Genomic DNA, 129,801 nt, shown 5'->3' with positions numbered 1-129,801 from the left:
TCATTAAAACATGGCCCATATGACCTGCTCAATGGGTCAACTATTTTTTTGCATTATTTTAATTTATATGATGATGTAGAGGAGATGGGCCGAATGGCCCATAGGCTGTCATTCTATGTTATGTTTATGTTTTCCTCTGTAATGGGCCTTATTCTGGGCCCATACTCTTATATACTCTGTTTTTGTAATTTCTTGCCCACCCAAGGGCCTCTCTGTAATAATTCAAAGATTAACTTAATAAAATGTTTTAGAGTGTTAGAGGGAGGTTTAGTTCGAACCTCTCACTCTCTAACTCTCATTGGTGCCAACTCTCTCTCTCTCTCATCTTCTTAATCTTCTCTTGTTTGTTTTCTGGTTTTGCATCTAATCTCAAGCAGTTCTATACTTCAAGAGGGCTGTTTTCAACTTGGTATCAGAGCAGGCCAAAGCTTGGTGTGACCCTCATGTGGTTCTAGTCCAGCCGACTGCATGAGGATGTTCTAGGGCTGGAAGTTTAAAGTCATTCGCCTGGTTCTTGGAGGTCATTGGAGGGTGCCCAAGTCTCTACCCACTTGGAGAATAGTTCGGTGACCAGGAAGAATCAAAGAGAAAGGTGTTCGGCCTGATTTGACGCTCAAATCAGAGATTCACATACTGTAAGTTACCGCAGTTATTGCTGAGTTATTTTCTTTGCTTGGGAGGGTTGTTAAAGTACTCGAAACCCCTCTCCATTCTGCCCTACTGTTCGGCTGTTGCTGGACTAATTCAACTCAAAGATTTCTGGGTTATTTTGGGGAGCAGTTCGGTTGTTGTTGGACTGTCAAGTTGCTGAAACTGGTTTGGACTCAGTGGTATTAGTCTCTAATTCAGCCCAGCCTTTTCTTGGACCTATATGAAATACTATTGAAGTGGTTTCTACTAGTTATCAGTAGGGTATTAACTACTGCACACAGAGTGTTTGTTAAAAGGTCTCTTAAGGACTGTGGACTGTTATTTCTTCTCTTTGGGACAACGGTTGTTGGGGACCTAGAATACTTTGTGTTTGGAGGTCTGTTGGTTGCCCCTTGAAGGCTGAAATAGTATTTCTTCTTCTAGAAAGAGCTGCCACCGAGCTTGGCTGTCACGGTTGTCAAGACTGAACTAATTTTGTGAGCTGTGTGGTGTTGCCGATTCAGCTCAAACCAAGTTCATCAAGAATCCCTGCACTTTGAGAAACTTATTAAAACCCTAATTGGAACCTTTTCATGATGGACTTCTCAGACCTTGAAAGCAAGAGTGCTGCTGAATATGGACAGACTTTGGGAACCCCAACCGATTCTATGTTGGCTGTAATTACAGTTAAACTTGATGGGACCAACTACTTGGCATGGCCATAATCAGTGAAAATCCATATTTGTAGCAGAGGAAAATGGGGGTTTGTTTCTGGGAGCAAGAAAGATCCCCCAGAGAACGATTCATCTTATGAGAGATGGATGCAAGAGAACTACACAGTGATTGAGTGGCTTGTGAATTCAATGCAGCCACAGATTAGTCAACACTATCTTTGGATGAACTTGGCTAAGGAAATCTGGGGTAGTGTTGCAGAAACCTACTCCCAGAAATTGAATGTTGCCAAAGCCTATAAACTGATGAGTGATGTGAAGAATCTAAGACAGGGGGAGAAATCCCTTGTGGCATACTTCTCAACCCTGAAATCTTTATGGCAAGAGATTGATCTGATAGAGGCTGTAACATGGGATAACCCCAATGATGCTGAAACATACAGGAAATTAGTTGAAAAGAATAGGGTCTTTGAGTTTCTAACTGGGCTGAATCCTGAATATGATATCACAAAACAAAACATTTTGTCCAAGGAAAGTGTTTCATTGTCGCAAGCATATGCTTTGGTCAGCAGTGAAGAGAGTAGAAGACAAGTACAGGTTCAAGGAGTTGGCATCAATGATCATTTTGCAAATATGGGGGTTAAACCCAAAGGGGTTATAGGGACTCCCAGTGGCACGAGAAAGAAGGAGATGGTCTGTGAATATTGCAAGAAGCCGAAACACACCAAGGACAAGTGTTGGAAATTGCATCCCAGTCTTGTCCCTGTTCGGTTCCAGAAGAAAAATGATAGTAGAAAGACAGGGAGTGCAAATGCAGCCATGGGTACAGATACTGAAGTTGAGTCTGCCTGTGCATAGTTGGCAGCCATGAAAGCTGAGTATGAGAAGTTTGGAAAGATGATCAACCATCTTGAAGGTGTAACTTCATCATCCAACCCTTCTGGAAATTCAGGCACCACCGCATTTGCTCACTCAGGTATAAGAGCTTCTGCTAACCATGCATCCACCTCAGGTAATCCTAAGACCCCTTGGATCATAGATTCAAGTGCTTCTGATCACATGACCAACCTTTCCACTCTGTTTGTTTCGTATGATTTGCTTCTTGGTCGAGACAAAATCACCTTAGTTGATGGTTCTCTTGCCTCTATTTCTAGCAAGGGAACTGTCAAGGCTACAGACTCCTTACTCTTATCTTCCACTCTTCATGTACCTAAATTAAATACCAATTTATTATCTGTAAGTAGCTTGACCAAGTCATTGAATTGTTGTGTAACCTTTTTCCCTTCTCACTGTGTGTTTCAGGACCTGGAGTCTCGGAAGGTGATTGGGAGTGGCCATGAAGCGAATGGAATATACTTGCTCGACACTCCTGGCCAATGCTTTGATCATCCCAAGAATGCTGCCTTTGGTTCTACTTCTTCAGAGTCTGTCAGTCGAATTATGTTGAGTCATTTACCTTTTTCTGCTTTAAGTCATTTACTTCCCAAATTGTTTAAGGGAGTCAATGTGTCAAGTCTCAATTGTGAGTCATGTCAGTTGTCAAAGCATTGTAGAAACAATTACCCTGTGAGCAATAAAAGATCTTCTTTTCCGTTTCATATTGTGCACTCTGATGTGTGGGGGCCTTACCACTTATCTTTTATGAGGGGCTACAGATATTTCATCCTGTTTATTGATGACTTTTCTAGATTCACTTGGATATACCTAATGAAATTCCGCGAAGAAGTCTCAAGACTTGTGAGGCAATTTCATGAGCTTGTTTTAACTCAATTTGATACCAGAATTAAGGTTTTCAGATCTGACAATGCAAAAGAGTATTTTGAGAAGAGTTTATCCTTGTATCTCTCTGACATGGGGGTTATTCATCGAAGCTCCTGTACCTGTGCATGACTCGACCAGATATTGAGTATGCTGTCAGTTGTATTAGCCAGTTCATGCATGCTCCTAGAAATACTCATATGGCAGCAGCAGAACGAATTTTGTGCTATCTGAAAGGCTCTCTAGGAAAAGGAATTCTATTTACCAAGCATAGTCATCTGAAACTTGAAGCCTATACTGATGCTGATTGGGCTGGAAATATTGATGATAGAAGATCTACTTCAGGGTATTGTAGTCTGGTGGCTGGTAATGTTGTCTCTTGGAGGAGTAAGAAACAATCAGTTGTGGCCCGATCCTCCGTAGAAGCAGAGTATAGAGCCATGGCACATGGAGTCTCTGAATTGTTGTGGCTAAGGTCCTTAATGGAAGAACTTGGGATTGATCATGACAAACCCATGATGTTGTACTGTGATAATCAGGCTACCATCAACATTACTCACAACTCAGTACAACATGATAGAACCAAACATATTGAGGTTGATAGACACTTTATTCGAGAAAGAGTCTCTTCCGGTGAAGTGTGTCTTCCATTCATTACTTCTGAAGGACAATTGGCAGATTTCCTCACCAAGGGTATTTCCAAGGCAAGGCTTCAACATGACACTAGCAAGCTGGGCATGATTAACATCTATGCTCAGCTTGAGGGGGAGTGTAGAGGAAATGGGCCGAATGGCCCATAGGCTGTCATTCTATGTTATGTTTATGTTTTCCTCTGTAATGGGCCTTATTTTTGGTCCATACTCTTATATACTCTGTTTTTGTAATTTCTTGCCCACCCAAGGGCCTCTCTGTAATAATTCAAAGATTAACTTAAAAAATGTTTTAGAGTGTTAGAAGGAGGTTTAGTTCGAACCTCTCACTCTCTAACTCTCATTGGCGCCAACTCTCTTTCTCTCATTTTCTTAATCTTCTCTTGTTTGTTTTCTGGTTTTGCATCTAATCTCAAGCAGTTCTATACTTCAAGAGGGCTGTTTTCAACTGATGACATCATGGGTTGACCAGGGAACTATTTTTTGATGTGTTTGGTATTAAAGAATGCAAGAATTTTCAAAGATTAGAAGAAATAGGTACAGCTATTGACCATGTAGCCATTAGATTTACATGATGAGTCCTAACAAAGGAAGAATTCAAAGGGTGCACATGGAGACTGTAGTTAAAGTTGGCAAATCTATGCAGCACATACTAAGGTGTTGGGAACCATCCAGGTAAAGTAAGATCAAGAATTCATGGATGCTCCGGTGCTCTATCAGCAATTTAGGGTCCAGAGAGGGTAGGTAGAGCTCTGAGGTCAGCAAACAGGGGTTCTCAGGTCTAATAGGGGACATGGTTGAGCTAAAACATGTCCACAAACTTTGCCTGCAAAGGTACCCTAATTTAATGGGAGTTACTCATTTCTTTACAATTTAAATTGTCAATTACAAGTTATTTACAAAATGTCAGTGCTTTACCTATGTAATAAAAGACCATGCATCCCACAGTCACCAGTATGGCAAGGAAACTTCAATTTATTTGTTTTTTTCTAGTGACATTAACATATGTTAAAACATAGTATTGGCATTGAATTTTGTTTACTGGTGTATAGCTGTATTTTAATAGACTAAATTAATATGGCAATATAAATATTAATGTTATGTATAAACAGGTATTGAGTCTACAGCATCAAGGATGTTTAGTGCATTGAGGATACCTATTAACAGGTTTAAGGAAAATATCATTAAGGCACTCCCGCAGATTGATAACCTTAACGCTTCCATGGCCTCTAAAACCAATCCTACAACCAAAGTCCCAAGAAAAAACTGCTGAGGAAAGGAATATTATATATGAAAATTAGTGTCCAAGAGGGTCAGCTAACCGACCTTTAGAGCCTATCAACAGGTTCATGGAAGATATAATTGAAACAGTCTAACAGATTGATAACCTTAACACTTCCATGTCCTCTAAGATCTCTCCCGGAATTAAAGTCCCAAGACAAAGTTTGGAAAAGGACGACATTTCCAATAAACAAGAACTCTAAATTAGAACAATGAATACAATTTCAGGGATTGCTGACACAAAGGACTCTCTCCCCACCAAAGAACCTCACAAAAGTGTGTTTGCTTACCCTGCATCCCATTAATGTGCATGAAGCCAGTATTTGCTCTTAATATTCTTATTATTATCTTGTTAATTGCAAGAATCAATTGTTAGAACAAGATTTTTCAACTCCATTTCATTGAAAGTCCGATATCACTCATATAGATAGCGTCAATTTCAATAACTTCATGCTTTTGCAGTTACTACTCATTTTAGGGCCATTAAAGTAGAGCTGTCAGCCAGTTTACAGAGTGCATGAACATTTAAATAGCATTCATTCATACTGCTATGAAAATGTCAACAACTAACACAATTTTGAATTTAGGAGATAGTATGAAGTAAATAATGAAACAAAGCCGAGCAATTTTAGAACCTTCAGAACAAAAGAAAACATGTATATGGCTACAATTTGAGGAAAGGTAAGAAACAATAATTTCAATAATTTTACAGCTATACATTTTGGTCCAGAGTGTAAAACCTTTAGGAATATTCATTTGGCGATTGTTAACTTCACCATTAGTTGGCCTCTGGTTCCCTGATTCACAGCAGGTGGACCTCCCTGAAGCACAACAGAAACTTGTTTTTCGAAGAATATGGAACTTATGAGAGACCTTTCCATCAGGATCTTTTGCATGATTAGCTGGGCCAGGTGCAGAGAATATTGATGACTTCAGTGACACCCAGACATATATAAACACAAATATCAGAATAGTGCCAACTGCTAAGCTCCCTATAATCCACCCATATGGCAAATGAGCCTTATGGTTCACCTTATTTCCTGCAAAACAGGTGCAAATAAATCAATCTTAATAATAAAACTGAGGCACCATAGCATAAATTAAAACAGAATTGTAAATATGGCAAAACATCTTTTTAACTCCTGGAACCATTTTGGAATCAAAGTTGATTCTTAATTGGGAAGATCTATATGTATATATATATATGGCAATGTTATAATTATGTAGTATGATTTTTCACCATTTTGATGTTTCCTTCTGTCACTCCCCCAAAAGCTTAACTTACTCTTTGAGGGGAGGTAGGTAGTCGAGTGAACTAAGAACATGTAAAGGTTAAGCATGAGGTAATAGGTACCCTCTACATGTGCTTGTGCTTGCCACCATTTTATGCAATACAAAGAACCTTTTGACTAATTTGTGTGCCGTTGTTGTTGCCTTTGTTGCTTGTTGCTTTGTTTTGTAGGCTTTCTCAACACAGTCGAGCGCCGCACGGGGCCCCGTTGATTAGCCTTCTCATTCCTCTTACCAATATATATATATAAATCTTGGAAAGAGGAATGAGAAGGCTTCTTTTACATTACATTAGAGGAATGGAAAGACCTTGAATGTAAAAAAGAAGAAAACAAGACAGCCATGTCTCTTGTGCAAAGTGTGCTTGTAAAAAGGCTTCTGAAGAAACATTTGTTTAGTTTTTCTACTACATCTGTTTACAAGTTTTTGCTATGGATAATTCCTGATTGTCAGAACCCAATTGCAAGACCAGTTTGTCTGACTTCTCAAATAATCATACTATAAGGAATTGCTTTATATTGTTTAATAACTTGACAAAAATATTTACAGCCACCGTTTTCAAGAGAATGTCTGAAAACAATGAACTAAAATATAAAGCATCATACCTGCAAAAGTGTAAACAGATGGTGCAGGAGCTGGGGTGGGAGAAATCTCCTTCTCTAGTGGATAAGGATCACCAGGAACTACCAACAAAAATAATACATTTTAAGATAAGGCACATACATTGTAGATGAGAATTTATGCATACAGAATACTTGCATACTAAAGGGATACTGTTGGCATGACATCCAATTGTTCCAATTAGACAATGAAATAATTAGAAATTTCCTTGTAGTACTAAATATCCACAACATGTAGTACACTACTACTTAAACAATAAGCTGCATATACATGCTCCTTTATTTTAGATTTTTATCCTCCTTTCTCACTCCAAGGGTGAGATCTCCTTTGAGGTTATTTTACATTTTCCCCACCAATATACTATCATGCATTTTAAGGTGTTTTAACAACTATAGGCATATCAAGCCTTCAAGGCTTCAAGATTCTGTAGGGAAATAGAATTTCCTTTAGCATATTTGAATTTGTTAAGAGAATCCACATGGGGAGTGAAATATCCTCTTTAAAACAGAAAAAAGAAGACATAATGGTGCCAATGTTCAAGATCTAGCCTAAGGAGAAGTTGCAAAATATAATGGAGAATAACTGCTACCCTACTGTGGGCGAGCAGAGTATAAAAAGTACTTCTGTTGAGTCTCGCTGGCATGGCAATCTAGGTATCTTTTTAATTAAACACCTTCCCTGCCCCCTACTAAGTAAGAAGTAATTCAACAAAAATAAAGAATTAAAGATAAATGATAGAAATCCCATATACAGGATAAGGATATATAAATAAAGATATGAAGTCAACTGTAAAAAAATAAACTATACATTGAAAAATGATGAAATGTTATTTGGGTTGAATCAAATATAAAGTCTGGAAACCAAAATCCCCTAAATTCCACCATAATGGAAGACTAAAAATATGACCTAAGTGCTTTGTCTATTATGGCCTGGCCCATCCTGTGCTTGTACCATAAACACAACTTAGGTTCCTAGAAAATTCGTCAATGAGATGAAGCATTTAACTGTGCATCATAATAGCATTTGCACTACCTCTCCACTACTTTATAACACCTATTAGTCAGTCCGTTGTTGCTTCCATGTAAGAAAAATAGACTTGCATTTCTCCAATCAAAAAAGCATCACTGTATCACTGAGCATCAAAATCCTCTTTGGTTAACCGATAAATACTAAACCTTTACCACTCAACAGAAAACCCATCCCATCAACATGAAACTTCAAATTGTGTTTCCTATATGCATTTGCACAATTTCCATTACCGGATATCTCCAAAGAGGCATTCAAGGGTATCCCCTGATAAGTCATGCTGCATTATTGGTCGTCTCAAAAATTACTCATAACAGTTCGCACCATTATAGATGAAAGTTACTTCAGAAAGAAAGAAAAAGAAATCAAGTCAAATTGATAAGAACAAGGTATTCACCTAATCAATTATCAGATTATAATTCTTCATGTTGACTCCCTAGTAGTAAGGTTATCTAACCCCTATATGGACACTCTAAGAGCAACCATTCATTGTTAATATGGGGAATCCTTTACAAGAGAGTATAGTTGTATTTATATATGAAAAATCGAGTTCTGACGTGTAGGGCCTACCAGACATGGAAAAAGTGTTAATACACATATTCAATTGATTCAATATCAATGAACCTAGAATGGGGGTTGAAGGTTGGAATGAACGTATAAGAACTTTTAGAATTCCTTGGAGATTCTTGGTTGGCACTGAACTAAAAATATTTGGGAATGGGAACAAACAGATAATGATTAGGAAGGCCCATTGTTCCATTTTGAACCTATTGTATTTTTCAGTAATCAAAAATATTGTCAATGCATATGGATTTTCAATCCAAGTGGAAAACTGAACATAGAGCTACATATACCGGTTTGGAAATTAAATGATCCAGGCAATAAGAAAAATCTCAGGCCTAATATACCCTAAGAGTTAAAATGCCTATGCCTATTTCCTTCAACCATATCATATTAACTTTCCAACATACTAAGACAAAGCTTCCAAATCCCATTGCACTGGCAGTCATCGCTAGTGACCGATATTCTTCTTGATATCTCAGTTCTGTATCCTAAATATATGGGTATGTGCTTGAATTTCTTTGACAAATAAGACTCAACCTTTCTAATGTACTCCTCTTACATGCCCTTAATTCTTCTGAGTTCCTTTTTATCTTTCTTTCTTTTTTCTTTATTTTCTTCTTCATGCTGCTGCACCTATATGTCGATATACTCTTTATCTATCTCTAATGAAACCAACATTTATTAGAAGTGACATCTCATAATAAACCTTGTCAACTTAAACTAGGATGTAAGAAGCAACCAAAGCTTCTTTTCAATGACAACATTTTCTACAGTCCCCTTGAATCTGTTCAGACCTTTTCTGTCCATGTACTTCTTTGCCTAGTCCATCAACATCTAAAAAAATGATTCCTCCATCTTAAGTTGGTAAACACTTCCATTTTCTGGTTTCTTTCATTTCCAATTCTGATGACGATATGATATATGTTTTTATTGCTGATGAAGAAAAAGGAACAATAAATCCTTGTATTTTAACATGGTGACAATGCAGAAATTGTAAGAATGTGGATATCCTATTGTTCTGGACATTACATAATACCGGTCATTGCTGACATTTTGGACCGTCACCAGAGAAGAAAGACAAGGTAACAATCAAAATTGTGTTTCTAGAAAAAAACTCAGGAAACTTTCAGAGCCAGAATGTAGGAAATCCAGATACTTAATGCATTTCTTAACATAACCTCCTGATGAAAAGAAAAAAATAGCATGTTGGTTCCTGGAAATAAAATGGTATATGCACAACTCAAGAGAATCCCGTCCAAGCTCCATTGCTCTAGGAACGCTTACCAATCCCCAGATACCAAAGAGTCCCAAGTTTTTCCAAGCATGGCATGTATGGTTTCATAAAAGGAAGCTGCAATTTGGGTTTGTGCAAAAATTATGTGTGCTTTGTAGTTTGTACTATCCGGGAAAATTTTTGCCTGGTCAGCAGTTAAATTTAATCTATGTAGGCCATAAATTTCCAAACTTGATTTCACGCTGAAAGGCAAAACGGCATAATTACCCCTATTTACTAAATGGGTTCGGAATTTGCAAGTTTATTAGGTTGGGCAAAGTGTGCTGTAGACCAAGAGCAACATGGTGACGTTTTTTCAACAATTGCACCATAGTAAACTCTGCTGAAGATTGTGCAGTACAGGCGACGCTTGACAACGTTCATTTGGAAAGTCTCTAATGTTTCCTAGGAACAAAAGAAATAGTTGCTTGTTTGTTCCCAGAGCACCATACACCTTCCGATGGAATGTCGCCAAACGCCACCTAAGTCCAGAGGAATTGCAAATTTCAGACGAAAGAAGAACCAGATGTAGGGAAAAGCCTCACCTGAGTTCAGCGGAATATAATAAAGGGCCCCAACAGAAACATTATCAGGATTGGAAATTCCATTGACCATCTCAATATTGTCCATGCTCACACCAAACCTGCTAGCTAACGACTCGATCGTGTCCCCGTCTTGCATGACATAGCTCATCAAATAATTCCACAACCCGCTCGAGCAGCCACAGAGGAGGTGCAAGGAAACTACCGCACCAGCGCGAGCTCTGCGCGTGGAATTGGGTAAAAATGCAATCCCGCCGTACGCCTCCATAACCAGGTCATAGACCGATCCGTTATCCTCCCTCACCGTAAAAGTCGTGTTGGTCATGTACTTCTTAGCCGGAGCAGCACAAGAACAGTTCTTCTTAATGAATAGATAATCGCGATTGTTCCCCTCGACCGTCACATCTTCTGGAAGAACATCAAACATGCTCTGTATGATGGGTAGAGTTTGGTTCTGATTTGGCTTGAAGGCGAGAAATGAAGTGCAGAGGCGGGTGGTATCCGAGCAATTCAACGGCGTAGGATACGAAAAGGCACAGTGCAGGTTCAGAAGAAAGACTAGAATCGAGAAAGAGGTCTGTACGAGCTTCATTTGAGCTGATTCAATAAAAAACGGAATCTCAAACCAAAAATCGCACAAGTAAGCAGAACCGGAACAGAAGTTTGAAGATAAAAAATGGAAGAAATCGCGAGAAGTAAACACAGAGCAGTAATGAGACCGTACTCAAAGCTGGCAGCTTTAGTGAAGTCAAGGCTAGAACTAGACGATGTTGGAAGCGAAATAGCCTGAAAAATAGAGTTGTTCGCAAAAAGTAAGTAAAACTCGAGTACAGAAGGAAGGTTTCAGAGTTGAAGCCTGGAAGACAAGGAAGTTTTGGATAGTGGAGAAGTGAAGAAGGTTCCGCTAAATCTAGAGAAGTATTGAAAAAAAGAGACCACGACTAGTGAATGGAGAGAGAGAGAGAGAGAGAGGGTAAGAAGTACCAAGTACTAGGGGTGTTTGAAGGACAGAGAGGGTGGGACTGTAAACTCGGCATTTCCTTTCATTCATTCAGACCTTCAACACCCCCCAACGCCAACTGGAGAGGCAGTAGAGAGAGTAAAATTGAGAAAGCGACGAGTTGGAAAGGGGTAAAATGAGGAAGAAATAGAAACTCCGGGAGATTTTTCGGGTCAATCAACTAACTAAACGCCCCTCCTTTTAACCAATTACTACCAGAATGCCCAACAAATCCCACAATACCCTTTAAACTTTGTTTCTAGCCTTTGAAAATGACCAAAATAGCCTCAGTCTACCAGTCATCCATCATCTGATTTGTAATTTTGTATTTTGAAAGCTATAGTGAAACAAACGTGAAGGGGCATTTGCGTCATCTGGAAAACTATCTGACTGTATGAGTGAAAGGAGGAAATTTCTAGGTTTTGGGCATATGAATGAGCTGGAGCTGGCGATTTGGCGTAAAGAAAGGCACAAGTGCTTGCAAGGAGCTGGCAGGGAGAATGACAGTTGCCACGTGGCAATAAAAATCAATGTTGCCAGTTGAGGAGGATTACATTACATAATTCAGGAACGGTGACTAAAAATGTTTTATATGATGCTAATCGCAATTAATGAGAGTCAACACTTAGATAACATAACATTGATATCATACGCCGGGTATCATGGTAATTAAATGCGACTGGAATAGTGGAATCCGATCCACCGAAAGACTCGACACTGCTGAACACAGACACTGACGTGTCCATGCCTTAGAAATTCGAGCCTTTAAAACTCTTGTACTCTACTTAATAACGGGAAGTGTGGATGATTGACTAATCGAAGGCCAGGTTCTAATAATCAGACGGTCGTAACGGCTGCACGGGCTATGCATTGCAGAGAGAATAATATCTGCGGTCAATAAATCTTAGATATTGGATTGCTGCTTTATCAAAAGTATGGTGTTGAATCCACGAATTTCGGTACATGCCCTTGACCTGAGTACGCTACAAGTGAAATGTGAAGACTGAAGATGGTTGATAAGGCAGATAGTAGGGAGGGGCACCGTGGATCAGTTGATTATCAATCAAATGGTTAGTATTTAGTCCATGATGGTCTGGCCTTCTGGGTAGTCCGGCACGTGGACAGAGAACAATTGTAAAGGGCACCAACGCTGAACTGAAGCCCCAACCTACCTACTACCCACAAGAAAAAGCAAACAAGGAACAACCTGGATGTAATCGATATAAAATATATATGAAACTGCTCTAACTGGACTGAAAAAGCGAAAACCCTCGCAGGGGCCAGGGGGGATGTTTCGTGTGATGGTTGCATTGAGTCCGGATCTGCTCCTCACACCGACCTCACATTAGAAACATCTACCGTATTCGTTGCGTGAGACGCGCGCTGTGTGAGGAGTAAATCCCAATTCGTCGTTTCCATTTGTATTTTCAAGCGTTGCTAATGGTAGAACCAGAAAGGCTGGATCTGGCTGGTTGGGTCATGGGTGGTCTCATCCACGTAGGATAATCCCAGACCCAGAGGATATCCGATCCGATCTCGAATCAAAGCAGCAAGGACGTGAAAATAATGAGAAAAATGAGGGCAATCAATGTGGAAAGAAGAAGCCAGTCTGATTGCCTGAAACAAACAAACAAAAAAGAGTAAAAAACAACATTGTGGAGAGACTTCACCGGACTAGAGTAGTCAAAACGAAAAGATGAGAAGCAAGTTTTTTAGACATATATATATATATATATATATATATATATTGATAATTGAAATAAATATTAAAGAAAGGAAGGGGGAAGGGGGAAGGGGGAAGTGGGGGTAGCAGGGTTACACGAGGGTGGGGCCGCTGGACACGGGCATTGTCCCCGTGTTATGATCTACATGTGGAGTGCGCTGGAAGGCGTGTCTGAAGTCTGAACTGAAATGTGATGGCACTGGCAGAGCTCTCTTCTGTTAATTGTGTTAATAATGAACACCATCGCAATAGTAGAGACCCTTCACTACTGCTACTACTACTACAACCTATAATATATTATTAGATTAAGCAACCACGCAGCTTCCCGTTACCTTAAAAAGTATAGAATAAGAATGTAAGGCCTTTACTTAATTATATTATTGTTAGAGCCTAAAGGGGAGAGCAATCAATCATCCAGACTGGATTTGTCGTACCAGCACAAACCCGAAGGCACAATTTCCCTTTGTTTATTTTTGGTCCAGGCCCCACTCTCGGATCTTGTCGCCTCTCAATGAGAGAGAGACCTTGTAATTGTGAATGTGATGAATGGTGAATCCAATCCCCCTCGTCTCATTGGAATATGTAAATTAAAGATAACAGCTGAGGATGGTACTTTAATTAGGGTCTGTAAATTAATTAAGTGGACGTAGATGGTCAATTGATCAATGATCAGCAATTCCCTTCTGAGTTCTGTCCTTCATCTTGAATACAATGGTCGTATTGCACGCAGCAGCTAGTAGTGGGAATCACCGTAGACTTGGATAATGGCGACAACGCAGTTTGTGTATATGTGTGTGTATCCACTTCTCTCGCACTAACAGTAACAACAGCTTTGTTTGTTTGTTTGTATTTGTATTTGTATTTACTTTACGTCTGGTTGGTTTTCTTATAATGAAGCTAGCAGTTGGCAACCACTTAGATAATAGAGATGTATAATTGGCGACAACAGCAATCCCTCCGAAGCAATGTTGCTATCTTAAACGGAACGGGATCATCATTCCCTTGTTTTATTGTCTTTTCCTGATCAGTTCAATGCCTTAATTATTTTCCATTAATCTATGGTTGCCAACCATGAAGGATTATAAAAGGAATGTCAATAATTAACCTAATCCAATGATTCCAATCATACAACGAGCAGGAAGGCCCTACTTCTACTTGGGTGTGGGATATATTCAATTGAATTGACAGGACTCTGTTTAATTGGAGTTGGTCATAAATCATAATTGGTAATGTATGGATTTGAATCAAGTATCAGGTGGATTATTATTATTTATTCATTTAAACCGTGACAACTGATAAGGTTCCATGGGTTACAACTTGTTTAATTACTGTATCCAAATTGGAGTTGGAGTGGGATGTTTATCTCTTTTCTGTTGTGTAGCTAATTTCTAAATTTTCCTTTGCAACAGTAATTCCTGAGTGCTGACAACGTCCCACCCGTACGTTCTTCTGCCTACTTGTCACTTGTCAGGTCAGGTTAAGGTGTATTCAAGTCCGTCCAGTTGTCCAACTACATCCCGTCCGGTTTCACCTCCCTGAATTGAACTCCGTTCTGTTATTGGTACTAGTACTACTCCGTTCTGTTATTGCCGCCCTACATTCTGGGAACGGGATGAGTATATCCCTAGCTTGTTCAATTTCAGAGAGAGAGAGAGAGAATGAGAGAGAGGTTCATCGAATATGTGAAATTCAGAATTTAGTTGTCGTTTTGAGTCTAGGATAAAGAGTTCTGGCAATAGCACAGTAGTCTCTCAAATTTCTATAAAGATAAATTATTTAACACCTCCTTTCCCTCCAGGTTTTCTTTTAATTTACTCACCCCCTTACCTTCTAGAGTTGTAGTTTGGAGCTGGAATTACTGATTTGATTCCATTCCCTCCACCGACATGCCATTAGTTTTAGGCAAACAAAGTGCGCTTTGGTGACAACTTTTTAAAAATCTATTTTACCATTTCTTTCTGGCACCTCCTTCACTCATTGTATTACAAATATACCACCATTCAAACAAAACATTTTTCGAGATGGACTGAGCACAGGTTCAAGAAAAATTGGAATAAAAAAAAAACAGTATTTTACCACTTTAGATTATAGATTTCTGGAGGCAAAAGACTAATAATAAATTATTCAGAAAAGTACGGATTTGTCCAATGCAGATTTCTGATTTACACTGCAGGGCTATAAACATTCAAATGGACCGATACCCACACTCTATGCACCCACGCCCACTCGTGAATTGGCATCAATTACGAGCTGACACCTATCCTGACCGTACATTCAACCTACAAATTCTGACACTGGGGGTATCGGTCATTCTCCCTAAATCATTTTGGTCTTTGGGTCACATGTCAAATGGTCTGGCCATCCGGTTCAATCACTAGATCCATTCAAATAAAAAGGATAAATAGAAAATGATTTCAGATAAATCTTTCAAAAATATTTCTACATAAACAAGCTTAAAACAATAAATGTTATAGTTTAGGGAAATTGTCTAAAACTCACAATGAGTTTTCAGCATTTCTCTTAAACTCACCACAACTTTTCAAAATGTCTAAAACTCACCATGTCACTAACTTGACATTAAACAGACTAACGGGTGTTAATAAATTATCATTTTAACCTTCATAGAAAAATATAAAATATATACAAAATAAATTAACGGGTGTTAATATATTACCATTTTAATATTTAGACATGAAAAAGGAAAAGGTTCAAAAAATAATTTTCAAATATAAAATACATAAAACTTAGAAATTACAAAAAATATAGAAATTGCAAACAAAATAAAAAAATTATTTTCAAATTATAGAAACCATAGAAATTGAAAAACAAAATCAGAAAATACAAATTGTAGAACAAACACCAAAAATTATAGTAAAATATAGAAATTACAAATAAATAACAAAAATTACAGGAAAATTTATAGATTGTAGAAAATAGAAAATGTAAAAAAAAAACAGAAATTATAACAAAACACCAAAAATTCAAAAAGAAAAAAACAAGAAAATTGAAAATTGAAAAGACCATTCTCCTCTAACTCACCATTCAAGGGTAATTTGGTCATGAAAATTGTTATTTATACTGACATGGACACTTCTGTTAAGAAGCATTAACAGTGCACTAACGGAAGGTGAGTTTTGAAAAATAAAAACTTACTAACATGGTGAATTTTAGACATTTTGAAAAGTTGTGGTGAGTTTAAGAGAAATGTTGAAAACTCATGGTAAATTTTAGACAATTTCCCTATAATTTATAATATTTACTGGCATATTTATGCAACATACAGTGTTACTTTCAACAAACCAATTTCTAACCCCTCTACAGCTCTACCCAAAAAAAAGGGGGTTGACACAGAATGACAGTAAGGAGATATCCTTGGCTGTTTTGAATCTTGTGCTTAGGTCCAGCTATAAGCTTTTCTGGGGGAGCAAAAATTAGCTGAACGCTTTAATGGGGCCATATTTTTTATAATAGGGCCTATAAATTTAATACTGACGTAGAACTTTATTATTGGTTTTACAGTTCATTAAACAGTCAAAACGTTCAGCTAATCCGAATTCAAAGATAATGGTGTGATATGAGCTTTAGTAGTGGCGCTCTTGCAGTATTTAGATATATGTTGATAGCAAGAAACAATATTGTGTAGTGTACATCGAAGCCCTCCATTTAGAAGTTTTTTACCTTTTTTTTGTCTGATGTTATAACAAGATTTTTTTTTTTTTTAATCTCATTTTTTTTGGCAAACAAAGAAAAAACATACAGCTGCTATCATAAAGGAGCTTTATACATGACTGACTGACCGAAGTATAACTGATCATCACTTGGACTTTACATGCAAAAAAGGCAAGAAAATGAACTAACTGATTAAACTGTCTTTTTATTTATATTTATATGCACTAAAAATATAAAAGAAAAAGATGATATCAGTGATTTGGATATATTCCCAATGCCATTGTTAGTGAGAAAAATTGGATGCTGACTCAAGGATAGATTAGTCAACAAACATTCCATCATGTCTCGATTATTTGAATGAATCTATTTTTCCACGCAATCTGGAGATTATGTAGACTACCAACAAATCAGAACCATGTTGGAATTGAGACTCGGAACATGTTCTATGATCCTGTGGGATGAGTTACAACGTAGCAGTGGACTTGTGTTTGTGTCTGAGTGAAGAGAGGGGAAGGCTCAAAGCCAAATAATGAAGCTTCAGGGAAATGTTAAAAGTACAATTGACCTTAAAAGAAGGGAACCATCTTTTGGTACAACCGACTAGGAAATAGAAAACATATAATTCCTAAAATGCCTCTGGATTTTGATCCGATTTTTACCTTTCTTTTCTTATTTTTATCACTTATCTTATCAATCTTTCGCTTTTTTTGTAGGTTAAATTACAAAAATCTCCTTCACTTTGCAACCCCTAATTAGATGATGAAATGCATTAAATTACTAAAATGTCCATTTTTACTTTTCTTATTTTCTTTTCTTTATCCTTTTTCTCTTAAACCCTAATGGAGGAAAAATACCTCCATTTTATTCAAACCAAACAGCTAAAATAACAAGAATCATTTATATATATATATATATATATATATATATATATATATATATATTTAATTCGTGATTCATTTTACTAACATGGATGTCTCTTTTCATCTTAAAATATAAAACTTGTCCTCTCTTTTCTCCAATAAATCAAGAAAAACCAAACAAAACCATAAATTTACATGAAATAAACCTCTACCATTTCATTTGAATACTAAATCCAGCCAAAAATTTGCAAAGATCTACAAAAGCAACTAAGAGGACTTCAATGTTATATTTAGAAAACTAATCAAATCATAAATCATTCAAATAAATACAGAAATTCCCGGTTAGTACCCTAAACTTTGGGCCTAGTGCCACTTTGGTCCCTGAACTTTAAAGCGTGACAATCCAGTATTCGAACTTTCAAAACATGCCAATCTAGTTCCTACTATTAACCAACCGTTAAGTGGCATTTGAAAAGACACAAATGCCCTTCAAGTGCCATCTAATTTTCTCTATCAACCATCCAAATGTTGACGAAAAAAAATACCCATTGAGATGTGATAAAAATTAACATTCCTAAATCCTTGCCTCTTCTATTCAAGAAAGTTGGAATCACCAAAATACCCATTGAGATGTGACCCCAACTTTCTTGAATAGAAAAGGCAAGGATTTAGGATTGTTTTTTATCAACACTTGGATGGTTGGTAAAGAAAATTAGATGATGCTTGAAGGGCATTTGTGTCTTTTCAAATGCCACTAATGACTAGTGAATGGGCTGATTAATAGTAGGTACTAAATTGACACGTTTTGAAAGTTCAGGTATTAAATTGTTGCATTTTAAAATTTGGGGACCAAAGTGGCACTAGGCCCAAGGTACATGAAAACTTTTAAACAGTTGGATGTAAATATTTTTCAAAGTTAATTGATGGAACTCAAATGAATGGGGTCTTTGTCGCAAATGAAAATTCAAGAGGGTATTTGTTACTAAACCTATAGTACATGGATCTTTTTAATATACCCTTGTTAAAGATTTTTGGACTATAATCCCCCTCAAAAATCTAATTTGCAGCCCCCTCCTAGTCTACTAGTAGGCCCCCCTATAAACCACATCCTGTCATTGAATTTGGCATCAATCCACGGGCAGGATTCAGTCCATCCCTAATCTACTAGTAGCTCCACCTAGGGGTGGACTGAACGATAAAAACCCCAAATTTTTCTGGCCTAGACTAACCTCATGATCATAAACTCAAACCCAATCGAGTTCACATCTCTGCCCCACAACACCTCACAGCACATCCCTGCCATGTATTGGGAACATCTCCTGATGATAGTACCAGTCTTGATGATGTCATCATTGGGAGATGTTCCCAATACATGGCAGAGATGTGCTGTGGGGTGGAGATGTGATCTCAACCCAATCTGTATAGAAAGCTTAGCTTGGATCAGGTTGGACCCAAATTCAACCCCTATTTTTAATACAAGGTTGCAGAAGACTGTTAGAACAGAATAGGTACAAGTTTGTCCCGAAGCTCATCTCCTTCTTAAAAAGACTTTACAGCCTATCAGAGCCAGAAAATGTGGGAGATCACATCTCCGCCCCACTACGCCCCAGAGCACATACCCGCCGTGTATTGGACTGCAACGAGATGTGAACTCAAAATGTGGATGTGGACTCAAGATGTGTATTGTGCTGTGGGGCCGTTGTGGGGCGGCTACTTGTAGAGCGGAGATGTGAACTCAAGATGTGGACGTTCGACTGTAACGAGATCGACTTTCATGACGATAAATCTGTGTCCACACCGTGTTCTAACAGCCTTTTTGCAACCTTGCATTGGGAATATCTCCCTTTTAAGTAAATGCTGATCGAAGCTTCGGATTCTGATTCTGATCACATGACGTGACTGTCTCCTGACGTCTTCTCCTTCCCCCTTCTAGTTCTGTGTGAGTCGTGAGTTGTGTGACATAGATCGGTAGCATCTTATTTCGAGCTTCTGGCTCATTGTTTTTCGATCAGGTTTCCGACTACTTCTCTGCTGCTTTAAGTGATTTTCAGCCGAATCCTCTGTTTGGTGCTGTCACCGGAAAACTAGTTCATGATTTTGCAGGTGAACATCTCCTCCGCTTCGCTGTTTTCCTTTCCCTGCATTTCCACGTAGTTCTACTAGTAACCAAGTTTTGCCCTTGTATTTTCTATACACCAAGAATCAGAAGGCATTAATTTTCTCTTTCTACGAAACATTTCTGATCATTTAAGAGTTTCCTTAAATGTGGAATCGAAGTACTTGAAGTTAATTAATCGCAGCATTACGTGAAATAATAAAATTAGACCTTAATACTCTTTAATTGTCTACTTGCTTAGTTTTAGGACGATTATTGTACAATTCTGTTTCTGTACAATCAACACTGGGAACAAAATCGAGAGATGGTGATAGTTGTTGACATTGGTTTTGGGCGTCTTATTGGGAACTTCACGAGCCCCTAAACCTGGTAATCGTTGTTGATCTTTTGAGTAGACATCAGACATACACACACACACAGAGACTCCATGTCGTCCTCATGTTTTTAATCATTATTGATCTGCTCCATGCAGGTAAAGCAAAGGTTGTAAAGCCGATTCTTAACAACAAGGTATACACTATACAAGATTTTGCTCCATGTGACATTCTCTTAATTGGGAACATCTTCTATAATGATGTGCTTCTTTAAATTTTGCTCCATGTGACATTCTCTTAATTGGGAACATCTTCTATCATGATGTGCTTCTTTAAATGAGTTTCGGGAAATGCTCCATTTAGTTTGCTTTAAGTCCCTCAAAGTTCTATTTGAGAGATCTATTGTTTCTTTGAATATGTTAATATATGGATAAATAAGAATTAAAATCCATGACCTAGAAAAAGGACTTTGGATCATTACTAGATGCAAAATTTTGTAATATTGGTCAATAGCTTTGTAAAATCAATACACCAAGATTAGAATCTAGGAAAGAGAGATTGTGTAAAATCAACTGTAATAAAAGAAAACTTAAAAGAAACTCAATAAACATCAGGTCAAACTCTCCTGTGGAACTCCTTAAACATCAGGTCAAACTCTCCCTGTGGAACTCCTTAAACATCAGGTCAAACTCTCCTTCCAACATATTCCAGCAAACCTTAATAAAAGAAAACTTAAAGCCATCTGGACCTGGGGTCTTATCCCCATTATATGTTTTAATGCCTCCTTAGTTTCCTCCATCTCAAACTCCCTTTCTATCCAATTTGCTGAAAATTCAATTAGCTTCTCAAGCACCAGCTCCTCAAGGGACATCCAATTCCTTGCTCTCGAGGTATATAAGTTCTTGTAGTATCCTACCACTCTCTTCTGAATTTCATTCCATGTCTCCACCACTTCTTCATCCACCTGAATTTTTGAAATCAGGTTCCTCATTCTTCTAGCATTCGCATAGGCCTGAAAGAAGGTCGTGTTTTTGTTGCCTTCTTTCTGCCATGACACTTGACTTTTGTCTCCAATGCTCCTCTTCTCTAAGAATTAGCCTCTTAAAATGTGGATGATCAAGCTACATGTTTTCAAACTTAAAATGTTTTGGGCCAGAAATCACCTAAAATTGCCTAAGCACAATCGGCTTATGGTCTTACATAAAGAATGACAAAGTTTCTTGCACCATGCCACCAACATGTTCTTCCCAGTCTCCTGAATAAAGAAACCTATCCAATCTTCTTAAAATAGGTGGGCATTTCCCATTTGACTAGGTAAATCTACAGCCACTCAAAGGAGGATCAATTAGACCATTCCTCATGAATTCGCCAAACCTTCTCATCCCTAGACTTTCTCTCTCATCCTTCCCCCCCCTTCACCTCCCCCAACCTTCTTACCAAGTTGAAGTCTCCCCCCAAAACACCAAGGACCCCCCAATCCTGCTTTACCCCATCCACTTCCTCCCAAAATTCTGCCCTTGCCCCTTCTTCATTTGGCCCATACACATTTGTAAGTCCCCACTTCCACTCCCCTTCCACCATCTGAAAGCAAATCAAAATTGAAAACACCTCCTTCATCTCTCTCTCTCTCATGCTAAACTTGCATTCCAATCTATTTAATGCTTAAGTGTTCACATCAACGTTTCCTATTGTTACTTGTTCTTCTACTGTTCTACACAAGAAAGATCAAACCATCCTACTTATATAAGTTCCATGAAGAAAAACTGATGTTGGATCTAAATTCTAGCACTTGGGTCTTCAATTTCCAGAAATTATGCTGTCATTATATCATATTCAAATGTCAGGAGGAAAAAATTCAAGTTGGATGTAAATTCTTATAATTAAGTCTTCATCTTCCTGCATGAATGGAAATCATGCTGTATGGGTAATAAGTGAGTGGCCTTCTGCTAGCAAAGAAGGTTCACCTTTGAGATGGATACCATGGGAGAATTTCTAGAGGAGCATCTTTTGGCATCAATCTCTTAGTGGACAGTTTCTCTACCTTCTTAATTTGTCTGGTGACAGGCAAGTGGAACATTGCCTTTCTGGGACTGCTTAGGTAAGTGAGCTTCTATTGCTTAGAAATGATGTAGGGGATGAACTATAGCCAAGTCTTAAAGTTGTCTCATCATCTTTACTGTTGATGGATTTCAAATGGGAAAATAAAAGTTGATCCTTGGTTTAATCCTTCTTGTTGTTGTTGATAAAGAGTAATGTATTAATCTCCAAAAGGGATAATGCTGCACAATAAATCTATCAATCGTGGTACCTGAACTCTGCATGTCCAGTTGCTCTGTTGCTTGTTTAATAGCTTCTGGGAAAAAAAGGTCAGAATTGGTAAGAGATGAGCTCTGTACCTTATTTCTCTGAGCTGCCTAGTTGAAGAAGCTGTCTATATCCAAAGAAGGTTTGGATGATAGAGATAATAATTAGTTTTCATTTCATTATGGAGAATGAACATGATGGAAAATCACTTCTTCTCAAATATTATATAGCTGAGAAAATACAAAAAAAGGCCATTCCCCAATGTTGGTTCCAGCTATCTGGGGTCTTGGGAGAGGTAGAGTAGATATGAAACTAACATTTTGGCTTTTTCAGTAAAAGTGGCTGGTCTCAGATTTTTACCCATGTTCTCACACTTGTCTGCTCAAGACTTTACCATTACACCAAACAATGGCAGATAATAGAAAATACAATATAGGATAAATGAGCTGTTAGAAATTTGTGCTGGCAATGACACAGGGGCATGGTAATTGGGGAAAATGAAAATTAGATGTGATTTATCTATTTATAGACATTGTCACTTCTCTTTTAAATGTAATGTAAGTAATCGAGGTCTATGCCTTCCTCACTTCAGTAATTTATCTGGTACCCTTTTACAGCTTATGTTCTATATCTTAAACTTAAATTTCAACCATAAATTGATGTTGAATTGATAGCAAATTGGAAGCTAGGTATTGTTAAGATTATCAATAACCTTAGCTTGAGGAGCAGAGCCTGGATACTATCTACTTTGATGGCCTGTTCCCTTGGTAACCTGGAACTTCAGGTATAGGAGTTTTCTTTAAGAATGATTTTTGTCTATTCTTTGAGCTATTCAGGAAACCCTTCTTTCAATGCTGAGCATCTATGTATTGAAGATGGTTCAGCTTTTGTCAGTTGATCATTTTGATCCACCATGGCATGCTCACTCAATTATCATTGATTGCAGAAATCTCCTTTGGACCTTCTCACCTTACTCAGTCTCTTATATTCTTAGAGCAGTTCATTGCCATGATACCTGGATACCAGTACACGCCTAGTGTACCTGTGTCGGACACAATATGTACCTGATACAGTAATGGATACGTACTGGACAGGACACCAAATACTGCAGGGACACTTATAGGTATATTCTATAACTCTAACACTTAAAAATATGTGGAGTGAGAGTTGAGAAATGACATTTAGCTTCAAAAGCTATATGTAGAAACATGGTATAAGCATATTACATGAGATAGCCATACCAGTATGTGCATGGAATACTGAGGGAAGTACAGAGGCATTAGCTTCTATGATCTAGAGCTGCAAACAATCGGGCCTGTGCACTTGTTTGGTAAGGTGTTGGGAGATCAAACTTTGTAGGTGGAGCTCCAGTCCCAGGGGCATTTGTATGATGTGGGATTTCCATTTTTCCCTTTTTTATTTTTTTACCTATCTTCTTTTAACAACAAGAATAGGATTGGACTTGATGATGGGGGCTTCTGTATTTTCTATGCTTATGCTTATTTATTTTCATGTGTCGAAAATCATGTGCTGTATTTTCTCATCCTTCTTTCAATTTTTTTTTTTTTTTAGATTGCATCAGCTTCTATAGTATTTGATGGATAAATACTACGTGGAAAATGGCAGCCATTTATTCTTTGATCCCATAATTTTTCTTTCCCATGATGTTATTATGTGTTGTGGTATTCATGTAAGCGGAAATTGATTATGTAATAAGGCCCATTTCTTTCCATATTCCTTCTTTGCTCCAGGAATCTAAATTCTACACAAGAGCTGAAGTCTCTTCACACAACAAGAAGACTGATTGCTGGATCATCATAAAAACTAAGGTTTTGTTCTACTCCTGAGGTCAATACTTTCTTTAAAACATAAAGCTATTAAACCTAACAGCATGTTACTTGTTACTGTAGGTGTATGATGTTACTCCATATGTGGAAGAACATCCAAGGGGGGATGCAATACTAGCACATGCTGGGGATGATTCAACTGAAGGGTTTTATGGGTATGCATATCTTTTATGTCAAATTTGCTTTGTTTCTTATTATCAGATAATTAGCTGATATTGGAATTTTTATTTTGTTGCAAGCATCTGGAACTTTTGTTCGAATCATTTATTCTATTTGTAATGATGACTTTCTATTCTGTATTTATTGTGGCAAAGTTCTTCTATGCTTCAGCAATCTTTGTTTTGTTGCAGGCCACAGCATGCTACTTGGGTCTTTGACATGGTTGATGAATTCTACATTGGAGATTTGGAGAATTAGTTGCCAATAGCCACTAGCTTCTGAAATTGTGAAGAGAACTGTTTATTAACTAGCGGTAATTCCTGTCTGAGTCATAAAACAACATATATGTTCATTTTCACAGGATCCATTGCCATTTATGTAAGTTTTAGAGATCTATTCTCGGACAGTGTTTACATTTGAAGGAGACTGAAAGCTCTACTAGACGATTCAGAAGGACAAGAGAACCCACAGAGATCTACAATGACATACAGCTGCATTTGAGCAAATCCCTATTTGCGAATCCCATCATTTGCTACAAAAATCTGCTAGAACATCGGATTCTCCAGGCGTCCCTCTCAACGAATCTGAGCAGGATTTTGAGCAGTCTTACTTGGGGAGTTGGAGTTCGGATGAGCTGTAGGGCACGTGTGGGGCGCGCTCTGCGGGGAGCCCGTCCAAATTCTCTCACCTGAGTTGCCTTCATCTAGAACAGGCCCAAACTGTTCCGGCCTTTTGACCTGTACTGCTGTACATAGAAAAAGGGCCAACTCCTCCAGCCTTTTTGACCTGTCCATAGAAAAGGGCTATCCGCTATATGGAGTATTGGGAGGGGTAGACTGGATATGGATCCAACATTTGGCAAATCTTGTGCTGTTCTCATATTCTTTGGGGCTGTTTGATGATGGCTGAAATAGCTGAATTGAATGATTTATTGCTTTGTATTTTAGTGGATAAAATAATTAAAGGTTAATATATTCATGGGTATAATAAATTAGTAATTAATATAACTTCAGCTTTAGCCATCCATAGCCTCCTTAATGACTTAGGGGATGGGGGGTAATCCATCCCTCGTGCGGGCGGAGGTTCGATTACATGTCTCTGTTACGACCAACATGAGACCTTATCAACCAATTGGTTGGCACTTTGTTACGCGATATTTGATTTTGTAGTATTGGATGGCTGTTAAATTTGTGAAAAATACTGAGAGAACGAATTGGGCACAAATTGCAATGCAACAATTGTTATTTCTTTTTTATTTATTACACATAAGTGCCATTAAGCACCACATAGGCGAAAACGGCTCCCCTAAGCAAGAAACTTGATGAGGATGTTTACTCTAAAAATGAGTTTCACATAACCTGAGAAAAGAGGCGGTATAAAACATTTGTACCTGATAGTTCATCCAAACAAGATTATGGGTAGGTAAAACCTAATCACATAGGTGCTGATAATTGCAATGGACACACAAGATACAAAACAACGATAGGAACCTTGGGCTGAGTTTGGAAGGAGTATAAATGCAAATATGTAAAGTGCAAAATTTTATATTTTGTATTATTTTGTATATATTTATACTGTATATATTTGCATTTGTACTGCTTCCAAACTGAGCTTTAGGTTAAGTTTGCAAAGCCCAAAAGTTCATAGCCCCATTTTAAGTTTTTTTGGTTCGAGGCTTGAAGGTGGTTTGGCAATAATGTTTTTTTGGTTAGACAATAATGTTTTTAAAAGCAACTCTTACCAAACACTAAAAAACATTTTTTTGCTCAAATTTGTTTTCCACAGCCCAAAGCTCAAAATTAAAAGTTATCCAAACCTTATTCACTAAGAAACTAAAGTCATAGGTCATTCGGTTCAGTTATTAGCCAAAAAAAAAAAAAAAAAGCCCCTATGAGTTGAACCTGCCCAAACCACCTCTCTCAACGTCTGGGCCTGCGATTGCCAAGAGAGATACTATCAAAGTTCAATCTGATACCTAGGTTATAATGAATGGGAGGCATGAATAATAATTGGAATATATCCCGCTGCAGATCATCCCTTCTATCGAAGTTCTTATACTGTGTGTTGAAAAAGCAGTGAAAGAAGATAACATGATAACATTGCGTCTCCCCTCCCGTCCCAAATAATTAAATAAATAAAGCTAACATTTTCCTGGGGACCATCAAATTCCCTTCTTTCCACATGCCTAGCAATATTGCAGGCAGATGCAGAATTATCTATTCAAGGTAACAGCATAGGAAGATTCTTGCTCAGATGGTCCATGTCGCTCAGTTAGGTTTACTTTTTTTTTTTTTTAACTTTCCAATCCTGAAATAGTTTACAGTTTACCTTGTATATTGATCATTGATGGTCTGTGTGTGTGTATAAGTCAAGAGATGTAAACAAGTTCATTTGACTAGCTAGGTCAATCAACTGTCTATGAATCTCCCAAGTTAGCCACCAATTGAATTGGAGCAGGTTGCCCTTCTGCACGTAGCAGTACTATTGATGAATCACTATTGTTCTACAGGGTTCACGTGAAGCTATCAACAATGTTCTCTTGACAAAGTGGTGCCTCTGCGCGTTTGAATGACAAAGACAGTGGGTAGATGGAGTGTTGGGCTTAGTCGCTCATGCATGATGAGGTTAGATAGAGATGCCGCTGGGAATCTTTGAAAGCATGACCGGATGATCTGTTAATCAATTCATCTCCTCTTCTCAAACACTTCAACAAGAAATTCTCAAGGTCCATAGGTCTCTAGGGTTGGGTAGTTATGTCATCTGTCGGTCATCCATCATTTATTCATCATGTACTTATCTTCTCAATACCAGTAGTCTTGACTCTTGAGACTCAGCTATTTCATTTCACCAAAGTTCCTGACAGTGATATGCTACAGCTTAAGGATCCGACAGTGAACAGTGAAGCACATTGATTCACCATTATTCAATTTAGTGAACTAATTTGATTCTTTGCTTTTTTGGTGAATGTCTGTTTCAAGAATATAATAACTTGGCACTGTTTTCTAGTCAGTGGGTCATGTTTCCATTTTTTCAAAGTAGTAATTGGTAGGACCTCTGACTAGTTGTAGTATAGCAGAGCTGCTGCCACCAGGATTGGAGAGAATGGGGAAGCCTTTTTCGTCCCATAGGCCTCCTTTTACAAGAAACGCAGTTGAGCCATGAAAATGGCTGTTTGAAGCACCTCTCTCCAAGGCTCCAACTCGATGATTCACAGTGGAGATGGTTAAGCTTGCAAAGATGCCCTTGACACCAGAAGGAAACCAGAAGAGAGCTGGACCTCTCGGTTTTGTCTGGGCCAACAAGCACAGCGCTATGATAGCAGTGCCGCAAAAGGTGGGGGTAATTTCAAGAATGTGGGTTGGTGGGTGGGGGAAAGAGAAGTTACGAGCGTCCAGAGATAAATCACAGACTAAAACACGACGACCTCGTAAAATAAGTAAACAAACCCATCGATAAGCTTAAAATCCATCCAAGATGCGATGGAAATGGCTCTTTAATTACCATTTTAGTTTTTACCTCCACTTCATTCATTCAACACTCAACAGTTGAGCTGTTTAAAAACATGTTCAAATTCTCTTGTTTTGTTTTTCTTAAGACTGTTTTTGCTTGGATTTATGAGCTCTTCATTCCATCTGTTTTCGTACCAGAAAAGTTCACTGTGAAAAATTTCAACTCTATCTCTGCCCCTCTTACAGCGAGATAAACATAATAGCCAAAACACATGCAAGAAGGAGAAGAAGAAAGGAGGGGGAACACGTCCATCATCCATGATGGTTAAGTACAATAATTGGTTTCGATTATATTAATTCGGATACAGTTTATTTACTGGCATTCATCAGTGTTTATGAGGAAAAGTCATCTAAATTCCAGAACTTAAAAGCCTATTACAGACACACACAAATACGTGTACCAATCATCTTCATCCACAACTCAGGCAGATGAACAACGGAATTGATTATTGCTACATCAGTCTGAGGACTTTTGTCCAGGTGGGCCAAAGCCCAATTAACAAACCAATGGACCATCTAGTTCTTTTGTACTATTAGTATATTGTGGACCATAGCCCAAAATACATGATTATTGCGTTAGTTGCTTCATGGTCTCATACAGTTTTCTATGGTATAGCCTATTTGCCATTCGTTTCTTAGAACAAATGTGGGGATTAATTTTTAGTATCATATTCTCAATACTTGCACTAACAACAAGATGCTTGCGCAGTTTAGTTTTGGTAGTGGCCGATCCAGGGCAGAAAACTTCCTCCATTGTTACTCCAACAGAGTTCTTTTTCCCCTTAATTTGCTGTTTTAGTGGATTTGAGACCGGCCTTCTGAAGTTTCAGCTACTCCAATTCATTAAAGTTAAAGATCATATCGATATCGATACCCTTACCCACCCGAATATCAAAAAAATGAACGAGGCCTTAAAGTTAAAGATCATATCGATACCCTTCAAAGTCATATTCCAATTCATTACACCATTGACATGTGAAGGTCCAGACTCCAGAGCAATGGATTTGGTCATATCTCAATTGTTAAGTATTGAAGATTTTTACAGGCATGCCTTGACACTATAGACGCATGTTTTCTCCATCATATTGGACCCCTTTTGATAAAAATCTGATTTGCGTTCTAGAATGTTGATTATTTAATTATTGAGTTAGAATTAAATTACCCACATGGTTAGTTTAAGACTTGAAAGTGCATATCTTGATCCTTCTTTACCACTTACCAGGAATGAGATAAGAGGTGATCTCCACGCTCTACTGCTTCCACCAATCCTCTTCGTATAATGAAGATTAACATTGAAGAGCTCAGTTGTCGCCTAAAAATAGCTAGAAACCAAGGAAAGGTAAGCCATAATTCCCACCCCACTCATTCTTGTGGGGACTCGCCATGTAAGAGTGGATTACTCTACTTTGTCATGTCATAAATCATGATCTCTTGAGAGAGAGAGAGAGGGAGGGAGGCAATAAAAAAATTCTACTTTATTAAAAAAGGAAGCTTACATGTAGCCGTCACTTAATTTGGAAAATGGGTACCCAAAGAAAGTCATGATCAGGATCAAGTAAGCAGACTCTCTGTAAACCTTAATTCTAGGGCATGGGTTTATAAAGTAGTCATCATGAAAGCGAAAGTAGCAGAGCACACAATATGTGGCGATTGTTAATTCATCAATAACCACTGATAGTGGAGAAAAAATAACACAGACGTAGTCACTTTTTGTAGAAACCAAACACTCCCTTTTTCTCAAGGGAACCAATTATTCCACGAAGGCATTATTCTTTAAACTTAGACAAATAAGAAGAAAAAAAAAAAAGAAAAAAGAACCTGTTAACTGTCCAAATCGAGAAAGAAAAGCAGAGGAAAAAGAATGAATGATGGTTTTTTCCCTAATGGATATCAAAGTTGGTTGAACTCTTGTTTTTCTTTTCTTTTGAATTGCACCAAATCTTCTTCTTACAGGGATCAAGGAGATTAAAATATAATGAAATTCTTGCAACAGGATATCTGTTATCTTTTGTGCATCTCGAGAGGCGTCCAACAGGATATCTGTTATCTTTTGTGCATCTCCTCCAATGTGAATATGAGAGAGGTGGAGTTCCTTCGCCATTTGGAGTCCCAACTCTGGAAGTTGGCTCTACTAAATACAAAACTTTCAGTGTGATCTTTCAAGATAATGCCAATCCCAGAAAAAGAATCTGTATTTGCACCATGGACATTAATCTTTAAGAATGGGTGAGAGGGAGGAGACCATCTACAATGATTGCTGATTATTTGGTTGTTTTGAGAGGCAAGAATGCTCCCCCTCCTTTTTAGTGAAGTCAGCTCCTCAATATGTGCATGGGCCGATGAAATAGTTTTAACTGGGCTGAACTTTTTATTCTCTATTGCTTTCTTGCATCTAATTTTTCAACAGTGCCAGAGGATTATAACAAATTTGCTGAAAAGACAAAGATCATCCATTGGATTATCTCTACTCTGTTCCCACCAAAATGAAATCCAATCGATAAGAGACCAGTCTGGTTTTTCCTCCGTGCGCATGGCTAAGCAAGAACTAAACCAAAATGGTGTTACAACTTGGCAATGGATGAATACATGATCTGCATCCTCTTCCTCAGAAAGACACAAAGGACAAGATCTGTCAATTTTCTTAGAGATTTTGGCTAAGGACGCTTTTAAAGGTAAAATGCCTTTAAGACAATGCTATATGAAAACTTGGATTTGAGAAGTGATTTCTTTAAGATTCTAAGAATCTTTCCAAGAGATGCCACTGCAAGCTATATGACTCGAGAAAGTTTCAGCTACTCCATCCCTAAGAAGCTTATAAGCAGATGCGCAAGTGAAACGGCCATGTGGTGTAAATTTCCAAATCACTCGATCTTGTAGAAATTGTGCATTAGCAGGAAGCTCAATACTAAGAATCTAAGAGGCGGTAGTGGGCTCGAAATCTGAATAGATGAACTGAGAATTTCAAGTACCATTAACAGAGTTAAGGATGCCACCTTATCTGTAAAGCCAGATCTTGGGTTTAGTAAAAGAGAATTTGAAATCCAAGGATCACCATAAATGCTTTTATTCCACCCATTAAAGATAATGTGGTGGGTGCCTCTTAATAAGACCTTCCTTGAATCTAGCATATTCCTCCAAATTGTAGAATCAGAACTCCTTTTTTTTCAGTCCAAAAGGTTTCATCATTACTGAGATACTTCAATCTTAATATATCAGTCCAAAGACGTCCTTGTGCAGTTAGAAATCTCCATGAGAGTTTCATAATGGGTATTCTATTGTTAATCAGTAAATCATGAAAATCCAATCCTCCTTGTTTCTTTGCTCTCAAGAATTTACTCCAGCTTTGTAAATAAATTTGAGACCCATTTGAATTAAACCCCCACCAAAAATCACGTGCTATAGCATTTAATTGGGTACAAATTCCTTGAACTCTTGTTAAAAAAAAAAACAATTCAATGCTTGGATTGTTACAATTAAAGATGTCACTTTATCGCTGATTTGATTATGTTTTGAATTATATTGAGTGTATATATAGGGGGGTTTATGTAAGGATCAAAATACGAGGACCATATAAATAAGTGTAAATGCAAATACGTAGAGTGTAAAACGATTCATATAAATTGTAAAGTTGAATTAGTTTTGTACTAACAAATTTATCTTCTTACCAAACAAATTTTTAGCTGTAATGAATGCAAACACGAATTTTAATAAAATGTCTTTTTTTTATCAAAAGCCCACTTGAATGCAAATTTACTTCTTTTTTATTGATGTATTTTTACATCTTATTATCAATATAAATATACATTGAAAAATGTATTTTTTGTCATTTGTCGACAAACATGAACCAGAGTGCAAATTTACCCTAAACCTAGATTTACACTTCATTTGTATCGTTTCAAAAAGCAGCTTAAGTAGTGTGGTGCTGCGCTATTCAAACAGCTGTTATGGGGAATTCTGGCATATCACCAAAAATACTAAAAAAGTACAAAGAAGTATAAATATTTATCAAGAAATACTTGTAAGTACTATTGGGAATTCCCCACGAATATCACATTTATAAAGAAATACTTGAAAGTAAACCAAAAAACCTCTCTCTCTCTCTCTTTATACACACTCGCCAAACCTTAGCTTTAGGTGTTGGCCCTGTTGGATAATTGGATTGGTTGTTGGGTATGTTATTGTGTGTGAGAGTGTAGCGTGTAGGGTCCCTTGAGGGTTCCCTTGCTTTTAACTTTTTTTCTAAGTTAAGCTCTTCCACATGCCTACTCTCACGTTTTTAATTGTTCTTTATATAACTAACTAATCAAAACAAAAACGAGGAACCCACCACCCTCTTAGCTATGACTTCATTAGAGGTCTTTTCTTGTGGGAAGGAAGCTAGTGGCGGAACCCACCACCCTCTGGAATCAAATGACATGGTTTTTTTTCTTGTATAATTTTAGTGTTCATGAGTCATGACGGTCCTCAGGAGAATCATGACAATACAGATTACAAAGACCCCATGTATACAAACATATAAGAAGGATAAGGAGATATTGCTCAACTGGGGACTGATAGGTGGGGTCTGAGCCTATCTATCATCAGCCATTCTTTACTCCCCACTCCCATAACACCAGCCGACGTTCTTTCTTTACTACCTGCTTTTTTGCCACGCGCCGCTCTTTCTATCTCTCCCAAGATTTGATATGAAACTGAAAGAATTTTAAAGCAAATGAATGATTGATTTGTTGTTGTTTGATCCAATTATCGACCGGTAATGTCGCATCTGATCCCAACCCAGCCCAATTAAAAAAAGAAAACTGAAGTTGATGTCATCAAAATACCCATATGATATATCTAAACGTAGCATAAACGTCCTTTTTTCACTCTACATATTTTCTATTTGTATTCCTTGGAAGCGTTTGGAATCGGTGTAAAATATCATTGCTGTAATATTTTATATGGGCTTTGATTATGATATGAAAAAGATATGATATCTGAAAATTTTCTGATCAATCAACTGGAATCGCGAATGTGATATCCAATTAGGTGTTATTTATCAAAATTCATGGGTGGATTTTGATTGGTCAAAACTCTTCTCATATCATATTTTTTCCGTATCATAGATTTTTTCTTTTATATTTAACTATGAATAAGTGACCATTATATTTTTGAAAAGCATGATGTGATCGGTGTAAAGTTTTACATCAATTTTATCGATGTAGTATGTATTTACATCGATACATTGATAATCGGTGTAAAACTTTACGTTTGATGAGGTAATCAATGTAAAATTCTGCTCCATTCAAATACATGCAAATCTGAACCAGAGTGGAGTTTTATATCGACTATGATTACACACTCCTTCCAAACACTGATAAAATCGAACCAACATAAACTTTTACGTCGTTCTTGATTTACATTGATTCAAACGCAGCCAAACTGAGTCTAATCTTTATAGATGATATCACATCTGCTCCACCAACTTCCCACATACATATCTCAGCATGCATTGAGAACATCTCCCGAAGTTGATATATGGTTGGAATATGCTGTGGGGCGCAGATGTAAATTCTTTATACTAACATGAATATAAAATGTAAATAGATCATTTAATATCTTTAACTTGATTGATTAAAATTTTGAAATAACGTGTTATAAAAAACTCGAAAAACATGTAGCTGGACTCTTCAAATAAAATATGCAATGCACACCTTCCATGGAGACATTGTTAATGGAGACGTTGGAAATAAGACATGCCCTTGTTTTCTTGTTATAATTTTTTGGCTATGATTTTCTTGTTACGAAATTGCACAATAAAATACACCCTTGTTTTCTTTTTTAGATTGATTGGGCATGCAAGTAGACTCAACTTGAAATTAGGTCGGGCCACGGGTTGCATCAGGTCACCTCTTTTCAAACCTACATTTCAAATTAACATTGACCTGAATGGTTAAACGGTTAAACCTGTATTTTTATCTTATGTCAATGGACCAGATATTGGTTCAATCCAACCCAGTCTAATATAAATCCATTATAATTGAATCAGGTCCAATCTAATTCAATAAATACTATGACTTTTTAAATCTAGACAGATCCAATTTAATGTCTTGTTGATTCGGCCAATCAGTCCATTGACACACCTACGCTCTTACAAATGCAGGCAATCTCTTTATGCTCCATTCATTATTGTCAAAGTATGAATGGTACATAAGATGGGCGAGCCATCCCCCGATTTAACCATTAAAAAGGTGTAAAATTAGCTAACAATAATGTATGTAAATGAACGTCACAATGGTATTGGTATCTTATTAATAACCCTTTGCTTGATCCATATTCCATATATTGGTATACGGAGATAGGATTAATTGAACACTAGCTGTTTAGCATACTATGGAACCAATAAGAACACTCCATACTAGTCATAAAATACATGTATCTACATCTATTCAACCTCTCACTCTGAGTCTCATGCATTTTATCACTAGCGTGAAATATTATCATTGGTTTCACAGCCCGCTCAAGAGCCATCACGTTCAGTTAGAGGTGTAACTTAGGCGGGCCCAACCCGAGCCCGAATCGCCCAAGCCCGAAATTTTACACGGGATGGGCTTGGATTTTGGTCCTCGGGCCCAAGAAATCGAGATTTTCTATTTTTCGGGCCAGGCCCAGGCCTAGCCCTTATGTAGCCCAAACCCGGTTTGAGCCCGGGCTAGGCCCAGGCCTAGCCCTTAGAGTGGGTTCATTGACCAACTCGAGCCCGGTCCAAGCTCGAGCCCAACCCAAGTGCATCAAATTATAGTGCGAATTGGGCTCGGGTTGAAAAAATCGGGCTTGACCTCGGGCTCGGGCCTTAAGCCCAAATTTTAGGGCCATGCCCGGGTTGATCATAAACCCAACCCAACTTGCACCCCTACGTTCAACTAATCACTCACCACCCAAACCTAGGGGTGAGCAAATGAGTAGCTTTTACTCGGAACCAAGTGGAGCTGACCTCAAATTAGCCTTGAATCGACTCTATCTAATTTATTATAAGGTAGGGTCTAATTCCAAATATTTGGAACCGACCCCCATATAGGTGGTCGGTTCTAGGATCTAGAGGTTTATCCTACTCGAACTGGCCGACGAACCCACCTTGGAATCAAACTTGCTTTGCAATAGGCCCCAAAGTATTTTTAAGGATGCAAAGATTTCATCCCAAACACTCATGGTTATAAAACCATGGTCTTACTTGACCATTGAGTTACCTATGTGATTTGATCATTTGTTTTGTATGTGTATAATAAATAATGTAAAAGGTAATATTTATAGAATTTAAATTATAATGACAAATTTTTAACCATATATTGATATATTATGATAATCTACATATTAAATTACTCAATTTAATCGATAAAGATAATATAAGTTCTAAGCTATATATTATCATTATTGAAAATCAAGTTTGTGAAGGACATGTTTGATTTTTTTTTTCTTGAAGGGAGAGAGTAAAGAAAGAACAAGTTCCATGAATAGACCTTAAATTAGCCTTGGAACCGCCAAAGCCAAAACTGACCTTGACAGAGTAGGTTTTGATTCCAAAAACCTAGAACTGACCCATACAAGATATGTTTAAGGTTATGTCATAAATTGAATTGAACTAACCCATGCTCACTGCTACCCAAATCCCGTTTCTAATACGAATTGTTCATCGTTCTAATAAATAGCGGATAGACCTGGCAATTGGGTTGGGTGGGTCGGGTTTGGGTTGGATTACCAAATGCTAGACCCTAACCCTAAATGCTCGGGTTAGGGTTGACCCATGGGTCAATTTGGGTCATCCCAAAAAATAAAGAAAAACTACATGAAAAATGCCAAAATTAAAGGAATTAACCTTAAAATTCCAAATATAAGATAAAAAACTTGAACATTTAAAAATTTAAAGAATAAACAATAAAGAGTAAAGACTAAATAGAAAAAATTAAAGAGTGAAACCTTCTAAGAATGCATAAATAGTCCCAATTAGACTTGATAATCAGGTCAGCGGGTTGACCCATGACCCAATCCAACTCAACCCAGTTTTTTCCAGATTGGGTCGGGTTGGGTCATTCGCACATTCAGGTAGCTAAATGTGAGGAGGTCGGGTCTCTTGCCCACAGCTTCCTACTCACATCCCTACCCACGCCATAAATTTTGGACACATGTCCACTAGCATGTTTCTCTTCTTCACATGTGCACAATTGCATGTGAATTCGATGGGATGTAATTATGTAAAGGGACGGACTTTATGTCCATACTATCGGAATTCACCCATTAACCCAATTAATTTTTTAACCTAAAAATAATTAATCTTTCCCCTTCCCAAGAACCCTAAATAGTCTCGTTCTCTCCATTCCATTCTCCACAGTTTACTGTTCTGGGAAACTTCACCGGCATCCGGCAACTGACAACCTGCAACGTGTTCACTGGCATCTTATTATCCTTGTACTCCATTAGTTAACCTTCTTCTATTCTCCATAACGTCCTATTCTAAGAGATTTGATCGACATCTGACAACCGGCAACCGGCAACGAAGGAGATTACTGTGCATGACCAGAAGACCGGTGATAAGAACCTAGTTGGAAGAACTATAAGAGAATATTGCTCAATTTTTTCTTGTATTGGTTGAGGTTAACGACCGGTGTATCGGTGAGCACGTCCTTTGTTGCCAGCTACCGGATGTCAATTGTCAGATGCTGGATGCCGGTGAAATCTCTTGGAATAGGACATTATGGAGAATAAAAGAAGGTTAACTAATGGAGTATAGAAAGAATAAGATGGTAGTGAGCACATCGCTGATTGTTGGTTGCCGATTGTTGAATGCTACTATGGAGAATAGAATGGAGAGAATGAGACTATTAGGGTTCTTGGGAAGGGAAAGATTTATAATTTTTAGGTTAGAAAATTAATTAGATTAATGGGTGAATTCTAATGGGATGGACATAATGTCCGTCCTATTATATAATTACATTCCATTGAATTTACATGCAATTATCCACATATGAAGAAGAGGCATATATTAGTGGACATATGTCCAATATTTATGGCGTGGGTAGGGATATGGGTAAGAAGCTGTATGCAGGAGATCCGGCCTCAAATCCCTATTTTTTCGGATTGGATTGGATGGGATTCGTTGGTTGAGTCAACGTTTTGCCAGGTCTAATAGCGGATCAAGGGTCCGGAGCCATGTGAAACTAATAAAGTCTACATATTCTACGCGTCTGTACGATTTTACAGTCAGTGATGGATGGGAACTTAGCTGAGCCTGTGAGCGTAGTACCAATCACTACTCTCGTACACGTAGGTTGTACCCCATACGAAAGAAGATTCCAATCCCACGGACTTATAGGACAGACACATGGGCTAGTGCCTATGCACCCCGAGGGGATGATGGGCGCATGGGCAGACACATGGGCTGTACGGTAGAGGTTGGATTTCTGAAGTGGACTGAATTATAAAACCCTTTTTTCTTGGGGGGGGGGGGGGTGTCTGATATCTCGTCCATGGGCCGGACAATTAATTATTCAGCCTGGTTTTGATGATTGATTCAATATCAAAATTCATTCCATCCCCTACTATCAGACGATTCGTAATAATTTAATACCATAGGTTCGTGAGGCAACAAAATTCGCTGCCCAGGCCTTACCATCCGGCCATCATTCACTTTGCCCTCTCCCAGTCTCCCTTTCGTAAAAAGAAGTTATAAAAGGAATATTTATTTATTATTTGTTTTTTAGACATTAATTAATTTAAAAAATAGGAGTTTAGATGATTAGATTGCAACTTTAGAACACTTAACAGTAGAGCAAGAAGCATTGAGGAAAAAAAAGAAATATCCAGTGAGAGGGGCAGTAGGTAATAATCACGCCGACTGGGATTAAAAAATGAAAAAAGGAAAGAGAGAAGTGCGATAAAGGTCGAGCATGTTGGGTGGTTGGGGGCCCAGGCCCAGGGTCACGATCCTGGATCATCCCACGCAAAAAGTGAAAGAAGTCCCAAGGCCCCCAACTCCCCAAGGGCCCCACATATATTAAAGTGGGGAAATTCAGAATGTGGACTCGTGTCGGTCATTGGCAGGTTGGAATCCATTTATGGTAATCTGGGTAAGCCGAAGATCAACTGCGTGCGTCGGTGATCGGTAGGCCGGTACCCAAGCAGCAGCAAAACATTAGACATAAAACGCAGCCGACCACACGCTTAAACGACTTACATCATCTCCCCGACTCTGTGTCTCTGTCCTCTGGTATATGTCATTTCCGCGTCGACTCGCCGAGTTTGTCTTCTTCTTGCATCCAACGTAAGACGTAAGAATCTTGCTTGGTGAGTGCGAAATCTATACATTACCCTCAACCTCACCTCAGGAATATATATGTAGCTTTACCTAAAGTTGCACAGGTTTATTAGTGAACAGTTGTCACTAGTCCAATAGTAGTACTAGTTACCACGTGGCACTTGTGTATTCAACTTCAAGTATGCCATCCCCCCGCTTTGGATGCTCTCTGACGATCAAAAAAACAAGTTTTTGATTCCTTTGATGGTGACATTTAGTTCATTAATTAAGAAAAAAAACAAAAAAATAAGAACAGACTCAATATCCGCTTATGAATTAGCATATCAATTCTGATGATCCCAATTGTATTTTGGGCCTAAAAGTTCTGACCGAACTTTTAAAGAACAATGAATCGTTAAAAAAAATGTACCTTCCCATTAAAGCCTTTAGACAAGTGCCTCCACCACTAGCTTTTTAATTTCTTCCAAAACAAGTAACATGCTTGCTTCTCTGTGGTAACCACAAAATGAGAATTAACTTTGTAATGGTAATGCTCGTATTTTCTTTCCTTAATGCTTCATATTATTATTGTTAGGCAAATGCCAGCGTGAGGTTTGAGTTTCAAAATTTTTTAGTAGGACTTGGTTCTAAAATAAGTCATTCTTACTTGGCAAAATCTATAAGAATCTGGAATTGCTTCTCACTTCACACATCATTCTTAGCATTTCCAACCGTGTATTAAGAACATTTCAAGAAATGGTGCGATGCAGTTCTTCAATCTTTCTCTCTCTCTCTCTATATATAATGTATTTACTGTACCTTGTAACAAATAATATGGTTGATTGAATATCACCATAATTAATAAACTTTGTGAAACATGAATGAATTAATGAAAAGTGAAAATATGATATATAACCAATATTAATCAAAAATAATTGAAGTGTCTTTATTATTTTATGGACGGCAGGTGTCCCAAGTCTTGAAAATCATAATTGTGTAAATAATAGAAAGAGAGGCATGGCATATTGGCAAGGCGTCATGGGAAGCAAATTCGTACTCATTGCTCTCATAATTGAATTAAACAACACAGGACACAGGACACAGCCTCAGCCTCAGGCTGAACTTATCCACCCACGAATCACAATATCCATATTTGCAGAGAGTTGGTGTGCCAGCCAAGTAGCTAGTGTTGGTCAACGTAACAAAAACAAAAGCCGCTAGGGGATGCCAGTGTTTTACTCTCAAGGGCCGGACAAAATGAAAGCCATTCATCAACAATCATAATTAATTAATAATAGTCATGCCTTAATTGCTTCAATTCAATCTACCGGATACGACTGCTATTGTTTTCCAAAACACAAATGTCTATCAAGTTTTAATTTTGTGGAGTTGATTTCTGGTGACGACGAATACCTCCAAACATATATAGCAATATATTTTGGACCTCACAAATATTATACTCTTTGTTTGCTTTGCTTGGATGCTAGCCAACAAGCAAGTAGTAGGTAGTATGGGCTTTTCTCTCTTCTCTTCCCGTGCTGGAACACTTAATCTGTTTTTTTTTTTTTTATTATTATTATCAACTCTCTTCTCTCCTTCACGCTTAAAAGAAATGCATGCATACCACTCAGCCAAACATTTGTTTCCCTCATCATTTCATGTCCGACCACAACCTAACAAGGCTGCTTGCAAATCCGAGATGGGTCTCAAACTCTGACCTAATTTTGCTGATGATATATACTAATTAATTAACAGTTATAACTGTTTCAATAAATTAAGCACAAGCACTACTTATTAATTGCTGTGCCTGTGGAGGATTCACCCAGCAAGCTCTACGCTTTGGGCCTTTGGCTTTGGCTGGCTAGGCAAAGCCTTGTGAGTCGTGACGGTGAGGTGCGACTTTGTGAATAGCCACGTGAGGGCTATTTTGGTCATGAAAGAAACTTTTGGTATCCGCTTTTGTCGGCCAATAACAAGTGAGCAGCATTCAGGTCATTTGTCCATTACTCCATTTTTGACCAACTTATCCACGAGGAATTCGAAATCCGGACGAGGGGAATCAAATATGGGGATCTGGACGGCACTCAGAGAGACAATTGTCATGCCCTGCCGTCTACATGTTTTAATTGCACAAGCTCGCAACCCCACAATCCCTATAAGCTATGTTTGGTTTAAAGAAATATAGATTTCTTTACATTTTCCTTCTTTTTCTTACTCTTTTCTTCAAACCAAACAAACATAGCGATAGTCCCTACCCACGCATACATCGATCATGCAAATCTTCTCCTTTCTCCCTTCCTCTCCACCCATGTCTCCTTACTTTCTCTCTCCTACTTTTTTTTTTAATATTAATATTAAGATAAAGGGCCCCATGAGCCTTGGGGAACCTCCTCCATTCCTTCTCCCTTCCTCTTTAAAAAGACTACACATTTTAACTAATCAGGGTCTAAGCCTAGGCTTCATTCTTTCTTCCACTGAGTTCAAGCAAACCGGGCCTGTTCTGTTCATCATCACCCTCATGTTAATACTCCTACTTTGCGTTTTTTAGATAGTCATTTCTGTTCTCATTTCATACACAGACACAGACTCTCCCTTACCTTAATGGAGAGAGAGAGACCGACAAACACAGTAGGACTCGGACAGACGTGTTTGGGGCTTCGTGCTTCGATGAGGCTTGCTAACTAGTCACTTCTCTCTAAACAAGTCACATTAATACCAACATCTCTACATGTGTAGATGTGGGGAGGGATGTTTGGGTCAGTGTGCTAATGAGGCTACTGCCTACTTGTCGTGGTGTGGTGGTGGAGTGTTATGTGTATTTCTAGGGAGACGAGCTGAACACGCTCTTGCTTCCCCAACGGAACAACAACCTCACAGCCCAAACTACCCAACGTTGTCTCTACACTACACGGTTGTTTGCGTGTGAAAAGCTCTCTTACTGTTTTTGGTTTGTCTTGCTTCTCTATTCTTCTTCTCCCGTCCTTCTACACTGTCACGAAGGGGATATATAAAATAAAGGAAGGAGAGAATCTGATTGATTACAAACAAAACCCAAAGCGGGTGAAGAGGAGAAGAGATAGCTTTATCTCCTTTCACTTTTTCTTTCTCCGTGGATTATAACTAGTTTTTATTTGTCTGGGTTAGTAGGTGAGCTTTGTCTTGGACTGTTAAATTAAATGTGCTGCTTTGGGTTTCTCTGATTCTTTCTCTTTCTGATCTGAGATGATAAACAACTAAACAAGCGTTTTCTTATGGTGCCTCTCCAAAGCTGTATATTTCATGCTTTTGGAATGTGGCTGTTGATGTTTTGGAGCTTTTGTTGAGGTATGTGATCTCTGTCTCTTCTTTTCATATTGGGCTAATATAGTTTTTAGTGTCAAAGTTCATTTATGAATGTTTCAGGTTATTTTGCCTATCTCTCTTGTGTTTTCTTTTTGGTCTTGCTTTTTTGTTCAAGGTGATTTTCTTCTTTCCTATTAATAAATATACTGATTCATTCTACGGTGTGAAGTTTCAGTACAGGGTGCCTTTTTCCATCTGGGTTTCTTCTGTTTTCTTTTCTTTTCTGGTCAAAAAAGATTAGGAAATGGAGGGATGTACAAGGAACGGAATGGTCTGTCCGAAGTTGCTTGACTTGATTCCTAACGAAGGAGAGTGGGTAGTGAGAAGAGATGAGGGAAGTATTGGGGTTTCAGAGGATAAAAAGCTAGAGCTGAGGCTTGGACCACCTGGAGAAGACTGGTTTATCAAAGGTAGTAGCAAGAACAACGGTAACGATAACGATACGTCGCTTCTCTCTCTTGGCTGCTTTCCATCTTCCATGATCAACAGCAACAACAGTAGCAACAGCAGCAACAACAACAACAATAACGCTTCTCATGGTTCGAAGAGAGGTTTTCTGGATACGGTTGAAGCAAACGCAGAAGAAGCTTGGGTGCTGAACAACGGGAACCCCCTTTCCTCCTCAGAAAAATCAACTGGCACTCTTTTTTCTTCTCCATGGTCTTCTAATTCATCACCCTGTCTATCTCCTAAGGCTTTCCAGATGAAGACCCAGCAGCAACAACATCAATCAAGGCCTTCATTTCTTCAACTTTCGTCGATTCCGCAGAGCATGCCTGCTATGCCAAAGGAATCCTCACAGACCTGTAGCACAAAGGTGGAGTTGCAGAACTCAGAGCAGAAGGCATGTTCTCCAGCTTCTGCAAATACAGCTGTTCCCAACAGCTCTCAGAAAAGGTACTCCAACTTTTAACTATTTCTCCCTTATTATATATATTTTTTCTTTTATTCTGTCGTCATGTATTCATTCTGTTGGACTTGTGATTCTAGTAGAATTATTTTCCTGACATGTTATTTTGTTAATGCAAAAAAAGAAAACAACAAACTCTTTTCTCCTCGCAGATTTTTTTTTTTTTTTTGGTTTTTCTGTATTTACTAGCTTTCGTTAAAAGGAAAGCTTTTTTACAGTTGAAAGTTTTTGTTCCTATGCTTTTTTATTTTCATTTGCAGAAGTTATAAAATTGTTTTAGCTTTTCAGGTTTTGATTTCTTCACTTTTTTAATTTCTCTTCCCGCTGAACCTGAAGGGTTGCTTGCTGTCTATCAAAACTGAAAATGTAGAATATAAAACTTATCTCTTTTATTTGTTTTATTTGATTCTTTTTCTCGTCTCCGTCTTGGTATTCTGTTTTATATTGTTCGTGAATTACATCTTATTAGGTGTAACCATTTTTCTCTCTGGAAATCTTTCTTTCTCCTTCTCTTCCATCCGAGCTGGTTTTGTTTTCCTTTCTGGATTTAAGTTTGACTCGGGAAATCTTATTAGTCTTTTCTTTTTGAGTAATTAATTCTCTATTTGACTCGGGTTATTTGTTTTTCGTGTCTTCTCTGCCGGCGGCGACCTGTTGATTTAAAAAAACAAGCAGAACTGCTCCTGCTCCGGTTGTGGGGTGGCCACCAATTCGTTCATTCAGGAAGAATCTTGCAAGCAGTAGCTCTTCAAAACCAGCTCCCGAGTCTTATAAAGTTGGAGCAGATGAGGTGACCCCCGGGAAGCCGGAAGACTGCAGGAAGAATTTGTTTGTGAAGATAAACATGGACGGAGTCCCCATTGGAAGAAAAGTGGACCTTAAATCCTATGGCTGCTACGAAAAGCTCTCCTCTGCGGTAGATGAACTCTTCAGAGGTCTTCTAGCAGGTAGTTTACGTGGTTTAGAGATGGTTGAAAAATTAGGCCATTTTCATTTATCATCTTCCTTGTAGTATCGTAACTCTTTTTCTTTGCTTGGTGTTTTTCTTTGTTCGTTTAGCTCAAAGAGATTGTTCGGCTTCTGGAAATCATAACAAGACAGAAGAGGTTAAGGCAATAACAGGATTATTAGATGGAAGTGGGGAATATACTCTTGTTTACGAAGATAATGAAGGAGACAGGATGCTGGTTGGAGATGTCCCATGGCAGTAAGCATCTTCCCAGTGCAAAGCTGGTGTTCATTTTTAATTGGTTTAATTCATTATAGAATGTTTTCTGTGATTCTTTCTCTTGTATCTTATATTTTGTTCGATCAAATCTACCTTTTTCCCACTGTTTCCATTTCTTTATTCCACTTGTTCCTTTTTCAATCACATTCCTGGTAATTTGCTCTAGTTGCTAGATAACTGTGAGCAAGTGAATGATGATAATTGAAACATCTTTCCTACAGCATGTTTGTGTCGACGGTGAAGAGACTGCGTGTGTTAAAGAGCTCTGAACTGCCTGCTTTACACAGTACGTCAACTATTTAACCCACTTGTTCTTGTGGCTTGTTGGGTCTTTTAAGCTTTGATTGATACTGAACGTATGATTTGGGTTCTTTCAGTTGGTAGCACCAAGCAAGAAAAGACACCACTTGACTCTGGAGTGAGATGAAGAAAGTGGAAGATGGATAAATTTTTCTCTGGTAGAATCTCCAGTACAGGATACCTGATTTGAGTTTTGAATTTGCCCTCTTTCTTTCGGTTTTTTGTTTTGGGTTTCTTCTTTCTTTCTTTCTTTGTTTTTGGGTGGGCGGGGGGGTGTCCTTTCCTGTTTTCAGAAATTGTTGTTTGCAAGTTTGATGCTTTTGTATTTTCTGGGACTGGGAGGAATGGACTTTTTTTGCTTTTTCTCCTCTTTTGCTACTGCACTACTGTTGGCATTTGTAGAAAGAAAACGGAAATCGATGGGTTCGAATGTATTCGAAGGAAAAGCATTCAAGTGTTTGGAACTAACTTACGGATCCTTTGTTCCTTTCCGTAATGGCATAATTCATACTCGTCTCCTTTTAAAGTTTGCTAATTGCTATTCCATAATCATCATCTCTTTAGGGCTGTTTCTCTGAGTCAATTAGACCGTCAATGCTGTTAACCTGAGGTCCGGTCCAGATTCAAGTCTTCAACCAAAAGGAGGACCTGACACCCCCACAAAGTAGTGAAGGAACAAAACAAGCTTTAGGGTCTGTATTTTAGAAGTTGCAGAATTAATAGAGCGGAGCCTACACCCGATAGAGCTTTCATTACAACTGGGAGTTAAAGACTCAAACCTTAATCGAGAAGGAACGGGGTGACCGTTGGATCAATTTGTGTTTGTGTAAAAGGCCCTAATAACTAGAATTGTTTGAAGCAAAGTAGGGGTGAACACAAATAGAGGTATTGTGGGTCATTTGAACTCGGCTCTTTAAAAGTTAAATTCAGTTTGGTCCAAATCGAACTTCGAGTTAAGTTCGATCCAATATTTGGCTCGATTGTTAATCAAGTTTGAAGCTCGATATATGAGGCTTGCGAATATAATTGAGCGTATATACTATTTTTTATTTTATAATAAGAAATAATTTTTGTGTAAATTTTCACTTTTATATATATAAAGCTTCGCTCACTGTCAAGTAAGCTGTGCAGAGCATGAACAAATGAGTTTAAGTTTAGCTTTATATTTTTGGGATTTTTGGACTGCAATCCCCCTCAGAAATCTTTTTTGCAGAGTTGAGTTCGAATGGTCTAATACTTAGTTTGTCTTGGGTTGTAGGGAAAGACTAAACTGGAGATTTTGCTGATCTGACTCAAGTTATCACTTCAAACAAAAAGCCCTAATAACACTATATATCAAGAAATTATAAATCCTTGCAATTCTCTCTGAATTATTTTGAGGGTGGACATTGTGAAAGTGGAACTAACCCAAAAGATTCTTGGCAACCTAAGCTATGTTTGGTATCAATGCTGTTTTCTCATGTAACAACTACGCCTTAAATTTAGTAAAGTTACTCCGAATTTTATGCATATATATTTTTATTGATATTTGGTGTCAGCTACACCACATAAGCAAAAAGGTGAAAACTTAAAACATGGTCTCTAGTTTCTACTGCCCAAAACTAAAAGTGAAAATGATGTTTATCCATAAATGGCTCTTGAAGAACCTAAGACCTAAGTCACTTAATATCACTTAAAACAGCTTGAAAAGTTACTGAATTGACAAAAACATGTAGGAAAAAAAAAAAAAAAAAAAGACCTACCTAAAGAACCGGAGAATAGACTCAATATCCATATTAATGGGTAAGAGTAAGGGCACTAATTGTGGTGGAGTTGTCTTCATATCAAGCATTATCAACTGGCTTAGTAGCTTACGCTACATCCCCACAATCACCCTAGTTGTAGCTTGAAGATGTAATAGCCACAACCACAATATAAAAAACTCTAAAGTCTCTAAGAGCTCGGCAGAGTGCGTGATGGGTGACATGAAAATCATCCAAATTTAAGGGACCTAATGTTGGGAGGTCGCAATCAGCATGTGCCCTCCCTGTTTGAAAGTGTAAAACCAAGGATTGGCTCGTGGTGTTCAACAACAAGGTTGTTGGTTTTGTTTTTGAAAACAAAGACATCAGCAAATTATATTATTTTTGCTGATGTGGCAATTATTTTTATTTTCTAAAACAATACCAGTATCGGATGAATTTGGATGAACTGGAAGCAAAATCATACACACTCGGCTGAACTACCAATCACAGTTGAACACTGCTTACTGTGGGTTGCATATGGGACTCAGTTGTACTGAACACTGGCATGTTCAACCGTGATAGATAGGTAGTTCAGCTAGGTGTGTATGTTTTTGTCTCCACTAATCCGTCCCTGTATTGAATACCTCATTAATTTTTAGTGTATTTTCTGTGTGTCTGATTTTGTAAGCATCTATTTGGCATTGATGCTGTATCGGAAAAAATGGTGTTCCAAGAAATGTCTATTTGTTTGAAACTGTTTTTCATAAAAAACAGTGCTCCAAGTCACACATTAGAAATCGGGAAGGTGTGGCTTGGAGCAATGCTGAATTTGACATTTCCTGGAGCTACAGCTCATTGCTGTCATCCGGGATATGACGTAGCACTGGATAATAGGTAACAGTGCTGAAAACATTTCTAAAGACACCGTTTTTTTTTTTTTTTTTTCAGAAAATGGTGTTTTCAACCCACACATCTGCAGAATGGATGCCAAACATATATTAAAGAGCAGCCCCAGTTCCAGTCACAAATTCAAGGTAAAGATCTTTTAGACTTTTTTATATGCATTTTTTGTTTCTAAAGCCCTTCTTGGCTTTTAGCCTTTAGGAGGATGTTGATTGTTTTTAACTTTTCTCTCATGGATTGCAGACTAAGACAAATTCGACATAGCAGGCTTAAATCAGGAGAGATATTGCCGTTCATTATCATAGTTCATACTCCCATAGTTTAAGCCAATCAAGGAGGAGTAACATACATTTCCATGCCCCCAACCAAAAAAAACCCCTTATGCACAAAATCAGTAGTTTCATTGCGATAAAACTTCTTAATACATCTAGAAGAACATAAAAATTAAATCCCAGTATTTTATTTTATTAGCATCATATACTATGGGGTTAATACTTGCAAATGACAATTGTGCAAATATTTTAATATTCAAATCCAATTAACAAATTAATACATTTAAAAGGTAAGGAATAGTAAAATAAATTCAAATCCAAATATCTTTTTATATTTTATCTTTACTTGCCGCATGTACATAGTACGTGCCCTTCTCTTCCTTCTGGCTGTTCTATTTCCTTGTTGACTTGATATTTTAGTCATTCTATATTTTCCACCATTGGATTCTAATTAAGGTACTATATCAATTAAAGAAGAAATCCTGACGACAAATCACTAACCGTCTTTATCATTAAATTTGACAATTCTATTTTTGGCTTAGGCTGTGCTAGCATGGAAAATCCTTGTATTTTTATCCCCCAAATCAGCCAATTTGTTTTCAGCTTTTGGGCCCATATGATTTCTTTTCTTAAGTTGCTTATCCGTTTTTTGTTTAATTTACTCAAAACAACTTTTTTTCTCATTTGAACACCCAACTGGCATTGACTTTTCCTTCGTTACTAGCTGTTTTTGATTTGTGTAATCCTCATTTACACCTTTTCATACATACCTTTATTTCATCTTTTTAGTTCACCTTTTATTTATTTATTTATTTTTTAATTTGTAAGTGAGTGAACTGAACTCAAAAGGTTTTGATTTTTTTTGCCTATATAAAAAAAAAAAAACAGGTATGTACCTGGGTATTCTCAAACAGCTCTCTCCATCACCATACATCTATCCGAACCAGCTTTTCTTTAATGTTGTTTTGTGGCATTTCTATTGCTAGACCAAATCTTCGTTCAGGGACTAAATCTGTTGTAGCCCACATTGGTTAATTATTTTTATTCCTCGTCAGTTCAGCTTTCTTACCTTGGCATATCTTTAGAGTTTAGACTATATCAAATCGAAAATGCCTATACAAGCCCATATATATAAGCTATTGACTTGGGATATGCAAGATGAGTCCATTTTCTTAGAAAATCGGTCCTTTGTGTGCTCTCATCTCATGTACTCACCAGTCACCATATATAAATGAATACATGCACTTTTTTTTCTCTTATGGTTCCAACTTAATATCATGGATTGTGGGGTTACTGGGTCAATCTACTGGTTGGTCCGTTCTATCTGTAAACCAGTGACTCTAATGTTTGTCGAGTTCCCCAAAAAACAGAAAAAGTTCAGTTGAAGTTTGACAACACTGGATATTCCTTACCCTCCTCATCCTCTTCATCATTGATGAGTATTGTGTTATATTCAAGAATGATAAATCGATTGGCAAGTAGAGAAGATAGAATAGAAAACATATACAGAGGAGGTTTATATGGTTCAACTTATATAGCCTACTACATTCACAGGCTTCAGAGAAGAAGAAATCCCCAGTTCCCCACTATTTGGTAATGGAGATTTACAGTAACAGCATTTCAACCTCTCACCAAACCCTAGCTCCCAAAACATCCGCCACTCTAGCTCTCCTATTTCTCTCCCACACTCTTGCCTTCTCATACAAGATATCTAAGATTGTAAGATAAAAGGCTATTTATACCGATAAAATCTTACCGGGTTGGCCTCCTCAGAACCGCTAAGAGTCGAAGCTCACGAGTCTCGCTGTGAGTCCAGAGTTGCGAGATCAGTTTGTGATGCTAGGCTATTGTGATCTGCAAGATCATCCCAAAGCGATCTGCAATTAATACCAGCCTATTGTGCGATCAAGTGACATGCAATTCCACCTAATATGTATGTGATGCCATGTCCAAGTGACCTGCGATTATCCAATCGCAACTACCTCAATTAGGATTGCTTCAGCACGTCCATATCGCAGGTTCACTTTCACCACAGATCACTATGGAATGGAATTTTGTTCTCGGGTTTTTCTCCACTTTCTTCAAGTCGGGTCATGGAACAAATTGCAACTGGAATTCAAGGCACGCATCGATACAACACTCATCAAAGTACCTGTCTCTGTCTCTGTCTGGGAGAGGCGGAGAGCTGAAGCTCAATGACTTGTGGTTTTCCAAGGTGGACCTCTCACAAAATCCGGAGAGCTCAAATTGGTTGCCAGTCAATCATTTGAAGGACTGTCAGCTTCAGCCTCTTTGAATTAGTTTTATCTCGAGCGCATCAAAGCAGCTGAACCAGCATGGCTGAATTTTCAGCTCAGTTCTCCCAAATCGGACCTCAAAATCGGTTCTCTAGCTTTCATATAGAGTTTTCTGGGATCAATTTTCGAAGCCCATCTTTCTAGCCGTAGGGGAAAACCCTTGACTAACCAAAAAGACACAGCTGACACCATTTTGCTTATTACTTTCGATCTCGTCATTTCCACTGCAATATACATTAGTCCTCTCCTCCGCTTTTCCTTCCATATGATTCTTCGCTCCTCCTTTGCTAGTTCCACCATACAGAGTTACTGTCCAAAAACCTTCCGGCGCTATTACCTAGAGAGCATCCTCGCTCCTACAGAGAGACACAGAGTAATCTCCCCCTACAGTTACAACACTTATTTGGCACACTAAAGCTGCATTTGGCATTTTTTATTCTTGGTATGAAAATCAAGATTTTAATAGGAAAAATGAGATAAGTCCTCAAAATAAAGAATGTCAAATGAAATCTAATTGACATAATTAGACTGATTGAATATAGGGGTTTTTATACTTCTCAGTGGACTGCAGTCTATTTATCCCTTAAATAATATGTAGAAGTACGGATATATCCGATGCAGAATTCTGAATTCAGCATTCCCCTGTTTTATACATATGGTGCATTTTCTGAACTGTCAGTTTGAGCATTTTCTTAACTGTCAAACAGAGCTTTGGAACTCGGATCTTCTAACAGACCTTTTTTTTTTTCTTTTTCCCGAAACCTAACAGAGTTCCAAAGCTCTGTTTGATTAGAGTGTATGGATGGCCCAGACGGATCATTTTGGTCGGTGGTCTTGGAGAACATAGCATAATTTCTTATATCCGGTGATTGATGTGGAAAGAAGGGTCATTGTCGTTTTTCTGATAGAGATGGAAGGGTCATTGTCGTTGGGAAGTGCCTAACCCTGGCCATGGGTTCAAGTAAAAGTTTCGGTCGAAGACGAAAGGAATTTTCCTGTGCAATTGTGTGGAGAGTTAGAAAATGAGAGAAGGTCCCATCTTTTTTTAGCTTTGTCGGATCTTTTCCCGTCCATTCGAATATACTACACAGTATTACCTCGTGTGGCAAGTCTCGAACCATGTACAGTACCCGAAGAAGTATGGATAAACCCATTGCAGAATTCTGATTTTCTATCTACAACATTTGAAAAGGTCAATTATCCCACCTTATGCACCAATGTCCACCTATGAATTGACATCAATTCCGATCTAACATTTACCCCAACTGTACTTCAGGCCTATGAAATCTAACCCTGGGCTGAACCATCATTCTCCCTTTATTTTCTTTGCCAAAAGCACGTACCCCTCACAAGGGTGATGGAGAATTTTAGGACTACTTCAATTCAAATGCGTATAACTTTTCTTTTTATTGAAATAATACATGGAAAAGCGACTGATGTATTTATTTTAAGAAGAATCGATGGGCAAATTTCACAAGCAGTTCTTTTTAAGTACATTTTATATAGCCCAGCCTGGAATTGGATAGCTCATGAGATTCCTCCATCTGGCAGAAATGCGTACTGCACTTGATCTTTAGGCCAGAGACCGAGAAGAGAAAGGCATAGCTGCGGGCTGCAAAAATAGACGGAGATGTTAAATGTTAAGTGAGCTTCCGTGATTGACTGTATTAGGAATTCAGGGAGCCTTTTTCTTTTGTTGATTATGATTTGCCAAGTAAATGCAACAAAACTTTCTGATCGTGCCCTTAGTTCACACCTCATTTGCACAAACCTATTGTTTCAAATTGAATTTTAATTATGTATAACTATAATGTTACAAAACAATCAACCTGGTTGCTAATGGCTGAACATGAAGAATCAATCACTTGATGAGAAGTAAAAAACAATGAAAAAAAAAGAAACTAAATAACTACATAAAAGAAAAAGAATTTTCCCATCTCCTAAGTCCACCACCAATTTTCAGTTACTGAAGCCTGCTACCCATCAAATTTTTTGGGTTGTTGCCACTGTGCTAAACTTCTTGCCAAAGATCCAAGGAATGAATTTTTTGGTAAAGCGCTTCTCTTCCCGTACAGATGTTTTCCACCCAAATCTGAATATCTTAAATTACACTCCTTACTCCTCTCGATCTGAAAAATAAAAAGGTAAACCATATCCTTTTAGCAAGTAGTTGGGATAAGGCTCAAATGGTGATGATGTATAAAAAAAGTAACCAAAGCTATGAAAACTGCAACCCATTAACAAAACTCAAAAAGGGAGGGTGATCTCCCTAGTCCTTCAATCATGCAAAGCAAATAAAGATTCCTAAGATATGATGAACTGGTGACATGCATGCCAGCCAGTGAGGGTATGATTGCAAGTCACCATGAAAACAGGACTTGGAAAAGTGTAAACCATATTTATGATGATAAATCTAGACTTGAGTCACCTTGTTTATCTTCCCATTCTTCAAATGATACCGAACACCAGACCAATTGATAGACTGAGAAAAATGTGATCGGATTGCCGAAATAGGGTACAAGAAATTGTCGACCAATATAGCAAGAAAGACCTGTTTGAATGTCATAGTTAAATTAGTAAATTAACATTTTTCTAATGAGAACGGACACCAAACTGCAATTCTACGCAGATATAGAGGCCTAATAAGCTCTGAAAACCACAGAAATAAAATCCCACCTAACCTTGTATTAGCAAACATGAAAGAACTAACAGCAACCTGTCATGCTTCTAAAAACTTGAAAAAGTATCAAGGATACTTACAAGGGCCCAATTATAAGAATCAAGTGAGACTGGTGGACCCTCTGGAGATAACATGTTGCAGAGTTGAATTTCCACCTTCGTCAAGTTCCACATTGAAAGGAGTTCTACAATAGTGCATATAGCTAAGCACCCCACCAGTACCAAGCCTGTGAACAAAATAATGTACAATATTAAACAATACAATATGCATATGATAACAGTTTAAGACATTGCAATTGTGTCTACTTTTCCTTTATAAAGCCAAATGCTTTTCTTTGCTTTTGTGTACAATTCTTCATGTTAAGCTATCATGTTATTAATAAATACTGCATTCCATCTATGGACCCTGAAACAAGTCAAGTTATCCTGCATAATTATCTTAAGCTGATTTAGAACTACCTAAGAAGGGAAGGTATGTTCTCACCAGAAGTAAAGGCTGTTTCCTCGCCTGAGTACTTATAGTATGCTCTAAGTGCTGCTGCAATATGAATTGTTGCCATAAAGTATGGTATAACAAATCCCCAGGATAGATAGCAATGAGAAGAAAACAAGGCACGGTTCATCATCCAGTTAACCTTATCAATGTATGATTCCAAAACAAATGTTTGCTTCCTCAAATAATTCCAGTACCTACAATAAGAATAAGGGGAAAAGAAATTGTGGAATATGGACAAAGTGATTAACAGTTGAATTTGAAGGAAAAACTGGTAGTGAGCCCCACAAACCTTGGGAAACTGAGATCACTTGCAAGAGGATGAGGAAAGACGGCAACAGGTGGTGATGTAATTAACCTCTTATGTGCCCCTACAGAGTGCGATTTACAAATAATCAGCCATCAATTTTGTCCATTTCAACCAAAAAATATGGATAAGACTTGATTCTAAATTCTGATGACCAACTTCCCATAGAATTTGGTAACATATAATGGTGGTGGGCCAAGAAGTCTGAATAACAATGGAACCAAAAAAGAAGAAAAGAAATGTCCATTTTGGCTAACTGCACTTAGAGTATTTTACCCTCCAAATTGTCCTTAAATTTGTTATGGCAATCCAAAAAAAATGAGACATTGCTTAAAAGAAAGAGGTAAAATAACATTTATATTATGGCATAGATTTGTTGAGATAAATAAGAAGCGGTTCCTGTCTACATAAATTGTCCTGAGATAAAAAGAAAAAAAAATCATGGGAAAATAATATTACCAGCTATTGCTGCAAGGGTCATATCATCAGAGTATCCACCATCTCGGAGTCCAGAAACCACACCATATAAGTCATGTCTAAAATCATCTGCATGCATCTGAAAATATGAACTAAAAGAATTAAAAGTGGAAGTTTGAGTTTAAGTCGCTGTGGTGCTAAAAACAAAGTAGAGCTAGTTTTACCATCATGCATCCTCCCCATAGAAAGAATGTTCTTCCCCCAGTTGCAAAACCCATCGAGCAAGGCTGAAAATTTATCAACATTTGGTATATTTAGAGGTTGAAAAGATATTATAAATCCTTATTTAGAAAATAAAGAGAAAAAAGAAGGCTAACAAATATATCTTAGATGTTGTAGCAATATATATATATATATATATACTTAGAAATTGTAGCACATTTTTTTTGAGAATGTAGTAATATCAAGAAGAAAAAAAAATCAACTCTCACTAAATAGACAAATCCCCTAATAAAATTTTCTCCATACTAAGATGGAAAGAGCTGCAATATCCTCCAAGGTTAAAAGCTTTGCTTATAATCCACCAACCATCATGATAAATACATTGTTGAGAAAACATGCCAACTCCAGACACAACTTAGATTCAATCCTAGATTTGATTGTGTGGCTTGGACATAAGCATGAAACCATTCTGTATCATGTAAAAAACCAATAGTAATAAGAGCCTCGTGTTTCCAAATTTTTGCCTGAAATATTTAGTTTGATAGATTTTGGTTAGAAGATAAGTGCATTTAATCCCCACTTTCCCTGAGGCAAGATAAGTGCCTGAAAGAAACCATTCTGTATCATGTATAAAGTCCCATTATCTTTGCTTTATGCAATAGATGCAACATCCATATTGATCAAAGAAAAATTAGAAACATGTGACATCCAACTGAATGGAGTAGAAATTAAAAAGAAAAAAACAACATACAAGACTCGTATGGATCATAAATACCATTAGAGATTGAGAAAGGTGCGTTTCAGATGGTGATATACCATATGATATTCATATATGCAGTAACTTCCCAAACTTCCAGAAGGCAAATCAAGAGGGTATCCAGTTTGAATGAATATCTGCATGTCATTGGCAACAGAAATAAGAAAGAAATTAAAATTCAACTTTTACATGTAATGGACCCCAAATATACACAGTAACAACATTTGAGGGAAGAAAGACCAATAACCAAACAGAGTCTAAATAAGGACGGGAGCATTAAGAAAGCACAATGAATCCATACCTGAGGATTCTTTTCCATTTCTGCAGTTAGGGCTCCTATGGAGCCAGGATGCAACCTAACATCATCATCCAGGAATAACACATATTTGCTCTCTTTATGCATATTCTGCACCCCAACCTGTATATGCATACCACAAGGATGAGCAATTATCGTATGATGTGCTTTCCGGCCAATACAAATAGAGAATTTTTAATAAGCCGAAATAACATGTCAATGATAAGTACACAGGTTATAGTGCTAAGCTAAACATCTATGTTTAAACCATGATTCCTTGCAACCATGCACATGATTCTGGCCTTGATATGTTTCTTTCCAGAAATAATATATGAACCTTATCCTATATCATAAAAAATTCATAGAAATGTAAAACTAAGAATAGTTATGAAAAAAAAAATGTACGACTGAGAATAGATCTACAAGACCCAGACTTTGGAGGGAGAAAATAACAGGTTTCAGAAAATCCAGACATAGTAGTTTTCCTCCCAAAAGAAAAAATTACAGAAAGTATTTTATACAAAAGAGAGAGCACAGTGTGCCCCAAGGAAGAATCAGTGAAGAAGTTTGAACACTTTACATACTAACTGATTATGAATTTTCTGACTGCACGTTGTTGATAAACCAGCTACAACAATCTTAGCATCCACGCTATCCTGTAACAATCAACAAGCATAAGGAAATTAGAAAAGGAATGTACAGAAAAGATCAACAATTCCAGCCAGCAACTGAGCAGCACTTAAAAGTGACTACTAACTAATTGATCCAATACTGCAAAAGGATTTGTGCAGAAAATGTATGGTCAAATTCAAATACAATACAACAGAACATAACTAAAAGTTCCCATTCATTACAACACGCTAACAGGTATAAAATATTGAATAAGAGAAGAGAATGCAAATAAAATGCTTAAATAATAATGGAAGATATATCAAAGATTGTCATGATAGAAAGTTTCAGCTGATCCCCAGACCACTCTCATAAGTCCAAAGTCCAAACCAGAATATCTCCATATTTGTCTGTATGTTGGCGTTGTTTCATTTGAAGAAATACAAAGGCATCAACCAAGTCCTGTTTGGATGGATCGAGAAGAGGGTAGATTCTCAATTGGTGCTGCCTTGATAACCCTGGAGCTGGAGCTTCAGGATCAGGAATAACCAGTCTTTAGAGATGATTTGAGAGAGGGGAGGGGGGGGGGGATATGCTACTCAGCTATTCAGACTCTTCTTGAAATGGAAATGGAATCTCTCAAAGCAGAATTATTGGCACTACTTTTACAACATTTAAAACTAGCCTTTTCATAGGAACAATTGTCTAATACTGTAGTAGAAGTGGACTTTCCAGAGGTGACTAATTGGTTATACTCAAGAACAGAAGTCCCTTCAATTTCCAAGACAGGCAAGCGGTCACAAGGGATAATCTGGTTTGGGGGACAGGGAGAAATTTCCAACCCAGGGAGAAATTTGTAAGCCCGCATTCTATTGCCGGAAACCTAGGAGTTCTTATCTTTCTACTTTAATAAAATTATGATTTGCAATTGCTGATAAAAAACACCACCCAAGTCAAGATTCTGCTGATGATTTCAAGGCAGATAGTTTTCTTTTGAAAGGTAAGATTTTATTAATTCAGATAGTACAGATTACAACAGAAAAGCTAGCCATATAAGGACTAGACAGGGCAAAAAACCAAGTTACAGACTCCAAATGGACTTGGATCTAAGCCAAGTTAGACTCCAAATGGACAGGGCACCCAAGAAATCAGCTTGCTGATCACCCCTGCTGCACTACCTCATCAGTGCTCTTTGTCTTGTTACAAAAGACTCTCCTGTTTGTCTCTGACCAGATTACCCAAAGAACAGCCACAGGAATTGTCTTCCATATTAACTTTCTTTTTTTTCTTCAGGCCTGTAATCTCCCAGCTGAACAGATCTTTGACTGAACTTGGTATGACCCAGCAAAGTTCAACAGCCCTGAGAAAATGATCCCATATTCCCATACTCTAGAGGAGACAGGACAGTGAACACAAAGGTAGTCTGTGGATTCAGGCAATAGACCACAAAGACCACACAGCAGAGATGAGAGATGAAGACCCCTCCTATCCAAATTGATTTTAGAGAGGCATTTGTTCAGCACCATTGTCCACACAAGGAAGTTGGATTTAGAGAGAGAATTAGGATTCCAAACTTGATTACAGGGGAAGTTAACACCACCAGTGCTACTGAGTTTAGAAGTCAGGGATTTAACTCAGAAGCAGCCATCCCTACCCCAGATCCAGTTCCATTGATCTTCACTGTTGGTATCTATAATCTGACCCTGTAACAGGTCCAACAGCCCCAAGATCCCATCTACTTCCCAATCAAACAGGTCTCTTCTGAACTGAGGGTTCCAGACCACTGTGTTATTGGAGAGAGTATATGACTCCGCCACTGAGACTTCTTGATTTGCTGCACATAGAAAAAGAAGGGGAAATGCCTCAGCTAAAGGTCTGTCCAAACACCAAGGATCTTCCCAAAATTTCAGTCTGCCACCTCTACCCAGCTTAAATCTCACACCTCCATACATCAAAGGTAGACTAGACTTTTGAGAATACCTTTCCAAACAGAGCAACCCCAATTTGAGAATGGGTCCTGTGAATTCCAGTTTCCCCAATCCACCCCGTTTTATTTTTTTTTTATCAGAAAAATGAGTAATTTATTAATGCTTGAAAAATTTACAGATCCTTACTACAAAGTTGCCCAAATACAGCAGAAACCAGATTGGCCACCCTGATTACCATGCCCCTTTTTACTATTACAGATTACAACATTGCCCAAAATAGAGTGGACCTGTCTACTCCCTGTTTTGCGAGAATATCTACCAATCCATTTGCTGATCTTTTTACCCATCCAAAGCTAGTGTTACAACTTTTTGCAAGGTAGTCAAATTCCCTGAAGGCAAATTTATATTTCCAAGGAGTTGAACTAATTTGTTTTGCCCAAGAAATAACCAATAAGGAATTTCCTTCCACTTCAAGCTCTCTAACACCCATCTGTGTTGCCAGTTTTAGTCCTTGTAAGAGAGCCATTGTCTCAGCCTTAACCGAGTCGCCAAATCCAATTGGCCCAGAGAATAAGGCCACAACTGCACCTAGATGGTTTCTGAAAACTCCCCCATACCTGTCCTCCCTGGATTACCAAAGGAGCTCACATCAAAATTTAATTTCAATTTGTTTGGCCTTGGAAGTTTCCATTCCATTATCATTACTTCTTTGTGTGTATCTGTTTGTACCACTTCAGACCATTTCCATAATAAGTCATTTGTGGAAACATCCTGAGGGGGTACCCATCTGCAACCAAAAAGAGAGCAAAAGTAGTCCCAAATACAAGTTACAAACGAACAGGAAAGTAGTAAATGAGGAAGGGTTTCACCACAGGCCTTGCAAAGGGTTTCACCCCGTATTTAGAGGCAATCAAGTTCCTCCACCAGGAATTTCTTTCAGAAGCAAACCTCCGGCACCACTTACTCAATAGAGCAAAATTTACCACCTTCAACTTTCTTAAGCCCAGACCCCCTCCTCCCTAGGCAAACAAACTTGATCCCATTTCACGAGATGAATTTTCCTCTCTTCTTCCCAGCCCCACCAGAGAAAATTCCTCTGCAGATTTTCAAGCTTCTTAGCTACTTTGGTTGGAATGGGAAAGAGAGACATGAAGTAGGTAGGAAGATTCGCCAGAGTACTTTTGATAAGAGTCACTCTACCTCCAACAGACAGGTATTTCACAAGGAAGTGCACCTGGCAGGCCATCAACCAAGCACACTCTTCCAAGTTTGGAACAGGGCCATAAAGGAGCCAATTCTGTTTTTATTTTATTTATTTTTTATCAATAACTTCAGATTTCATGTAGACAGAAACAAGGGGGGAGAGCTAAAACTCTTAACTCTTCCCAATGATAGAAATATTATTACAATTGAGCCCCAAAGAATTGATTTCATCCCACCCCTTTGTTTTGCCAAAGCATCAGCAAAACCATTAGATATTCTTTTCACCCAACTAACCCTCACTTCCATGTCTTGTGTCAACCATTTGAATTTATTCCTTTCATTCCTATAATTCCACAGTCCAGCTTCTACCTTTTGCAACCATCCCACCACCAGTTTTAAATCCCCTTCTATAATCAGTTTACTGATATTCATATCCTTTACCCTTCGCACTCCTTCCATCATAGCCAAGATCTCAGCCCTTAATGGATCCCCTTCACCTATTGGCCTTGAAAATAGACCAATAATGCTTCCCTCTTCATCCCTGGAAATGCCACCAATACCTGAGGGTCCCAGGTTCCTGCACTACTCCCATCGAAGTTCAGCTTTGTGAAACCATGGAGTGCTGGGGACAGACTTATGCCTATCTGAACTAGCCACTTCTTTCCAATTTCTCATAATATCACTAACTGAAAAATCAACCAAAAGCTCTGATGATTTTGCCCATTGAACAGCCCTGATGGTGATGGTCTCAATAATGGCCTCTCTACTTCTTTCCTTGTCTGAAAACATTCTTGCATTCCTTTCCTCCCAAATTGTCCACACTAAGGCAGCTCTTACACATCTCCACAACAATCTTCCCCTCTTCTTTGGCCAACTAAAGAATGAAGAGGCAAACAAACTTTGAAAAATTGGTGGAGGGGTCCACCTACACCCAAACAAAGAAAAAAACCAATCCCAAATAGAAGAGACAAATGGGCAGGAGATTAATTAGTTCTACTAGATAGCTTAATTTGGGTTTAATAACTATTGACAGCATTCTGAATCCTATGTCAAGTTGTCAACAATCTTTTTATGACTATATCAAATAGTATGCATACAATTCTCAACTACAACTGATATAAAATTGCCCTTTTCAATCCCTAAATTTCCTTTATTAGTAACAACAACACCTAACTCAAATATCACCAGGTGTCTGAATATTAGCCATAATCTGCCAAGTGAACTCACTTTTTGATCTGTCCATTACTACAACAACGAAAGGAGAAAATTCAGATGGCTGGTTAAGGACATGGAAATAAAGTTCAGTTGGGTGAAGAGATCTGCTAATTCGTTTGCTGATGGGTTAGCTAAGCTAGGGGTGGACAGGAAATCTATATTTCCCAAATAGAAGAGACAAATGGGCAGGAGATTAATTAGTTCTACTAGATAGCTTAATTTGGGTTTAATAACTATTGACAGCATTCTGAATCCTATGTCAAGTTGTCAACAATCTTTTTATGACTATATCAAATAGTATGCATATAATTCTCAACTACAATTGATATAAAATTGCCCTTTTCAATCCCTAAATTTCCTTTATTAGTAACAACAACACCTAACTCAAATATCACCAGGTGTCTGAATATTAGCCATAATCTGCCAAAGTGAACTCATTTTTTGGTCTGTCCATTACAACAATGAAAGGAGAAAATTCAGAAGGCTGGTTAAGGACATGGAAATAAAGTTCAGTTGGGTGAAGAGATCTGCTAATTCGTTTGCTGATGGGTTAGCTAAGCTAGGGGTGGACACGAAATCTATATTTTGGGCTCAGTTGTAATTCTGGTTTTCTCATTGTGGGGGTTCATGCCTCTGCTGGGGAGTTAAGAGAGTTTATCTCCCCCTTTGTATAATTAATTATTCTGATTGATTAATGAAAGTTTTGTTATTGATCAGAAAAAAATTGCTACTTCAACCTTTAAACTCTTTTCAACTCTAAAGCTCTGAGAAACTTTCCTAAATGACAAGGTAGTATAAATAAGAAACAGAAAGTATGGGAAATTCCTTGAAGGCTGAGCTGTTGGCTATATTGCAAGGCCTCAGATTAGCCAAACAACTGGGCTTCAGGTTGGTTGAGCTAGAAGGGGATTCAAAGTAGTTAATTCATGGGCAAACACCAACAGGCATATCCTCTGGACACTTAACACGTGATAAGGGAAGTGGATGAGATTGCAAAAGACATGGGATGAATTTAAGTGGGTCATAAGGAGTGCAAATGGGTTCACTGATTCTCTTGATAAACAGGGAGTAACAAGACAGCAGTTGTTCTGGGCTTGTTTGAATGTGGGCTTGAGAATAGGGAATGACATTCCTATGATCATGTTGTACTAATCACCTCTTTAAATCTATTGATACAGATTTTATTTTCTGCTGACCAAAAAAAAAAAACAGCAAGTATAATTATAGAAATAGGAAGAGGGAAAAAAGGATAGTCACTGGTAAAAATAAGGCTGAGGACAGGCTGGGCTAGGTGATAAATGGTACATAAGAAACAAGGGACAGGCATGGGACCAACCAGCCTAAAGTTGAGTTGAGGTTGAGTTCAGGTTGCCCTAGCCTGTCATGAATTGTACATATATAATGTGCCATATATTAGAAGATAGCAATATATACAGTGAATATAAACTCACAATACATAATACACAGTATATTCACAATTAATAATTGTTTGCAATTAATTACTATAAGACAGTACAAAATTCAGCCAGTGGTAAATCATTTACATTAAAATCAGAGATCAACCGAGATACAGCATGATAAGCAGGGTCTTCTGTACTCTCTACCACAAAAAGAAATTCCAGGGAACCACCATAGAGGGATGTGATCTGCATAATCCATTAATGCAAATAAGAATCAGCACTTGGAACAGAGCTAAGTCATGCAAAAATGAAACAACTTTCAAGTTTAAAGAAAGTAATTGATAAAGTCCAAATACTAGATTAAATTATAAGAATTAAAGTAGAGCAATTTATAAGTTTTTTTTATGTAGAAACCAGTTTTAGAGCAAAATATACTACAAAAGGAAAAACAAGCCAAGAAAATCTTCCAATGTGCACTAGTTCCATTGGTACTTTTTTATCCAAAGAAAAATATCCTCTCTTCACTCTTCTAGAAGATAAAAAACATAAACCTATCTCCAACCAACCTGACTTCTCCAGTTTTGCAGATTGTGTTCTCCAAACCCCTTCAGAGGCATGACAACTGACACCCTTGGCAACTTGATCTGATTAGAGTGCTCGAGGTCATTGATATCTTGACAGAGAAAGGCAAAGCTATTACCATGTTTGATACTATCCTTCATCCTTCTGATCTCTCTATTCCTGCAGAAAGAATGAAGTTGTTTCATAGTCTTTGTTAGTTCTAAGTAAAGAAAAGCAGAGAATAGCTGGCCACCACATTACATTGGTTCATATGTTAAAACAAGATACCTGACGAAAGCAGCAAAAGCCCATCCTATTGCAAGAGTCAAGCAGATAAAACATCCCTACACCAAAGTAAATTAGTCAGCCACTATACATATTTACAACACAAATAACAGAATAACTTAGTGAAAACTATTAGAATATCCACAAATGACCATAAAAATGAGCAAAAGACACAAGAAGCTTAATTGCTGGCATATATATAGTTTGGGCTTACCCACAACAGACTGGTTGCTGGCATATACATTGTTTTATGAAGCTATCCATTGCATACATATTTCGTTAGACTGGGTAATATCCTCTTACATAAATACTTCTAAGTATTGGGTTCATCTTTGATGAAGCTGATTTAATTAAGCATGAAATACTTGAAATATACGAGGAAACCTTAAAGGCCTGTAGTCTAGTGAAGCAAGGCTGAAAATTAGTAGCTGGAAGAATTGCATTGTTCTAACAGGGCTGTCCCATTACTTGGATCTACACCAGCCAAATTACATAGATGAAAAAAAAAACATCGGCAAAGTACTGAAATCCTACTTATCTATCTTTAGGATCCCAAATTTGGTTGCAAGAGCTAACTCATAGAAATCAAAAAATTAAAAAAAAAAAAAAAAAAAATCAACAAATGCAGCAAAAAAATCTACCCACCCACCCACCCCCAACCTCCAAAAAAAACAGAAATAGTAGCTAAGATAACAATCACTCTTGTTCTGAGGGGCCATTTGATAACAGATGAGGTGGCTTTAACTGATGACATACTGTTGTCTTTTGGTTAATAAAGTAATCACATGATAAGATATTTAAGGGTATGGTAATCAACCCAACATGTCATTCAACCATTAAAGAGTTAATAAAGTAATCCTGCTTCCAATCTTAATTAGATGTTCAGTTTACATTCAGAAAGAGTTGACAATTCAAAATGAATGCCATGTACAAAGTGCTGATGCAAGGTCTGAATGCCATGCATGAAAAAATTAGTTAATAAATTTTTTAAGCCCCTTCCTAAGATTGTTTTCTTATAAGAGATCATGATAAGATGAGGTTTGAAATGCCATTACAAATTCGGATTGAAGAACATAAAATAATAAATTAAATGTAGGAAAAAGAGTATGTGATGGTATTCAACTTTATTTCCTTAGACTCAGGGATTAAGTAAAGGTTTCAGTTCTGTGGAATTGTAGAGACACGATTCATGGATAAAATAGAAAAATAAAATATTAGCCATTTCTCACTTACCATAATTCTTGCATATTGATTACAAAATGAGGATGGATTAGACTCCAAATTTTAGAAAGTGCAATTTGTAATATTTTATCAATCTATCGGATTATAGAAAATGATTTGGAGGTCATCGAAAGGAGTTGTCAGAATTCTGACCTACATTTGGAGTTGATCATAACTCCATTATCACTTATCAGTTACTGCCTTTAGATCCAAAAGGTGACAGACAAAAAGGTAAAAAACCGAACAATGTTGCAGACAAAGAAAGCGTGGAGCTTTGCAGTCCTTAAATGCCCAAACTAAGAACCTAACTTGGAACACAGAATACTCCTTGATCTAATAGTGCCTTAGGAGTTCGGAAGCATAATACAACTGAACTTCTTAGTTACCAGCTTACCCGAAGCATTGATCTGTTTATCCTTGGAGAAAACAAATTTGTATAACAGCCATCCCAATCCCCAACTTCCAACACGTTTGTTTTTCAGCTTTGATCTGGGAGGTTGCTTGACTAGAGAGATAGAAACATTGTAACCTCGAAACCTCACATAGCTTAATTGTCACCATGACCACAAAATATTGGCACCGCCACAAACAAAAAAAAATCGATCATTTAACCTCGACAAAGCGATGTACCATCACATAATCCATATGAGGCAATAATAAGTCTGGTCTACAGAATCCAGATTACATGCATAAGCACGTTACACCAAGCTCTGAGGATCAAAATTTGATGGAACCAAGCTCTCAATTAACCAAAAATTTCGACGATAAATGAGCGGTAAGAGAAAGAAGTTTTTTTTTCCCTTTCTCAGACAAACGACAGCGAAGGAAAAGAAAAGGATACAGGAAACCAGTTTCGTAGAATAACAAATCCACTACCTAACGTCGTTTTCTCAGATCCAAATCTTAAAAAGAAAAGAAAAAAAAAAACATTTGGACATGGACATTGATGCAAAGTTTGTTCCTTTTAAGAAGAAGAGAAAAGGCATTAGTGGAATACGAAACGAACCTGGATCTGAATGAAAACGGCGAGAGGACTACAACAAGCTCGAGTCGCAGAGAAGAGGAACCAATCAAGAGCTTCAAACGCCACCATTATAATATCTCCCTCTCTCAGTCACTGCGCTGGGGCGGGTAGATTTGTCTCAGAAAATGAAAATGCCCCAGTTGGTGTAGCCTCCTCCGCTTTTCCTTACTGTTCCCCCCTTAAATCAAATGGACAAAAAATAGAAACCATATCCAACGAAATAGAGGGGGAAGAAGGAAAAGAGAAAGGGTGTCAAAAAAAAATTGTGAGAGCGGCTGGTTTTATCTTAATCTTGCAGCACTAGTACAGCCACTCCTGCACATTGACGGATTGACCACAAATCTCACCCCTATTTTATGCAGAAACCAAATTAATTAGACATTAAAGAGATACAGCCCCCAGAGAGATAGAAAGGGAAGAAAAGAGGAGGGAGAGACCGTTGATGGGTTGAAGTTGGCGATTACATTTTACTTATACATAATATGAGCTTGAACTATAAAGGGTTGGCGATTCAAATCGTGCGAATGCACACGTGTGAACTGTGAAATGCATGATTCTACTGTACACTGTACTGGAAAATTGAAATGTGTCTGGGGAAGGTTCGCCCGTTCGGGATGTGGGATCCTTGGAGAATGATACTTCAATTTGGTTCGAATCTTCATTTTTTTTTTTTTTAATTTTCCATTTTAATCAATCACAACACAACTTACAACTTACAAGTTGTTTTTTGGGTTAATAACTGACGACTAATCTTCATTATTATAGGCTTATAGCTGTTTTAGATGGCGATGTCTCTCTGTGGTCTGTCCCTACAGTATTGATTACCTATACCGCTCTGGGGTCCACTAACGCTCAGCGTATGATCTCTCTAGAACATCAATCAGTAACATCGGGTCACAACAAAAATCATGCCACGTTTGATTTTGGTTAGCTAAGGTATTACGCAAGTTGGATAGCACTAGATAATTAGCCTTACCGCGTCAATTCGAAAATTTTCGATTCATGGGACTAGACCAGAGTGCCCATTGGTTGGATGATCCACCAGTAATTGACGTCAGATTGGAACTTGTTTTGCGAGTTTAAGCTACTACATTGATTTCTTTGACATCAAACAGCTAGCGTTGATTCATTAGCCATTACTAGAAGAGTAAAAGAGTAGTAAAACTACCGCAGAAAAAATAAGTAGAAAACTACCACCCGCTCACAGACCAAAACGAAAATAACCACCACCGCGTACATCTTCCTGAATTGGGATCTGCTCTTCATAGGGCGCCTCACAACGACCTCAAAGTCAAAGGTACATCCCACCGTTCATTGAGAAATGAGAATATCTCCTGTAAATAATAAAAATATTCTTAAATATACCTGTGAGGTCAATGTGAGGCGCTCTGTATAAAGAGTAGATCCTGTCTCCATTTTTTTACGGTAATTACAAAAAAAGTACATGGTAGTTTGGTTTGAGGCGCATTCTGTGAAGAGTAAATCCGAATTTGCCTATATGGCTTCGGATCCGGGTCCATTAAAGAAAAAAATAGAAATCGGGATTTAGTGATTTACTTCCCACATAACACACCTTACATATCTTACACCACATCCCACGGTCTGTTAGAAACATCTCCCTATTAATTCTTGATATACGGCTGCGAAGAGCAGATCCGGACACCAAAGAAAAAGATATCAGACTGCCACTGCCAGCATGGAATCCAGGCCAACATACCGGACACCCCTGCTCGAGTCCAAGTGTCCAACGCATGAGTTAATCGGATCCTGATTCATGATCCTAAGTTCCTAGCCCAATCGGATTCGAACCCAAATGCAAAATGCCAATAATAATAAAAAGGAATCATTTTTGTTCAGTAGTACGTATATAATATACTTGAGTATTGGGCTATTGGGCAATGAGCCAATGAATATGATAAAAGGGCACGTTATCACGTGAACTCTAATTTAGTTTTGGCTTTACGGTTTCAAGAGCAGCTCTTCCGTTTACCAATTGATATGATATGATATGATGTTATAAGGATCCACCTGTCACCTTTTGTTCTTTCTTCGTTTCATATTTTGATTTTCAGAGTTGGACATCATTTTAGGGGAAAGCCCACCATTTTTCAGTGCACCAGGTTGTAATTTGTAAGATTAAAAGCCACATCTTTTGAAATAAAAAGTTTGTTTTATGGGGCCATTCATAATAAATGGCCGTATATAGGAAAATAACCGGGAAGAAATAATAAGAAAGGGAAAAAATGTCTTGGCCTGAATCCATTAAAATACTGTTTAAAGTTTGAGTTCGAGTTCAACTTGAAATGTTGAGAATGAATATATTTGATATTTTTATAATAGGTAATATATTCTTATAATATATATAGAAAATAAAAATATATTATCATAATATATTTTTATATCTTATAATATATGTATGTATGTATTAAATGAGTCATCCTCATGAATTTTTGAGACAAACTTTATATTGATCGGGTTCAAATTCAAATAACTAATCAAGTTTAATTCAAGATTCAAGCTTGAATCGAACCTAATCGAATTTAAACCCAAACTATTCAATTAGAGCTCAGGGAATTGATGTTCTATGCATATGGGATATTTTGATAATCCAAAGCTAACATCCAAGTTATTTTCACTTGTTTATGCAGAAAAATCTCTACTTGAAATGTGGTCTAAATGGAGCATGAATTTTCTTTGGTGTCTTTTATTTTATTTTTAAATGATCATAGGACATATTAGTAATTTATGATTTGGGTAAAATACAAAGAATCACATTGTACTTTGGGGGCAGTGATACTTGGATACCCTAACTTTCATTTGCCCTCAAAAAGTTATCATACAAAAATTTATCCAATTGATAGAATTCCATCAGTTTTTAGCCTTTTATTAGGGTTGCAAATGGATTTATTCGAACTCGATAAATTGGGAACTTGGGATGACGACCATGGTTGCAGACGGCTGCATGGAGCTAAAATTGGACCATATATGGCATAAGGTCCGTGGAGCAGGAAGTGAAATCTTCTATTCCCGATGGCGTAGCCTTGGGCTGAAACCTGAAATTATGGCCTTTGGGCTTTGGATGATGCGTTTTGTAGCTCATCTTAACATCACTTCATCCAATTCAAAGTGGGGCCAAGGGCTATGATTTACCGCTTTAACCAAGAGTAGAAATGCCAACGGAGTGGGGATGAATCGGATGATATTCCTCATCCTGGACTCTAATTTTGAATTTAATTTTGATTCTCATTCTTGATCTCCATTGGAAATAAAAATTGTTTTTCATCTCTGATCTCCAATGCGGATGGATTCTCCATGAAGACCCAAATCCTTAAATTTTTTTGTTAATAATATTTTTTGACAAAAAAAATCACTTAAAATAAATAAAAAATTAAAATATAAATAATATTTTAAATATATTTTGATATATATATATATATATCGGGTTTGTTTAACCAAAAGCTATGCCAACGGGCGTACGTAGGCGTAACCACACGTTTCAACCCTCAACGTCTTCTCAACTCATATTACCCTGATCAAAGTACCAAACTGGGAATGAGAATGCACTTGTGTTCGTCGCCAACTCACTCGTTATGAAAGAAAAACAGCATTTGGAATATTGGTTGTCAATAGGCTGGTTGGCCTTAAGCCCTTAGCTGGCATTCAGATGCGGACACCATGTTGGGAATGATATGGGCATCAAAAGTCACATGGCTTTGCTGCCTTTGCCGCCTTTCAAGTCTCAACACTATACCCTTTTCCCTGCCAAAATCCAAAAGCTTTATTTCCTTTTATATACTCATATATATGTTGTGTTATTATATCACCCGCACCCCTACACTGTACATGCGATCTGGATCGCTCATCTGCTGCCTACTATATATTTATCATTCATGTTAGCAATATATATATATATATATATATATATATATATATATATATATATATATATATCAATAGCTTGCATGCAACCCTTTAGATAATTTCCTGCTCAAAACAGCAACTACCAGTCTGTTGGTCTTAAGTCTTAAACCACATTTGGTAGTTGACACGTTTGTTTGTAGCTAGTTCCTCTTAACAACTTAACACAGCCTGTTCGATTCATATGTGGAATGAATGATGGAAAATATATATAAAAAGTAAAAGGTTTGAAAAGGTCTCAACGTCCAAAAATCAAGTCAATTTGAGAGATAGCCGTGGATGGAAGCGGCATAAAGGATATTAATTGATCCTTTTCACTTTTCAAGCGGGTTAAAGTTGTTGGAGGCCAACGGCCTCTACTGTTGAAAGAATTTTTGAGAATGTTACGTTATTTTTAGAATGGATAAATTAATAATTACATATTAATTTATTTTTATTAGATAACAAAACATGAACGTGAATAAGTGAGTTGTCCAAAACTTGCCCAGCAAGTATATTTTAGACAGTTTGGATATATTGTGGCCGTACATGTACAATGTAAAGATTGACTAGTCCCATTCAACCCGGAAAGGATCCGGATTCTTCAGCCGGAAAAGGGCTCAACCACTCACTAAGATTTCTTTGGGCCTAAGAATAAACTGTTTTTCCTCTTAAGTCGATACAGCACTTGATCATTGTCCATAAGAGAGAGAGAGAGACTGGGAAACTGGAAGGACTCTGGACGACTGGACGAGTGTTTGTTTTTATTTAATATTTGGTGTCATGCATGCACCACTACTTATTTGGTATTAATATTTGATTAATACGATATGGAGTTATGGATGAGATTGATGACATTCTTTTTGTGAAAGCTCTTAAAAGTTAGTTCCATTCAGCTTCAGCCAACTCTAAGTAGAGTGTCGAGGACTGATGCATTGCATGTCATGACGCCAATGGTGCATTCTCACCATTTGGATAATATTCAAGTTTCAATGTTAATGCGTGGTTGGTTTGGTTGCATGAGATCAGATTTAGGTTCTGTTTGATGATTAAGTACTTGTTAAAAGAATTATTTATTTTAACAATCCTTTAGATAGATTGGTAATCCATTTTTTCAAATCAATTATTATGTTTTTAAGTACTTATTGGGGTGGAAATGTTTGATAAGCTATTTTTCCTACAAGTGCTTATATTTATGCAAATGACAAATTTAACCATCATTTTACTCATACATATATACAATATTTTTCGCATATTATACTATACATTTCAACTAACAGCCCATGTGGATCCAATAATAATAATAATAATAAATAATCATAATAATAATAATAATAATAATAATGATAAGATAAACATGTAATCTGAGGAGCTATACTCGAAGTAACAAAGAAGAGAAGAGAACCACTGAAATGAAGAGAATGTGAACTGTACTAGCTAGTCGGCCAGTCTTTTATTTATAGATGAATGTAAAACAAGGTACAAAAAATTATTAGAATGCCCCTGATTAGTGATGGGACATCCAGATGACTTAAACATTAAACAGGATTAGGCCCAGTTACAAGATAAGTTAAACATAAGAATGGGCTAATAAGAACTCTTATCAGTCGAACATCACTCTAACATTCTAACACTCCCCCTCAAGCTAAGCATGGATATCAATCATGTTTAGCTTGCCAAGTATGTCCCTGAACTTTGTTGTTGCCAGCCCTTTTGTTAATACATATGCAATCTGCATCTCTGATGGAATATAAGGCACACAGAGTTCTCCTGAAATAATTCTCTCACTGACAAAGTGTCGATCAATTTCAATATGTTTTGTCCTGTCATGCTGCACGGGATTGTTGGCAATGCTGATAACAACTTTATTATCACAATACAGCTTGAGGGGACCCCCAGTCTTGATACCAAGCTCATTAAGGAGGGTTTTGAGCCATAAGAGTTCAACAACCCCATGTGCCATAGCTCGGTATTCTGCTTCTGCACTTGATCTAGCCATAACATTCTGCTTCTTACTGCGCCATGTGACTAGGTTTCCTCCCAAGAATGTACGGTAACCTGAGGTTGATTTTCTGTCTCCAACAGACCCAGCCCAATCAGCATCAGTGTAGGCTTCAATTTCAAGTCTGTTGTTTTTCCTGAATAGAATTCCTTTCCCTAGGCAAGTCTTCAAGTATCTGAGAATTCTTTCCACTGCTCTCATATGAGGAGTCTTTGGTGAGTGCATGAATTGACTGACAACATGCACTGCATAGGCAATGTCTGGTCGAGTAAGGGATAAGTATATCAGTTTTCCTACCAATTTTTGGTACTTTTCCTTATCACAGCATTCCTCACCCATTGATTCTTGTAATCCATGGTTTGGTTCTATTGGAGTGTCAGTTGGCCTGTACCCCATCATGCCTGTTTCCTCTAGGAGATCTAGCACATATTTTCTTTAACATATGTAGATTCCTTCTCTTGATGTAGCAACTTCAAACCATATAATGCTTTCCTTAGTTTACATGCCTTCTTTCCAACATCATATCCAGGTGGGGGTTCCATGAATACCTCTTCATGAAGATCACCATTTAGGAAGGCATTCTTCACATCCAGCGGATGAAGTTCCCAAGAGAATTTTGCTGCTAGTGACAGTAGAACCCTGATTGTGTTGAGCTTTGCTACTGGGGCAAAGGTTTCCTTTTAGTCAATTCCTTCATTTTGTGTAAATCCCTTTGCCACAAGTCTGGCCTTGTACCTCTCAATTGATTCATCTTCCCTGTGCTTTACTGTGAATACCCACTTGCACTTAACAATGCCTTTCCCCTCTGGCAGGTCTACCAATTCCCATGTTCCTGCTTTCATTAGGGCTTTCATCTCCTCATTCATGGCTTCTTTCCACCTTGGATTAGATGTCGCCTCTGAATACCTGGAAGGGACACATACAGAGGAAAGAGCAGACACAAAGGAATGATAGGCAAGGGATAAGTGTGAGTAAGAAACATAATCAGCTATGGGATGCCGAGTGGTACAAGAACAAACAGGCTTACGGAGAGCAATAGGAAGATCCAAATCTGAATTGAGTGAGTCAGAATTACCTTGGATTGCAAAGATAGATTGATCTGAAGTCAACTGGTTGCAATCATGAGGTTGAGGGCCCTTCTTCCTTCTACTGTATGTAAGTATCTCTTTCTCTTGTTTACTGGAACCTTCAGAAGCATAAGCCGAATCTGAAGAAGTAACTAGCACAGTGGGAGTCTCACTAGGTTGACCCGGAATGTTACAGCTAGGAGTAGTGGAAGGTGATGAAAAGGGAACAAAAAAGAAGGGAGACTGAGAATCCTCTTCCAACCCACTACTCTCCCCCTGAAGTGGATTTTGAAAAGACTGAAAATAGGGTTGAGACTCAAAAAAGACTACATCTCTGGTGACATATTTTTTCTTGGAGATAGGATCATAACACTTATACCCCTTTTATGTAAGAGAATACCCCAAAAATATTCCCTTTGTAGCCTTAGGATCTAGCTTGGTTTTCTTTGGATCCTTCACATGTATGAAGCATGTACAGCAAAAAACCCGTGGGAGAAGAGGAAATTCTAGAAGAGTAGGACACAAAACAGAGAAATGAGTCTTCATACCCAATACCTTAGATGGCATCCGATTTACCAGGTATGATGCAGTGAGAACAGCTTGAGACCAATATTGCTTGGGCACATTGTGTTGGAAAAGAAGGGCTCGAGCTGTCTCCAATAGGTGCTTGTTCTTGCGTTCAGCAACCCCATTTTGCTGAGGGGTGTAAGCACATGATGATTGATGTAACATGCCTGCATCTTCCATGAATGAGTTCAGGGATCTTTCAAAGTATTCATCTGCATTGTCTGAACGGAATTGCTTGATCTTTTTGTCAAATTGTGTTTCAACCATCTTGCAAAACATCATAGTTATACGGGGAACTTCATCACGTCCTTTCAACAGATAAATCAAAGTGCACCGATAATAATGGTCAATAAAACTGATAAAGTAATGCAAGCCATCAATGGAAACAATGGGTGAAGGACCCCAAACATCAGAATGAACCAAATCAAAAGGAGCTTGAATTTCATTACTAGAAATTGGATACATTGATCTACATTGTTTTGACATTTGACACACATCACAAATTAATCTCTGACTCGGAATGCCCTTACATAGTTCGGGAAACAATATTGCTAAAGAAGAAAAAGACAAATGACCTAGCCTAGCATGCCACAAGTGCAGCCTAGCTATTGACTCCACACTTTCCGGACTAGTAGTAGCAGAAGTTTGCAAGGCTGGGCTGATATCCTCATCAAAATAGTAAAGGCCCCCATACTCATGACCACTCTCAATCGTTCTCCTCGTCAATCTATCATGTAAGACACAATGAGAAGGAAAGAAAGTTATACTGCAGTTCAATTTTTTTGTAAGCTTTGAAACAGACAACATATTTGAGGTAAGACTAGGAACATGTAGGACTAATTTAAGAGAAAGATCCTTGCTTAGGTCAACCACCCTCTTTCTAGAGATGGTGGAGAGGGACCCATCAGCTACTCTCATCTTATCCTAGCCAGACAACAAATGATATGTAGAGAATAAGGAGGACATATGTGTCATATGGTCAGTGGCTCTGGAATCAATCACCCAAGAGGTAGAATTAATGGAACTAGTTGCACTAAATGCAGAGGCTATACCTGATTTGGCAAGAGAGGTGGAAGCTAAAGAATTGTTCTTCAAACAGGCTAATGCTCGACTGAGAACCTCTACCTCACAAGCTGTGAAGCCTGAAGTACTTGGTCCAGAGGAGTCGGCAGCCTGCCTTGCGGTGGAAGAGGACACTGTCTGAGTACTCTGTGAGTTGTCACTACTGTTGTTGGTGGCAAGATTCCCACTTGCTGTGTGGCCCTTATGTTGCCTTTTGTCCTTTCTCAAAGCAGCTGGCTTCAGATGAGGGTATAAGACCCAACATTTCTCCTTTGTGTGTTTCTCACCACCACAATGGGTACACTTGAGGGACTTCTTGTCTGAAAATCTATTCCCCTTAGTGGAGACTAAGGCTGAATGTTCTCCAAGTAGTTCTGTTGACTGTGTCTGGGAGTCAACTTGCATCTCCTTTCTCCTTACTTCTTCATTCCTCACCAGGTAGTAGACATGGTGAAGCTCATGTTATTCATCTCTCCCTAGAATCTGTGACCTTATACCTTCATATACAGGGTCAAGGCCCGCCAGAAACTTAAAGGCTTTGCCCTCCTCAATCTGCTTGTCATGCCTCTCCTTATCCTTGGCATTTTCCCAATCCAAAATCAAGTGGTGGTCAATCTCTTCCCAGAGGCCTTCCAGTGTTGCAAAGTATGTTGCCACGGACATGTCTCATTGCCTTAGGGCTGCAATGTCTTGGTTCAGCCTGTAGATTCTAGCATTGTTCTTTTTCTGGCCGTATGTCTTAGATACTTTCTCCCAAATTTTAGCGGCTGTAGGGAAGTGGTGAACAGTTCTGGCCACCGGAGGAGTCATGGAGGCCAACAACCAAGACATGACTGTGGCATTTTCCTTGCGCTACACGGTGTATTCAAGATTGTCAATTTCTGGTTGTTTCTTGTCTCCATCCAAATAGCCTGTGAGATCACGAGAGGTAATGAACAACATTGCTGAGACGGACCACTCTCTGAAGTTATACTCATCCAGCAACACACTTGTAATCTGCAAGCTGTGGAGATTAGGGTTTTCCAGGTTTGAGGACCTTGTGACAGGTCTGTTATCTCTAGAGGAAACTTCACCGGATAGTGAGGACATCCTGACTTCAGTCCAAGAGTTGTTCAAAGTGCTGTAGGTGGTTCTGTTTAGGACTAGCCAAAGTGTTAACAGTGTTCACAATGCTGGTAGAAGTGTTCACAATTCGGGTACAGTAGCAAGTAAAGGTCTGTAACTGAACCAGTTCACAGTGCTGGTAAAAGTTCAAGGCTGCAACTGTGCAATGCAGAAGTAGGGCTGGTAACCGACCTAAAAAAATCTGTAACTGAAGTTGCCACAGTTCTGTAAGAGTCTTGCTGATGCATCGAAGCTGCAACTGTAGAAGAGGCTAAGTCTTTACCACTGTTCTGCGCAAGTCTTGCTGGAGCACCGAAGCTGCAATTGTAGAGGAAGCTCTCCCCCTTTCGGTTAGTGCTAGGATTACTGGAATCAGTCCTCAACTAGGTCTGTCCTATACAGACCTCTCTTAGTAGCCCAATAGCTACTACTTGCTGACAGAAAAATAGTAGGACATCTACTTCTGGGTCTTACTTCCCTTGAGTCTTACAGCCAAGAGAAACCCTAGGTTCGAACTTGCTTTACTCTCTTACACTCCTAGGTCTTTACTGCAGCAACCCAAAAAAGGAAAAGAGAAGATGAAAAGACAACAAGAGAAGAGAGTGCACCTACTGAAACCAAGAAGGAGCTAATGCTCTGATACCATGTAATCTGAGGAGCTATACTCGAAGTAACAAAGATGAGAAGAGAACCACTGAAATGAAGAGAATGTTGAACTGTACTAGCCAGTTGACCAGTCTTTTATTTATAGATGAATGTAGTACAAGGTACAAGAAATTACTGGGATGCCCCTGATTAGTGATGAGACACCCAGATGACTTAAACATTAAACAGGATTAGACCCATTAACACAGGCCCAGTTACAAGATAAGTTAAACATAAGAATGGGCTAATAAGAACTCTTATCAGCCGAACATCACTCTAACATTCTAACAAAACCAACAAAAATAGACATGGAACAAACATAAACCAACTGAAGCTATACACCAAACTTACAAACCAAATTGACATTCAAAGAGGAACAAACGAAAAAATGAAAGGTAAAATAGATATGCACTAAAAATCTACTAATCAAAACAGAAACCCTAAAATCCCGTTCGAAACCAAGTGAAGTGAACAAGGATAAACTTCGAAATGTTAAACAAAACCAACTTACCGTCTTCTTCCTCGTCATCTTCGTCAATGTTGCCCCTCTCTTCGTCATCGATTGCTTCTACATCCCCAACTTCCCTCTCGTCTTCCTCCTCTTCGACCTCCTCTGAAAAAATAAACAAAGAGAGAAATGAGACAAACACGAGAAAAACAAATGAAATGGATCACCAGATTTAAAGAAAGCAATAGACGAAAACACTCCGAAGATCTCTACCTTCGTTGTCGAACACCACAGCTCTACCACCCATGTTTTATAAGAGAAAATTAGCCAAAAACCTAACCCTTGCTAGCGGAGAGTGCTAAGAACCGATAAGAAAATCTGCACGAAAACCAGAACAGAAAAAAAATTATATACTAGGGGGTAGAGAGAAAGGGAGAAAGATGGGTGGTTGGAGACAAAGTGGAGGGGCGAGATAGAGGGGAAGCTGATAAACGAAAAATCGAGGGGAAGAAGATGATGAACAATGCCTTTTGGGTGTAGGGGTATTTTAGGCATTATAAAAATTTATTAGGGACTTAAAAAAAAGACAACTTAAAGTCACTTTTTCAAATAAATACTTCTTTAAAAAAAGTACACTTTTTTACCAAACACCCATAAGTACTTAAAAACCACTTAATGTGTGGTTCCATATCTTAAAAGAAGTACTTTTAAATGTTTTCAAACAAGGCCTTAATACTCATAAAATTGTTTATACCTTTTTCACAGCCATGCATTGAGAATATTTCTGTACTTCTATGTTTTTCTTATAAGGAAATATTCCCAATGTAAGGCTGTAAGGGACTGTTTCGATCAGTGAGCACGATCCTGTGAAGATCAAATCCAATTTATTTATAGTAGATATTTTCCTGGGTTTTGGTGCAAAGCTTAAAAGTTAAAAGTTAAATTTGAATGTATAATGTAAAGTGCCTGACCCCATTGGGGTTAAAGCTGCGTCACCCATACCAAAAATAGGGGTGTCATGATTAATATGATATGGAATTATGGATGGGTTTGATAACATCCGTTTCTTTTAAAGCCCTTAAACTTTAGTTCCATTCAACCACCAGCTCTAATTAGAGTGTTGAGGATTGATATCATGTCATGATGTCAATTGTGTATTTTCACCATTTGGATAATATTAAGTTTCAATGTTAACTAGAGAATGACCACCCTATACTAAGTATGGGGCCGGTAATTTTGATTAATTTTGTTGGACACCCATTTATTTATATTGTAAATTTATGTTGGTTTTTATTTGATATATATATATATATATGTTATTTAATTTAAGAAATTAAATTAATTTTTTTTTGGAAACAATAACGCATTTTATGTATCCTATATCATTTGAAATGAGCTTCTTTTAGACTATGTTTGCTTTGAAGGAAAAAGTAGGGAAAGGAAGAGAAATGCAGGGAAACCTATACAAGATTTGTAAATGTTTCCCTTCCTTTCCCTACTTTTTCCTTCAAACCATACATAGCCTTAATGAAGATAACTACCACCGACCTTTTTGGGAGTGGAGGTTATTACCATTTGAAATACATATATTTTTTTTTTAAGAATGCATAGATAAATATATATCTAAAAAAAGCTTTTATTTGAGAGTAGAAATATCACTCTTTTGATACTCTATATAAAATCTATGATGCAGAAAAGATAAGATATAGAATGAGTTTTGACCAATCAAAATCCACCTATGAATTTTGATAAATAACACCTGATTGGCTATTACGTTTATGATTCCAGTTGACTGGTCAAAAGTTTGTCAGATATTGTATCTTTTCCATATCATAGTTGAACCCTAAAAAAATATGATATCACTTTTCTATGGATAATATCATATTCAATTTCAAATATTAATGAATTAAATTTGGGTTTATCTATGATTCGTTTGAAGCCCTGCCCCAAATAATAGCCTTCTTCACGTCCATTAATACCCCATGCGCATAATAGGATGCAAAATATGGTATGACAATACCAAATTAAATTAATCATCTTTGGTGTGCCCATATCATTTTTGTGTCAAAAGATAAACCATTTTATAACATTTAATCATCTTTGGTGTGCCCATAACCAACGAGCAAAATAAAATACAAACTATTAATTTTAATAATTACTAATTATTATCATAATGAATAATTATTATAAGAAAAATTATTATACCATCCTATAAGTCGTACCATAAATCAATCATTCAATTTACAGTAGACCATCCATTCTGTTTACTTTAACAAACATTAAAAGCCTTTGTTATTGGAATTTACACCAAGAGTGTATACTAGTGAGGGATAGGACAATAAATATCTTATGGACAATATGCCAATGCAAGATTGCATGTGTTTTTGACTATGAAGTTAGAACTTAAAAGATTGCTTTTTCATGTCACCATCAACTAGCCTCTCACAATTTCTTACTTAAATCTTATTTGTTAGAATTATAACTGCCATAATACTTTTTGCGAGAAAAACTCAATAAGAAATTACTTATAAAGTAATAACTTGGGTAAAGCTTCTTTCAATTTCTGAGCATCCAAAATTGCCACATATTAGTAAATTTCGTTTCATGAGCATACAAGACCACCGTTGTAATTGTAACTATTGGAGTTTATGGCATTTAGAAAGAAAAAGAAAAATAATATATATATATATATATATATATATATATATATATATATATTCTTGGACAACCTTACTTTAATATATAGATTTAGATTTGGAATTTAATGGGATGAGGGAAGATCTTACAAACATTGATTATTGGAGAGAGAGAGAATGATCTTATTTGCAAGAGTATTAATGAATTTTATTATAAACAATTACTAACCATTAAGACCAGAAATAATAACCTTGCTTTAAAAGGGTTTTTATTTGAAGGGTAAATTTCTTAAACTATTCTTTAACTATACCTTTATTGTTTGAAAATTGACTAATGCTACCCCTATTATTTCTAACAATTGATTAATACTTCCCTTACCCGTTAACATCTCTTAATTTCCCATTAACAAAAAGATAAAATGATTATTTTACCCTTTAGATCTGTTTCCCTCTCAACCCTTATTTCTCTCTCTCCCTCCTTTTTGCTTCTCCCTTTCTCTCTCCTTTTTCCCATGGTTGTGTTTACGGACATAGTAACAGAACAAAACCATCGAATGTTGCAGTGGTCACCGGTTTTCGGAGAGCTTCAACAAGATGAACAAGGGAGATCCGCTGCTCACACAGGAAAAAAAAAGGAGAAGGGGAGATCCACTGCTGCTCGATCTGTTGCTTGGTCCGGCCAAAACACATAGGAAAAAAAAGGAGAAGGGGAGATCCGCGACTGTTGCCTGTGACAGTCATGGAAATGTTTTGGTGAGCATAGTGTCGAAACCATCATTTTGGGTAATTGCCGAAACCGCCGCTGTTGACGAACGGAAGGGAAGAACGTAGAGAAGAGAGCCACCTGCCTTGAGGAGAAAAACGATCTCAGATCTGCACAAGCTACCTGCAGATTGAAGAAATCGCAGGTAGCAGCAACGACAACCACCGCTGTCTCTCTGAAGCCCTTTTCAGTTTGTCCTTCTGTTTGCGTGGTGGTCATAGTGGAGCTTGTGCTGGAGTTGATCAAAGCCCTGCTTCACGTAATGGAGTGGTTCACCTCTCAAATTCCCTATTAGATAGATCCCAATTCCATTCTTTTCCTTCATAGTGATTACTTTCATTTTTGGGGTGCCCTTTTCTTATTTTTTAATTTAATTGATTTATTATTATTATTATTATTAGGGCAAACTTCTTAAATTGTACTTATGGTTTAGCTAATTGACTAATTCTACCAGTACCCTTAAGGCTGTGTTTAGAAGAGGCGTAAAAATAAAATACACTGATGACGTTTTACACTGAACCGTAAGTATATATGACCGTTGTATTTTGAAATCGATGTAAAAAGATGTTTAAGTTTTGCATCGACAAAATTGATGTAGTTTTTACATCGATTATCGATATAAATCTCTAAAGGTGATAGGGTTTTACATCGATTGTCGATGTAAATTTTTGAAGGTGATGAGGTTTTACATCTATCATTGACGTAAAACTACACTCCATCCAAATGCATGCAAAACTGAACTAGAGTGTAGTTTTATGTTGATAAAAATTACAGTCCTTTACCAAACACGTACAAAAGCGAACCGATGTGAATTTTACATCGATTCTTGATTTACACCGCATTCAAATACAGCCTAAGTTTTCTAACAATTGGCTAACTCTACCCCGATCGTTAGCATCTGTTATTGTTTTGTCAAAATCTGTACACATGTGACACTACATGATTTATAATTTTTTAACCCAATATTTCCCTCTGTCCCTTTGCCGGGTAAGAATCACAGACATATGTTCCTCCACTATCGGTGTTCATTGTCCTTTGCACAGTTATGTATCAGAGCTAGGTTTTTCTCTAAAGGCCATGAAGTAGTAGGGAGAGTCGGCGGAATTGGAGGGATCAACGAAACTTTTGAGTTTCGATCCTTCTCGCTCTCTCACACACTCGCAAACGGGATAAGCCTCCAGCCTCCTCTGTGTTGAGAGGTAGAGACCAGAGAGTAGAGAGTGTCTCCATCTCCACTCTCAAAGAAAGAAGCAACAAAATTAAAAAGAGCCAAAATGTGATTTTTTTTTTTTGTGGCATTCCTAATGAAAGAGAATCCCCACCTCTAAAAATCCTAAATTTTCTCCATTTCAAATTTACATACCAAATTCTTTGCTGAGAATTCTTGTTTAATGGCGGTAATTTCACCGACCTTGAATTGGGAGAGAGAGAGAGCAGATCTCCCCCTCCAGGATTACACCCTATTCTCCATGCACCCTCAAATCACCCCCATAGCTATAGCATCGCTGCCTATTTATTAGCTAGTCCCACTACTGGCTTCTCCATTTGGATGATTGAGTAAAGGAAGAAATATGAATTGGACTATTAGTTCACTACACTCCATCAACCAAAACTGCTGTTTAGGAACCTACCTCCACACCATTTCCAAGACCAACTGACTTGTATTTTGACTCATGTCGTTGTCTCATCTCTGCAATATACTTAGAGAAAGACACTTGGGAAAACCACGTTGACACAAGGGATCCAATCCATCATCTTCCAAGCACATCGCCTTTTGCTAAAGGCATTCACATAATATCACTTCATCCTTAGCCAATTAATCTATATTATGTTTTCCCAGTTGGTTCAAATCTCTCCTAAGCAAAACCAGTGTCCTAAGGGCTACATTAGAGGTAGGTTCTCTACCTCATTTCATGTCTACAATTCCATATCAGCATCATTGTTGGGTGATGCTGAAATTTGTTTGTTGTCCTTCAATTTTTTTTTTTTTTTTTGGAACAAGAGTTCAGACTTGATCTCCGTTCCTATGCATGAATTGATGGTGAATTAGATCACCAAATTAATGCTCTTCAATTATCCTGAACCAATTTGTTTTGCATTAAGTTCTTGCATGTATTTTTGTGTCTTTAAGATGTCTGGGTTATTTTACTGATTTTTCTTCAAGAGCAGCTGGCATCTTGTTTCCTATTTAAGAGCCTAATGAGAGAGGTAATTAGGAGTTTGAGAGATGGGTGAGAGTGTTAGATGAACCTCAGTATCGGCACTACCTATGTCGTTGCTGGGTTCTGGGTTCAAGGTTCAAGCCAGATTAGTTTGCTTTTATTTCACAGTTCTCTATTTTGTTGCCTTTGTAAACGAGTACAGATCCGAGAGCACATGTGCTGCCTGCATATTTGGGCTGATAGCAAGAAGCAATTGACTCTTGTTTTCGCCTTAACTGGTGTTAGATTTGCTGCTTTCCTTGTGTCTTGCCTTCTGGGTTTGTATTTCGTTCAAGCGGTGGAGGAGGAGGGCGGCTAATTTGGAGGAGAGTAGCTCAAAGGGCTGATTGCAACCCAATATTGTGTCAAATGGGTTTTATTTTGAAAATCTGAAGAATAGTAAAGGGTAAATTCGACATTTTATTTTTTCCATTACTATTTAATGGTGATGTTAATTATCAAAAAATTTGGGGGTACTTTAAGACAATATATAAACAGTAAGGGTAGAGTTAGTTAATTAGCTAAACAATAAGAATAGTAGTTTAAGAAATTTGCCATTATGGGGTCATCTCTTTTTTATTGTATTTTATTTGTTTGTTTCAGTTTAGTTATTAGGCCTAAGCCCACCTGTTATTTTCCTTAAGTTGTGGTCCTTTTCTTTTAGTTGTAGTTGCCCTATTAAGGGATGATTAGTCATTGTACTTTCAATTAGATATAAATACAAAGGGAGGGGCAGATATATTACTTTTTTGCCTCTCTCCTCGTTACTCTCTCACTTCTTCTCTTCACTTTCTCCTTCCTCAAAGTTCATTATTTTTTTCTGTTTTTTTCAATAAGATATTTAGTTTCTTGAATATCTACTTGGTATTAGAGCAAAGTTAGGATCTTGACAAGGGTTCTCCATGTAACCTTGGAGACCTAAGGAGGCTAACTGGCTAGTTGTTTATAGCCCAATCCTTAGAATTTTTTGGTCGATTTTTGCCCACGAAGGATGCTTAAAAAAAAGAGGGTTTGGAGAAGGACGGATAGTCCTACTAGATTAGGGTTTTTTCAATTGCTCCTTGGAAGTGGATTGATCTTTTTTTTTTTTTTTTCTAGCTTCTATGAGGTTGTTAGAGTGGGTAATTGAATCAGAAGGAGTTTCTAGTGAATCTTGTGTAATCGATAGCTCTTTTTTCAGTTTTCTATTAAACTTGGAGGAACCCAATTTGGATTGAACATTGTTTTTTAGACTCCATGTGAGTTTTTTGTTTTTAGATATTGTTTTTCACTACCTAGAATAGATTAATTAGGTTGTGTAGGTTTTTTGGAGAGTAGGGTTGCTTACAGTTTGGTTAACTGAACTAGGAGCATTATTCTGAAACCAAACCAGTCCTATCGGTTTTTGCATTTCCCCAAACCAATACTACTAGTTAATCGATTGACCGGTTTCAATTGTTTGTTTTTTTTTTTTTTGTATTTATAACATTATATATATATGTATGTGTACCGGTCATTTGGTTAACTGTCAGTTTCTTTCCAAGTTAATCAAAAACCAAACCTGTCCTTCAACTTTTCAGAAATCCCGAACCAATCGGTTCAATTAATCGCATTTTTTTATTTAATTTTTTTCGATTTTTTATGAGCACCCCTATTGAATAGTCCTTTTGCTTTATTAGGATTCCCAAGTTCTTAATAGGGTTTTTGGATTGTAGTCTTCGGAGCTCAGGACCAAATTGGTATGATATAGGAGACTTTGTACACTTTTTTAAATGTTTTTTACTATTTGAAGAAATATATAGTTTAGTGCGACTGATCAGAAGTCAACAATTGATCCCAAGACGAATTTAGATGGTACTGATAACTATAGAATGTGAGTTTCATTACTAAAGTTAGATTGGATGGTAATAGTCACCTAGAATGGGCACAATATTAAAAATTACATGATCATGGTATGGTTATGTAATTCTATGCTTCCCCATATTAGCAAGATTTTTTTTTTTTTTTTTTTGTGGGCAAATATTAAAAACTGTATAGATTTATTCTCAAAAAGAAAATATAGTTAGAGCCTGTAAGTTAAGGAATGTGATAATTAATACCAAATAATGAAACAAACCTTTTTCAGTGTCTATTTGAAGAACTTATGGTAAGAAATAGATTATTTGGAGACAATGGAATGGAAAAGCACTAAAGATGCACCAACATATTAGAAATTAGCTGAAATAAACAAAGTATTCGAGTTCTTGATAGGTTTAAATCCAAAGTATGATAATGCTAAGTAGCACATTTTATCTCATGATAGCGTGGTCCTTTTACAGGCATATGTTTTTGTTTTAGGGAGGAAAGTAGAAGAAATGTCATGTTGAAAGGAAAGATGATTGAAGCTTCACTTATGGTTGGTACTACTAAACCAAAACCCAATGGAGATAAGGGTGGTAGTGGTGCAAATAAGGAGGATAAGAACTTTTTTGTGACCACTATAAGAAACCTAAGCATAGACAAATTTGAAAAACTTCATCCTCATTTGTACAACAGACCATAATTATAAACAAATGGATGCAAAACTGAATATGGTGCAAAATTTGTATTTGTAAAGCAAACAAAACCCAATGGAGATAAGGGTAGTAGTGGTGCAAATAAGGAGGATAAGAACTTTTTTGTGACCACTATAAGAAATCTAAGCATAGACAAATTTGAAAAACTTCATCCTCATTTGTACAACAGACCATAATTATAAACAAATGGATGCAAAACTGAATATGGTGCAAAATTTGTATTTGTAAAGCAAACAAAACCTTGTTAAACCTTGGAAAGCATTTAGTGCTAAGAGCGCAACTTGGGTTGTGGAGCTACACAATGGGGGCAGCTCATCCCCCAACCTTGGTGCAAGCAAGATTCGATTCTAAGTCTCGTTTACAACCAGGAGGCCTTACCAACCAGCCAGTTGCACCTTGAGCGAGTTGGCAACATTTTATAGCTTTCTCAACTAGAAACCATTGTTCCCTAGTGTAGAAATTACATATAAATTATATGGTGTATCTCACACACCAGTATCATTGAAGCCAAAATGTTTCTTACATTTAGACATGAATCACATAATCAATGCTAATATACCACCATTAATAGAAACGAACCATGAAACAAAATATTTCTTGTAATGTTGAGCTTAATCTCACTTTGGTTCTCGAATTTTAAAACGTGTCAATATAGTACCTAAACTTTCAAAACATATCAATTTACAGAGTACTAATCTGCAATTTTACCTTAAAAAAATAGTCATTTTTGAAAAATATATTGATATGATTATGTATGTGTTTGGTTCTGTGGGTGTTTATGGATAAGCCATTTATTTGTACTTTTTCACTTTGTTTATTTATAATTTTTCACTTTAAACGTTTCCTGTTTTTATTGTTTGGTTGGGCTTCATTTTAAACATTTTTTACTCAATCTCAGATTAATACCCATTAAAGTGTGCCAAATCAGCATTTAGTTTCTAAAAACACTAGAGCATTGGGGGAAACACGAATTTGACATTTTCCCAAATGCCCTATGCACAAAAATCAAAGCATTTTAGTTTTCTACAATTTATTTGATAAATGGTGAAACCAAACAATTGTTTCATTTTGTTCATATGCAATAAACACCATCGCTTATGTGGCACTGATGTACCACATTTTTTCAATAAATGCCCAGAAACCAAACACAACCTATAACTAGGGCTGTTCATAAATAAATCTAAACCGACCAAACCGACCCGATCCAACCCAAGTCAGCCGGTTTTTCTTCACTACCGGTCGGTTTCGGGTTGCAAAGATGAGTAAACCGATAATTCAGTTTAGATGAAAACCAAAACTGAACTGAACCGAGTTATTTAAAAAAAATATATATTCCAAAAAAGTCTGTTAAATATAGATATTTTAGTTTTAAATAATATCTAAAAAAATATATTTTCTGAAATATATCAGATATATATTTTCGAAATATATATTTCCAGAAATTAGAAAATATATATTCCGATATATTTGTATACATGTTTTGGTTTATATATTTTAAGAAAATATATTCTGAAATATTATATATAATATTAGCACTTTGACTTCATGTGCATTGTGTAAGCTTGGAGTTGGTTGAAACCCAAACCGACCAAATCGATTTTACTTAGTAGAGGGTCGATTTCGATTTAATCTATAGGTAACCCAACCAGGTTGAATTGGTTGAAAAAACACTAATAAACCGACCTAACCTGACCCATGAACAACCATAGTATAACCATGTCGCCTTTTCTCGTGAACTAAACCAGTCACCGGCTAAATTAATAATACGATATTCATCAATAGGGAATAGTTGAGGAAGTTATAAATTACTAAGTTTAATAAAGAGAGTTGGGGGGACAGGCTAAAAAATGTCGCAGATCCATTGTATTGGTTATTATTATGATCTTTCCACTAGCTTGACATTGGTACCAGAAAAATAATTGAATAATGGTATTCGAAATATTTCCTGCTGGGAGTATTTTTGCTGATTCATCCGTCAGGGGGGTGGTTTTACCTGTTATAGTCCTCAATTGAACTACGAAATAATTGGCAGAACCTGACCTCTGCTTATAATAACAAAATGATCTTAAATTCAACAAAGACGAAAAACCCACAAGCTCAGTCACATGCTTAGTTCCAATGCTCACACACTAGAGGTTGACACATTGGGACTTGTGGATACCTGAATACGTGCCATCATGCTAAGTTCCCAAACTTCTTTGGTCTCACAAAATTTAAGAATAAAATCAGAAACGCAAAACCAAACAAACAGAAAATTGTAGGGCAGTAATGAATATATGCTTGTGCTAAAAGATCATAAATTAGAAGCTACTGAAAATAATAAATAATCAACCATGGCAAATGTATTATAAACTCAACGAGAAAGAAATACAACAATATTCCCAAGAAAAAAAAACACTACACATATCTTGTTCTCTTTTCAACCAATCCAGGATGTTTTTAATATCTGAGACATGCCAATGATGACTGTAATAGAAACAAATAGAAAACTCAAAATATCCAACAAATAAATAACAGGGGCAAGTTCTCAATTGTTCCAATAGAAGTGAGAGATTGAAATCATGACAGATGTTTTTGCTTGTAAGGTGGGGTACCTTCCGATGGAATATCCCGGGATGCCTCTTGGAGCTAGATATTGTGCCTCTTCCATATGGAATTTGGTTCTTGAAAGGCTGGAGAAAGACTTGCTTCTTGGAAAGCCAAGTACCTTTTGGGTGGTAAAGAGTACTTTGGCCAGTCTCCCTACATATTTTCTATCCTTATTTTCCAAGGTGGCAAGGAGAATTGAAAAGCTTGGAAGGGATTTTTTGTGGAGGAATTGGCAAGAAGAAAACAAAATTCATGCTGTAAGCTGGGCACAAATCTGCCATCTGTTATTAGAATGTCTTGGCATAAAGAGAACCAAGTTGTTTAATATGGCACTCCTAGGAAAGTGGCTATGGAGATTTGGCAAGGAAAGAGAAGGATGGTGAAGGAAGTTAGTTTCTGAAAAGTATGGGGTGGCAAAAAGTGGTTGGGTATCAAACAGCCCTCTTCCAACCTATGGGCCACTGTTTGGAAAGGCATTTCAAAAATTCAACGTTCAAACATTCAAATGTGTTCTTGCGAAGGGTGTCTTTTAAGGTTGGGGATGGGAGCAGGTTGAGCTTTTGGCAGGATGGCTTGTGCTCTCAGAGGCCTCTTATGTCTTTGTTCCCTCAGCCTTTAAAGTTGGCAGAGAATAAAGACGCTCTGGTGACTGAATCTTACAGGCAAGGCAGTAATGTGGTGTGGTCTACAAGTTTTAGATGACTTTTTGCATGATTGGGAGGTGGTTAGTGTGGTGGAGTTGCTTCAGTTTTTAAGTGAACAGGTTGTCGGAGAAGGACAGCAAGATAAGTGGGTGTGGAAGTGGGATGGAAATGGAAACTTCTCTATCAGGTCCTTAGCAAGAAAACTAAGGCCTCCTTTCAGGCTAACTTCCCTCATAAACCCATCTGGAAGACAGCTGCTCCATCAAAGGTTGGGTTTCTAATGTGGTCGGCTGCTTTAAAGAAGTGTCTTACAGTTGACAGCCTTATTAAGAGGGGCATGCTGTATGCAGATCACTAATCAGGAGTGTGTTCTATGTAATCAAGTGGTGGAGCAGGTGGACCATCTGTTTATTCATTGCCCAGTGCCCTGGGAATGTGGCTGAGCTTCATCAGAGAAGCCAAGATCTGCTAGGTTGTCCCTAGTTCCTTGCTGGTGCTGCTTTCGTCTTAGCAGATCAAGGGGATGAACAGGGAAGATCCTTTGGAGTTTGGTACCAGCAGCTATCCTTTGGACTCTGGTCTGAAAGAAACAACAGAATTTTTAAGAACAGAGTCAGATCAGAAGAAGGCCTCCTCAGTGTGGTTAGCTGCGGGATTGGCTCATGGGCCTTGGCTACAAAGGATATTTCACAGTTGTCTTCTATGAGAATCTTGTACTCTTTTCAGTTGTGGAATGGTTGATGTTGTCTTGCCCTGTGGTGAAGGCAGCCTCTCGTGCCTTCCCTGGGGTTGTATGTTATTCACCTTTTATCTTTAATAAAATTACTTTACATTTTCAAAAAAAAAACTATATAAGGGACCTACCTCCACAATTTGAAATTTCCTCATTCTGAATTGTTACAGATCCAAGGAATCAGTGCTACACAATATAAGATCTCAAGTAAATGCAATCAGGAAAGTATAGCCATTTAACAATGCATGACCTCTCATATTGCATAGCTGATTCATAACCTCTCAATCAAAGTATTTAAACTTGACTTTTCATTATTTTGTTATTTTTTTTTTTCAGTAAGTGTTCGGATTCATGGAGCTGTCATTGCTGTGGTCGATTGGTGCCAAGGCATAGGCTGGGTAAAACTAAGAAGGGAAGAAGGTGTTTAAAAAATGAAGTTGGATCTTCTATGCAGCATGAACAACTAAATGAGGTGGAAGATGGGTAGGAAAGGTCTCCAGAAAAGTGAGTATTCACTCTATTTCTTTTTCCTTTTTTGTAGAATGATTCTTGCTATATGTGAAAACATGTCAATATCCAAAGACACAAGAATCAGAAACTGATGCATGCCCAGGAGTCTGAATCAGCAAGATGAAGAAACAAGGACTTGCAGACACGTCTATATTAAAGTATAATATTGAATCATGACATTATAAACCTATAGAAAAAGGCCTAGATGATTATCTTTATTACTTAATGACATTTTAGAGGAAAAATGGCATACTTTGTATACATTAGCTATTCATTTATGTTAAATAAGCAAGGAGGAAAAAGAAAAATATCACATAGAAGTGTCTTCCAAAAATCCATGGAGTGTTGGAGTTTGATGCACGTCTATGGGCACTTCATCCATTGAGGGGCCATGCAACATAGGCTAACATTAGAGTTGGAAGCACCCTTTCAATAGGTACAAAGGGTAGCTAATCGTCTAGCAGATTATTTGGCTAAACAAGGGGTAAATGGAGAACAACATTTCTGGGCCTCAATGTAATGTAAAATCAAGATTAGTAGGGGATGAATCTAGCTTATGGGGTTTGATGTCTGGCATCATGTACATAGTATTTCTTTTGATAAATTAGTAAATTCCTTAGTTGTTAATAAAAAAAATTGGGACAAATGACTAATGACCAGTTTTTGACCATGTTGGTGGCAGATTATCAAGCAATGATTATACTTGTGTTTTGTATTTTTTTTATCAATCTTTGTATGTTTTGTTTGGCATCATGTATGTTTTATTTTGTATTCTTGTGATAAAGTAATAAAATCCTTAGCTGCTAATCAATATATATTGGGACAAACAACTAATGGCCACTTTTCAATTATGTTGGTGGCAGATTATCAAGAAATGATTATACTCATGTTCTCATGTTTTGTATGTCTTTTTTTTTTTTCTAAAGATAAATAAAGAAGAAAATTTTATTACTGAAAAGAAGAATACAGCTTAAACGGGTGACAAGGAGTCATCCCATCAAGCAATTACAAAAGCAAGAAAAAGTCTCACTGGTCCAAAAACTTCAAAATACATAACCATAAAAAGTAACTCCTAATTAGTTAGGAGTTACCGGAAGAACCAGCACCCAGCCAACAATCAAAGAACTAATTGCTGCCCCAACTTCTTCCATGCTTTCCCTCCTCAAAAATCCTTTTGTTTCTCTCCCTCGTCCCTCCACACCTTCCAACATACAGCAAAGGGAATACAGCTCCAAATAATTTTTGCCTTGGGACCTCCAAGTGCCCTTGGCCTACAGCCAAAAATTCCAGCAGAGTCCAATGGTGATCATACATCCATCTTGAAGACCTTGAAGTAGGACCAGATTCCTTTCACAACATTGCAATGGACCAACAGGTGCAAAATATCCTCTTCTCCAGCAAAACACAAAACACATCTGTGTGGAAACTGATAGCTTCTTTTCTTCAAAATATCCTGTGTTAGAATGCAACCCCTTGAAATCAACCAAGCAAAAGCTTCCACTCTTTGGGGGGGGGGGGTTCCCCCAAACACCTCTAATTGGTCCAGTCTCCACCTGATTCCTCACCTAAGCATTATACATAGATTTGACCGTGAACTTCTCATCTTTACATTCTTTCCACCATTTGACATCTGAAGCTGAGGGATCAATCTCCACTGGCTGAAGCTTTGCCAGCAACTTCATAGCAATCAGAGATATGCACTCCCTTCTTGCTCAGATTACACAGCCTTGCACAGATCTCACAGAACTTTCCAATCCCTGTCTAATCATCCTCCCAAAAATTTATTCTAGACCCACTCCCCACCCTCCAAAAGTAAAAAAGAAAGCATCAAAGAATTAAAGCTCATAATACTCTTCCGCACACTTACCCCATAAGAAGACCTCACTTCCCTTGCATCCCACCCAAAGTTCACCACCCCATACTTACATGCCATCACTCTTGTAGAGAACACTGATGTGGGCCCCACAGCAGTGGTCCCCACTGTGTTCGTAGGACAGCATGTGTAGTTATTTGTTTCAGTTATAGTAGTGTCAGTTTGGGTCAGTTTGTTAATTCAGTTGTTATTTATTTCAGTTTTTATTTACTTTATTTATCATGTAAGTACTAAGGGCAGATCTGTCATTTCCATTATGTACTGAACATAACCTATAAATAATAAGAGAGTGGCGGCGGCAGATCTATTAGAATCTGTCCCTCCTTTCAACCCCTTGTGTTCTCCTGTTTCTCTTCTATTCCTTCTTTCTCTCACTTTTCTTCTGTTTTGTAAACCTAAAACCTATTAGGATTCAAGACTGATTACAGTCTTGATCTTCTACTTGGTATTAGAGCCTATCTAGGGCTTCTCATGTGTGTCTAGTCCAGCCGACCACATGAGGACTACTAGGGCTGGAAGCTTATGAAGAAGTATTCGGCAGCTGAATCTTGCAGATTACCAGGAGAGGTTTGCAGCAGTTGAGGACTTGCCGCGGCTTGCAAAGAGTTGGTAATTAGGAAGAAGCAGCGAAGGTTAGGGTTCAGGTAACCCTGGAAGGTAGTAAATCGAAATCCATTAGTAAGTTTTTTTTTTTTTTTTTTTTTTATTTAGTTTCAGAGACTGCAATCAGTCGAGATAGGTTGGACCTATCTAGAAGGAGAGGCCGAACTGTTTTAAGTTTGTTTCTAGGGTTTGACTGTTGGGCCGAACCCCCCCTCTCAGAGGTGATCAATTTTAGGGTTTCATATTGACCCTACGACAAGTCCCACTTGTGCGGACTGCTCGGAGAGTGCAGCTAAGCACTTGTTTCAGACCTACAGTTGAAACCCTAATTCTGCTCTCGCAGCAGTGAGCCCCACAGTAGTGATTTCAGAAAATAGCATCTCAGATTGACAGGCTGCCTGGTACTGTACATGCCGATTGATTTTAGATCAGATTTGAGTTGATTTCTTGCATATACTGTGATAGGCAATTGATTTCAGATCAGATTTGGGTTGGTTTCAGATCAGATCAGATTTCAGATCAGATTAGTGTTGGTTTCAGATCAGATTTCAGACCTGCTTGATTTTACTCTGTTTTCTGGTATAGTGGCTCTAACAGTTTGTAGCCACTGATTCTTGATCAAAGATGGAGTTTAAGGGTCAGGGAGAAAGTAGTTTTGGAAACAACAGTTATGGTAGTGTATCTGAAACCGGGTTTCAGATTACAACTATGAGATTTGATGGGTCAAATTACTTGGAGTGGGCTCAATCAGCCATGATGGCTATTGGAGGAAGGAAAAAACTGGGTTACCTCTTGGGAGATGTGAAAGAACCTTCCAAGGAGGACCCAACATACACCAAGTGGGTTCAAGAGAACTATTTGGTTATGGCATGGCTGTGTAATTCTATGCAGTCACATATCAGCCGAAATTACTTGTGGGCAAAGACAGCCAAAGAGATATGGGATGTTGTGAAAGAAACCTATTTCCAACCCCTTAATGTTGCCAGAGCCTATGAACTGAAGTGTGAGGTGAACAACCTTAAACAAGGAGAGAAGCCAGTTTCTGTCTACTTCTCTACCTTGAAATCCTTGTGGCATGAGATTGACCATCTAGAGACCCTTGAGTGGGAAAGTCCCAAAGATGCACAGACTCACAGAAAGCAAGTCGAGACGAATAGGGTATTTGAGTTTCTGGCTGGTTTGAATTCAGAATATGACATTGTGCGACAACAGATATTGACAAGAGATAGTGTGACCGTTTCTCAAGCATACTCCCTGGTGCATAGTGAAGAGACCAGGAGGAAAGTCATGATGCAGCCTCAGCCCCCTTTCCCAGCCCTGACAGCTATTAAACCTAAGCCAGGGGGTGATCCAGAAAGGGACCGGAAGAAGGAAGATAAACGGGATCTGGTATGTGAACATTGCAAGAAACCCAAGCACACAAAAGATACTTGTTAGAAGCTACATCCTCACTTGGTCCTAGCAAAACTAAGAAATAAGAAGGGTAATGCTCATGTGGCCGTGAACACTGATTCAGCATCCTCATCAAGCACATCCCTAGAGACTTTAGCCGCTGTTCGGGCTGCCCTCATACAGTTGGAAAAGGAAGTTGGGAGTTCAACTCGGCCATCTCAGTCACCATCAGCTCCTGCCACATCTGCATTTGCACATTCAGGTACTCGAGCCTCAGCTTACCATGCTTCAGCTCCAGGTAATACTGACCACTACTGGGTAATAGATTCAGGTGCATCCGACCATATGACTAGCTTGCCATCATTGTTCACTTCTTATCACTTGTCCTCTGGCCGAGATAGAGTATCCATTGCTGATGGCTCTCTTGTTCCCATTTCGGGCAAGGGGGACATCAAGCTATCGGATACTATCTCTTTATCTTCTGTCTTGCATGTTCCTAAGCTTGATACTAACATGCTTTCAGTTAGTAGTATTACCAAACACATGAACTGTTCAGTAACCTTTTTCCCTGACCGATGTGTTTTTCAGGACTTAGAGACGAGGAAGGTGATTGGGACTGGCCGTGAGACGAACGGGATCTATCTGCTTGGAGAGAGTTCTCGTCGAGAGGAGTCAGTGGATAAGAAGTCTTTTGTTTCCCAATCTGTGAGTCCGGTTATGCTTTGGCATAATCGATTAGGTCATTTGTCTTTTAAGTCTTTGAAGAGTCTGTTTCCTGCTTTATTTGAGTCTGTTGAGTTATCAAAGTTGAGGTGTGAGAGTTGTGAGTTTGCCAAACATTGTAGAACCTCTTATTCTTTAAGTAATAAAAGGAGTAATTCCTCTTTTGATATTGTGCATACTGATGTTTGGGGGCCATATCATATCTCTTCTATGGATGGGTACAGATATTTTCTACTGTTTGTTGATGACCATACCCGCTTTTCTTAGGTCTATCTTATGCGTTCTCGGGATGAGGTTCCTGCTCTGACCCAAAACTTCCATCAGATGATTCTCACTCAGTTTGGGGCCAAAATCAAAGTCCTTAGATCTGATAATGCAAAGGAATACTTTGCTTAGCCATTGACTTCCTACCTTCTTAGCCATGGAGTTATTCACCAGAGCACTTGCCCTTATACACCACAACAGAACGGCGTTGCCGAAAGGAAGAATAGGCATATCTTGGAGGTGGCTAGAAGCATTATGTTTACCTCCAATGTACCTATTCGCTTCTGGGGTGATGCTATCCTCACGATAGTTTATCTCATTAATCGAGTTCCTTCCCGGGTTCTTGATATGAAAACCCCATTTTCCCTTCTATACCCAGATGAGGAGTTGTTCATTGTTGCCCTTAAAACCTTTGGTTGTACTTGTTTCGTTCAGCTTCTTGGGCCTCATCATTCCAAGTTTGAACCTAAGGCCTCCAAATGCATTTTCCTCGGTTATGCACAAACTCAAAAGGGTTATTGCTGCTATGATTCGGTTTCAGGGAAAAGGTTTGTCTCCATGGATGTCACCTTCTTTGAGGAGACACCCTATTATCCTAGGGTTTCTCCTCAAGGGGAGAGTAGTGAGAGTGGGGCTGTTTTGAGTTTCTTTCCTCAGGGGGAGAGCAGTGAGAGTGGAAGTGGGGCTGTTCCTTTACCTATTCCACTGGGTAATGAAAGCTGTAGTGATGAGGGTGGTCAGAGGGAGCAGGAGTTGAGAGTCTATCACAGGCGATGCAGGCAGGTTGATCCTAGTCATCAGCAGTCCCGGCCAGCTCCAGTTCCTTCTGCGGCTCTAGATCCAGAGCCTACTAAGACACCTCCCACTGTTGCCACTTCCCCTCTTGTGGATGACCTTGATCTCCCTATTGCCATTCGCAAAGGGAAACGACATTGCACCACTTCTACAGCTCACAACATCTCACAGTTCTTATCCTATGATCGTCTATCTCCATCTTACCGGTCCTATCTCACTTCCATTGCCGATGTCCCTATTCCAAGAACAGTGTAAGAAGCCTTATCAGTTCCAGAATGGAAAGATGCAATGCAAGTCGAAATGGATGCCCTGTTGAAGAATAATACTTGGGCACTGGTTGACCCACCAAAAGGAAAGAAACCGGTGGGATGCAGATGGGTGTTCACTGTGAAGCATAATGCTGATGGCTCTATTGAAAGGTACAAAGCCCGGCTGGTCGCAAAGGGGTTCACTCAGACTTATGGTATAGACTACTTGGAGACCTTTGCCCCAGTAGCCAAGATGACCACCATCCGAGTTCTGTTACCCCTTGCAGCAAATCATTCTTGGCCCTTGTTCCAGATGGATGCTAAAAATGCCTTTCTGAATGGAGACTTACAGGAAGAGGTCTACATGCAGTTGCCTCCTGGATTCTATGATACAGAGACAGGTAAGAAGGTTTGCCGACTGAACAAGGCATTGTATGGTTTGAAGCAGTCACCTAGAGCCTGGTTTGATAGGTTCAGATTAGCCCTTGGAAAGTTTGGTTATGTACAGGCTCAATCAGATCATACACTATTCATCAAGAGAGTGGAGTCCTCTCTGACACTACTTGCAGTATATGTTGATTGATATTGTGGTGACAGGAAATGACAGCCATGAGATTGAGTCCCTCAAACAGCTCCTTCATCAAGAGTTTGAGGTGAAAGATCTTGGTGCACTATGGTACTTTTTGGGTATTGAGGTTGCTAGATCCAAGCAGGGGATTTTTATCTCTCAGAGAAAATGTTCTAGATCTGTTGGCGGAAACTGGAAAGTTGGGTGTTAAGCCTGCTGATACACCCATTGAACAAAATCACAAGATTAGTGCAGAGGGCGAGGAGCCTCTTGAAGACAAAGTTATGTTCCAACGGTTGGTTGGAAAGCTCCTATATCTCTGCCTCACTCGGCTAGATATCAGTTATGCAGTTAGTGTTGTTAGCCAGTACATGCACTCCCCTAGAACTTCTCATCTTCTTGCGGCAGAGAGAATATTAGCATACTTGAAGAGATGCCCGGGTGGAGGTATACTGCTCAAGAACAATAATCACATGAGGGTGGAGGTCTATACAAATGCCGATTGGGCTGAGAGTGTTGATGACAGAAGGTCTACCTCTGGATATTGTGCCCTTGTGGGAGGTAACCTTGTCTCTTGGAGGAGTAAGAAGCAGAGTGTTGTTTCCCGCTCCAGTGTTGAAGCGGAATACAGGTCAATGGCTAACGGAGTGGCTGAAATCTTATGGCTGAGGTCACTACTTGAAGAGTTGGGTATTGACAATGAAAAGCCCTTAATGCTATATTGTGATAATCAGGCAGCTATTAATATAGCCCACAACCCAGTGCAGCATGACAGAACTAAACATATCGAAGTTGATCGACATTTTGTGCGAGAGAGGGTCACATCACAAGAAGTGTGTCTTCCGTATATCACATCTAATATGCAGCTCGCGGATATCCTCACCAAGGCTGTACCAAGGAAGAAGTTAGAGACAGACCTATCCAAGTTGGGAATGATAGATCTCTACTCCCAACTTCAGAGGGAGTGTAGACAACACTGATGTGGGCCCCACAGCAGAGGTCCCCACTATGTTCGTAGGACAGCACGTGTAGTTATTTGTTTTAGTTATAGTAGTGTCAGTTTGTTAATTCAGTTATTTATTTCAGTTTTTATTTACTTTATTTATCATGTAAGTACTAAGGGCAGATCTGTCCTTTTCATTATGTACTGAACATAACCTATAAATAATAAGAGAGTGGCGGCGGCAGATCTATTAGAATCTGTCCCTCCTTTCAACCCCTTGTGTTCTCCTGTTTCTCTTCTATTCCTTCTCCTTTCTCTCACTTTTCTTCTGTTTTGTAAACCTAAAACCTATTAGGATTCAAGACTGATTATAGTCTTGATCTTCTACTACTCTCCTCCAAAGGGCTTCCCTCTCCCTCCCAAACTTCCAAACCCACTTCCCCAACAAAGCTTTATTAAAGATTCCCACTTTCTCACTCCCAACCCCCCATCTTTTTTACGTCTGCAACTAAATCCCATTTAACCAAATGAAACTACTTTTTTCTTTCCACCCTAACATTCCAAAGAAAGTCCCTTTGAATCCTCTCAATCTCTCCTATCATTGACACGGGTGCCTTTAATAAAGAAGATAGTAAAATTGGCAAGTTTGAAAGAACACTTTTAATCTAAGTGTTTTTCTTCCTTCAAGCCTTCTCCAATTCCATCTTCTCTTTCCTCTCCTCCTTTTCCACTTTTCCTACTCCTCTCTCACCTCCCACTTTCCTAGCAACCTTCATCCTGTTGAAACATGGATCTCTTCCCACCATTACAATTCTCAATTGTTACGCTTTTTTGTTTTTTTTTTTTTTGTTTTTAAACCTAGCGGCTAGAACCCCCTATTTGCTAATATTGTTCATTCATTCATCCTAACAAGATATCTTCTTCAAAAACAATCAAAATTATAAAACCATTATTTTTGTGTGTGAGAATTAAGAATTTAAGACCCTAACATGGACTTGTTTGGGCTTGCCTCTAGGGGCTTGGTGCAAATGCGGCTCGTAGAATCAAGAATGCAATATGTTTTACATCACATTAGTTACTTGAAGTAATGTAATTGAGGAGAAAAAGAGTTTGTGAATTTTACATGCTTGAAAATGTTTTATATGCTTGATTTTATTTTTAAATTTTCATTTGAATACGCTTTACATGTTATGTTTATGTATTTTAATTTTAGATAACAGTTTTTTTAAAACATTTATTTTAAAATTAAAGTTTATATATTTATTAATATATATTTTTTTAATTCTCTGACATTTTTTGGCTTTTTTTTTGTATTTTTGTGCCTTGCACTTTTAAAACACAGTCTTCATTGCATCCTCTGTCTAAACTCTGAACCAAAATTCTAGCAAACTGCAACTCGCCCCAAAGGCGATTTCTAAAGTCAAATCTTCTAAATTTGCCTATTGCATTCCCTATTGCTTTGAACGTCTATGTGCTCCAAGCATGCAATGAAATCCCATATACATCAATCCACATGAAGTCCACCTCTTTTGAGAGTTGTCCACCATTTGTCCAATCTTAGCACTAGAAACCTATTGACTTTTCTCACTCAAATACTTTCTCCATATCATTTTTCCTCCTGAAACTAAAAAGAAACAAACAAGCACCTAATCTTCTCACTCCAAATCCTCTTCCATGCCATTCCATCGATGCGATGCCTAACCCTCCACACCGCTGATGTTAGGGTTTGAATCAATAAACCTTTCTATCAAACACTGATGTAAAACTTCTAGCCTCTCCTTCAACTTCCCAACGTTCATCACCGAAGCTCCCCTGTTCTCCATACTCCTTAATCATCAACATTCCTCACTGTCATTCCTCTCCATCATTCTCAGTCTCTCTCTCTCTACAACCGTTTCCTTCCAGAGTTCCCCCTGAGATCTCACCATTAGCTCTCATTTGCCTTGCTAGTCTTGTTTCTTCAGCTTTATGCTGCTTTGTATTTCAGCTTGTTTATCTCCCAGTTATTAAAATTTTTAATTAGCAAGGATTTATCTCAGGCTGTAATCAGATTGGATTCAGTTACATCTGCATCCGATCCAATTATTAAACCTTTGGATCCAAACCCAATAATAGTTAAAAATTTTTATTTTTAACCAGACTTAAATTTTAATTGGATTGGATGGGGTTATATTAACATCTGATCTGATTATTAATTGGATGCAAGTTCTAAGTTCTAACATCCAAATCCGGGATAATCTCAGACTTTCAAAGTCCATTGACAGCCCTAGGCTTATCTTCTTTTCATGACTAACAAATGCATTTCTTGATTGTTACTAATAAACATAAAAATCATTCCAGAGTCATTTATAATAAAAAGGAAAAAAAAACTGTCAGGACAGGAAGGTGCAGAAGCCCTCAGTACTTTTAAGGATGAATCAGGCAATGTATTTAAGTCAAAAGAACTGATGTTTATCTATTCATTTATTTTTAAGAAAGTTGAAAGCAATGGCATGTTATGCATCAAGTGTAACAGCAAAAGGTCCACCAAGAATAAATGCAGGTCTTCTGACATACATTTTCTGATATAATTTATAGGGTTCATGAAATCATATAAGCAAACACATAGGCTGATATTATTGTTTGAAACCAACAATCACAGTGGGGAAATATATGCATTGTATAGTTGTTAATTTCACCAGTAGCAGTAAGGGCATTTTGTGGAAAAATGGTCAGACAAGAAATAGCACAGTTATTGAATGCCACCACCAGGATTTTAACAATAAACATTGATAAATTAAAACTAGTGCAGAATAACTAGAGAAGACACACTAAATTTCAATAATATATCTCAATTGTGAAATTCCATAGAAAGTACCAATTGATAATTATTGCTGGATCCTCATGGAACTTTTGAAACTGTAAAGTTGTCCCAAGAACAAAGTATGAACCACTAAATCAATCATTGCTGGATCATCATGGAACTTTTGAAACTGTGAAGTTGTCCCAAGAACCAAGTATGAGCCACTAAATCATGTTTATCAAGAATTGGAGATATTAGTCAGACATTCTCAAAACAGAGTATAATCATAGTAGGTGTGAAAGATACATTTAAAGCAAAAAGCAAAAGATTCCCATATAAGTGCAATTGGTTTGCTTATTATCCAAGTGACAATGTGACTTGTCATTGATGCTGTTTTCAACCAAACATGAGAAACCACATGCACAGCAATGCAACATTCAAGCTCCCAGACACCAAATAGTAGTGGAATTTTACACTTATCTCCTAGCAAATAAGCATAAACCCTAAATTCATGTTAACCAGGAGTTGTAGAATATCACATAGTTGGAAAAGCCCATGTCCAAAGTCATATAATCACAAAGGAACAGATGCAAAGACGAAGAGATTCTCATTCAAGTTGCCCGACTGACTTATCATCTATGTGACGATTGCCATTGTTGATACTGTTACCAACCAAATGATGAAGAAGTACACCTGCTGCCACGCTAACATTCAAACTCTCAACAGCCAAAAAGGACTGGAATTCTTCACCAGAGTATCTCTGGTCTATCTCTTCAGTTTTCTCATTAATATCAACTCTACCTGCAGATATATCCATGGGAATATTTCTGGGGATTTTAATTAGTTCAGTACAAGATCTCTCTACCAGAAGCCTCAACCCAGTGCCTTCGCTTCCCAGCACAAGAATTGTGGGTCTACCAGGCAATACCTCATTCAAAGGAACAGCCCTTGAAGAAACAGAGCCTCCAAGTACCCGCCATCCATTTTCAGCAGACAATGTCAAGAACTGCATCATATTCTTGCAAGACCGCAACTCCATCAATTCAAGTGAGCCAGCACTTGCTTTGCTTACTACTCCACTCAGTGGAGCTGAATTCTTTGCACACAACACCACCCCTGCAGCTCCAAAGAAATATGTGGAGCGAATAATGGCACCTAAATTTTGGGGGTCTGTAACCTCATCCAATGCAACCCAAAGAGGACCATTCTCCCCCTCATCGGGAACAGAATCCAGCTCCTTAATGCCTACCATCTCCAGTGGGGAAGCATCTAAGACCAAACCCTGATGTGGACGGTTATCCACAATCATGTTCAGATCATGTTTTGATATTTCTTTTTTGGTCAATCCTATTTTTTCAGCTATTCTCAGAATCTTCTCGACTCCTCTCTTGTCCTTTTTCTTCCTGTTATTGCCACTTAAATCCAAACCTTCTTGGACATACAGTGCATAAAATTCTCTCCTTCCTGCTGATAGCGCTGCTAAAACAGGACCCACTCCATATACTCCTTCGCCGGTCATCTTTGGTGTGATTGATGCAGTAGCCTCTTTCCATGTCTTTTTACCCCAACTTTCCTGTTTGTTCCACCTACGAACCTTAGGGTCTTCATATTCAGCATCTATATCAGTAATTCTCTTGTACCTACTTTTAATTTTATCCCATCTTGGATCATTAACAATATCAGCATCTTCCTCTCCTGCTTCCTCATCTTCATTCCTTTCCATAGAACTACTTCCACGGTTTCCCATCATGCCCGCCGTTCTACTTTTACTATCCCAACTCATAAGAGTAGTCTTTCCACCATTTTTCAATAAAAAGTTGTTCGCTGATTCTTCCCATGAAGAGCGATTACTTTTCCCCGTCAGCACTTTCTCTGACCTTTGAGCTTCCTTATTCTTGTAAGCTGCTATCCAAGGAAGGGTTTTCCTAGCTCTTAGTTCGTTGTTACCTTCCAGGGCATCCCGAGAAGACCTGCTTGAGAAATTTCTGTTACTTATTGAACTGACATTTTTCAAAGCGTTGTTTGGATGAAACCCATTTGAAAAACATCTGGGTCTAACTTTTCGGCTCTGTTCTGGAGTTTCCTGACCAAACAGCGTCAAGGAATCTTTGGGTTTTCTCGCTACATGGAGGGTTTCGAGGGTTTTCTGACTAACCCCATTTGAGAGACTTCCTAATCCTACTCCTCTGAGCCCTTCTAAGGACTTTGCATTGAACCCGTCGGAGAAAAATTGAGCCTTGGGGCTATAAGAAGGTATAAAGCACTTGGGTGGCAGAGAGACCCTAAATACAGACGGAAATGCCTGGCTCTTTGTGAAACTACAGTACATTATCACAACTAAAAGATGGACCTTATAGTTCTTCCCACCAAGAGATTACACAAACTTGAAACAAGGCCTAAGATAGGATAAATGGAAGACCTTATAGTTCTCCAGCTTTCCCACCAAATAAACGACACGAGAAATGGAGACAATCTCCGTCGCTCACTCATCACTCCGCCTCACGGGAAGAAGAATTTAAGAGGAGACCATCATTTAAAATGACGAAAATACCCTTAATAGCCGCATTTAGTCGATTTAACTTTGGCTGCCGGAGGCCAACAACGTATGCTGTTGAGAACGTTTTTAGGATGGACACGTTCACCAATTTACGCCCATATCTATGTTGTTTATGATTAAAAAGTAGGATGCAATTACTAATTTACCGATTCTACGATAACGTGGCAATACTCTGTTGATCCAACAGCCAAAGTTTTTCCCTAGGCAATAGTGATTTTTTCCCAAGTGTACAATATAAAGGATACATTGGTCATTTCGCGAAAGTCTATCTTTCGAGAAAGAGAAGAAATTCCACCTTTCCAAACCAGGGGCTTCCCGTTGTTATTCCGCAGCACCTTTCCGTTCCTTACAATTCCCAATATCCTCCGGTTCTCTTCTCGCCCAGGACTAGGGTTCTCTGTTCTCCTTCCAACGAATAAATATCGAGAGAACCTAAAAGTTTTTTGCTTGTTATCCCGATCCGATGGGAACCCCGGAGACATCTAGAGAGCCTTGCCCGGACCGAATCCTGGACGACATCGGCGGTGCTTTCGGCATGGGCGGTGTCGGCGGCTCGGCCTTCCATTTCTTGAAAGGCATCTATAACTCTCCAAAAGGCGAGCGCGTAGTTGGTGGTTCTCAAGCGGTTCGCATGAACGCTCCCCGTGTCGGCGGCAGTTTCGCCGTCTGGGGTGGTCTCTTCTCCGTCTTTGACTGCTCAATGGTCTATATCCGCCAGAAAGAAGACCCGTGGAACTCGATCTTCGCCGGTGCCGCCACTGGTGGGTTCCTCCAGATGCGTCAGGGTTTGGGTGCGGCTTCGAGGTCGGCGTTGTTCGGCGGGGTATTGCTTGCTTTGATCGAAGGCGCTGGGATCATGCTTAATAAGGTCCTCAGTGCTCCTCAGAATTTTCCTCCAATGATAGAGGATCCATTGCCGAATATGGCTGGTGCCCCTGGATATCCAACGGTGCAGTTGCCGAGTGTCCCGGCGTCGCTAAATACTTCATCTGAGGGGTCCTCCTCCTCTTCTTCTTCTTCTTGGTTTGGGGGGTTATTCGGTGGTAGTAACAAGCAGGAGAAGGGGCCTAGCAGTGGTGGTGGAAGCAAGACGGAGGTCTTGGAAAGTTTTGATACGCCGAGCACACCCATTCCATCCTTTGAGTACAAGTGAGACTGATCATGGGGATTCTTTAGTGGTAAGAGAGATTTTGTTGTTTGTTTTTTTGAGTTATGATTTTGAGCTGGCGCTCTTGTTAGCGTGAATTTTTATAGTAAGAGTTGTAAAGAAGGCATGGTATAGTTCATCATTTGTGCTACTAACTGCGTTACTGTTACTTGGTTCCTTATGAAAGTGGGCACAATAAAAATCAACTCTTTTTTTCTTGTGTTTTTCTTTAGATTGATTGATAATGGTTCTTGTTTGGAGCTGTGGATCATATGTTAAGAACTTGAGGAAAGGTAATTAATTGTTATTTGTTAAGAGTAATTAAAATTAGGGATGTAAGATGAGAAGATCAAAGAACAGGAAGCTTTTGAACATGCAAGGTCAAGAAATGTTTGTCATCTCCATGAGGTGGGATGTCTTTACCCTACCCTGTCCGAGGGATGCAGTCACAAAACCGAGCCTGCTTGGGTTGGAATGATCACTTTGGATTAAAGTGGTTAGAGTGGGTTTGGATTGTGTTGGAAGATGGACATGCTTGGCTAAATGGAACGTTTATTGATTGGAGTTGGCCTATTTGAATCCTTTGTAAGATTATAATATTAAATGAAGGCTGGGAGCTGGGTACATGAATGGATTGGGTCAAGAGTTGATGTGTTAGAGATTTGTCTTCCCCAAGGGATCACCGCGATGGGAAGATATGGCTTTTTGAAGATCTTGTAATGTTCATACATGTAAAAGGGATGTGGGAATGGCGATTACTTCTAGAGGGTAGTACATTGGTCTGGTCAAACTGGTATATGTCCTTGATGGTAGCAACAAGTTTGTAAGAAATTTAGAACGTTAAGAGTTTCAGAAGAGTTTTTATGTTATAAAACCATCACTAGATAATTACTTAATTTATTATTGTTATGTTATTGGTGTTTCTTCCTTGGAAAACGAAGAAACAGATTTTGTAAGTGGCACATTTAATATTTTTTGAGAAGGTAAATGGTATGTATTGTATTATGTGAGTGTATTGCGTCTGGGGACACAGGTGACAGGACTCCTGCATTGGGCATGGGTCCCCCCCAATCCACTGAACTCATGTTTTGAGGAATTGACTAGGTAGCATCGATTTTCCATCCAACGATGCTTCAAATATATGGAAAAAACTAGCTTCAAAGTTAAAACATAATTATGGGCTTGCAATTAATTTGAATAAATTGTATGATTCTTATGGCAAGGGGTAAGGAAATATTAAAAGCATATTCATCTTTTGATATTTTTCATTGTGCTCTATATGTTTGACTATTAATGATCTTTAGATTAGTTTGATGCAAGAATAGATGCCAGTACATGGATAGATGAATGTAACAGGTTGGAAGGATTCCAGGGTCTTGAGCCTTTCATAATTGTGCGACACTTAAAGGACCTCATTTTTTCCTGCAGAAATCCTCTTTATTGATTGTCTTTCTAATATTTTATATATGCCAATTTGTTCATTAACTACTTCTTAGCTATCTCGTTTTAGGTTCAACTGTCCTGTAGAAATTCCTTGGAAATGCTGTTGAACAAAGAAAACGCAATAAGCATGTTTGCAATACCCATTAAAAATACCAATATTAGGAACACATTTTACAAAAAAAAAAAAATTATTAGGACACGCTTTTCCCGAATAAATTTTGCATATACTGCCCATCTCTTAAAGAATTCCACATTTTCCACCTTCACTCCCTCCAACTTCTGTTGACATTCATTAATGATAGTTAGTATTGAATTTTCTCTAAAGGAACTGGATTGAAACCCACTCCAGCTTGTAACTATATTGCGCGGGCAAAAGGGCATGCCACAAATAGATGGTATTCCATTTCCTCCATTCCACACACCTCACATTCTTTCTCCTTCCTTGGTTTCCTTCTCCATAAGTTATCTTTGGTTAGTAATCCCCACCCATACACAATTTTCATAGGAACAAATATTATTCTAATGTTTACATTAATCTTCCAAATCTCTCTCCATACATCAGCAAAAGGCGAGCTCTGTCCCTGACTCCCTGTCCCCTTGAGCTTTTATAAGCTGATTCCTTTTTGTATTGTCCCCCTACTTCTTGCTTCCACATTAGTTGGTCACTATTTTGCACTTGACTAGGTAACACACTTAGGATTGCTTCACTTTCTTCCCCTTCAAACCATTTATCCACCAACTCTCTATTCCAAAGGCCTTGGTCTGTTAACAAGTCTTTCGCTTTTATTCTTGGCTTTTGTAGTTTCTCCTCTGCTTTCCCTTTGGTTATGCCGTATGCCTTCTCTTTGGGTATGCTGTATGCCTTCTCTTTGGGTATGCCGTATGCCATCTAGTAACAATGGTACCCATGGCTCTTCAAATAGCCATGTATCTTTGATCTTCCCCATCTCCTATCTTCCAAATGAGGTTATCTTTCAGCTTCTCCTTAACTTTCAAGATATGCCTCCACCATAGAGAGTGATTTGAGGCCAGTTTGGCGTCATACCACATTGCGTTCTACAAATGTTTTGCCTGTATGGCTCAGGTCCACAGCGCTTCCTTCTCATTCATTAATCTCCAAAACTGTTTAAATAGTAAGGCTTGATTCCATTCCTTCATAGACTTCAGTCCTAAACCAGCCTCTTCCTCAAGGACGGGTTTTTTGGGTAAAAGACCTGTGGTCATTTGTTAAACAGGCAGCACTTGGGCTACTGCTTGCACCAAGGTCGTTCGGGCCTCTTGTGACAGCAATCTTGCTTGCCACGCTTCCACCCGACTTTGAATTCTTCAGAGGATTTCCTTGTATGCTTCTATTCTTTTCTTCCCCACCACGGTCTTTCTCCCAAATACTTATCATTAAAACTCATCTAATTGAGACTTATAAAAGCCCGCATTGCTCTCTGTTGCCTCCTTGGAACGTTGTTATTAAACAATATTACTGATTTTTGATAGTTAATAAACTGTCCGGACACCGCGGCAAATTGTTTTAAAACTGTTTTGAGCCTCTTCAGTTGGTTCATCATCTGCAAATAACAAGTGAGATATGGGTGGTGCTCTACGTGCAATTTTCACTCCTTGGCTTTTTTTTTTTTCTTTTTTTTTTTTGTTGCTTCTCATCCAACCTGCAGTCCAATAATAAATAAGTATGGTGATATTGGATTACCTTGGTGTAGGCCTCACTTTGTAGTAAACCCTTCTGTCTTGCCATTAACAATTAAGAAGGAGCTTGTCGTGAGACAGTGCTGTATCAGCTCCTGCATGCAATTTTCACACCTTGGCTTTTTTTTTCTTTTTTTTTTGTTGCTTCTCATCCAACCTGCAGTCCAATAATAAATAAGTATGGTGATATTGGATTATCTTGGTGTAGGCCTCACTTTATAGTAAACCCTTCTGTCTTGCCATTAACAATTAAGAAGGAGCTTGTCGTGAGACAGTGCTGTATCAGCTCCTGCATGCAATTTTCACTCCTTGGCTTTTTTTTTTCTTTTTTTTTTTTTTTGTTGCTTCTCATCCAACCTGCAGTCCAATAATAAATAAGTATGGTGATATTGGATTACCTTGGTGTAGGCCTCACTTTGTAGTAAACCCTTCTGTCTTGCCATTAACAATTAAGAAGGAGCTTGTCGTGAGACAGTGCTGTATCAGCTCCTGCAAGTTGGATGAGAAGCCCATCTGCTCCATTATTTCAGTAAATACCCCCATCCCATTCAATCATATGCCTTAGACATGTCCTGTTTAATAGCTAACCAGCCCTACTCCCTCTTCTGTTGCCTCATTGTGTGAATGACTTCACCGGCTAGGATTGCATTATCTGCTATCAAGCGTCCCTTAATAAAGCCTGCTTGATTAGGGGAAATGATGTTTATGTTAAGACCTTACACAAGGAAAATGGCCTAAGTTGATCTGTTCTCTCTACTTCCTTTTTTTGGGGTATGAGCATAGCATTTGCAATTACATCATATTTTTCTATTGACAAGACCCCCCCCCCCCCTCAACTAGTGCTATGCATCTTTATTCTTTTTAATATAAAAGATTTTGATTAAAAATAAAGAAAAATGACATCCTCTTCCTTCTTCTTCCTCTTTATCCCCCTCTTAAGGAGGTTTATGCCTCTTATGTTCTGAGTTACACCTCATGCCTCTAGGTAGTAGAATGCCTTGTGTCATGCTTACACGTTTTAAAACATTGTTCTGTATTGTTTCATTTCCTGCACTGCTTGACCATCATATGAAAAAATCCGGTGTTGCGGTCTCCATCTTTCATCAACAGTTGGCATGACTTCATCCGCGTCTGCTCCTCACGTCTCAGCCACTCTTCCGTCTGTTGCTCTGTTTGCTTCTGCTCTTCGGTACACTGTTGACTTTGTGGTTGCTGAAGCTGCCTCTCCAGTTGCATCTGCAAGTTTTGATTCCTCCGTGTAGTGACCGAAAAGAGTCTTTATTCCACCTCTTCAGGTTGTCTTTCTCTTTCAGCTTCCGAAGTTTAGAAACCACCACATAGGCTGCATGACCATTCAAAAAAAAAAAAAAGACCATTCATGTTAGCTTTCCAATTTTGTTAAATAATATGTTCATTATCTTCCTTTTCCGCCCACAAGTGTTGAAAGAGAAATGATTATTTTTTAATTATTTTCTTGTAGGTGAAACAGGTGGTCTGAACCTGCAACTGAAAGGTGCCACACTTTTGTTTCTTTGAATAACTCCCACCATTCCCCATTGCCCCACGCCTTATTTAATCACTCTTGACATGCCCCACCCAGTTTGTTTATTGGACCAAGTAAATTTTGGTCCTATAAATCCTAAGTCCATTAAGCCTCTTCCCATCATGAAATCATGTAGATTTTTGGAAGTTTTTGAGCTATTGCTTTGACTGTACCCCTCGTACTCTTCCCACCCTACCAGGTCATTAAAAACCCCCATTTTTAGCCACGGTAGGTTTCTATTATTACCTGGTAACCTAAGGTTTTCCCAAAACGCCTTCCTATTTTTCTTAGCAGCTGATCCACGGCACGGTAGGTTCCTGTTATTCTAGTTCTGTTCTTTTTTTTTTTTTTCCTTGTAAAATTTAATAAGATGATTGGATCTATTTCCAAAGACGGTGATGGTTACATCTTTTTTAGAACAAGTCTTGTGGTTAATGCGTTTTATGTACTTGTGACAGAGAGCAATACTTTTGAATGTGATGTGATGGATACCATATTTCTTTCCCATTCCTTCAATGCCACGAAGGAATGAACCACAAGGCCATTTGTTGTTTGTCGACCCTGGCCAGCAAACGCTGTTATATAGTTCTGTCCTTTTGTTGGCTCCCACAACAAGACCTCAAATGTTTGCCTAATGCTATTACTGCTTATATGCAGAGGAAAACTAGCACTAATTACAGCGAGATTGACATTTACCCTTGAGTGCAAATACAAATACGTTAAATGCAAAATCTAGGTGCACGAATCCTGTTTCAGCATTCAATTCGATCAAGAGACATATATTCTATTCAAATCCTTATTACTTGTTTCAAGATTCAACTACTGTCAATGTTGCCTTACAACCTTCCTTAAGCGCTCATATAACAACTCCTGCTTGCATCAAATCATTTCTTAGTGGTCCAATGGCTAATTGTCTATTTATTGGTAGCACATATCTTCTTTTTTTCTCTTATCAGGGCTACTCCTGGATTATCGATAATACACTTTGTTTATGCACAGTATACGCTGAAGGTGAAAAATCTGTCCATCTTCAATGTCTTTTGAGATGTTTCTATTTTCGAAAATGTTCCTCCTTTCTTTCTATGTTGGTGTTTGATACCATGGCGAGTTGAAGTTCAATGTTTGTATTTGATTTTTATCATTGGAAACTGTGAGTATAGTGTTTTATATATAGTTTTGCACTCAACTTTTTTTGGTTAAGATTTTGCACATAACTCAATGCGCAATAGTTTATTATGGTTTTTAGTGTTAGGCACTACCAAAGTGAAAACTGAAAACTGAAAACGCCCCTATTGAAAAACAATGACAAAAACATGTTTCCCATCCACATGCGCATAACCCAAAAGTAGGGGGTGGTACGAATGTTTGAATTTTGGATCTACCACTCTACCAGCCAAATATGATTCCAGTAGTGTGCTTAGATGACATTTAAATAGAAATGCAAGAGGCTACTACGATCACAAACACCACTACGAGTCCAGCGAATCACAATGCATGGAAGTCTTAAAATGGCTACACAACGTTAACGGTCACAAACACCACCTATGTGATCCAGTAGTTGCCTCTTAGGCTCAGTTAGGACGGACTACAAATACAAAAATGTAGTGCAAAATCTTATATTTTGTATTATTTAAGTTTTATTTTAAGGTTTCTCCCAATACAAAGTGTTTATTTACTATTCCGCTGATGTGGTGTTTAATGGTGCATAATGGTGTTTAGCTTGTCAATAAACACTAGAAAAACGTTTATCAACCACTTTTTCTTGCAAATAAATGAAGTACAACAGTTTATTTTATGACATCCATGGGTTGTTTAACCGGTGGTAGCAAAGGGTGTCCTTCCACACACAAAATACGGAACTGGCTTTGATGAAAGAGTACAACTCAGATCTGGTTTGTTGGTGATCGGATATCATTCACACCCCTACCTTGAGATCACATGGGTGCCCCACAGCACATCCTAACCATGTATTGGGAATCTCCCAAAGATTAGTATGAGAGATGGTCTCAATGCATGCTGAGATATGCATGTGGGGTGCCCATTCTGTGGGGCGTTGATGTGATTTCCTTCGAGTAAACATGGGCGTCCCACACGGCACACCCCACAGCACATCCCAAGTCTCAATCATGTATTGGGAGCATCTCCCAGTGGTAAGTAGGGAAAATGTTCTCAATGCATGCTGAGATGTGTAGGTGGGGTGCCTATCCTGTGGGACACTGATGTGGTCTCCCCTAGAATTGACACATGGGCACCCCACAGAGCATGCTCTACAGCCCATCCCAATTGTGTATTGGGAACATCTCCTAATGATAAACAGGGAAATGTTGTCAACACATGCTGAGATGTGCATGTGGGGCACCCATCCTGTGATTGTATAAATTTATTCAGAATTCTTGTTAAAAAAAGGGTTCTACTATGATATGGAAAAGATATGATATCTCCCACCAAAATTTATGGGTGGGTTTTAATTGGTGAAAACTCTTCTGATAGATACCATGTCTTTCCCGTATCATGGATTTTAAAGAAAGAAATGTTCAATTAATTAGGCTAATTTCCCTTAACAGTTCTCTAATAAACCTCACCCAGTGACTATGTATCATTGTATCTAATTATTCAGCAGTGAACAAACTAAGAAGAATTAAGAAACCTCCTCTACTAGTTGGGTGTGGATCAGCTACCCATAAATTCTTCCCTGGTCCCAACAAGCCACTGTGGTCGCATATTGGAAACATCTCCTTTGTCGTTCATGATGAGATATAACCAACCGCTGCAATGGTTACATGGGACACTTTCCGGACTCCCCACAGTACACCACGGGCATGCATTTAGAGATTAATAAATGCATCCCTTGATTCAGATTTATGAGGAAATATTCCTAAAACAAGGTGGGGTAGTGCCTTGTGGATAGAGATATGTGGGTGAGAGATCCAGAGTGCTACCAGTCGATCGCAGACATCATTAATAACGGCAACAGCTCTCTAGCAATCTTACATTAATCAACCAACTTTGGAAGTGGACCAAGTGATGGCCTCTACACTTTACCAGCGATAGAACACGGAAAAGTACATACCAAAATAGTTGGCGGTCTAGTCGTAGGACGTAAAGTGATGGCTGGGTCTGGGTCTGGGTCTGGGTCTGGGAAACATGGAGAGAGAGAGAAGAGAGAAACAGATAAAATGAATATACTATATCTAGCCTGTAGAACCGGATGTCGTGGTAGTTCAGTTAACAACTTCTACGTGTTGCATGCTTAAAACAAAACGCATAGATGTAGATGTAGTTCAGTTAACAACTTCTAACAATCCTGCATAGAGATCTAGAGAGAGAGAGAGAGGTAAATGCCAGCCGGCCACGTGGTGCCAAGTTTATTGTGTTTCCTATAAAAGAGCTTCTTCTCCATTTCTGTCTCTCAGTACTGACTGTATCTTCATTAGAGAAGGAAGAGCGAGAGACAAGTATGAAACGTGAAGCTTCTCTTGGGGTGGATGAGAGTGGAGATGCCTCCGGAGTGGTTTCTCAATCACGCTTTGATGGATGCACCCGAGATGTTAGAAAGGACGATGATGGGAGGCCCTGCAGAACTGGTTCTCTCTCTCTCTCTCTCTCTCTCTCTCTCTCTCTCGTTATTAATCTGTATCATAGAATTATTTCATTCTGCACCTGCATCTCATTTAATTTCCATCATCTTCGGATCTATTTGAAATACACCATCATAAGCCACAATACGTAAATAATGGCCCCCACTCAACAACCTGGAGCTCTGGTTTCACATGTAAAGATCATTTCTGTGTACAGATTTGATCTGCATGTGGTGTCATTCATGGGCTCTCTACGGTGTGGTCTCTCCTCCGTGGATATGTTGGAGTGTATCACTCATGCATGGGAAAGACAACGGAAAATTGGCTTTGAGGACGCGAGTCCGGATTTGTTGGAGTGTAGTTGGACCAGGCTCCGATTGGGTAGCTTGAAAATAAGAAACTCAATATTTCAAACCCAGGCCCAGCCTGTGGACTGAAAATCCAAGTCCTGTCTCAGGCTGGGATCATCCAAGTTGGGATTAGCTGCACTTGATGGCTGTATAACCAATAATAACGCCCCCATATCAACCACTCCGCTCTCATTTATCAATTCTCAATTCTCAATTCTCATGCATGACTAACGTGGTGCTTTGTGTGGAAGTAAAAAAAAAAGGAACAAATAAAGAAATCCACCTCAATTTATATGGAGCTGTACCCAACAATAACAGCAATCAACAGAAAACACAATAGATGTCTAAAAGCCATTTTAAAAAGTAATAGCGCAAAGGTTGAATAGGAAGAGAATTTAGTAAGAAGAACTTGCTATAAAATAAAAATTTTTGCAAAGGTTTTGGTTCTATTCATATCATCTGTTTGAAAAAGTGATTTGTTACAAATTGAAGGGTTAAAAGAGTTACGGACAGACCAAAAAAAGACTTATTAAATGAAAGTAATAAGAAATGATTAAGCGCCTATACTCATATAGATACGATAGGACAAGGCTTAAATGATGATGATGATTTTTGTGTAGACTCTATAGTTGTGAACATAAATATAAATTTAGAAAAGCCCATATCAGAAATTTTTATTGAATTTATTTATCTATTTCCTCTATAATACATGTATGACATTTGTTATAATCACGACTCATAGCTCATCTACCTAATTAATTAAGTCGGGTTCTTGGATTGTAGAAGAGTAAAACAATCTCATTACTAATTTAGATCAAATAACAGGTACTGTATGGACAGCTACTGCACATATAATAACGGCAGTCATAGGTTCTGGTGTCCTCTCATTGGCTTGGGCTGTTGCGCAGCTTGGATGGATTGCCGGGCCGGCAACCCTTATCGTCTTCTCCTTGATTACATTGTACACCTCCTATCTCTTGGCAGATTGTTACAGGTCTCCAGATCCAGTCTTGGGGAAGAGAAATTACACTTATATGGAATCTGTGAGAAGCAATTTAGGTATGTAATCGTGTAATTAATTTGTAATGCTGCACAGTCACTACTGATCACACTACTTACTAGAATTGAACCAGTATCACTACCAACATTGCATTGCCAGTTGCCACCAACCATCTTCCTCACATCTGGTCTGGGCAATAGAAAAGAAAAAGAGTAGAAAGGAGATGATTCCCATTTCCACTATCCTATTCTTACTACTATCTGAATTGACGATTTACTGTCAGGTGGAACAATGCACTTGATTTGTGGAATTGTACAATATGTCTACCTTGTTGGCACTGCAATCGGCTACACAATCACTGGATCAATAAGCATTGCGTAAGCTTCCCTCTCAACTTACTCTTGAATAGAACAAAGGGAATTAATAACAAAAGCTTATTAGGAAATGAGATACAATGGCTCTCTCCCTCTCCCTGTGTTGTGCATAAGAATTACAATAGTTGATTTAATCCAAAAGCTTAAACCATGCATTAGGTTGTGGGGAAATTCTGAATAAGCCATGCACATTGAACATGCATGTTGTATCGGCGGTATGTTTTATATTGCTTACACTAAAAGAGCTAATGGTGTGCATTTTTCATTGTAATCAGGGCCATATACAAGTCCAATTGTTTCCACAAAAGAGGTCACGACGCTCCGTGCTTGATCTCCACTGATCCGTTCTTGATCACATTCGGGATCGTTCAGATAATTCTGTCCCAGATTCCAAACTTTCACAAGCTGTCATGGCTCTCGACACTTGCAGCAGTTATGTCTTTTGGCTACGCAGCAATTGGAATTGCACTTAGCATGGTGAAGGTCATCTCAGGTCAGCCCCTCGTGCATCCTCACAATTCCATGGTTACAAGCATATATGTATATGTATATATACATACATATAATTAATTCATGACTTCTTAACTGCATTGCCATAAAACCTCAATACATGAACAAGTTCCTCTAATTTTGATTAAGAGTGGAGGACTTGTATTAATTGACATATACACCAATTGCAGTAGATATATATATGCTTTTTTTACTTGAATAATAACAATTATAATTGTTGGGGATTTGAACAGGAAAAATAGGGAAATCCTCTCTGACGGGAGTGGAAATTGGGGTGGATGTAAGTGAAGCTCAGAAAGTATGGAGGATATTCAAAGCACTTGGAGACATAGCATTTGCTTACGTATACTCAGTCATTCTGCTGGAGATCCAAGTAAGATAAATTTGTGATAAACATCGATCGATCCTTAAAAGGGAGGGGGCACTGTAGGTTTATGTTGGCCGGTTTGAAGTTTGAACAGCTAGGCCTAGGCCAATATTCAATTTGGCTTTACCTGAAGTGAAGTCGCCCCAATAAGCTATATACGCAATAATGAATGAACAAAGTGGTCATTAATTTTTCATCAATATATCGTAGTAGATATGGTTGATCTGCAGTAGTACGTAGCATATATATATATATTACTGGTACTGAGTAAATTGAATGTGATTATTAATTGTGTTCTCCCAGGACACGCTGAGATCTACTCCAGCAGAGAACAAGGTGATGAAGAAGGCTACCATGATAAGCGTGTCGATAACAACTGTGTTTTACATGCTGTGTGGTTGCATGGGCTACGCTGCTTTCGGGAACGATGCACCAGGGAATATGTTAACAGGCTTCGGATTCTACGAGCCCTACTGGTTGATTGACCTAGCAAATATGTTCATCGTGGTGCACCTAGTGGGTGCATTTCAGGTTCTTAATTACTTTCAACTTTCATCTCGTAGTACGTAGTAGCTAGGTAGCAGTGAACATGCATTATATTAGTAACAGAAAACTTGGATAATTTATTTTAAGTTAACAGGTTATGGATATATAGATGTCTGTGGAGCAGGTGTTTGGGCAGCCATTTTTCGCGGCAGTTGAAGCATGGGCCGGCAGGCGGTGGCCGAATTCCAAGTTGATAACTGGAGAGTACCAAGTATCGAGGAAATACATGCGCTATAGCATGAATATGTTCCGGCTAATCTGGAGGAGTTTATTTGTGATAGTGGTGACGGTGGTTGCCATGTTGATGCCCTTCTTCAATGAGATTGTTGGACTCCTAGGAGCCATAGGGTACTGGCCGCTGTCTGTCTACTTCCCTGTGGAGATGTACATTTCTCAAAAGAAGATTGCAAGATTTACGTCCCTGTGGGTAGCGCTCCAGCTACTCAACCTTGGCTGCCTGCTTATTACCCTGGCCGCAATCTGTGGCTCCATCCAAGGGATTATTGAGGACCTCCGTGTTTATAAGCCCTTCAACTCCAAACAATAGCACAACCACGCACCTTCTGGCTTCTTCAGGCACTAGCTTTTTTTTATTTATTGTCATTTGTCTCTGTGTGTAGGAGATTATTTAATTAGGGTGCTATCTAGCTAGTTTTTGTTTTTCATTTTCCACACTAGTTTTGTCTGCTGACGCTTTTTTTTTTTTTTTTCAAGTTCTAAGTGCTCCATTGCCTCCATCCCTTAGGTATGGTTAATTTGGTTTATGGCCTTATGGGGGACCGGAGGGGACAATTTAGGTTATTAGTAGCACTGAGGATTTCAGTTTTGGCAAGGTTATCCAATTTGGTGGAGGACTGACTAGTGGGCCGGGTGCTTTTATTTGAAGAACCAAATGCCATTCAGATTAGCTTCCATCCATATATGCTTCTTCATCAAAACTTCCGCGCGCAGACTCTACAACCTACAATCAATTCTTTTGCACATTCACACCATTTTTCAGTATTCACCTGCCCAATCTTGTATTCTTGTGAGTAATGAGGCCTCCTGGTATGGTCAAGAGAGTCGACGTTGGGATTTAACAAATTTAGTAATAATTTTATTTTATTTTTTATGATGATGATGATGAATAGGAATATAATTACTATTGGCAAGTAGAAAACAGAAAGAAAGAGATACATATAAAGCACACAAACAACAAATAGATATTTACATGGTTTGCTTGGCTTATAGCTTACCACGAAAATCCACCATGAGTTCACAGGCTCTCACCAAAACACTGACTGGTTTCCAATACACCCAAAGTTCAAATTCTTGCCCTCTTACTTGACCTCCACGATATAAGATGTATTCATTTGTAACATACAAAGGCTATTTATAATTATAACGAGAAACCCACCCTAAACTGGGTTGGCCCTTTCAAACTGCTAAGAACTGGATCTCGCCAGTCCCAGAGATCTCACTGCGAATATAATTCAAACTCGTGAAATCGTGATACTAAACTACTACAGTCTGCAAGATCATCCCAATACGATCTGTGATTATAACCTACTACGTGACCAATTGACATGCTATTCTACCTAATGGTACATAGGTTCCCTTCATAAATAACTTAAATATTAATTTCCATATCCAAACTAGATATTTGCTCTCATCTATCCATCTTCCCGTTCTACTTGGGATTAAACATGTCTGCATAGCAATCCAATAACCCAACTTGATAAATTAGCAAGAATATTTTTGGCTGTTTCTTCCTAATAAGTCCTGAAAGTTTAGAAGAGAAATATTTCACGCAGAACCGCAAAGCTGAGAAACTTGAATCACTACTCACTAGTAGTTTTCTATTCTAAAAAAAGAAAAAGAAAAAAAAAAAACGAATCATGTATATGAATTTATATTTCAGCTTAAAGATGATAACACTTTAAGCTTCGAGTGCAAAACATTTAAGCTTATAGAGCTAAAAATAAATTCATTCTGCATGCAAAAAAAAAAAAAATTGGTATTCTCAGAGCCGGTATAAAAACCTTTAACCAATCCAATTTGAATATGAATGAATGCAACAAACAAAACACACAAGTACCACAAATCTCATAGTTGGTATTAAACAAAGCTCTTCACAGTGGCAATTGCTAGGGTTTGAACCGAGTGGTATCAAGGTTTTGGACTGAGAATGGAACCAAGATTGCCAAACAAAAAATGACACCCTTGGCAAAAAGTTTCTTGCATCTACAAATTGGGCTAATTGGTCCGTCTGCAAAACTTACAAGATCGTATTCATACCGAGATGTGAAATCCATGTGCATTCAATTAGTAAGAAAAATATTCCAGTCTCCGCATCCTGAGGTTGGCACATTGGTAGATAACATCTATGGTGCAGGGAGATCAGAGACAGCTATTATCTGCCATTTGCTTGGTGCTTTTGTTTTCTTTGTTCTACCTATCGTAGCTGCTTTTCTTTTAATTTTCTTTCTATCCAGTCAAAGAAAAGGGTAGAAGTGTAAACTTATTTGGGTCACTCATGGTGGTTTACCAGGACAACAGGGCATCTAATCAGACAGAAGTTTTCCAACATATACGGAGTCAACGTAACATCCTGTCTCAATGCCTCTATCTCTTAATAGTCCTAATAATCATAACAGAGATTCTTAAAAGTTGTAACTGAACCTCTGATCTGATTTGGTTGTCAAAACTTTCAGTTAATGAATAATGACTGATGACTCTTCCAGATCCTTTAGATTCCTTAGATTGTTTCACCTGTATTGATGTTAATTTTTATTCAGAAGAGATGAGTTCACACTGATCAACCTATCTTGACTTTTTAGTGTTTACCCATTAGACATTTCATCTCCCGTTTGTTCACAGTTTTCCTAACTGCACTTCTTCGGAGAAGGAAACTTTAGTCATACCGAAGAAGTTTGGTTGAGCAAGAATTTGTAAAGAAAAATGAAAAGCACAGACTTAATTCCAGTCATGAGATACAACTATTTATTTCCTTTGGGGAACAATTTGCAAATAATAAGGAATAACTGGTAAATCCAAACTAATGGTTCATCCACAGCTTAAACAAACAATATGAAGCATTGCTCTCTGCCAGGCTCCCTCACAGATCATACCTCAGTAGTGTAGTATATAATGGACACTACAATATTAACAAGGGTTTGACTATGATAACAGAACTTCCAATCAACTGGTATCATAAAAGTGGTAACCCATCAGCTGGTATTCGTCAAAATTCATCGTCAGGGGGTGATTGGTTAAAGGTCTACTGGTATCATACCTTTCCAGCACCATAGATTTACCCTATTAACAATGTTAATAAATTGGCATATGTCAAGAGATACCTCTCAAGAATGAACTCAGCTGTGTAATAGAAGGCTTTGGAGGCCAACATCTAGAGGCCCATCTTAATGAGCAGCCTTGGAGAATTATGCCCCAAAAAGTTAAGTAAACATGACATGACACCTTACTTAAGAAGTTATGCTTCATATAACAATCAAAATGAGGTTCCTGACACATTATAAAGACTTAAATGACCACTTACATTCATATCCATAATTTCTAAATTTTCTTTCTAAAATTTCATTCATCTAATGTTTTTTGTAATGAAAGGTGTATTTATTTACAAGCTTCAAATAGCAACACTACAACACTGATTACTCCAAATACAGTGACTTAGGAACACAGAAAACAGAAACACTTCATTTAATGGAATTTTGGATTTCTAAACCTTTCTAAGGTTGTATATAACCTTAATTTTTTCTCTAATAAATGCTGAAGGGTAAAGCCTTCTTTGTAACCATTTCTTGGAATTTATATTTGAAATCTAAATCATCCTTCAATAAATGCATGTATTAATGGCTAAACATTTGATCTAAAGACGTGTATATGTGCAGAGGAATCTTAGTTAAGGTATTTCCTTGCATGTTTCAACTTTATTTTCCTTTTTTGTCTGTTTGATGATCAAATCATATAAAAGGTGTCATAGAAGTATGCGTTTATATCAGAAGTTTCTATAGATTTTTATAGCTGTCTCATTTTGGAACTATTTTGACCAAAACCATGATGCTCCAACCATGGACCGCAAAAGTTGTTTCTCACAGCACTGGCGATCCTTGTACTTTTGCTTTTCAATACATTGAAACGGACAGAAACTTGCTGCCAATTACTATGTCCCTGCTTCAACCACAAGTTGTTCTGCATGCCTACAGGAAGCCCCTTCCATTACAGCCAGTTGGAATGCCAGAAATGTAACACCTTAGGGTACAAAAGTATACCGTTGACAATACAGAACTCTGTGTGCCCCTAAAGAGAAGTATGCCTATGGTAGGATGGAAATACCAATGTGAACCTTTTGGTAAATCAAGGGGAGAAATTCCACCATAGTAAGTGAGAAATAGTTCCATTGTACCTGCTTTTCAAAAATAGGAAAGAAGGTGGGCTTCTACAGGAACTTTTCACTCTAATGCCTAGATACATATTTACACACAAAATCTGATACATGAAATATACACAGGACCTCATGCATCAAAATCTAGGACATGTATACAAGAGTTACCCAATATGTAAAATTTGTTAAGATAGAATAACTTTAACTGGTTGTTGACAAGGAATAAATAAACTTAAAGGAGATAAACAGGAAAAATATAAAAACACACCTATACTCTAGAAGTACCCACGTATCTTGTAAGTTCTGGCTTTGATGTCATATGGAGTCAATTCAAGTACACTAAATATGTTAAGATATTCTTGCACTACCATCCAAGGTAAAAGAAAAAAAAAAAAAAAAGCCAGACCTCAATTCTCAACTCGATGGAACTCAGAAAGCCTTAATGGGGTTGGTTCCATGAATCCTGTCTTAGCATTGCACTATGTGAAAAGCCATCTCATATTATACTTGTACCTCTAAGAAAAGGGGAAAAAATGAAACATGTGATTCCTATTCCATCTAATACTACACTGTGAAACAAAATAATAATAATTATATGATAATGCCTTTACAAGAGAAACTTGATCTTATAAACCCATGGAAAACAAAAATTGCTAAACAGCTCAACTTAATTGCAACCCTGAGGTGATGTCAAATCAAGAACCTTTAAGATCATGGAAGATTGATACTGTTTAAACATAAAAAGAGAAATAGGTAGAGAATATTTAACAGTGGAGACCCCCAACACTGCTGGATCCTTCTTCCCTAAAAAAATATTAGTAATGGTAATCATATTCAGAATACAGTCATCATCATTAAAGACTTGTCCCAACTATATGGGGTCAGCTACATGAATCCTGTTCTGACATTCTGTTCTATTCAGTGCCACATACATTGTTATAAAAAATGATAATAGTGAGATTTTTTCAAAAAAATAAAAAACAAATATACAAAAAAAGAACAAGAACAAGGTATAGATGCAGAGAGAACAGGATGGCATCAAAACACCTGTTCTCTAAGCACTAGGGCCTTGGTGTGATCACTTTTCAGTTGGCATGTTTCTAGACCCCCAATGCAGATACTAAGGTACCAATGCAATGCATTTTCTAGACTACTGGGTATGTACAAATAAATATGTATGTGCATGGCATATCCCAAAAGTCCAGAACAGAAAAAGAGACCAGCGATGAAGAACCTTGTCATGATAATGACAATATGGTCATCAACTATATTAATTGTCCAAGATAAATTTATACACAGCACCAAGAACCATTCAGACCACAAAATTCTCTACAATACTAATAACAATACAAAAATTATTTAAATGAAATAAAAAATCGTAAACACATATACCACCAAAGCTCAATATTTAACATATTAACATGCTAAAAAATATAACTAATACATGATGTATATTTGAAGATGTATCAATTACTTTGACTAATGTAAATGAAGATGCAGAAATCCAGAAGCCATCCTTTGTTAAGAGAGAACCTTGCCACTTAGCATGTTACACTATAGGGTGGAAAATGGTGCAGATAAGAGTTTGTTGTTTCCAATTGATATCCATAGAGGTATAGAGTTGCCCAGTAATATTTGATTTCCTTCAAACCAGTTTTCCTTCTGTAATTTAATCCTGCACATTTTTCTTACATGATAGTAGGTTAAGGAAACCCCAAAAAGATGTTATGGCTTCAAGAAATCAAATAGGAACCACTAAGCCAGTTCTCTAAGAGCAGAAAGGAAGGAACCAGGGAGCTAATGCTATGCATAATGGAAAACGAACAATGGAACTGCAATTTGTAACCAATTTCTCAAGCCATGGCTGTAACTATATATCCCAGTGATCTTTTTTTTTTTTTTAAATCACACATTTGTTCCTATATAAATCTCAATAATCGTTTTCATAAAAGTTAAATAAGGCAAAGAAATTAAGAAGAAAAGGTGTTTTCAGCTTGAAGAATCAAGTCAGCAAAAACCATTGGTGGATTCTCTTGTTAATAGTAATAGACATAAATTTACCACAAAAGGCACATGAAAAAGATAAAATTGCCATAAAAATTCATATTAATGACCTCAAACATCTATGTTCTAGATGCAAAAAAGAAAATGGCCGCAAATGCAATCATATTACTGAAAAATACAAAATAGAATCAGAAATTAAACAAGAGAAACACCCCTTACTGTGCGACCGAACAAGCCAATTTTGTAAATCTTAATCACACATGACGCCCAATTACTAAAATGCACACAAATTTACACCTTAAAGATATTTTGCAATACCAAGTAATGTTGAAACCTTACATTAATTTCAATCTACATTTGAACAAAATTGATGAAAAACAAAAGACAGGAACACTAATTTGCATATTGAGCCCAAATGATAAGAGGACCCCCCCCCCTCCAGATTTAACAGAAAAATAAAGAAATTTCACAGATGACAAATATGTTTCATGTGTCTCCGAATCACATTTTCAAACAAACAAACAGAGAAGTATTTCGCAAAATGAGATATTACAATTTGTATGGAGGAATATCAATATACGGTATGCTGCGACTGCTGTATACGATTAAAGGTTTTTTTTTTCTTTTTTCGTCTGAACGGGGCCAAAAAAATCGACTGTCGCGAGTGCTGGGATCTCCAAAAAAGCAGAAAGGAAAAGAACTATGAGACCTTACACCTTGCCTGGCTTCACCCTGTCTGCCGTATATGTACACCGTATAGGGGTAGCGAAGAATACACCGTATGGAGCTCAGACCTCTACGGTAATGCAGAGATGAGAATGCAGCGGTATGCACGGTGAGGGAATACAAAGATGGAGATCTCCCCAAATGTGGAGGTCGTTCCACCATGTTTGGCTGATTTTAGGAGCGTTAAAACCCTCGATCGCCATTGAACTAGCAGAAGGAGAATCAGTTTGAGGCTCTGTACTTACTTCGCATTCCCGCTCTCTTTGATAGAGGGGAAGCGAGCGATTTATTTTTTTGGTTTTTAGTATTTATTTTATTATTTATTGTTTGCAACTTCTTATTTTTCAAATTTTCTTATCTTTTTTTTATTATTTTTCACTTTGCCCATTTTCCCCTAATAATTATTTGGTGGAAATTTTGGTGATATTTGGTTTCGTGGATGGGCATTTATTGAGAAAATACCGCCACATCAGCGTTGCTGAGTTTATTGCATATGAAACCATTTTTTGGTTTCACTATTTATTATTGCATATGAAACCATTTTTTGGTTTCACTATTTATGAAATAAATATAGAAAAACTGAAATGTTTTGATTTTTCTACATGGAGCATTTGAGGAAATATCAAATTTTCATTTCCCCAACACCCCACTACTATAGGTGATAAGTCTATTGCTTTAGGCACCAAGAAGGAGAATAAAATAGTCTTTATCACCTGAGAAGAGTATGAAAAATTGTTCATCTTTTTCTTTTCTCAATAATATTGTAATTCTTGCAAAGCCAGGTACAACATACCTTGTTTTCTCTTCTAAGGCCCTATTTGATGATTAAGCACTTGTTTCACAAATACTTCTTAAAAGTGTTTATTTTAATTACTTAAGGCTGTTTAGTAACTCATTTTTCAAATCACTTATTATGTTTTTAAACATTGGTGAGAATGTTTGATAAACTACTTTTTTCTATAAGTGCTTATATTAACACAAATGACAATTTTAACCCTCACTTCATAATCTCATCTTTTGGCTCTTATTCTGATACATCTACCAACTATTTTTGCTTCTTCTTATGTTTAGTAGAGTTGTGATTAGAACTCTTTACAAGAGCTTCTTCAGCATCCAGAATTTCTTCATCCACTAATGCATCAAGAATAGAATTTCTTCTACCCATTTTCTGCAAATCGATGCAAACCCGTTAACGGAAATGTGTTTTCCTTTGAAGGAAGCGTTCCTCTACTTTTAGAGCTCTTCAAAAGGCCGTGTAATTTTTTTTTTTCTTCAGCAACCAAAGCAATCTTTTGTAGGTGAGGGTTTGCTATATGTGTTTATTTCCTGCTATTACCGTAAGTTGGTAGAAATCTTCGGATTGTCAACTTCTTTTTGCAAGGTTACTGAAACGCATCAACAAGAAAGAAATTTTTTGCAACCTTCCAGTCAAACAAAACCCTTTAGCGGAACCAGCAAATTAATTATGTCGACCTTTCCTGCACCTCTATCAACAGGACAGATGCAGAACTATTAATTCTAACCCATTTTCTGCACCTAACATAAAACCAGTCAACCGTTAGTAAATTTGCATCCATGTATTTCCTCTGAAGGTCTTGTCATATTTAATGGTAACAACTATAACTCCTCGAAATCATGTTAGAAATGATCTCAGATATCCATTTCTTTCTTCCTATAAAACAAGTAGAAACGAGAGATGGAGGGAGATCGGGAAGAGAAGGAACAAGTGAACAACAGAATAACGACAATTTCTCATATTGACTCTTCTGCTTCCCTAATCGAGCTTCTTTTCGCCTTTCGAACACGAGAGTTCACAAGTGTAGATTACAAATAACAGGGAGTTTAAGTTAGAAAAAAAATCAAAAAGAACAAAATGATTAAATGAAAAAGAAAAACTTCAGAACATAGAAGAAAGAGGCCAAACGACAGGTCCGTCAGTCACTGTTCTTCACCGCCGATGCGCTGCTACCTGGGTTTGAGGTTCGAATGAATGGAGAAGGAGGGGGTATAACCCTTGTGGGGGTATTTTAGGCATTATAAAAAAATATCAAGGGCTGGATCGTCCCATTTTTTTGGAGTACTTAAAAAAACAAAAAAAAACAACTTGAAGTCACTTTTTCAAAGAAAAAAAAATTTCTTCCCCGCTTTTTTTAACAAACACCTATAAGTACTTAAAAACCACTTAATATGTGGTCCCATGTGTTAAAAGAAGTACTTTTTTAAGTGTTCTCAAACACTACCTAAACCATGGACTATTGATTATGGGGCCTCAAGCTTATTTGCATCTTTATCCCTTCTCTCCGACGCCTAGTCAGTTACTCTAGCTAATGGTACTATCTCTCTTATTTCTAATACCGGTGATGTGACTTTACATTCTGATTTTAACTTTGCTTTCATTTTTCTATGTTTCTAAATTTTCCTTTAATCTTATGTTAGTAAGTTGATAAAATCTTCGGAGAAGTACGAACAGACCTAATGCAGATTTCTGATTTCCACTGCATAGCTATAAACATCTGAAATGTCAATAACCCCCACTCTACACACCAATGCCTACCCGTAAATTGACATCAATTCCGAGTTGGCACCTACTCCCACTGTACTTTAGACCTATGAATTTTGACCCTGGGCTGAACTGTCATTCTCCCTAAAATCTTTGAATTGCTCTATCTCATTTTTTCCATCTTATTGTAAACAAAATGCTTGCATGGCACACTTTTATGGGTGTTAATTTGAAGTGAAAAGTTAAAAACATTTAAAGTAATGTCCAACCTAACAATAAAATTATGCAAATAAATGCTTAAAGTAATAAATGGCCCATCTATAAATGCCCACTCAACCAAACATATACTTTGAAAATTCTCATTAATGATGTATTTATAGGGATGTCATATACTTTCACTATTTTTCACATGTATATTTACATGCATTACTTTTTTATGACTAAAAAATAAGGATTCCTTTGCCATTTTAGTTTTTAACAAGAATTATATATTGTAGGACCAATTCACGCAAATGCACTAGGCCCACTACTACATGATAGGAAGATGATTTAAAAACAAGTGAACATTCCTGATTAGTACTCTGTACTTTAGGCCTAATGCCACTTTAGTCCTCGAACTTTAAAATGCAACACTCATCTAATTTTCTTTATCAACCATCCAAACATTGACAAAAAATTAACAGTCCCAAATCCTTGCCTTTTTCTGTTCAAGAAAGTTGGGATCACCAGAATGCCCATACAAATGTGACTCTAACTTTCTTGAATGGAAAATGCAAAGATTTGAGACTGTTAATCTTTTGTCAACGTTTAGATGGTTGATAAAGAAAATTAAATGACACTTGAAGGGTTTTTGTATCTTTTTCAAATGTCACTTAATGGTAGGTTAACATCTAATTAATGGCAGGTACTGGATTGTCATGTTTTAAAAATTCAGGTACTGAATTATATTATTGTATTTTAAAGTTTAGGAACTAAAATGGAACTAGGCCTAAAGTACAGGATACTAATCGGGGAATTTTCCCTAAAAACAAATATGTTATCTTTTAAAATATATAGAAAAAAAAATTTAGTATGTTTTACTCTAAATGTGTGTATAATCTAACGAAATTATGTATTCTATAATTATAACCATATCTTATGAAAATTTTCATAATTTTTGTAAGACAGCTTCAAATACATTTTAGCAAAATAAATATATTAAATACATGTATAACATAGGATTGTCAACAAGTTAAACAGATATATGAAATAAACCGCAGGTTGACAACCCACTGTCTGTAGGGAGCAGATCCCAATTCGTGAACGGAGCCAATTCAAAGCAAACTGGGGGGTGTGAACGGTGTGCTTGTTCAGTTGAATGAAACCAGTCCTAGGGTTATCAAACAATCAATACTATATAGACCAGGCCTATTGACCTATTTAGCGAGAGTGAGTTAGTGGGCGCGCATGCATTGACAATGTGTGGAGAGTAATTATTAATCATGCAACTTGAAACACAAGGTTGGTTGAAGACTTGAAGGGAGGAGGATGTCAATTCAACACCTACAATTAGTAGTGGATGCATGACATGATTCAAAATTTCTTCCAGCAGGATGTTCACTATCTGCCGAGCATAGAGCATTGCCCTCCAAGCTTCAAGATGGTGAGTGCCAGCATAATTAAAACCTTAGCTTCCAAGGGCGACCAGTGTGGAACACTTATTGTAAAAGGTTTTGACAATTAACTTAAGTGAAAATTTTATAAATTATTCATAAAGTTTAGCTAATTGACTAATTTTATCTTTATTGTTTGATTATTTTCTTAAAATATTTTTACTTTTTTTGACAATTGATTACCTCTATTCCTGTGATTAATGTTTCTTTAAAATCATTACACACATGACACCATGTGACATATAAATATTTTTAAAACCCAATACGTAATACCCTCCATTCTCTTCTACCCACCAAATGAAAGGCAACTCATTACAGTGCCTCAGTCCAACTCCGATCTGGAAAACAGGGCCCCCTCTCGAACTCGAGAATGGATAGGCAAGGGTCTGCATCCAATTCCACTCTCTCCTCTTCTTAGATGGTGTCACATGTGAATGGGACCTATTTACATTGTCCGATCTCCCAGAAATACCTGTAACTGACTGTCACATGTGACCTACTTTTATTTGCCCTCACCCAAAAGACTCACTTAGGCTATGTTTGGTTTGAAGGAAAAAATAAGGAAAGGAAAAGAAAGGTAGAGAAACCTTTACATATCTTGTCTAAGTTTCCCTACCTTTTCCTACATTTTCCTTCACCCTAATGAAGGAGAACAGAACCGCCTGCAATGACACAAAGATTAGTCCCAGGTTCTTGAATGTAGCGATTGGCCTCCTTCAAATCTCTCCGTTTCCCGCTCCAAAACACAAACAAGGTAAAACAGATAGACAATACCGCAAGACCAGCAATCATCTGAAAACTCAGTGACATAGTTTGCAAACCACAGGAGGTCATTGAGATGAATGGCTAGAAGAAGAGTCGTTTATTGAGGGTTCTCTTCCATATTCAACATAGTTTCAGGTAAGAAATTTATAGCATTATAGATGAAGAGACAAAAGGCCACAAAATCTAAAATCACATTGTCAAAGACGATTGGATCTTATTCCAAAATCACTGTTGGAATAAGATCCCATATCTAGTTATAGCTGTACAGCATAACAAAGATATTATTCAGTATTGGGCTGCCCTTATTCAAATCTCATTTCAGTTTCAATATTGGGCTTCTCTTTTAATATTCAATTGAATCTGAATGTGGTTCAGGAATTTATCACTAGATAAGAAGGCCATGTTTTGTAGTTAAAGAAGAATTGAGAGGTACTGTAGCGGGAGGTTTTCTTTTATTTGTTTATGTTACGATTTAACATGGCTACAACTGTGAAAAACAGTAGGAATAATTTAAGACAATATTAAAATAGTAAAAATATAGTTAATCAATTTTCCAAATCTTAGGGGTAGTTTAAAAAATTTGTCCTTAGATTAACCACTAAGATACTGGTCATAGAATGTACAGAAGGAATACATATCTGTGCCCCACAATGCCCCCACATCACATCCCGACCTTGTATTGGGAACATTTTCCTATGATGTCTTGTCATCTCCCGTACTTATCATCGGGAGATGTTCCCAATGCAAGGTTGGGATGCATCGTGGGGCACAGATGTGAACTCGCACAGAATCACCATTTACATACGGGATCAACTTTGATATTGAAAGGATATGATATCTGAAAATTTTTTAACCAATCAATTGGTATCATAAAATGTGATAGCCAATCAAATGGATGGATTTTGATCGATCAAAACTCTTCCAGTATCATATATTTCCCCATCATAGATTTTCCCTTTACATTAATCTTGAAATAACTAGTTGCTGATTTATTCAACCATGTTGGCGAATTTAAATAGTCCCATCTTTGATTTTTTTTTTTAAATTAAAAAAATACAAAATCCTGAGGTGTTGTAAAGCATTTTTGAAGATAGCGAATAAGACAATTGAAAAGTATGTATTATATACATGGTTTTGTTTAAAAAAATGTACGAATAATGATTATGTAATGACCATTCCCATGATGTCAAGCTGAATAAAAATGAGATTGTGGAGTATTCAAAAAGAACAAACTTAGTGGTTTTAAAATTACACATTTGTATTCTAAAACTATGAACTCACTTAATTTTTTTTATTTTAAACTGGACAAAAGTAAATATAGTCACAAACTAATTAAACAATTCATAGATTGTCTAAAACTAAATTAAAATATAGCCATTTTCTTGTAGTATTTGTCTTATTTTTTAACTATTGGATTAGGTTATAATCTAATAGTTGGTGTGGTCCTTACTTTAGGTTAAGATGGATTATATTTTTTTAGAGAAAGAGAAAGGAGAAGAAGAGAGTTTGAGATCAAAATGCTCTTGGCATAAAAGTGGGTTCTTTTTAGAAATGGCAATTTGACCCATCCACCCCATCTTGCCCTAGTCAGGTTGGGTTAATATTTTTTGACCATTGATTGGGGTTTGGGCAAAATTTGGGGAAACTTGGAACAATGGGGATTGGGGATAGGCATGAAAGTTTTTTTGTTTGGAATCGTTAATGGCAGGTAAGATGTTTTTTGGAGTAACAACAACTTTTTCTGTTTGATACCAATACTCTAAAAAACATTTTCAGCACTGGTACTCATTATCCAATGTCACATCATTGCCACCTCACATCTTTGTTGGTAGCAACGAGCTGCAATTCCAGAAAATGTCAGATTCGGTGTTGTTCCAAGCCATGCCTTCCCGATTTCTAAGGCGTGGCTTGAAGCACCGTTTTTTATGAAAAAACTATTCTAAACAATCGCCTGTTTCCTAGAGCAACATTTTTTCTGATGTGGTGCCATTTTCTAGAGAAATGGGCAATGATGCCAAACATACGCTTGAAATAATTTGTGGTTCCATCTTATGGTATTTATGTAATATACATAATAGTATTAGTACAGTATGGGGAAATACTTGAATATAACTATAAAAGACAGAGGTATATTTTAATTTTATACAAAAATATATTAGGTCCGAATATCATTTTATTTAATTATCACGGGTGGAAGAGTGATCAACTTGTATGTAATTTTGGTGTGGAAAGTCCAAAACCCTTATAAAATGGATGACACATTGATGGCCATAGAGGGGAAACTAGGCACAAAGGAAAGGATCAATCTCTCTCATAATTACACATGAGAGACCTGTGTGTGGTTGTTGGGTTCAAAATATTTTAGTGGTCAATGGACCTATAACAAGGGATCTTTAATATAATAATAACATAAAAAATTTCCATTGCACTGATAATAAATTCCAACTTGTCTTCTAAAGCTGATATCTCAATTCATGAATTACTGAATTGGCCACTCTTTCAACTGCATTGTCATGGGATGAAGCAAGCCAAATATTGAGCACAATCAAAGGACCTAAGGGCAGCCTACCCTCTGCCTAGGACAAGACCAATTAATTAGGATACCATATATCACAGACCACAATTAGAATGGAAGCTAGTGAAGCAAGTGTGCAACATCCATAATTTGCCATTGAAATCATTAGAAGGCTGAGTGATAAAAAAATAAAATAAAACAGAAAATCTTAGTTGATAAATTGGTTTAGGGCCCAGAATAATTACATTGTCGCACAATTTAATCTCTCCATCCTCTTATAATGTGGTAAATTTGAGTCCAGAAACCCTTCTGCTACATGGCCATAGAAAACAGTAATGAAAAATTGGATATGGGGCTGATTGCATGGGTGGGCCAATTCAGAGTGTCTCTTACTTGGTTGACAACTTGGATTGGCGTTCATAGGACATTTTGCACTTTGGACTATCTTCGATACAAGGGTTCTATGGATAATATATATATAACAGGTTATATAACCAATCACAATTGAATAGGCTGATGTTGTGGAATTAACATGGAAATTGATGAAGGAAGATTTGGCCCGACCTCGCAAATCACGGCACGTGGCAAAAAAGCAAGTAGCTCGGCACTTAAAACAGCGCACCGAGGGTACAAACGCCAAAGGGAAGAGACCAGCGGTCCGAACTCCTTACTTAAAGCTCGAACTCCCTACAAGGAGCCCGAACTCCCTGCAAGGTGCCCGAATTCCCTACTTAGTGCTCGAACTCCCTACAAGGAGCCCAAACTCTCCCTTTGGCCCCGAGTCACACAAAGCAGAGACCCGAACTGGCCCGTCTTATGACAGTTCGGGGCCCCCCTTATCCGAACTCAAGACTTCGCCTCACGCGTCGCTCCAGGTACTTCGCTTCTAGAGCATTGAACTGGACGAACCGTGCCATATTTGACACCGAAGGAGTCCATATCTAGGGGCGGCGCACCCGACTAACTTGGGATCTGACGCTTGACGGCCGCATTTCAAACGGCCACCTGCCACTGTCACCTGTCACCGCTACCTCCAGTTACAGAGATGGCTCTGACAAAAGGAGCAGTGACGGTTCTGCCCCAATAGAAGCGATGACGCCCGAACTGGCAGAAGCATGGAAATACTCATTCCCAACCTGACAGGAGTCTAGGAGTGAGTGCGTGAGGTGGTTATAAAAGGCTCTCCACCCCCAAAGAGGAGGTATGCAAAACTTTGCGCTATCTGGTTTATCTTGCCTTTGAAGAATTCTAACTTAAGCTTCGGAGCCTTTACACCGGGTTCTCCCCGGAGCTTCCTCATCTTCTCCGTTTCAGGTTCCCCGCTACTCAGTTCAGAGGCAAGGTCGTTGACAGCTAGGACCGGCCGGATTGCGCATCATCAATTGGCGCCGTCTGTGGGAAACGCTTCAAAAAAGTCTCCCTCCAAACTCTCATATCCCCTTTTTCTTCTTCAAAAAACCCAACACTCATGGCCTCTTCCAGCAATGCCGGACGTGGCACGGAGACAAACACCACCGGGGAACAACTTCAAGTTCCCGTGGTGTGCGTTGGACAGTTCACCATCCCCCTTTCAGTGGATGGAATCCCCATTTTGAATGTGCCACAAGCAGTGGCGCCCGTAAACCTTCCTGCCACAAGCATCCCCTTTCCTCCCCCTATTGAGACAACCTTTACTGAACCGACTGCCGTCCCCCTAGCAGCCAGCCAAAACCGGTTGGACGACCTGATGCAGTGCATGCGGGCAATGCAATCCCAAATGCAACAGTTCCAGCAACACTAGCTTCACCAGCACCAAGTGTTGCACAACATCTCCCAGTATCACTATCAACAGCAGTTCCCCCAACTGCCACTGAACCAACCACTACTTCCACCTCGCCACGCTGCTCCGATGCCGGCCAAGGCCTCCCCGCAGGATGGACGCCCCCACCAAGGAAAGGCCTCCAGGCCCCAGAACCCCCCTAATAGCCAGGCCCCGTCCCCAGGCCGAAGAGAGAAAAAATCATCCCCGCCTCGCAGCTCGTAGGCGGGTCGGGAACCTCGCCCGCGAGATCGGCACCTCGGCGCTCCAAGCCCGAGTTCCCACTCACGGAAAACCGATTCGGTGCACTGGCAGCAGCAGACTACCAGCATTCCGGGCCCATTGAGCTCGGCAACACGGAGGCCAGCAGCGCCAATACAAGGCCCACTCAACAGCGAAGGTGCCGGCGAAGTCGCCAAACCGCCACTCGTGTCCTGTTAGGGCTCAGAGGCAAAGAAGAGACGAGCTCGGACGAGGTAGGAGTTGCCCCGATTCTCTCAGTTCCTTCCCCCCTCGCATCAGAACACCTGGCAGTCCCCTTGCCCAGAGATTTCAAGCTCCCACCTCTGGACAAGTATGACGGGTCCTTTGACCCCAACGACCACGTGGACGCTTTCCAGTGCCAAATGCACCTCGCCAGGGCCAGCGAATCGTGCATGTGCGTGGCCTTCACCACCACCCTCAGGGGGGTAGCCCACACTTGGTACAGGAACCTGGTCCCCAGGTCGATAAAGTGTTGGGCTCAGTTCGTGCAGGTCTTCACCGCACACTTTGTCACCAGCAAACGGTGCCCCAGAACAAAGGAAAGCATCTTCGGAGTAGTCCAAAGGGAAGGAGAATCCATACGGGGCTACATCAAGCGATTCAATGAAGCATGGTTGCAGATACCGTGGTTGGACCCCGCGGTGCAGCTCGCAGCGGCAAAAAGAGGGGTAACGCACAAAGAATTCAAATGGCACATGGTAGCTAACCAGCCCGCAACCGTGGCCGAATTCCTCAAGCTCGCGGACAAGTTCATGAGGACAGAGGAAGAAATCAACCAACGAACCGAGGGCTGGAACGAGAAAAGAAAGAGGGAAGGAGAG

General features: G+C 38.2%; 6 protein-coding genes and 1 pseudogene across 15 annotated transcripts in view; 4 read left to right on the top strand and 3 right to left on the bottom strand.

The window, feature by feature from the left end:
* LOC104592050 (lysM domain receptor-like kinase 3) overlaps nt 1-11,408 on the bottom strand; it is a 22,571-nt gene extending 11,163 nt beyond the window's left edge. Inside the window, exons 1-5 of one of the 3 annotated variants that reach the window (XM_088893448.1) lie at nt 11,031-11,399; nt 10,310-10,903; nt 6,886-6,963; nt 5,731-6,030; nt 4,867-4,950 (exon numbers count right to left, since the gene is read on the bottom strand). In XM_088893448.1, coding sequence (XP_088749574.1) covers nt 4,867-4,950; nt 5,731-6,030; nt 6,886-6,963; nt 10,310-10,898 — 1,051 coding nt within the window. In that variant the 5' untranslated portion in view covers nt 10,899-10,903; nt 11,031-11,399. Of the gene's footprint in view, nt 1-4,866; nt 4,951-5,730; nt 6,031-6,885; nt 6,964-10,309 lie in introns of all 3 variants that reach the window. The other 2 variants (XM_088893449.1, XM_010251193.3) reach the window with 2 other exon arrangements.
* Nucleotides 11,409-19,298: 7,890 nt separating this feature from the next.
* On the top strand, nt 19,299-25,280 carry LOC104592586 (cytochrome B5-like protein). Its single transcript, XM_088893023.1, has 6 exons — nt 19,299-19,346; nt 19,523-19,661; nt 20,147-20,184; nt 24,044-24,121; nt 24,203-24,294; nt 24,490-25,280. The coding sequence occupies exons 1-6, from the start codon at nt 19,299-19,301 to the stop codon at nt 24,554-24,556; spliced, it is 462 nt and encodes a 153-aa protein (XP_088749149.1). The 3' UTR covers nt 24,557-25,280.
* A 15,808-nt stretch (nt 25,281-41,088) lies between these two features.
* Nucleotides 41,089-46,957, top strand: LOC104592048 (auxin-responsive protein IAA26-like). 5 transcript variants are annotated; one of them, XM_010251192.3, is made up of 7 exons: nt 41,089-41,221; nt 41,343-41,398; nt 41,592-42,313; nt 43,002-43,273; nt 43,386-43,533; nt 43,776-43,840; nt 43,932-44,350. In XM_010251192.3, exons 3-7 carry the CDS (start codon nt 41,661-41,663, stop codon nt 43,979-43,981), a joined length of 1,188 nt encoding a protein of 395 aa, XP_010249494.1. In that variant the 5' UTR covers nt 41,089-41,221; nt 41,343-41,398; nt 41,592-41,660; the 3' UTR covers nt 43,982-44,350. The 5 variants fall into 5 exon arrangements, with proteins under 5 accessions (XP_010249494.1, XP_010249493.1, XP_088749212.1 ...); XM_010251191.3 differs by having other exon boundaries at nt 41,586-42,313; XM_088893086.1 differs by having other exon boundaries at nt 41,111-41,398; nt 41,586-42,313.
* Nucleotides 46,958-50,810: 3,853 nt separating this feature from the next.
* Nucleotides 50,811-64,137, bottom strand: LOC104592047 (Nucleotide-diphospho-sugar transferases superfamily protein). 2 transcript variants are annotated; one of them, XM_010251188.3, is made up of 14 exons: nt 63,649-64,137; nt 61,425-61,480; nt 61,142-61,316; nt 60,720-60,821; nt 54,805-54,876; nt 54,227-54,343; nt 53,985-54,062; nt 53,171-53,233; nt 52,989-53,085; nt 52,515-52,593; nt 52,214-52,419; nt 51,811-51,956; nt 51,479-51,601; nt 50,811-51,179 (listed from the first exon to the last, which is right to left on the bottom strand). In XM_010251188.3, exons 1-14 carry the CDS (start codon nt 63,733-63,735, stop codon nt 51,027-51,029), a joined length of 1,554 nt encoding a protein of 517 aa, XP_010249490.1. In that variant the 5' UTR covers nt 63,736-64,137; the 3' UTR covers nt 50,811-51,026. The 2 variants fall into 2 exon arrangements, with proteins under 2 accessions (XP_010249490.1, XP_088749211.1); XM_088893085.1 differs by lacking the exon at nt 63,649-64,137 and adding an exon at nt 63,037-63,133.
* Nucleotides 64,138-97,524: 33,387 nt separating this feature from the next.
* LOC104592046 (tRNA/rRNA methyltransferase (SpoU) family protein) lies at nt 97,525-99,744 on the bottom strand. The gene has a single exon (XM_010251187.3). It carries the CDS (start codon nt 99,586-99,588, stop codon nt 97,867-97,869), a length of 1,722 nt encoding a protein of 573 aa, XP_010249489.1. The 5' UTR covers nt 99,589-99,744; the 3' UTR covers nt 97,525-97,866.
* Nucleotides 99,745-100,138: 394 nt separating this feature from the next.
* Nucleotides 100,139-105,723, top strand: LOC104592045 (mitochondrial import inner membrane translocase subunit TIM17-2 pseudogene; annotated as a pseudogene). 2 transcript variants are annotated; one of them, XR_016079536.1, is made up of 2 exons: nt 100,139-100,994; nt 105,585-105,723. The product of XR_016079536.1 is annotated as a mitochondrial import inner membrane translocase subunit TIM17-2 pseudogene, transcript variant X1 (transcript). The 2 variants fall into 2 exon arrangements; XR_016079537.1 differs by lacking the exon at nt 105,585-105,723 and adding an exon at nt 101,197-101,326.
* Nucleotides 105,724-109,077: 3,354 nt separating this feature from the next.
* On the top strand, nt 109,078-113,499 carry LOC104592585 (amino acid permease 4-like). Its single transcript, XM_010252032.2, has 7 exons — nt 109,078-109,231; nt 110,401-110,634; nt 110,859-110,952; nt 111,225-111,442; nt 111,693-111,832; nt 112,130-112,357; nt 112,497-113,499. The coding sequence occupies exons 1-7, from the start codon at nt 109,105-109,107 to the stop codon at nt 112,917-112,919; spliced, it is 1,464 nt and encodes a 487-aa protein (XP_010250334.2). The 5' UTR covers nt 109,078-109,104; the 3' UTR covers nt 112,920-113,499.
* The last annotated feature ends 16,302 nt before the right edge of the window (nt 113,500-129,801 follow it).

This window comes from Nelumbo nucifera, chromosome 8, assembly GCF_055504915.1.
Source record: "Nelumbo nucifera cultivar China Antique chromosome 8, China Antique-T2T, whole genome shotgun sequence".
NCBI classification, from domain to species: Eukaryota; Viridiplantae; Streptophyta; class Magnoliopsida; order Proteales; family Nelumbonaceae; genus Nelumbo; species Nelumbo nucifera.
Note: the sequence above shows the minus strand (reverse complement) of the source record. Positions and strands in the feature narration are given on the sequence as shown.

Bases quoted from the DNA above. Each gene is read 5' to 3' on its own strand.
- LOC104592048 (XM_010251192.3), top strand. From the start codon at position 41,661: ATGGAGGGATGTACAAGGAACGGAATGGTCTGTCCGAAGTTGCTTGAC. The intron at 43,274-43,385 runs GTAGTTTACGTG...TTGTTCGTTTAG, and splicing joins CTTCAGAGGTCTTCTAGCAG to CTCAAAGAGATTGTTCGGCT. The intron at 43,534-43,775 runs GTAAGCATCTTC...TCTTTCCTACAG, and splicing joins GTTGGAGATGTCCCATGGCA to CATGTTTGTGTCGACGGTGA.
- LOC104592585 (XM_010252032.2), top strand. From the start codon at position 109,105: ATGAAACGTGAAGCTTCTCTTGGGGTGGATGAGAGTGGAGATGCCTCC. The intron at 109,232-110,400 runs GTTCTCTCTCTC...ATCAAATAACAG, and splicing joins TGGGAGGCCCTGCAGAACTG to GTACTGTATGGACAGCTACT. The intron at 110,635-110,858 runs GTATGTAATCGT...ATTTACTGTCAG, and splicing joins ATCTGTGAGAAGCAATTTAG to GTGGAACAATGCACTTGATT.
- LOC104592047 (XM_010251188.3), bottom strand. From the start codon at position 63,735: ATGGTGGCGTTTGAAGCTCTTGATTGGTTCCTCTTCTCTGCGACTCGA. The intron at 54,063-54,226 runs GTATGGATTCAT...AATGACATGCAG, and splicing joins AAATGGAAAAGAATCCTCAG to ATATTCATTCAAACTGGATA. The intron at 53,234-53,984 runs GTATATCACCAT...ATAAATTTTCAG, and splicing joins GCATATATGAATATCATATG to CCTTGCTCGATGGGTTTTGC.
- LOC104592046 (XM_010251187.3), bottom strand. From the start codon at position 99,588: ATGTACTGTAGTTTCACAAAGAGCCAGGCATTTCCGTCTGTATTTAGG.
- LOC104592586 (XM_088893023.1), top strand. From the start codon at position 19,299: ATGTGGACGTTCGACTGTAACGAGATCGACTTTCATGACGATAAATCT. The intron at 20,185-24,043 runs GTATACACTATA...TCTTTGCTCCAG, and splicing joins AGCCGATTCTTAACAACAAG to GAATCTAAATTCTACACAAG. The intron at 24,295-24,489 runs GTATGCATATCT...GTTTTGTTGCAG, and splicing joins TCAACTGAAGGGTTTTATGG to GCCACAGCATGCTACTTGGG.